Here is a 137,674-nt window from a genome sequence, read left to right on the forward strand (position 1 = left end):
TCTCTCTAGCTCTTAAATTATTTTAAATAACTTGAAAAATTAGAACAAGAGCCAGTCATTGGTGGAGCACGCCTTTAATCCCAGCACTGGAGGCAGAGGCAGGCACATCTCTGTGAGTTAAAGGCCAGCCTGGTCTACAGAGTGAGTTCCAGGACAGGCTCCAAAACTACACAGAGAAACCCTATCTTGGGGGGAAAAAAAAACTAAAACAAGGCACACAAGATGGCTTAGAGGGTAAAGTCATTTGCTGCCAAGCCCATTGACTTGAGTTTGATCCTCAAGACCTACCAGGTGGAAGGAGAAAACCAACTCTCTTTGGTTTTTCAAGGCAAGGTTTCTTTGTAGATTTGGAGATTGCCCTGGAACTAGGAAGGAGAGCACGATGCTCCCGTTGAGGAAATGAAGCCCCTCCCCAGCTCAGGCCACACCTTATTTTGTCGTGGCAGTCTGTGTGCAGGGGACTGGTCACCACAGTGGCCATGTGCAGCATCAATCATGACTGCACACAGTAATGATAGAGCAGGTAGGCTTGCCTTCCTAGAGGAGATCCTGGGGTCTCTCATCTTCCGAAGCACCCAGTACTGGTGGAACCCAGTACTTGGGCAGGGCTGGGGAGCTTTTGGACAGGGTGGCAGCAGTGAGGCTGTAAGAGTTGTCAGTGCTCCTGATGGTCATTGTTGGTATCTGCACTTGCTCTACCTTTACCCAGTCTCAGACATTGTTACTGGGGCTCATCTTCCATGGCACCTCAACAGCCATCATGCCATGAGCGATGGCCTCCTTGGTGCTGGTTGATGTGAACAGACATGGTGTGGTAAGTTACCTTTTCCGTTAGCCTGGGCAGATGAGTCTTCAGTGTGCACACAGGATTGGGATCTGGATTAGAGGCTCTGTACCCTGGACTGGCTTTACCAGATGAAAGGGCTGCTACCTGTTTTCTCCAGTCTGCCCAGCTTCTGATTGTTAGCCCACCCTGCAAGTAGAGGTAATAGCTCAACCTTCTCCCTTATAAGATGTAGTACCCAGGTGTGAAGGTCAGAGGCGGTGGGTTCATGGCTACTGGTTTAAAAAAGTAATGGACAGTCAGTATTGAAGAGACCCCGTCAGAAGCCTGGGGTGGGAGTTAGAAGAGAGCCTCCCCACCAAGGACTTGCATCCTGGCCACAGCAGCCCTCCGCACTGCTCCACTTCCCTTTGTCCTTGGGGATCCAGAAGTGGCCCTGCCAGGTTCCTATAGACCCAGCCCAGTGTGTGTTAGGAAGCAGCTCTCTTTTGCTGGAGGCTAAGGATATCTCCCCTTTGCAGTGCCACTGGCAGCCGTCCTGGCACTCCCAGAGGAGACAGCTCACAGGAGGCAAGTACACAGTTTCAGCACTGCTGTTTTGAGACCCACCCAGCTGGGAGTGTTGCCATACTGTTCAGGACTTGCCCACTCTGTTCTTCTGTTCCCTCACCCTGCGGCAGGCGAGGAGCCCTGGTGTTTCTAACTCCCACTGCACACCTACTGAGGGCAGAGTGTGCAGGTGCTCCTGGGAGAGGCAGGCTCTGCTCTGGATGGCCAAGGGAAGCCAAGGCCGCAGGCAGAGAGCAGTCCCAGCCTGAAGGGCTTGCTGAGGAACCTGGGCCTCCACTGAGAATGGTGCCCTACTGCACCCCACCTTCCTCCCTCCCCTGGGGCCCCACTATGCGCCTCCCCTTTCTGTATCTCATCTCAGACACTCTGCCAAGAGCCTGGCCTCTTGACAGCAGCTCCGGGCTGGGCACAAGAAGTTGGTTTTTCTGTTCTCCATAGTTTACTGATGTGAAGTTGTTGATCTCACCAGGTGAGAATAAAACCACTATGACAGTTTTTGAGAAAAATTTGAAGCAAGGTGTTTTAAATACTGGCCAGGACAATGGACACCCAGGATTTCCAGAGAATGGCACCAAATTACATTAATCAGAGGCTTATAAGGGCAAACCCCACTTTGTCCAGTCAGGAGCAAGCATACATCCTGATTACTCCTGCCTATGCACCTCCTGCTTGTGTGTGGTCAGGCAAGTCCTGTGCAGTTGGCGCAATCAAGCTTGTTTGCAGAAGCAAAAAAGAAGAAAAATGTACAGGGCTTGTTATCTTACATGAACTACAGCCCCCAGTATTCCAGGAATTTATCTATCCTTGGGCTAGTGGGGCTTACAGGTTAGAGGTGGGTATTTGTTTGTTTGTTTTATAGATCAATTAAACAGTAATTTAAACCTAAAACACAACTTTAGCTACCACAGTCTCCTTGACTAGCCAGGAATTCAAGTTAATCCTTCTGCCTCAGCTCCCCGCCCCCCATGTCAAGTCAGTGCTGGGAACCTAGACAAGCCTGGTGGTACACACCTATAGTCCCAGGATTTAGGAGACTGAGGTGGGGGAATCACCTCTGTTGTTTCTGGATAACTAGGACGATATGAGTGAAAATGAGGATGTGATCACTCCCACGTGTGGTTGGAGAAGATATGAGGGAGAATGCAGCCAGAGGTATCTGGAAGAGACCAGACTGAACATGGCCAGCTGAAGAGACTGGTACTCTGGGAGGGAGAGGGACAGGAGAGGAAGAGGAGAGAGAACAAAGACTCTGAAGCTGGAGGGAGGGGGAAGCCCAGCCCTTGGAGAGGTTTAGGGTGGAGGTGTGGTGAGAAGTGCTGAGAGAAACCAGGTTTCTTTGGTACCTGACACTACATAGAGTGTCTTTTCTCTGTCACGCTTAACAGAGAAAAGACTCTGGCTAACCTTCCTAGGAAGCAGCCCCCTGTATATCTTTCCAGAGATGACTAAACTACAGATATGTCCAGTTGCTGGAGTTTGTAAATAAAGTTTCCCCCTCAAGACAGTTTCTCTGTGTAACAGTCCTCGCTCCTGGAACTTTGTTGACCAGGCTGGCCTCGAACTCAGAGATCTGCCTGTCTCTGCCTCTGCTGGGATTAAAGGCATTCGCCATCCTTTAAATGCCCAACCGTTGAATACAGTTTTCTTTTTTACATATATAATTTATTTTTATTTTATTTGCATTCGTGTTTTGCTACATGTATGTCGGTGTGAGGATGTCAGATCTTGGAGTTACAGTTGTCAGCTGCCATGTGGGTGCTAGGACTTGAACCCAGGTTCTCTGGAAGAGCAGTCAGTGCGCTTAACCACTGAGCCATCTCTCTAGCCCCATGAATACAGTTTTCATTTGAGCATACAGTTCAGTTTTGCTCTGGGTGCTAGTGGCGCACGCCTTTAATCCCAGCACTCAGGAGGCAGAGGCAGGCAAATCTCTGTGAGTTCAAAGCCAGCCTAATCTACAAGAACTAGTTCCAGGACAGACTCCTCCAAAGCTACAGAGAAACCCTGTCTTAAAAAACCAAAAAAAAAAAAAAGAATTCAGTTTTGCTCCTTCTCTGAAGTGGAAATGTTTGTGGAGTTGACCCAAGTGTTCACAGAGGACACTCTTAAGGCTGCTTAACATGGCTGTGTCCATGCGCATGTTCACCTGCTGCAGCAACAGTGCTCTACAAGCCTGGCCCTGCCACCTGGCTAGCAAGAAGCACTTCCTGGCGTAGATGCAGCTGGGCCTGAAGTTCAGGACTTTCCCTCTCGGCCCTGGAAGTGGGCCTATTGGAACTGCTGAGGCTTCTATGGCCTCTTCTAGGCCTGCTCCTCACCCGTGCCTCAGGCCACTTGGTAGCCACCAAAACCAAGCATCACATGAGGTTGCCTCCTCTGTCCCCACAGAAGAGAGTCCTCCCTAGAACCTCAGCAGTGCTGCTTTTGCTCCCTGCCTCCGCCGTTCCTCTCCACCATGCCCCTCCCTCTGCCACCCCCATCCTGCAACAGGCCATTCTAAGGATTGCTACTGCCAGCTGCTGTGCGGTCCTCTGTTCCCCGCTCTGAGGCCCCCACGGGGCTGGGGTTTGGTGCCTGCTAAAGGAAGGGGAAGACCTGCTCCCTATAGTGGTTGCTTGGGGGACCAGCCCTGCTCCATTTGCCAGCTGACCTCTTCCTCATTGTTCCATAATAGCAACATAGTATCTATGTTGCCAAGTGTGGGGGCTCTCAGGGTGGTGTCCGGGGATCACCTCTGGGCTCATTAATACCCAGCCAGGCCCTAACTGAGACCTCCCAGGTGAGATAGCACTTTCTGAGCCTGCCTCCAGATCTCCTTGTCCATGGTAGGGACCAGGGAGGTTGTTCCTTGTTCCCAGTAAGGACAGCATGGAGTTAGGGTGCAGGTTAGTGAGTAGCCCTGCTTCTGGGCTGTGTGCACTCCACCTGTATTATTCTCTGGTGGGAACTCTTACAGGATGCCCATTTCCTACCAGCTCCCAGCTGCTAGGGATGGCTTGAGATGCTGCTGCCCCCTTGTGCCAGGCTGATCCTACATTTCATCCACATCCTTGCACCTGTATACAAGTGAGCTCAAGCCTCCTGGTGGTGTCACCCGATGCTTGGCATCAGATTTCTCAGTGTCTCTGTGAGAGCCACAGCAGCCTGTCCCTGTGGTGAGGTGGGCCCCAAGACTGAGGCCCTGCTTGCCAGCCGTGCTGCATGTTCTCTTATGGAACTCAGGTCTATCCTTGGTGGCTCCTCCTTGAGTGACAGATTTGTACCCACCTCCATTGCTGAGGCAGTGAAACGGGGCTGCCTTAGTGTTTCAGTGGCTTGCTTCTTCTGGCTTAGTGACTAGGCAGATGCCCTACACTCTGGCGGGCTTCATGTATAAGTTGGAGTTGAAAGTGTACCTGTCTCTGGGATCAGTTCCAGGCCTGGCTAAATGAAGTTGTCTGTGGAAAGGCCTTAGCCATGCATGGTATCCCAGTGTTTGTGGGGCCAAGGCACAAGGATCATGAGTTCAAAGCCAACATGGGCTTCTAAGTGAGAGCGTTCTGAAGACTGAGTATAAACCTGACTCTCCAGCTGTGTCGCTGCTGACAGCCAGCTAATTCTCTGGTTTCCTCATGTTACTTATCCCTGAGTCTGGGTGGCTCTTTCAGAGAGGTTGCTGGGGTCATTTGTCTAGTCTTGTCAGGGCAAGCATCAGAATGTGGTCTTTAGTCATTTGTCACTTCAGTGGGTCCACTCCAGCGTAGCTTTCTTTGGAACACACAGAGATGCCACTCTCCTTCCTCTCTGACAACCATTTCACTTGGCAGCTGTCCCTCCCTTGGTACACAAAAGGTTGAGCCTGAGTTGAGCGGGCCCACTGAGGTGTGCTCCACAGAGCCCTTCACGTCACGCCTGCTGCACTGCCTCCCTCATCACAACAAACACTGTACCAACTTACAGCCCCAGCGTCTTTCTTTTCTCTCCTAAGGTTTATTTATTTATTTAGCTAGCTTGTGGTGGCACAGCGCTTTAATCCCAGCACTTGGGAGACAGGCAGGTGAATCTCTATAAGTTCAAGGTCAGCCTAGTCTACAGAGTGAGTTCCAGGGAGTTAGGGTTACACAGGGAAACCCTGTCCTGAAAAACAAAAACCAAAATAACAACAATAAAAGATAGATTTATGAATATATATGTGCTTGAGTGAGTATGTATGTATACCATATTTGTGTAGGTACCTTTGGAGGCCAGAACAGGATGTTGAATCTCTTGGACCTGGAATTGCACATGGTTTGGGCTGCCTGTTGTGGGTGCTGGAACGGAATCTAGGTCCTCTGCAAGGATAACAAGTATTCTCAACTCTGAACTGTCTCTCCAACCTTGCCTCCCTCCTCCTCCTTTTTTTTTTTTTTTTTTTTTTTGGTTTTTCGAGACAGGGTTTCTCTGTGGCTTTGGAGCCTATCCTGGAACTAGCTCTTATAGACCAGACTGGTCTCGAACTCACAGAGATCCACCTGCCTCTGCCTCCCGAGTGCTGGGATTAAAGGTGTGTGCCACCATCGCCCGGCTTGAATGTATTTTTATAAAACATTCAGAAGCAAAAAATCTGGGCAGACAGAAATGTAGATGGAAGTTTCTGTCCCATCAGCAGCTCCCAAGTAAACATACTGAGGCATAAATTAATTACAAATGCTCAGCCAGTATCTTAGGCTTATTACTAACTAGCTCTTACATTTTAAGTTAACCAATATTCCTTATTTACACTCTGTCACAAGGTGGTACCTTTATTAACATGGCATGTTCATCTCCTGTCCCTGCATCTGGCTGGCCACTCTAGACTCCACCCTTCTTGTTCCCATCCTCAGTTTAGCTCTGTTCAGCTATTGACCAGTCAGCTTGTTTATTAAATCAATCACAGTGACATATATTCACACAGTGTAAAGGAATATTCCCCAGTGTTCCCCCCTTTTTGTCTAAATAAAAAAGGAAAGTTTAGCATAGTAAAATTATATACAACAAAACAGTTATTAAGTAAGAATTAAAACTACAATATCCATTTGCGTTTGGGGAAAATATTTTATTATATAATAATATATTATTATCTTTGTGACTCTGAAGTTTTATACCTAACTTATCTTCTATTATAATTAAGGAAACCTTTATAGTTAGAGTTTTTCTTAGTCATAGTTAACTATGACTATCTAGTCTTTATCTCCAGAAGGGTGAAATGTTATCCAACAACAGGGACATGGACAGTCACCCTAGGTTTTTTATAATGTTGGGGCATCTAACTTTGGCCTATGGGTTAAACAGTTTTTTGAGAAACAGGGAATTTTGAAGGGCTGTCCTACCTGGGCTTGTCAAAGTCTGGCAGTCATGTTCTTTTGCATCCTGCTGGGCTAGTTTGAACAGTATACTGTCAGTAATTGAGGGAAGGGCAATTTCTTGCCCAAATGGGTAGCTTTTGCCACCAAGAAAGCAAACTCCAAATGGAGGTTTGTTTTTTTTTTTAAGCTGCAAAATATTTTTATTGTAAAAACAATCAATAGAGGTTGATAATGCAAATGTTATCTCAGGACATTTCCCCTGGTTCCTGAATTTGTTCAACTCCTGTGCACAGCAAGTTTCCATATGGAGTTTTTTGATACCCATTATCTTCTCTGAAGTAAATTGGTGCTGCCAGGAGCAGATGTGTCTCACTGTCAAGAAAAGTATTATGTTATTAAAACATTATAGATGCCATATTTTATAGATCTTTGAGTGTTTGGAGACCATCTATCTAAATATATCTGTTTAGCCTTGAAAACATATCTAACATTACTATAAGTTTGACTATTATAGATGATTAACTATTAATCTGTACTTCCTAATTATACATTATACATTTATGAGCCACATAAACACAATACTGTAAACAAGAGTAGAAACATATGTACAGTGTAACAAAATTAACCTTAAATTTGTAAATCTATGCCAGTGTAAAATATTGAGATTAGTTAATTTTTTTTGTTTATAAGTTATCCTTTCAATATTCCCCTTTTTCTCCTCAGAACAAGATTATTGAATCTAACTCCCTTGAGCAGCTTTTTTTCCTGACTATTACCAATAACAACTTGTAACCAACCCCTCTTAAATAATAATAGCATCTATATATGGGCATAGTTCTCTGGACTATTTTCTGTTATCTGTGGGCACTGTTATATTTGAGGGACCCTGAGAAAATTGAGGATTATGGTTCAGTCCTGACTGGAGTTTTCTGTGAGGCTGTATCATCTCAGCCAACAGCCTTGAAACTGTTCTGGATGCAGAATTTTGAGGAGACCAAAACAGAGGCATTTTGAAGTACTGGGTCGCCTGGACCATCTATTTTCATTAGTGTTTGGTTCCCTTGTTCTAAAAATACATAAAGTTTTAAAGGTAACATACAATATAAATATAGACTGCATTGTACACATGTTAGCCAAAGATGATTTTTTTGTTATGTGTTTGAGCAGTAAAATATACACCACATGTCTTGTACTTCTTTTAAGTTTTTTCTTTATATCTGTAACCAGGATTTCAGGAGGTCTTTAACTCGGAATGAATCTACAGCCTCTCATTTCCTGTGGAAGTAAAAGCATAACATCTTCCCTAAAGTAATATATCTTTTGACATATTTTTTTTAATTTTTTATTGCTTTATAAATAATACCATTCAAAATTTCCACTTCCTCCCCTCCTCCCATTTTTTCTCCCGCTCCCCCACTCACCCTCCCCCCTCCCTCCTCTATCCAGGCTTAGGAAGGTATGCATCCAAATAGACTAGAATCCCAAAAAGCCAGTACAAGCAGTAGAGACAAATCCCAGTGCCATTATCATTGGCTTCTCAGTCTGCCCCAAATGTCAGCCACATTCAGAGGGTCCAGCTTGATTCCATGCTTGTTCAGTCCCAGTCCAGCTGGCTTTGGTGAGCTCCCATTAGATCAGGCACACTGTCTCAGTGGGTGGACCAACCCCTCGTGGTCCTGACTTCCTTGCTCATATTCTCCCTCCTTTTGCTCTTCAACTGGACCTTGGGAGCTCAGTCCAGTGCTCTGATGTGGGTCTCAGTCTCTATCTCCATCTGTCGCTGGACCGAAGGTTCTATGGTGATATTCAAGATAGTCATCAGTCTGACTACGGGACAAGGCCAGTTCAGGCACCCTCTCCTCCACTGCCCAGGGTCTTAGCTGGGGACATCCCTGTGGACACCTGGGAACCCCTCTAGAGCCAAGCCTCTTGCCAACCCCAAAATGGCTCCCTTAATTAAGATATATTCTTCCAGCCGGGCAATGGTGGCACGTGCCTTTAATCCCAGCACTCGGGAGGCAGAGGCAGGCAGGTGGATCTCTTTGAGTTCGAGACCAGCCTGGTCTACAAGAGCTAGTTCCAGGACAGGCTCCAAAGCCACAGAGAAACCCTGTCTCGAAAAACAAAAACAACAACAACAACAACAACAACAAAAAACAATAAAAAAAAACTTACCTGAAGATCAGAAGGTGGAACTAGTTTCTAGCTAACCATAGATGTCTGGAGGTCTGTACAGACAGACAGGAAGTAACTTGGCTAGGTAGAGAGATGGAAGTGATAAGGCAGGAGGAAACAGGAACTCAGTCTCTTTTCAGCTNTTTTTTTTTTTTTTTGAAACAGTTTCTATGCATAGTCCTGGCTGTCCTGGAACTAGCCTGTAGACCAGCCTCAAACTCACAGAGATCCACCTGCCTCTGCCTCCTGAGTGTGCACCATCACCACCTGACTCTAAAACAAACCTTTTTAAATAATTTTTTAGACAATTATTTATATTGTTTTGGGGGTGTCACTTGTACCCGGCACATATGTGAAGCTGGAAGACAACCTGGGAGAGCTGGTTCTCTTCTTCCACCATGTAGGTTCCAGGGATCCGCTCAGGTTGTTAGACCACCCACCGTGTGGGTTAGTCTAAGGAAGAGAGTTTTGATGAGGGCTCACCAAATCAAGTGGAGCTGTGTTCATCATGTCTGGGGGTTTCTTGATTGTCGCTTGAGGTAGGATGGAAAGTCCATGCTGAATGTGTGCATGGTTTATGGACTGAGCGAGCCCTGAGATGTGTTGTAGAGCAGGAGGAAGCTAGCAGGCAGCATAGGTCCATCTGCCTCTCTCTCCCCGACTCCGGGTGCGGAGTGAGCAGTTGTCAAGAGTTCCTGCCTGTGTGACTTTGTTGCAGTAAAGGATTATAACCTGTAGATTAGGCCAAGAATAACCCCAGGGGTGCTTTTGGTCAGGATGTTTGGCACAAAAATGAAACCAGAGCACCCACTGAGCCAAATCCCTAAGCCTGGCCTTGTACTGGCATTGCTGGGGACCTGGTGGTGGCTGTGCCCAGCTACCATGTGGTAGGGGAGGGGTTTTAAGCAAAAGTCTTGAGCTGTGTATGTTTGTATGACTGCCTGACAGCCCAGCACCTTGTAGAGGGCCGTGCTAGTTTGTGTGTGATGCCCATGACCCGGAGCTCTGTCATGCTGCTGTTGGGAAGGAGGGATGGATGGAAGGCCCTGCAAGGCAGCAAGCAAGGGCTGTGGAATCTGAGCCTGCTCCTTTGCCCACAGCCCAAAACGTGACCGTGGATGAAGTGATCAATGCCTACAGGCAGGCCTGCCAGAAGCTGAACTGCCGACAGATCCCCAAGCTCCTCAGGCAGCTGCAGGTATGAGGGATCGGGACACTCACCAGCACCTGTGCATGCTCGCGTGCATGTGTGTTTGTGAGTGTGTAGGTAGCACAGCCCTGGGGCCTGCTCAGCCTGCTTCCCAGCCAGGGCCTGTGTAAGCACAACTGTAGAAATCCTTTGTTTATGTGAAATTAGCAAGGATCCAGAATCACATTAAGTGATAACCTTTGGCTCTGTTAGCCCCAAAGAAATTCTGTCCTCAGAAAAAAGTCATCTTGTCAATTTATTCAAGTCTGAATTCCAAAATTCATTCCTAAAAGTGTGAATTCTAAGGTGAGCAAGCATCAGTCTGGGTTCCATATTGAGGTCTGACTCAACAAACAATAAAACAGCAAAAACCCAAGTTTGGACCTCAGAAGTGATATGCACTCTTCACTGTTTAGGAAGCTAATATAAACCAGCATTGCCCATCATCCCAGCACCTAGAGGGTGAAGGCAGGAAGATGGAGTTCAGGGTCATCCTCAGCTACTGAGTGTGAGGTCAACCTGGACTATATGAGACCCTGTCGACCTGAGTGTGACCAGCTGGAGCCCACATAGTAGATAGAGGAAGAAGACTAAATTTTTCTTGTGTGCACAGTGATGTGTGCATGCACGCATGCGCACACCTGAAAAAGAGTTTAAATATAGACATGGAAAGCAAAATTGACTTCTCATTTCTTTCCTTTCCCCCTAGTCCCAGGAGGCTCCTATCCTCAGCCTGTTAGAGAATTTGTAGAAGAGATTGCTTGCTCAGAAGTGCTGGCACCAAGCACTGTCTGAGTTAGTGTGAATGTGGGCAAACTCTGCCTGTAGCTTTCTGCTCTATGTTCACCTCTGGGTCCCATCTCTACACAGGGTCCTTTGGGGTGCCTGGGTTAATGTTCTGTCTGTGTTCCTGGACTCTGTCTGTTCTGCAGTTAGCAGAGCAGGGGCTTGTGCCTCTCAGGGAAAGAGCCACTCCGTGTGGCATCTGAGGCAAGGATGAGGGCTGACTGGACCTGCACCTTACTGGCCAAGTATGTTGTCACGCCAGCCTTAGCCTGTCTGTCCTGGGGCTTTGTCACAGTGCTCAACCCTGGAGTGACAGTGAAGCCCAGAGACTGGCACCTGACATGTCTGTGGGTTAGATGTGCCCTACAGGAAGGGGCAGGAAAAACAATTGAGCCAGTGCTATTTTGTCTTTAGCTGAGAGCCACAGTGTGACTGTCAGCCTGCCCATCTCAGTTCCTTGGGACAGACTTCCCTGAGTCTGGACATCTCTCCAGTGATGATGGATACCCTAGCCCTCAGTTCATCAGCTGGAGTGTCGGGACTGCGGCTCCCTGGCTCCAGGCAGATTTATCTCATGCCCTGTGTGCTCAGAAGCAGCTCCTGTTCTCCTCTGGGCCTTTGTACAGCTGCCCTGCCCAATCCTATTTTAGATGCCATCTCACTGAAGGGCATGGCAGAACCCATTGAGCTTGACTGCCCCACTGGCAGACCACCCCAGTTGCTGGGATGTCTTACCTGCCTTGACCAACCCCATCCTGCTTTCTTAGGAGTTCACGGACCTTGAGCAACGAATCAATTGCCTGGATCTAAAAGGTGTGTATCCCCAGGGAGAACAGAGTGCCCAAGGGATCGGTGGCTTCTGCAGGAGATAGATTGGTGGTAGCGTGGACTCTCCACATAAAGGTACCTGTTCCTTCCCAGGGGAGAAGCTTGACTACAAGACCTGTGAGGCTCTGGAGGAGGTCTTTAAGAGGCTGCAATTCAAGGTTGTGGACCTGGAGCAGACCAACTTGGATGAAGATGTAAGAATCCTGCTGCCACTAGGCTCCTAGACCCTCTTGACGCTTGGGTAGGGAAGAGGGCAAGGACAGGGCCTCATGAAGAACAGAAGGGATATCTGATGTAACCAGGGTGATCCCGAGGCCCTGAAGGTGAGGCCTGTGGAGCTGAGTGAGGGGCAAAGGTGGCCACCAAGAGCTTTCCTGGCTGTCACGCTGCAGGGCTGCGAGGCACCTGGAGAGTTGCAGCCTCTGAGGGCTGCGTGTTCCTGAATGATGTAGAAGATCTCCACCCTCCTGGGTCATCTAGGGTGTATCTGTCATTCTGGGGCTCTGGCCTGCCAGCACTCCTCCTATGTGTTTCCCTTGGCCATCTGACCTGAGGCCAAGCCCACATGTCTATCCTTAGGGTGCCTCAGCCCTCTTTGACATGATTGAGTACTACGAGTCGGCCACCCACCTCAACATCTCTTTCAACAAGCACATTGGCACCCGGGGTTGGCAGGCTGCTGCCCACATGATGCGCAAGGTAGGTACCTCACAGGCTGGTAGGAAACAATGTGGGGAGGTACCTACCCTAGGCCCATCTCTCCTGCTTTCCTACTCCTCCCTAGCATGATTCTTGAAAAGTGGCCTTGTCGCCAGCCCTTGTTTACTCCTTTTTGCAAAGACTGGGGCAGGAAGGAAGTGGAACTGTTGGGAAGGAGGGTCCCCGCAACAGGAATCAGGAAACTCAGACACAGGTGCTAACTGTGACTACTAAATGACCCATCTCCTGACTCGTCCCCACCAGACAAGCTGCCTGCAGTACCTAGACGCCCGCAACACACCCCTGCTGGACCACTCTGCACCCTTTGTGGCCCGTGCCCTGCGCATCCGCAGCAGCCTGGCAGTGCTGCACCTAGAAAATGCTAGCCTGTCCGGGCGGCCCCTCATGCTGCTGGGTAAGTCTGTGTCTACAGGCCTGCCGCTGGACAGGTAACCCAGGGCAAGGGCTGGCCACTCACTCCCACCCACTCCCCAGCCACAGCTCTGAAGATGAACATGAACCTACGAGAGCTGTACTTGGCAGACAATAAGCTCAACGGCCTGCAGGACTCAGCCCAGCTGGGCAACTTGCTCAAGTTCAACTGCTCCCTGCAAATCCTGGACCTGCGCAACAACCACGTGCTAGACTCAGGTGCGCCTGTCCACACTGTTGCACAGCACCTTCTGTGTCCAGCCCTGTGCTTGGGGGTTGGGGATGCTGGGCACAGGTGTGGCCTGTCCCAGAACTGCCTCCCAGGCTCACAGCTGGCAGGGCAGACAGATGTGCCTCTGACAGTGACAGCCCTGATAGGGAGCCTGCACAGGAGAATCTCAACCTAAGGATCAAGAGTCCTCTGGGTCTCACTGGTACAGCGTGAGCAGAGATGCTCTCCAGGGTGGAAGAGGTGCTAACCGCCTATATCCCCTAGGTCTGGCCTACATCTGCGAGGGTCTCAAGGAGCAGAGGAAGGGTCTGGTGACCCTGGTGCTGTGGAACAACCAGCTCACGCACACAGGCATGGCCTTCTTGGGCATGGCGCTGGTGAGTCCAGGGGCCCTGTTCATTGGCCCCATCCTTCCTGGCCCCAACACATGTTTTATTTTTAATTTTTTACTACATTTATTTCTTTGTGTGTGTGTGTGTGTATGTGCTTGCACGTGGAGGTTGGAAGACAGCTTACAGGAGTCAGTTTTCTCCTACCTTGTATATATATCTCAGGTATAGAATTTGGATCTTTGGGCTGGCTAGCTAGCCCTGGGCCTGGGCTGTTTTTTTCTTTTCTTTCTCTCTCTCCTTTTCTTTCTCTTCTTTTTCTCCTTTTCTTTCTTTTTTTTTTTCTCTCCTCTTCCTCCTGCCTACTCCCAAAACAGGGTATCTCTGTAGACTAGTCTGGCCTAGAACTCAGAGATCCACTTGCCTCTGCCTCTGAGTGCTGGGATTAAAGGCATGCGCCATCTTGCCCAGCTGGGCCCTGTTTCTTTTATTGGCTTTTTGTAGCAGACTACGCAGGACAATGCTTTGCACAAACTGAATATGTTGACCTAACGGGAAGCAGTATGTTTTTAGTCTGTCTTTCTGTCTTTCTTTCTTTCTTTCTTTCTTTCTTTCTTTCTTTCTTTCTTTTCTTCTTCTTTTTTTTTTTTTGTTGTTGTTGTTTGTTTTTTTCAAGACAGGGTTTTCAGTAGCTATGGAGCCTGTCCTGGAACTTGCTCTGTAGACCAGGTTGGCCTCAAATTCACAGAGATCCGCCTGCCTCTGCCTCCTGAGTGCTGGGATTAAAGGTGTGTGCCATCACCGCTCGGCAAGTTTTTAGTCTTTTTATTATCACATAATATATAAAATCATTCAAGCAGATACTAGGGGAGGGGCCCAGTGCCCAGGTTCCCTCCTACAAAAAGGCTGTCTTTCAGGGTCCTTAAAGCCATACAGAGACAGGCTGTGGGTATGGGGGCCACCTGGACTCTGGTAGGGAGTGGGCAGTGTGGGCTTTGGGGAGACCCGGAATGGGAAGGGCTTGAGTTTCCCAGACCTGTGGTAGGACTGTGCTCTGAGAGGCAAAGCAAGCAGAGAAAAGGATGCGAGCCGAGGCTCCTTTCCTGGCTCCTGCCCTGACATACCTTTCTGGCCTTTCCTCCATCATGGCCCTCCCTCACCCTCCCTGTCCCTTCCAGCCGCACACACAGAGTCTGGAGACACTGAACCTGGGCCACAACCCCATTGGGAATGAGGGTGTGCGCAACCTCAAGAACGGGCTCATCAGCAATAGGAGCGTGCTACGCCTTGGCCTGGCCTCAACCAAGCTCACATGCGAGGGTAGGATGCGGACCAGGCGCGCAGGGGCCAGCGGGGCTCGACAGGGCGGCCGGCCAGCGGCCAGGCGTGGGGCCCGTGGCCAGCCCCTGCGGTCCCCCTCCCAGGCGCCGTGGCCGTGGCAGAGTTCATCGCCGAGAGCCCCCGCCTCCTGAGACTGGACCTCCGGGAGAATGAGATCAAGACAGGAGGGCTCATGGCACTGTCCTTGGCCCTCAAGGTGAACCACTCCCTGCTTCGCCTGGACCTGGACCGAGAGCCCAAGAAGGAGGCGGTGAGGGTGCTTGCTTTGTACCAGTGCTGTCTTGGGCAGGGCAGGTGGGGAGGGTAATTGGACCAGGGTGGGGCAGAGGCCACACAGAGCCCTAGCAGGCCGGGTCCCACAGGTGAAGAGCTTCATCGAGACGCAAAAGGCACTGCTGGCTGAGATCCAGAACGGCTGCAAGCGCAACTTCGTGCTGGTTCGAGAGCGGGAGGAGAAGCAGCAACTGCAGCCGTCGGCCTCCATGCCCGAGATCACCATCACCGCACCCCAGCCCCTGGAAGAGCCTGGGGACCTGCCAGCCATGGGGGCGCAGAATGGAGCCCCTAGCCCCGGACCTGGCCCTGACTCAGACTCGGACTCAGACTCTGACCAGGAGGAAGAAGAGGAAAAGCAACAGGACCAGCAGAGGAACGAGGGTGGCGCTGACCAGAGCCCCTCAGCCCCCTGCCCTGCCCTCATACCCTCCACAGACTCCCTAGGCCCTGGGGCTAAGAGCCCCCCAGGCAGCCCCTCCTCCCCCACTGAGCAGCGTATTTCTGTCTCCAGCCCAGGCCGAGGCCACAAGGTGTTTGTGGTCACCCGGGTGGAGAGTCCACCTGAGAGACCAGAGCCCCCTGTTCCTCCCACCTTTGTCTCCTCTCCTCCACCCTCTCCTCCCTCCCCACCTGCCTCTCCACCATCTCAGACCATGGACATCCAGCACCCAGAGTCATCAGAGGCTCAGCCCCCACCGGAGCCATCTCAGGCAGGGCAGCCTCTTCCCAACGGCCTGAAGCCTGAGTTTGCCCTGGCACTGCCCCCAGAACCACCCCCAGGGCTGGAGACAAAGGGGGGCAGCTGCAGCCTGGAGCACGGTAAGAAGAGTGAGAGGCGGAGGATAGGCCATCAAGAAACACTACCCATGGGTTGGCTTCAGCTTCCCTTTCTTCAGAATGGCCCGTAAAGGGATAGGAAAAAGAATTTGTCCACTCCTACCCTGGGCCCCAGAGCTCTCCCTGGGGTGGGGACTGTGTGGTCTGGAGGGGCAAGGCTGTGCCCCACCTGCCTCTGAGGGAGCTGCCACCTCCTGCCTACAGCACTGAGCCGCCCCCAGGGTGCCAGCAAGCTGGAGGAACTGCTATTAGAGGCCAGTCAGGAGGCCCCACGGGACACACTGTGACACTGTAAGTAGGTGACGTCTGTGGGAACTGGGGAGGAAGAGCTAGGAGCCTGTTCTGACCATCCCCACCTCTGTTCCCCTAGTTCTTTTGTTCCGGCTGATCTGTGATGAGCTGAAGCCATCCCCAAGGATCTGCTGACTCCCCGCCTGGTCCCCTAGGAAACCAGGCGGGGTATCTCAGGCCTGGCTACAAGGAACACTACAGCCACAAGGGGCACAGGGCTGGGAGTGGCTTTCCGGACTCAAGCACGTATTTATGTGTCTGCAGCTCCCCAGCTTGGGGCTGGAGTGGACTGGAAGAAGAGGACAGGAGGAGCTCTCCAGGGTCACTGGCCACAAGGCTGCCCCAGTCCTAGATGGCCCACTGACCAGCCTGCCCTGGGGGAGGGGTAGGAGGCAGGGCAGATGTAGGATGGCCTTCTGGCCCCTTTCAGGACCTGGCTGGTGAGTGTGGTGGTGGAGTTTGCCAGCCCCTGTGGGGTGGGGCCAGCTGACGGGAACAGAGCTTTCTTTCTTAAGTGCAATAAACTCTATCAGGGAGCTGGGCACGCAGCAGTGGAATTCGGGGACCCTGCGCCCTGGCAGGCACTACAACAGTGGGCAGTGGGTAGGTGGATGGGTGTGGGTGAGGGTGGACTGGGCTGGGCCACTCCTGTTGGTGCAGCTGTCACACCTTTTCTAATAAACGGGAGCTGGGTTCACCATCTGCCTCTGCTTCGTGCTGGGCTCTGCTGCCTGGCAGGCGGGAAACAGGGTGGGTGGTCACAGAGTCTCTGCTGGCTTGGTGCTGGTATCCCCAAAGGAAATCCAGAAGGCTGGACAGACCTCCCCATTTCCTTTTATCCATCCACACCTCAAGCAGCACATTAAGGCCGCTCATTCTCTCCCCTGCTTGCAGCCAGCCTAGAGGTTCCCAAGTGTCAGATGAAGGTGTTTCTGTGGCTGAGATAGCAGGTCCAGCCTATCCTTTCTTGGCTCCATCTGTTGTGGGAGGGGGTGCACACAGGGCCTGTGAGCAGCCTGCTCTGTCACTAGCACTTGCCTGGCTTGTGGACCATCTTTAGGAGAGCTTTTCCCCTGCAGAACACCAGAGCACTGCCAGGTCCGTGACACAGGCTTGTCAGCCCTGCCACCAAAGATTCTGAGAAGGGAGGTCGCAGTTCAGGCCACCCTGGGTGACCTAGAAAGTGAAGAGTGTCTTGACTTAGTGGAATATCTTATTTTTATATACATACATACATACATATAACTTATTATTTACAAATTTTTACTCCCGAATTGATTTTCTTGCTTCTCTATACTTCTTTAAATTTTATTCTCTATTTCTGAGCACTCATTACTCACGCATCCACCTGTGGTACAATTTTTTCTCATGGGTTCCTCACATTTTTCTCTATGTCTGGTCACTTCCGTGTTTTGGGGTGTTCACTGATCAGCCACATGTTAGGCGCCAATATGTCGTGGTCAGGGACCAGCCTGAACCATAAATTATTTCTCTGAGCAGCAAGAAGTCATGGGAATAAAGACACAACTCATATGGCTTTATCAGAAGGGAGTTTTCAGGGATCCTTCATGAAGTCCTGAGTTCACATCCTGAAAAATCACCTGCGTTCATTCTCCAAACAGCTTTTATACCAAAATGTAAACTATGGGGAAAATTCATTAGCATTCTGTTTCCTAGGTAACCAGGAGAGTGACTGTGGTCACGTCCACACCTTTCTGTGCCCATTTTGTCATGTCTTCCTATCTGTGCCTGCTCTGTCACACAGACTGAATTAACACCTCTTTCCCAGGTGACCTCCCAAATTACAAAGAAGGAGCAGAGTGACATTAGTGTATCCTGACCCTTTGTTTAGGATGGCGTCAGTTTGTCTCGAAAGGCTAGGCGACCACCTGTGTGGCAGGCATGAGCTGTGGCCTGAAATTCTGGTTGCCATACCATGTCTAATATGTATAATATGGCCCTACAGTGAGCCCTGGCCTAGACTCCATCAGTGAGGGGCCAGGTGCACCTCAGCAACAGGGCACTCACTTGCTTGGATGTGGCCTTGGTTCAGTCTTGGGCACCACCAGAAGTGAAAAGTAAGGGGAGCCATATATAGGAAATGCCTGCCGCCTGCCTGTATGGGTACAGGCTGCAGCCTCATGGTGTCCTAAACCTGGGAGTCATTATTGATTCAGCAGCACTAAAAATTGCCCGGTGTGGTAGCTCACTAGGTGGCACTAGGGAGTCAGAGGCAGACAGATCTCTGAATTTGAGGCCAGCCTGATCTACAGACTACGTTCCAGGACATCCAGAGCTACACAGCAAAACCCTGTCCTGAAAAATTAAAACCAAACAAAAAACATGGGAGTCCTCTGTACCCCACATTTGTATCTGTCAGAGACATTTTAAAACTAACTTTTAGGCACATGGATGTGTGTACAAATTAGTGTTTGAATATGGTGCATGCCTGCCGTGGCACACTCACGGAAATCAGAGGGAGCCCCGGGGAGATTCTACTGCATTTGAGTCAGGATCTTTTTCAGCAGGGTAGCTGGCCCGGGAACTGGAGATTCTTTTGTCTGCTCCAGTCTCCTCATAGGAACCTTGGGGTTACAGGCGACCATGTTACACTGTCTGGCTTTTACATGGATGCTGGGATTTGTTTTCAGGCTTGTACAGCAAACTTTTTTTAATCCACTGAGTTATCTCCCCAGCACAGAAGCCTCTCTTGAAACACTAGAGGCTTGTACTTCTGTCACCAACTGCTGCAGGCAACGTCGCCACTCCTTAGGACTCACTGGACATGGACACTTGTTTGGGAAGCCACACACAGAGGCCTCTGCCAACAAAGTCACCATCTGTTGCATCCCATCCCTTAAGTACACAGAAGACACCAGTACAGCTACCCTGCTACCGGCCCCTTCTGGGCTAGGCTGGGGAGGAGCTGAGGCATTCTGGGTTCTGGGGAAAGCCTGCCTGGTGGGGTCTTAATAGTATAGTCCCCAACCATCTCAGGGACTATGGTCAGTGTATTAAGTCTCAGCAGCTCTGGCCCTGTACTCACCCTCCATGGGCCTGGACAGGGCTCTCAACATGGCGTGAGAAATTGGTCCTTCCCAACTGCTGCAGAGACAATGTCCATCTCAGAGAGATGCTGAGGTCCAAATTCCCAGATGCTCGTTTCTGAGATGATCACATGAAAAGGAGTCCCTTAGGGTGGGTGGGCCCCAACTAGCATGCAAAAGGTACTTATGAAAGGGAATTTGGGGGCCGGGGTGTGGCTCGGGTGTACAGTCCCCACCAAGCATGCCGGTTTTACCCTCAGCATCTGTGTCCATCTGTAGTCTCTGGTACTTAGGAGGCTGATGCAAGACTTATTGGAGCCCAGGAACTCCAAGCCAGGCTGGGAAACACAGCAAGAGCCTGGCTCTTACCAAAGAAAAGAAGAGAATGTGGATACAGCCATAGGGCTGACCTTGTGACAGCTGGACTGGAGTGAATCTCCATATGCAGGAAACAATGTCACTGTTGCCACAGCCTTGCAGAGCAGAAGTGTCAGCTCTGGAGAGCTGGTTTCCAGGACCATGGCATTGCAGGCTGGAGATGATCATCTGGCCACTCTGACCTCTGAAAACTCAGCCATTTGTCCCTCTTGGTTTTGGTTGTGTTTTGTTCTGAGACAGGGTTTCTCTGTGTAGCCATGGCTGTTCTGGAACTCCCTCTGTAGACTGGTTTGCCTGCCTTTACCTCCAGAGTGTTGGGGTTAAAAGTATGCAGTGCCATGCCCACCTGGTTTGGTGGTTCTGAAGCTGTACCTGCCTTAGTGACCCCGACACCCTGACACAGGAAATGTTCCTTGATAGACTTCCTGGAGCTCAGCTTGAGGGGCAGCTGCTCTCCACAGTGTCGGACACCACCCCTGCAAACTGGCAGTGAACCCCAAGGGCTACAAACATCACTGGTTGTGGGACAGACTGAGGTTCTCATCTCAGCCATTGCAGTAGCAGAGATGCACATGGCTCTTAGAATTCTGCTTGGTGGCAGCCAGCTCCTTGGCCTGTGTGAGATCACACCGAAGGTGTATGGGGGGACTGAATCCTGACATTCGGTTTGGGTTTAGCAGACACACAGTCAGTCTCAAGATAGAGTAGGCAGGATGGAGTGGGGCGTCCAAGAGGTGGAGGCTGGAGGATCACAAGCTAAAGCTCATCTCTGCTACGGGTCAGTCTGGGCTGTGTAAGGGGGGCCCTGCCCAGGAAACAACCCGGCTGTGGCACTCAGCAAATGCTTCAGCTTCCTGTGGTCTTAGTCCTCCCGCTCCAGTTAGGGTGGTCTTGGCTGATCCTGGGATTCACCTGTTCCAGCCTTAACCTTGTGAAGAATCAAGCGCAGCCTGGCAGATGGGAGGGGAGACATCTGGCACCCACAGCCTGTGCATCAGCGGGATCTGGTGGAGTCAGGAGGCCCTGTCAATACAGTGGCTTCACTGTACTTCTGTGTGACAGCGGTGGTCACGGATCAAGAGGCATAGGATTCCCTGGAGCTGAAGTAACAGGAAGTGGTTGGGACCTCTTGACTGAGATTTCTGTCCTGCCCAGTCCTGCAGTCATTCAGTGCTAAAGAAGCACACAGAGGTCTACATCAATTATAAACTGGTTGGCCTATTAGCTCAGGCTTCTTATTAACTAATTCTTACATTTTAAATTAGGCCATTATTCTTGTCTCTGTTAGCCACATGGCTTGGTACCCTTATCAGTGAGGCGTTCTCGCCTTGCCTCCTCTGTGACGACTGTAGACTGACTCTTACCTCGTCCTAGGTCTCCTGTTCTAGTTGTCCTGCCTATACTTCCTATCTGGCTACTGGCAATCGGCGTTTTATTAAAACAATACAATATAAACGAGAGGGTACAAGACCACTGTCCCACAGTAGACCTGGCATAACGTAGGTTCTGAAAACCAAAGATGGGTCTCCTGCAAGAGCAGCAATCTTGCCAACCCCCACCCACTCTGGGTGGTAAAGGTCTAATTCTGGTCGTCAGGCTTGACAGCAAATGCCGTTATTGGCTGGCTGATTGCAGAGCCATTTTCTAAAACATAGATTTTAGTTAATTTATTTTTTAGAGAGGGTCTCACTATGGAGCTCTGGCCGACTTGGACCTCTCAAAGATTTGCCTGCCTCTGCTTCTGGAGTTCTGGGAGGAGGAAAGGTTTGTGCCACCATGTCCAGCACTGTGAAACTCAGCCACAACAAGGCTGAAAAGGCACATTTCCTAACAGTTACAGGGACTCTCCGACTTGTGTTCACTCAGCCAATAATCGTGAGAGACCAAGAAGTTGGGTGGACTGGCTTAGCCCGAGACCTAAGGGATGTGAAGCCAATACCAACAACCAATGAACCACACAGCCTGAGAGTGGGTGAGCTCTTGGTTCCTGGGTGAGGGGTACTGTCCTCTTAGTCCTCAGGGTCCTGGCTCAAAAGTCACTGATTGGTCAGGAGTGTAAATCATCAGTAAGCCCCTACCTAGAGCCCCCAGGGTTTGTAGCTCAGTGGTAGAGCCCCTGCCTAGAATCCCCCAGTAAGGGGCTGAGGTATAGCTCAATGGTAGAGCCCCTGCCTAGAGTCCCCCAGTAAGGGGCTGGGGGTGTGGCTCAGTAGGAGAATGCTTGTCTATCAGGCAGGAGGGTCTCATTTATGAGATTTATGAGATTTAAGGATTTATCCTTAGCACCACAAAACAAAGTCATCCCTTTGACTGCAGGTGTCTATGTAATTCAGGGCTGAGTTCTCTCCACACTATAGTGGATGAGAGACCCCAGCCTGAGTGTAGCATGTTTGACCACTGAGGACTCAGGAGCCACCCACAGGAGTGACACTCATCCCTAGTCTCTGATCATGCTAGCAGGAAAGGAAAGTCCCACCTGGCTTTGCTCTCTGACTCTGTATTCCCCTCATGTCTCAATCTCTGTTCCTCAACTTCCCTGCTGGTGACGTGTCTTCACAGTCAGAAACCAGCCCCAGCCAGTGGCCCCGGCGTGACTCGTAAAACAGGCATATCCTTAATAGTTCCTCTTGGACAGTTACCTGCCTATCTGGGGAAGGCAGTCCACACACCCATCTGGCTGAGGCCTATTTAGCCAACATGCTGAGGGGTGGAGCCACCTGGTGATGTCACAGGCACCGCCCTGGGAATGTCAGTTCCTGCTCTGCCCACAGAGGGCAGGCTAGGGTGTGGGGAACAAAGGCCTAGGATCCCCTGAGGCCTGGGTGCTTCCCTTTGCCTGAGTCAACTTGGCGTCTGCCCTTCATCTCCCCTGCCCCCGCAGCCTCACCCACCACCCCCGCAAGCCTCCTACCACCTGGGATGCCAACATCAGTTGCTAGGATGCAGTTCAGAGGCCTGGCTCCCTGAGCAGGAAGTTGGTTGGGGCAGGTGGCATCCTCACCTACCCAGAAATCCATGACATGAAGGCCAGCCCTGGCTTTCCACAGTTTCCTTTATTGCCTTTTTGACTCCTGTGTTCCTCACTGGCCCCTCTGTTGGCTCAGACACTGGTGCGGTAACAGCCTACTCCAGGAAGCTACTACCTGCCGACCTTTGGCTTCCAAAGTCACTAGGGTGTATGCCATCCCAAACCCCTTTGGTCTTGAGCCCAGCCCTGCCTTCACACTCATCAGGGCAGGTGGGATGTTGCTGCCACCCGTGGCTGCTGGTATTCACCATTCCAAACCCAAGCAGCCTCTACACCCCTGAAATTCAAGGACTTTTAGGCCATTGGCCTTGGCTTGCCGGTCCGGTCCCCAGGGTAATGTGCCTCTCTACTGTGTCCTGATCCATGGGCCACCTGGGATGTCCCTGCGGTGTTATTGACTCGGTGACTGGCCTGGGGATCATCCCGGGATGGGGACTTGGGCGGGCTGGGCGGTTTGAGCGCGCTGACAGCCCTGATGAGGCCCATGCGGCGGCGGATGGAATGGTCCAGGTTGACCGTACAGCGCAGCAAACTCTGTGCCTCGGCCACGGTGAATGGGAAATCAGTGCCCAGAAAGCGCTCAAAAAGCTCGGGGTCGCCATCCAGGTCCAGCACATTCTGCAAGGCCTTGGTCATGGTGTGCAGCTCGCGACTGTTGTCGGAGAAGACGTCCCAGAGACGTGCGCGGCCCTCGGGCGCGCCCCCCGCTTGCTGCCGGTCCTCCAGGCATTGCAGCACCCAGCTGAGGCGACAAGGCCACTGGTTGGCGAGCACCACCCAAGCCACTGCGTGGCGCGGGGTGGGTCCCACGCGGTCCGGCTGCTGGTGCTGCTGCTGCTGCAAGAGGCGGACGGTGATGGGCACAGTGTTGACGATGCGCCGCATGGACACCACGTTGTCGGGTACGTACTCGTACAAGCAGTCGTCCTCGTCGTGCAGGCAGCAGAGCGCCTCCTGGATGCGCCGCGCAGCCTCCGCGTCCACGCGACCCTGCGTGCGCTCCCCGTCTGCCTGCGTCTCCACCGCCAGCAGCTGAGTTCCCTCGCCGGCGCCCGAGCCTTGGCTCTGCGGCTGCAGCTTGCGTGTCAGCTCCCGGAACAGCAGATCGTCGCGGCTGCGCACCGCATCGTGCAGGAATTGAAGCTTGGTGCGACGGCCCATGACTGGCACGGAGAAGGGCAGCGTGACTGTGCGGTTGAGGAACAGGTAGCCGTTGTCTGCCGTGCCCTTCATGTTGCCCGCGCTCTCCAGGCACGCGGCCAGGATGCTGGGGTCCACCACCAGAATGAAGATGAAGGGTGCGTGGCTGTCGGACAGCAGCGTGTTGATGGCGTTCAGCACGCCCACCACGCGCTCCGGGTAGCACGTGTCCAGCCCCGTGACCTCCAGGACCACGCGCAGCCGGCGTCGCTGGTAGATCTCCAGGAAGCACAGGAAATCGGTGAGCAGCTCCACCTCCTTCTTCACCTCGCACATGAAGCCCAGCTGGCTGCCGAACTTCTCACGCGACACCAGACGCTCGATCTTTTTGCGCTGGCTCACGAACAGGTGCTTGCCCACGGAGTACACGGCCATGAGCAGCCCCGAGCCCGACAGCGTGGTGGCTGCGCCTCCCAGAGCCTTAAGCACGCCACGACCCGAGTGGCCCGGCGCATGGCCCCCCAGCGACAGGTACAGCAGCCCCACGCCCAGGCACAGCGCGGCCAGCAGCGCCAGCAGTGCCAAGCACACGCGGCGTCGGCAGTGCCACTCGCGTTGGCAGAGGCCCTCGCGTGGGCCACCTGGCTTGTTGCCCAGCACCGAGTACACGCTAAAGGGCAGCGCGCCGTAGTGGTGGCGGATGCCCTCGCACAACGTGGTCACCAGCCCCGCCCAAAGCTTGTCGGTGCCTGCGTACTGCCAGGCGCTAAAGCGGATGAACAGGAAGCGCACGTTCCTGCGCCTCAGGTGCAGCTCGGTGATCACCGGCTGCAGAAACACCAGGAACCACAACAGCTGCGGGACGCCCCAGCCGCGCACGCGCCGCGGTCGCCACTGCACGCGCTGCAGCTCCTCGCTCTCGCGCTGCGCGGCCTCCTGCTGCATCAGCGCTGGGGGAGGGAAGGGAAGATGTTAAGATGTTAGCCGAGATGGCAGGGAGGGGCTGGGCCCAAGGGCACACAGGTGGAGGTGGGAGGCCTGAAGAGAGAGACTGGGAGGTCGAGGACAGAAGTAGTGACCTCCCTGGAGAAAGGATGGGACAGAGGTGGAAAGAACTGGGACCAGACAAGAAGGTGAGGCAGCCTGGAAATCTAACGGGGAATGGATGGATAGGTGGACAAATGAATGGCATGCCCAGATACAAGGAGATGAATGGACGGATAAACGAATGAATGAAACAAGATGAATGAATGGATTATGAATGAATGAGTTAGTGACAGAGCAGACAAGGCAGCGGGAACACAGCCTGCATCTTTCTCTAGCTGACTGTCCCTCCTCCAGGGAGCCTACCATGATCAGACTGGGTCAGGAATCCACTCTTGGAGTTACTGAGGACAGATGAGTGTGTGTGTGTATCTCTCAGAGAGGGCAGGGCCATCACTCCATCCCCAAGCACCAAGGAGGTGCTGGCAGCATCTGAACAATGGGTGTTGAGTCCTCTGGGACAGGATGTGATGAGTGAACGGGACTTGGGACTGTCGCCTCGCCCACGACCTAGCCCAGGGCTGGAACTCAGAGCACCCTTTTCTGTGTCCTCATCTCCTCTCTTGCTGCACGCTTGGAGCAATGCAGGGCCAGCAGGAGCTGAACTGCAGCCATGACAGAGCGTGGCAAAGGCTGTGTCCAACAGCTGGCTAACTTTCTGCTGGCGTCTTCAGCGTACATCTGTGTGCTTGGTTCTTGGGGACACTCCCAACCCCCACCAGAGTGCAGGGCTTGCATCAAAAGCAGGGGTGTGGCTTGCAGCCTTAGTGAAAAGCCCAGGCTTTCTCCTTAGGGCACTAGGGAGCTAGGAGTGTTCTTGAGCAGGAGTGGGGAAGGGACAGAGTATATTTCAAGAAGGTTCTTCAGAGTAGATTTGGTGGGGAAGAAGGGGACAGGGAGAGGATGGGACTTGGAGAACAGGAAAAGGACCAGGGACCCTGTTTCCTGCCCCCACCCCCACCTGCCCTCGATACAAGCAGACACTCACTCATGATCTTGTCCAGCATCATGTGAAGACGGCAGCCAAAGGGAGCATAGAAACCCACGGTCACAGGGACAGGCACGTGACACAGGGTTTTAGCCAGACAGCTGCAGTAGACATCATCCTCCGTCAGGATGTCTAGAGGTGGGAGAGGGAAACTGAGTCAATGAGGCTGCTTAGGTGCCGCCCTCCATGCTTCCAGCCAGCCCTGCTCTGCCACCAGCATCCTCCTCCCGGAATCCCCAAGGTGACTCAGGTCCCACCCCTACATGGAAGGGCATCTGTGCCCCTTCTAGGCTCTGCCCCAGTCCTGACCCAGAGATTTGCAGAATCTGGACTTCTTGGCCCTAGATCAGTAGGCCTGCTCAGCCCGTGGTTCTCGACCTTTCTTGGGGCACAAGGCCCGCAGAGGCTACAGTACTCTCACACCCCCCAAAAGCGTCACACACTTCCTGATTCCTCACAGGGACTTAGGAACTGAGCGAGGCCTGTGAGCCATTTGTCCATTCTGTGACAAAGACCCTGGGGAGTAAGGAGGGGAAGGAGGCTGATCCAGTCTAACAACAATTCAGAACACAAGTTCCTCATCCCAGAAGGCCCTGTGCACAAGAACCACAAAGTCCCCTCTGCAGGGCACCCTGTCCCCCTGAGCGTTACTTCTTAGACCCTAATCGTGGAAGTCAGTGCAGTGGGCTGCCGGGTGTGGCTGTGCCTGGTAGCAGAGCCAGGAGGAGCTTAGGTGAGCTGAGGTGACAGTGGCCTGGGTGGACCTCGACCTCAGCCATACCTAATCGATGGGTGGCCTCACCTTACTAAGCCTCCTTTTCCTGAGCGTGAAATGGACTTCCCAGCCCCGGGCGCCATGGCAAGGTTGTACATGCCCAACCTTGCCACGAGTGCCCACTCATTCCTGTTGCTCTACTTTCAGTCCTGAAACAGCTGAGCGTCCCCACCTTTGCTATCGCCACCCCAAACCTGTGTCATGAGCCAGCTCCTCCCTCCTCCTGATGGACTCTGTAGCTGCCTCCCCCCAGTGTCCCCTTCTCTGAGGGACACCCCAAGCCTATGTGCCTGTCTCACCTTGACTGTCCCTGGAGCAGGCCACCTCAGTGCCTAATATGACCCTGCCCTAACGATGGCCCCATTCCAAGCCAGGTTCCCCTTTCCTGCCTGTCTTATTTGTCCTCAACGTGACTGTCACCTCCTCACTGAGCATCTTCCTGTGGCCCACTGCACCAGGAGACCATGCCCCCCATCCCCGAGTGTTCTCCCATCCTCCATGCACTCCCCACATCTTCCTTAACCTTCACTCTCGATCTGTGCCCCCCCCCCAACACCATAGCTGACCAAAATGCTGCCCCAGGTCCTCATCACCTCCTACCGCGGCCTCTCTGGCCTTGTGAGCCATGGAGAGAGGGCTAAGAAAAGAGAAAGCAGAGGCAGGGCACCAGCCGAGGGACAGGGCAGAGGCACGGGCCTGGCCCAGAAATCAGGGTCCCCAGCAGTTGCGGAAGAGACCAAGGGGTTGGGATAAACCCTCTCCTGACAGGGATCACAGTGTGTGTAGAGTGAGGAAAGGCCCAAGGCACCACTAGCCAGGGAGCAAAAGCGAGGCAGATGGGGACACAGCCCCAAAAGGAAGGCCTGGGCTGAGCACCGGCGCCATAGGAGGTGAAGGAGCCACAGGCTGGGGGCGCAGGCAGAGGCCGCGCCTCGGTGGGCTCTCTGGGCTCCAGGAGAGCACCGGCTGCAGAGGGCAGGGCTGGGCCGCTGCTGGCCATGGCTGATACTGCTGTGGGTGATGAGGTGGCAGGCTGGGGGGCGCTGGCTGGTCCTATGCAGGCAGCGGCGATTGCAGGTGACCCCTTCTGGGCCCTGCGAACTGGACAGTGCCGCTGCCGCAGCGGGCTGGGAGGGAGGGGTGGGGGTTGTCGCTGCTGCTGCTGCCGCTGCTGTTTCTGTAGAATGAGGGGCTGGGGACACCTGCGACAGCCGCTGCCACCCCGGTGGCTGCGGTAGGCCTGCTGCCAGTGAGCCTTGGGGGGCAGCTGACAGGGCCCGTGGGCGTGAGTGGCCACCGGGTCCTGGTACCACTGACGACAGCATCCTGGAAGGAAGGAAGTGGAGGTGACTGGGACTGGGTCCCGGCCCCCCAGACGACACTGGTTTGAACCAGGTTGTGCTATTTGGTAAGGCTGGACTGGAGCATCCGTGGGAGCCCCAGAGGCTCCAGGAGTGAGAGGTGCAAGAAGGACCCAGATGAGGCCAGACACAGGACACACAGGGTCCGTGCTTCCCAGGGACACGGAGAGAGGACACTACCCTACCAGACATTCGTGCATCTTGGCACCCCAAATCCTGAGACTAACTTCCTGCATCCCTAGGGGGTCTTAGGGTGAGGATGGCTGAGGATCTACTAGGAAGTGGCTGGAGTAAAGGGAGGTGGCATGGGGAAGGGACAGGCCAGGGGCTGAGAAGGCAGGGGGGCCTGAGCTGTCAGACCCGGCAGTCTGTGACAGCTTTAGTAGGAGGTCATTGCTCCTCTCCCGCTCCCCTTGGTCCTTATGGGAGCCTGAGCCACTCCCTCAGATACGCTCAAGGGGGGGAGGAGGGCTTCCCCTCCTCCCACCTATGATTCCTCTGGAAGTCGTCCCCCACCTCCTGGAGACTTTCAGAAGGGAGTTCCCTACTCCTCCTCCCCACACAGTGAACACTCCAGCCTTTGGGTTCCACAAGAGCCAAGCATGGCCGCGGATGCCTGAGTGTCAGATTTGCAGGAGGCTGGGGTTGGAGCCAAGGAGGTCAAGGCTAGCCTGGGCTGTAGAGTGAGACCCTGTCTCAGCTCATTTCAGTAAGACCAGACTCACTTTGTAGCCCAGGCTAGCTTGGAACTTGCAACAATCCTCCTGCCCCAGCCTGGAAAATGCTGGGACTACAGGCATGTGCCACAACCACTGGCTCTTGTGGCTTTTCTCCCTGGAGCCTGTTTCTGCGGGTGCACATAAATTCAGCACCCACCCACCCCACCCACCTCTCTTGCCGCAGCTCCACCCCCTCAAGACTGAACTCGTACCTTTTTGGTGCCCCAAGTCAGGATCCAAAAAGTATTGCTCATTGGGGGTCCGGCCACTTTTGGTGAAGTGGACATTGCAGTTCTTCTGCATGGCGGGCCGTGACGTCAGTGGCCGGGTCCTAGATGGAAGGGTCAGTGATCAGCTTGGTGGGGCCCCTGGCCTAGTCTAAGATGACTCCTTGTGACCTTGGACAGGCAAGAGACACAGTTCAGGTTTGGGGGCGGGGAGCTTCCCTGGGTCACTGGAGTGGGGACTGAAGTGAGCAGCTGGCATGGCCCCATGAAAGAAAGCCAATAGCCAGATGACGAGGGGTTACTGTGCGGCCAGGTAGGGAGTACAGAGCTTGGGGCATGCGCGGGGGGAAGGGGGATGCTATAGGAGGCTGATGCAGCCTGGTCTGGGGAGCCACCAAGCAGAGCCAGAAAATTTCTAAAATCCAAGAATAGGGAATTGCCCCGTATGGTAGCACACACCTTTAATCCCAGCACTCAGGAAACAGAGGCAGGGGGATCTCTGAGTTTGAGGTCAGGAAGAGCTACATAGCGAGACCTCTCACAAAACAAAAGCAAGCATAAGTAAATAAATGTGGGAGCTAAACGCGGGGATGAAGAGAAGGGACGTCTGGTTCCTCAGGCAGTGGAGTGGGGGCGCGCAGCGTGTTGAGAGGTTCAGAGGAGTCAGAGATGAGCTGGGGAAGATACTGTCTGCCCAGGGCAAAGGAACCTGGGTAATGAGGGTTGGGGATCAGACCAGCGGATCAGCCCACCACCTCCTGCTCCCCCATCCCAGTCAGGGCTCCCAGTACCTACCTGGTGGTGGCCCCGCGGCCCCAGCTCCCTGCCGTGGCCGCACGCAGGCCTGGCTGGAGCCCAGTGGCGCCCGCTCGGCCGGTTCTCCGGCGTGTGTCCCCGCCCTTTGAGCAGGCGCCTGGCCTGATGCTCTCTAGTACTGGGTACCTCGGACTGGATGAACCCAGGAAGGGGTGGAGAGCAATCCTCCCACCAGGTTTCTGCGCACTTCTGCTGGGAGGGAGGAGGCAGAAAGAATTCCACCAGTCTGTGGCACAGCTGTGTGACCGTGGGTCAGTGACTTCATCTCTCTGGGCCTCGGCTTCCTCATTGATGAATAGGCCAGATTGGCACCTGTTTCTTGAGGTTGTCAAAGGGATGAGTCCATCCAGCCCGGGGCTGGCCCTTAGGGCTAGCACAGCTGACCCATTTACTAGGCGCGGCTCCCCTGGCAACAGCACACACGGGGAGCGGCTACCGAACCTGGGCACTCGGTAGCCCCTTTATCATCACAGCCCACAGAAGTCGTGCCCACTTCACAGATGAGAAACCTGAGGCCTAGAGACACAAAGCCCCTTCCTTGCCCCGGACCACACAGAGTGGGGAACTGAAAGGAAGTGCCGACTTCCAGGGTTCTGCCCTGTGCTTGGTCAGGCCAGGGTGGTGCTGGGAAAAGGGCGCCCCATACTGTGGCATTCTTTCCCTGCATGAGTGGGGACCTGAGTGGCCACGCTGCCTCCTGCTGTCAAGGACAGGCTACTTTCTTCCCACTGTGAAGTTTCTTTTCTGCCAGCAGTCCTTCAAGCCCCTTGTTTGGGGACTGTCCCCTGGCCCACCTGGGAGGCAGAGATGTATCTAGAGGGGAACCGTGGAGTGCCAGTCCTGCCCGCTAGGCTGTGTAGCAAGGAAAGGGCAGAAATTCAAGGCTGCTGGACCTAGAGAGGGGGCTAGGGTGGGGCCTACAGGCAGGGGGTCATGTATGCAACCTGTGGTACTAGGAGTTTAGTTGTAGGGAACTGGAGCCAGGGACAGGCCTCTCTAGAGGTGGACCTCTCTAGAGGTGGATGCTCCCCCCCCCCAGCACAGGGACTCAGCTGAGCCTTAGCGACACTTATCAGACTTTGCTTGGGAGGCTGAGGCAGGAGGACCACTCATGACTCAAGGTCAACCTGAGTTACCTTGTCTTGTTATCTTATTGTATGACTTGTTTTGCTTGCTTTTATGTGTGGGTACCTGGTGCCCACAGTTGTCAGAATAGTGCGTTTCGCATCCTATGGAAGTGGAGTTATAGATGGTTGCAAACCACTGTGTAGGCTCTGGGAATCAAATCCCAGGCTAAGCCTCTGAACCATCTGTCCTGTCCGGCCCAGAGAGACCTTGTCTGGGGGTTGGGGATTGGAGCGATCGAAAGCTCAGTAATTAGTGTATACTGCCCCTGCAGCGGACTGGATCCGGCAGACATACACATACTTAAAAACTAATAAAGAGCCACTGGCCCTTGTTCCTTCCCCTGGGCCTGGGTACCTACCCACACAGCAGTGGGCAGCAGAGCCCAGGCTCAAGTCCAAGTGCAGCCTCAGATGCTACAAATACAACCAGAAGAAGGTGGCAGGGTGCAGCTGCGTGCACCATGTCCCGCAGGGCCGAGGGCAGCCCCGGACGTGTTCATTGGCAGAGCTGGTGAGCTGGACCAGGTGTTCAGGGTGGGGGTGGGAGCAGAGGGACTTGTGACAGCCACTACACAGGTCTGTGTCCGTGTAAAGAACCTTTATTGAACACTTGTCATGTGGGTGATGCCCCCCCATGCCCATTCTGAAGTCATGGGACAGTCCTGCCCCTCGGGGCCCTCCGGGCTCCTTCCATTCCCTCGTCTGAAGCACATGATGAACTCAGAGCCTGTGAGCTCCAGCTTCAAGACCACCTGCAGAGGTGACTGCTGAGACAGGGCCACAGTGCCACCATCTTGTGGGCTGGGGTCCTCAGGACTTCTGGATCACCACTTGGAACTTACCTGGAAGGGAAAAGCCACACCACTTTTAACTGGGGCTGGGACAGGAAGCCTGTCAGCAGGCTGGCTGCTCACCTGCACCAGCAGCCTGGGGAGCCCTGGAGTAAGTGGGTTATAGGGGACTGCCCCCACCCAACTGGCCCAAATCCCAGACCAAGAGGGAGCCCAGGGACAGGTGACTGAACTTGTAGGAGGTAGGAGGGCTGGCCCGAGCTCCTGTCTGCTCATTCATCCCAGGTCCCCACAATGGGGAGGAGCGGGACTCAGGCCCAGCAGTGCCCTGTGGGTTAAGATGACAGCAGGTGGGCAGTAGGTTTCCACACTTCGAGGTCACCAGGGAACCTGCCAGGTGGCCTAAGATGCCCCACTGCTACACTTCCTTAGAGGCCCCAGGTGGCAGGCTGGGTACATGGGTATGTTCATGTTAGCTGTCTCTGGGGCCTCAAATTCCCTGTCAGATGTGGTTTGGTATTCTGGTTCCCCTTCCCAACACTGAGGGACCAGGGATGGGGAAGCCCCAAAGCCTACACCACATTTGAGGGCTCCCGAGTGACTTACAGGCAGGCAGGGCAGCCACAGAGGCGGTGACTAGGCTCTGGAAGCCCAGCGTATGGAGGGCGCCGCACAGGAGACCGCAGGTGAAGGCTAGAAACTAGGATGGGGGACACAGACCACTGTGGGAGGAGGGGACACCAGGCAGGGGGTGGGCAGATGGGCATTTCCTGTATTCCCCAGTACCTTGGGAGCTTCCTCTAGATACTGTGACCCCGAGCCCATGGTGATGAGGAGGGGGAAGCTGTTGTCCTGCAGCACGTAGGTCCCCTGGCGACAGGAAAGAGCCTGGTGAGGCTGGGCACTGACAGAAGGGAGAGAAGACCCAAGGACCCCAGCACCCAACCCTTCAGTGCTGCTGGGGGCCTGGGCACCCTGCTGGACACGTGGCTTCGTAGGAAGCAGTCGCTTTCTGGCAGGAGTGCTGGAAGCTGAAGCCCTGGCCCATGAAACAGTGGCAGGGAATGGGCACAGTGTGGGCGTTCGATGGGGACTACCACAAGCCTGGGACAAGAATCATCATGTTGAGGCCACTAGCTAGCTCACTCCTGACAGGCAGGTTGAAGTTGCAAAAATAGCCCTGCCACCCGACTGCAGCCCTGGCTTTCCTTTGGGGCTCCAAGGAGAAGGTGTAGATGATTATGGAGAATCTATGGTTCTTGCTTCCCAAGTCCCCAGTGGGCCCACTGGGAGGTTTCCTTGTGGGGTTTCCACTGCTCCCAACTTGGAGGCCAGGTGCTGGCACTGAGCCAGGCCAGCTCACACACCCACCTGGTGGTTGGTTCGGAGTCCATCCATGTGCTTTTGGAACATGGCTGCCCACAGATCTTTGCAGAGGAACTTGAGGGCATCCAGCTCCTCTCTAAAGGCCAGTGTCTCCCGGGGCAGCCTGGAGGGGGGTGTTGATGGAGCCAGGCCATCTGGTACATGTGTGGGCCCACGAAATGTTCCCCACCCCAGGTCTTCCACCTGAAACCCCAACATCAGGTCTGCCCACCCTCCCGGGCAGGTGGAGCTGGCTCTCACCTCTCACCCAGAGCCTGGCCCACGCGGAAGCCCAGGCCCTCCAGGACTGACAGGCTCTTCTTCTTTCCCTAGAAGGTCAAGAAAGGGAGGTTCAGGAAGACACTGTGATGGTTTCTTCCCCAGCTTTCTCTCCCCTCGGCCAGGAAAGCTCAGCTTCTAGAGCCTTCTAGCTGATTCCCGAAAGCTGTCGTGGTCTTCCGCCCAGGTGGAATCTCTGAAATCAGCCCTCATCTGTCCCCAGCCCCATGTCGTCCCTGAGGTTGGGGCCTAGCTGACCTAGGCTACTTGGAAGGCTGAGGCAGGAAGGTCACATGGTGCCTGAGCTAGAGTGTATTCAGGGTCAGTGTGGGCAACCTGGCCAAACCCTGTATTGAGAAAAAATTTCAAGGCACCTGTGGTGAGGTACTCCTATAGTCCCCAAACTTGGGAACAGAGGTGGGAGGACCAGAAGCATAAGGGTCATTCTCAACCACAGCGAGCTGAAACCAGCCTGGGCTACATGAGGTGCTGTCACAGTTACAGGAAAAGGTTGGTGAGGCTCAGCAGTAAGGTATGTCTGAGACCTTGTATTCGATCGCACCTCAACATGCCACAATCAAGGGGCTAGCTCAGTGCAGGGGGCCTGGGTGAAAGGGGCTAGCTCAGTGCAGGAGCCTGGGTGAAAGCACCTACATCTCAATCAAGGTGTTAGCCAGGCATGGCCTTACGATCTGTGACCCTAGCACTGGGAGGCTGAAGCTGAAGAATTACAAACTCGAGGCCAGCTGTGGCTACATACTGAGACATTCTGTCTCAAAGGCTACCCCCCTGGACGTGATAGTACACACCTTTAATCCAGAACTCCAGAGACAGAGGCAGGTAGATCTCTGTGAATTCGGGGCCAGCCTGGTCTACAGAGTGAGCTCCAGGACAGCCGGGGCTACACAAAGAAACCCTGTTTTGAAAAAAACAAAACAAAACCAAAATAGACTACAGGACAGGTGGCATATGCTGATCGTTGTACTGGAGGAACAGCTCTGAGATGGGATGAACATGATAAACCGTGTTGGCTGCAAGGTCCTTGTGACTTATTAGTACATGCTGTCCTTTCACAGGGATGTGGTGGACTTATTAGTACATGCTGTCCTTTCACACGGATATGGTGGAGAGACTTTTAAGTTTGGTCATGCAGTCCAAACAAATTTATCAAGTTAACAGATGCCCTTTACCTGCTCAAACACAGAACAAAAACCATCTTTAGCTGACTTGTGATGTTACCGTTAAAAGTTTGTGTGTTTCTGAATTGGGCAGTGGTACTGTACACCTTTAATCCCAGCACTTGGGAGGCAGAGGCAGGCAGATCTCAATGAGTTCAAGGTCACCCTGGTCTAGTTCCAGGACACCTAGACAGCTAGAGCTGTTATACAGAGAAACCCTGTCTCAAAAAAACAAAAACAAACAAACAAATAAATGAAGTTTGTGTGCTTCCAGAACAAAAGGACCAGACACCAATAAAGACAAGTAGCCCAGGTGACCCAGCCTCTCAGAATGCCTCTGTTGCAGTTTCCTCAAAACTTTACATCCAGAACAGCTTCAGAGCTGCTTGCTGAGAAGGTCCAGCCTCACAGAATATTCAGCCAAACTTCAGATAAGCCTGCACCTTCCCATCCATCACTCCAAGACTGACAACAGCTAGCTCTCCCAGGACTTGACCATTATCCCAATTTCCTCAGGGTCCCCTAAAGATGCCGTCACCCCAGACAGAAGTCTGTCAGATAGTCTGGGCCTGTAGGCCGAAGATGAATACCCCAATGTTCCAGAGGAACTTTCAGTGACTGTCTAGGCAGCCAGATGTCTCTGTCATTTCTATAGTTTTGAAAATTGCTTGCTCTGCATTTCCTGCTTAATTGGGTAATAGGTATATCCTTCTCAGGTCTCTAATGGATACTGAAGACTAGATTAGAAATGGAGAAAACTTACATAAGAGGTATAAAGTGTTTAAGGTTGAGAGACATAATAGTTTAAACTGTTTATCTAAAAATGTTTTGAGATCTAAAAACATAGTTTTAGGATGGAAAGTTTGGATAGAAAATGTTTAGGGCCGGGCGGTGGTGGCGCACGACTTTAATCCCAGCACTCGGGAGGCAGAGGCAGGCGGATCGCTGTGAGTTCGAGACCAGCCTGGTCTACAAGAGCTAGTTCCAGGACAGGCTCCAAAGCCACAGAGAAACCCTGTCTCGAAAAACAAAAAAAAAAAAAAAAAAAGAAAATGTTTAGGTATAAACTTTAAATTAACCAAGGTAAGATAAATAGTAGAGTATTTTCTCCAAATATGCCAGATACAAATAGACTGAGCTTTGTGAATATAATTCTTACCTGATAATTGTTCTTATTGTGTATAATTTTACAATTTTATGTTAGAGTTAAAACCTTTCCTTTTTATCTAGACAAAAAGTGGGAAATGGTATGGGATATGTGTACACTGTGTGATGATGTATTGCTGAACAGTCAACAGCTAGAATATAGACTATAGGAGGTACAGGCAGGACTTCCAGGCAGACAGGAAGTAGGAGATAACAGGTACAGAGGAGACACGAAGGGAAGGAAGCAGGAGAGCTGCACACAACGTATTGTAGATTAATAGAAATGGGTTAATTTAAATGATAAGAGCTAGTTAAAAACAAGCCTAAGCTAAGGCAGGCTTTCATAATTAGCAAGTCTCCATGCCGTGTTTGTGAGTGGAGCTGACAGCCCGAAGAAAACTCTGAGTACAGTGAGACAACAGAAAGCAGGGGAAGGCCAGGGAGGTGTGCAGAGAAGCCCCCACCACAGCAGCGCCTCCAAAGGCTCTTTGTCTCTTATTCTCCTGGGGGAGATAGAGCAGGGACTCTACTGCCCTATGAACAGACCAGAGCCCGGCCAGCCAGTGTGTTTTTAGGGCAGTCCCCCATGGCCACATGATCATGAGTAGAAGGAACAGGGGATATAATACACAGAGAGGATGCTGGGAGAGATGTCACCAGTATTGGGACAAATGGCATACAGTACAAAGCAAAGAGCAGCTGGGTCAGGCAGATTCCCTATCCACAGACAAATTCTGGAGCTGAGGGATTGAGTTTTTGTTTGTGGCTGTCCCCAGAGCCTGTGCAGCTTCCAAAACATGGTCCTTCTTCCAAAGTCCCAATCCTGAAAATCAAAACAAGTTGTCTGCCTCAGGTGCTGTTCTAGGACCTGAATATTTAACATCCACAGATAAACTGCAAAAGTCCTTCTGATGAAATGGAGTGTATGCAATAACCCACACACTCCTCCACAGACTTTGCTTTATTTTGTTGTGCTGAGGATAAAAACCTAGACTCTCACTGGGGGTTTCTAGGCAGGGGCTCTACCACTGAGCCACACCCCAGCCCCTCACTGGGGGATTATAGGCAGAGGCTCTACCACTGAGCCACACCCCAGCCTTCTTATAGACTGCAAATCCCATCTATATGATTATAATACTAAGTGATTATAATGCTAATACAATGTCACTGTTATCTAGTTACATCATACTGTTTAGGGAATTAGAAAAAAATTTCAGACAATCAGTACAGACATAATTAAGAAAAATCTGTGCTTCAAATCCTAGTACTTGGGAAGTGTAGGCAGGAGGATCATATGTTTAAGACTAGAATAGATTCCAGGTGCAGTCCCTTGGGAGGCAGAGGCCGGCTGTATCACACTGGGAGCACAGAGTGCAAGCCAGAAACAGAAGGGCCCACGTTTGATCCAGGGGTGCTTTTCCCAAGTCAGAGAAGGAAGAGAGTTGTTTGGAGTCTGCACACCTATAACCCCAGCACTTTCCAGCCAGAGTGGCTTCATCAGAAGCCAGCTTGGAATAGACAGTGAAAACCTGCCTCACGACCACATGCTCAGGAGATTGCGGGGGGGGGGGGGGGGGGGGGGGGGGGGGGGGGACCAGGGAAGAAAAGAGAAAATAATAATGCGGGGGCAGAGCAGTCTCTATGCAGGCCTTGAGCTCCTACACCGAAGGATCCAGAGGAAGCCATGACAGCTGCCATGTAGCTTAAAGTCAGAGAAGTTCCTGAGCCCTGATGCTCAGGCCTCACCCCCACCAACTCTATTATCCCAGCTGTGGAACCCCAGCGGCAGTAGTAGAAGCTTCTAGAAGAGGGCCCGGCAAGCTCACATTTCTGTGGACTCGCGGAAAGCTATTTGTAAACCTTTTATTTGAGAGTCAGGGTGACACAGAGCAGTCTCTTCATGGCCCAGATGGAAGGGTCAGGCTGACCTGCCTGATGGGGTGGAAGACCCAGGAAAATGGGAGTGTGACATCCAGGATAGCTGAAAGGAACACATAAGTGGTAGGAACTATTATGGGTTACAATACTTCAGTGACCCCAGCAACACCCTCCACATCACCGGGTGGGGTCTTTACTCACTATTGGAGCCAATCCCTACTAAAAGACCCACTGTGTGCTGGGGCATAAAGTGATCAGCACAGACTTCACCCGGCTCACCCGGGGCACACAGGCAGCGGGGACAGTTAAGACGGGGTACGGCTAGGGTACATTTTCTAAGGAGGAAACGGAAGGATAGGGAGATTAAGATGTTGAGTTGCACCGTGGGTGGCGAGGCGAGTGCTCATCCGTCCCTAGTAATAGCCAATTACCCTAAATACCAACGGCTCACCAGGACCAGGCCCCGAACTGAGCCCTTGTCCCGAGTCATCTCACGCCACCTCAGCAATGACAGGCCAGGAGGGCTCGATCGCACGCCACTTCTCGACCGAGAAGTCACCCCCGAGGCCACGGCGTGCCGCTCACCCCTGAGCCAGGGTCTGGGTCCCGGGCCCACAGCTCCGCCACCATCTCGGTGTGCAGAAACTCGAACAGCACCGCGTCCGCCATGCACCGCCTCGCGCCCCACGCTCCCAGACAACGCTTCCGGCTCCCATTGGGCAGCTCAGGAGGTAGAGCCGACCTGATTGGTGCTCTGATATAGCCACGCCTCCTCCGCAGGCGCAGAGCGCGCTGAAGACGCGGAAGCGAGGGGGCGGGTGCATCTAGCCTCTTCTTGGGCCTCCCACGCTAACCTCTTCCGCCCTAACTTCGCTTCTCTTGCTGTTTCCGGGTCTTCGGACATTCCCATTGGCTGAGTTTCTGATTCAAGTGACTTTCCCAGTTTAAAAAAAAAAAATTCAAGTGTCCTACAGAATTTTCCAAAATATTAAATACGACACGAAAACGACTTGTCTAACCGCTTTCCTATTGGCCGGAGCTTGACTCATGTGACTCCACACGGAAAAACCGCCTCACTTCCGTTAGGCGGCGAATCCATCGGGTTCGGAGCTTCGAAGACCTGGTATGGCCGTCTGGGACTGTGGTGTCGGTGTCTCCCGTGAGCGTCCCCCCCGTGAGTGTCCCCGCGTGAATGTCCCCCCGTGAATGTCCCCCGCGTGAGTGTCCCCGCGTTAGTGTCCCCCCGTGAGCGTCCTTCCGTTAATGTCCCCTCGTGAGTGTCCCCCTGTGAGTGCCCCCCGTGAATGTCCCCCGCGTGAGTGTTCCCGCGAGTGTCCCCGCGTTAATGTCCCCCCGTGTTTGCCGCTGGTGTCCCCCCCCCCGCGGGACCCCCATTAGTGCCCCCAGGTTAGTGGCCACACCCCCCCCCGTCCCGTTAGTGTGTCCCATCGAGCGGTCGTGCTTTCCGCGTCCGCCCTGGCGCCTGTGTTGGCTGCAAGCTGGCCAGGAGGACAGTGGAGGATGTGGTCAGTGCTGTAGGACTCTGGGAATTCTTGGTTACAAAGCGTTTTGTAAACATTATTTTGTGTTACACTGAAACAGGGTCTCTGTGTAGTTCTGGATGACCTGGGACTATTGTAAACCAGGCTGGCCTTGAACTCACAGAGATCTACCTGCCTCTGCCTCCTGAGTGCTGGGATTAAAGGCGTTGTTATTATTTTATAGTTACTTAGTTATTGTGTGGGTGTGTGTGTGCGCGCGCGCAGAGGTAGCTGGACAACTTGACCTGCCTCAGTTCTTTTTTTTTTTTTTTTTGGATTTTTCGAGATGGTTTCTCTGTAGCTTTTGGTTCCTGTCCTGGAACTAGCTCTTGTAGACCAGGCTGGCCTTGAACTCACAGAGATCCGCCTGCCTCTGCCTCCCGAGTGCTGGGATTAAACCTGCCTCAGTTCTTGAGCCTTCCACCATGTCCATCCTGGGGGCGGGGAGGAGGGAGTCAGGCTTGGCTGCAAGCGCTTTCCCCCCTCGCTGAGCCATTTCTCAGGACCTAGTTCCGAAGCTTTGCATGGCCGGTCCTCGGTTTCCCCAGTGTACACGCGAATGATACTGAGATGCTGAATTCCAACCCATGTGTACACCAGAGGAACCTGAAGCCGAGCCGGAACTGGCTGGGAGTGGCGGTGGAGGGGCTGGTACTTCGGACCTCACAACCCGGCGCTCCTCTTCTCCAAGCTCCGCGCCATGGCATCGTCCCAGGGTCGGCGGCGGAGGCCAGGGACGGTGGTACCCGGGGAAGCGGCTGAGACCGACTCGGAGCTGTCTGCGTCCTCGTCGGAGGAGGAGGAGCTATACCTGGGTCCCTCGGGCCCGACGCGCGGCCGCCCCACGGGGCTCCGCGTGGTCGGAGAGGCAGCGGAGACCGACTCGGAACCGGAGCCTGAGCCCACGGAGGCGCCGGGAGACCTACCCCCACTCGTGGTGCAGCGCGAGGCGGAGGAGACCTGGGGCACGGAAGAGACCCCGGCCGTGGCGCCTGCGCGCTCGCTCCTGCAGCTCCGGCTGGCGGAAAGCCAGACGCGTCTGGACCACGACGTGGCGGCCGCGGTGAGCGGCGTGTACCGCCGTGCGGGCCGCGATGTGGCCGCCCTGGCCGGGAGGCTGGCAGCTGCTCAGGCCACGGGATTGGCGGCCGCCCACAGCGTGCGCCTGGCTCGCGGGGACCTCTGTGCGCTTGCCGAGCGCCTGGACATCGTAGCTGGCTGTCGCCTGCTGCCGGACATACGAGGGGTACCAGGCATCGAGCCCGAGCAAGACCCAGGACCGAGAGCTTAGGCTGACTCGCTGTTATCCCCCTCCCGCACACACACCTGACTGTCATTGATTTGTCCCGATTTTATTTATTCTTAGCACAATTCTGGGATCCCCACCCCCAAAACTGGGTCCAGGTTTTGTGGACATCAACTCTGGTGTATTTCCTAAATCAAGCTTTACTCGTGGGCTTTGATTTCTTTTGTGTTACTTCCCTGGGTCCAGGCTTGCGGGGAACGGGCTCTCTCTAGTTTACATGCCCAAATGGTGGCCACTCCTGACCCAAGGAGACCTTTCTACACACCCCACAGACCCCTGCAGGACCCAAGCTGGGCCTAGGTAGTAACCCTTAACCCTCTTCTGACACCCATCAGGCCCTTTGGTCTGGCGCAGCGCCCCCAGGTGTTTTGACTGCTATATGACATGACTCCACACAGTAAAAACCTACCACTCACTGTGTTGGTTTCTGGATGCTAAAGGGACATGGGTTGCTGACCTCGCTGGGCACTGAGGACAACAGTTTCGTTTTTCTTCTTTGGGTCCTGACTTTACTCTCTTGGCTCTATTTACATTCTCTCCCTTTGTCTTATTGCCTGGTCCTCCTAAGATGGGGAGGTGGGAGAGAAATTCTCTGACTGACGAGGCATTTCCCCATGAAGTCACTTCCGCTGTCTCCCTTTTGACCAAGGGTGAGTGGGATGGTGATTTCTCCAGAGAAGGGTCTCAGAGGCACCTGCCTGGCCTGTTTAAGGTGAAGCTGGGGCCAGGAGAGCTCTTGGAGCAGACCTCGGTGGCAGCTCACAGCCAGCTGCAGCTTCTGCTCCAGTTTATCCAAGCTGCCTTCCCGCCTGCACTTGGTGCACACGCGCACACACATACATACACAAAGAAAAACCTCACGGTAAAGCTCTTAGAAGATCAGAGCCAGAAATGGAGAGATGGCTCAGTGGTTGAGAACACTGATTTCTCTTTCAGAGGATTGGGCTTCAATTCCCAGCACCCACATGGCAGCTCACAATCGTCTATAACTCCATTTCCAGGGGATCTGGCACCCTTCTAGAGGCAAACATGCAGGCAAAACACTAATTACTTAATATTTTAAAAAACAAGATAGAAAAGAAAATCGGGGCCCTTCATTTTTGTCTTGATAATATATTAAATTAATCTACTTCTTTTAGGGGTGCCTGTGTTAGAGTACAATATAGCAGTCCCTGTCCAGTAGGAGAGACATTAATAAAATTGTCTATAAGTAGGTTTCAGGGATTGGTTTATTTTTATTTTATTTTCGGCACTGTGAGTAGAATCATAAAGAATGTCATGCACTTTGGGGAGGTGTGAGCTCCAGGTGGCCTGGTCTTGGAAGAGGGTGATCATGGCCTCCCCAGGAAAGTGAGGTGATGATCCCAGAGGTAGGTGAAATGGGGTGGCCCCAGAACAGCACATGCAAAGGTCCTGGACCACAAGACAGCATGATCTCCTTAGCTTTGTATTGCTCTGACAAACTTTCCCTAAAAGCTGGCTTCTGAAGAGGACAGGTTATGGGCTGGGGAGATGGCACATAGGGTAAGGTGATTACCACAAGCCAATGATGAGATTGAACCTAAGAACCCATAGTGGGAGGGAGCCAGCCTCCGAAACGTGCCCTCTGACTCCACACACATGCTGTGACACGTGTGTCTAAACCCATGCATTGCACATACACAAATACGTTTTTCAAAGGAAAATTTACTTATTTATTAAAAAAACAATTCTGTTTGTTTGTTTTTTAATTTTTCAAGACAGGGTTTCTCCGTAGCTTGTAGACCAGACTACCCTTGAACTCGCAGAGATCCGCCTGCCTCTGCCTCCAGAGTACTGGGATTAATGGTGTGTGCCACCACCACACAGCTGTATTTATCTTTAGTTGTGTGTGTGTGTATCCAGGTGAAGGGTAATGGTGCTGTGGAAACCAGAAGAGGCATCAGATTCCCTAAAACTGGAGTCATGGGGTTTGTGTGTTGCCGTGTGGGTGCCGAGTCCTCTGCTACAGCAGCGGGTGCTCCTAGCCCCTGAGCCATCTTGCTAGCCTTGGCTATTCATTCTTACCATCCTCTTTAACACAACTTGGAGTTCTTTGCTGTGGCAGTAAGACATGAGAAAGAAATACGCGGAGCAATCAGTGTACAGATTTTGGGTAGTAGGTCAGTTCTACCGTCATCACCACCATCTCTCACGTTCACTTCCCCCACCATGACACCATGTCTGCTCAAAGCCCCCCCTCCCACGACCTCACTCGGTAAATGTGATCTCTCTGTGCCATTCCCCCCAACACAATCACACACCTGGTATACCAAAGTGTGTATTCCCCCCCCCCCCCCCCCCCCCCCCCCCCCCCCCCCCCCCCAGCAAGCAGTGCTCCTGACCTCACCCCCCAACTCAGTCTTTACCCTGGAGATCTCTGTTCTCAATTACCTGTGGGACTTTGTTCCTCACCTCTGGTCTTTTCTCCATCTTTGCTTGCTTGTTTGTTTTTGTTTCTCAAGACAGAGTTTCTCTGTGTAGGCACGGCTGTCCTGGAATTCACTCTCGAACCAGGCTGGTCTTGAACTCAGAGATCAGCCTGCCTCTTAAGTGTGAGCGCTGGGATTAAAGGCGTCCGCCCGCCACCAGGCAGTAACACCTGTGTCTTAATGAGGAGTCTCTGACCTTATGTGGAAGGAAACTTGGGGGATGGGATGAGACTGTAGTTCAGTGGTATTGTGTATGCTTAGAGTCTGGACAGCCCTGGGTTCAACTCCTAGTACCACTCCACTCCAAAAAAAAGGAAAAAAAAGCATCCATTTAGCACACGCCTTTAATCCCAGCACTCAGGAGGCAGAGGCAGGTGAATCTCTGTGAGTTAGAGGCCAACTTGGTCTACAGAGTGAGTTCCAGAAAATCCAGAGAAACAGAGAAACCCTGTCTCGAAAAGCACTCCCCAAAAAAGAAAGAGGAAGGAAGGGAGGAAGAGAGGGAGGGAGAGAGGAAGACAGCCACAGCTGGGCTTCTTAACCTTTGGCTTCCCCCACAGAAGGAGGGGTGGGGAGGGCATGAGACCCTCACCTGAGTGTCCAGCCACTCCTCCCATGCAGCTGTTTGCAGCTCTGCCCTAACTACCTATGTGAGGGAGGGCAGAAGCCTGCAGGCTGGGAAGAACTAGGGAGGGGCTCCACCCTCATAGCCACCGGGAAGCCATCATCCCCCTGTGTGCAGACCTTCCTGTGGGGCGGCTCCTGCACATAACCCCTCACCCTCGCTTTGTAACTAAGTCTAATAAACTCTCTGGTTCCTATAAGCGGAGACTTTTTCATTTCCTGGTCACCCAGACCCAAATAATCACACAAAAACTGTATTAATTACAAAGCTGTTTGATCAACAGCTCAGGTGTATTCGTAGCTAGCTCTTATATCTTAAATTAACCCATTTCTATAAATCTGTGTATCACCATGAGGCTGTGGTTTACCAGAAAGATTCTGGAGTCTCTCTCCTTTGGTAGCTACATGGTGTCTCCCTGGCACCACCTTCTTTCCTCCTCTATCTCTGCTTGGATTTCCTGCCTGGCTATATTCTGCCCTGCCATAGGCCAAAGTAGCTTCTCTATTAACCAATAATAATAAAACATATACACAGCACACAGAGGGGAATCCCATATCATCTTCCCCTTTCTGTCTAAATAAAAAGCAAGGTTTTAGCTTTAACATAGTAAAATTACATATAACAAAACAGGTATCAAGCAAGAATTACAGTTATAATATTTCTTTGTAAATCTAAAGTTTTATATCTATCTTTTATTATAACTAAAGAAACTATAACTACCTATCTTTAACTCCATCAAAGACCTTAGAAGGATATAATATTACCTAAGTAAACAGGAAGAACATTGTAAGCAACTTCCAAAACTCTAGAATTGACAGGGATATCTTACTGCCTGAACAGTCACCCAAAGTTCTTCTGTAACATTGAGGCATACATCTTCAGCCTATAGGCCCATAGTATTCAGCAGACTTTTCCATGAAACAAGAAATTTGAAAGACTCTCTCGCCTGTATTGGCAGTTTGTCAGTCACTTTCTTCTTATCCTGCAGAAGGTCTGGCAGTTTCTTCCGTGAACCAGGAACCCTAAAGGACGATCCCGTCTTTTGGCAAGTTCAGCAGTCACTTTTCTGTGGGTCCTGCATGTCCAGTTCACACAGCATACCATCAAGCACTCCAGGCAAGAGCAGTTTCTTGCCCAAATGTCTAGCCTTGTCACATTGAAGGAAAATTCCATAACAAGTTTCCTTGATGCCCATCAACCTCTCTGAAGTAACTGATGCTGCCAGAAGCAGACTTGTCTCACTGTCGAGAAAAGTCTAAATTCTTAAAACTTTTTAAATGCCATATTCTGTAGGTCTTTGAAGATTAACTAACTGAATTATATCTTTGCATATCTAGAAAACCTAACTAACATGACTACAAGTTTGACTATTATAAATTACTATCTATTAACCTGAATTTTAAATTATACATTATGTTTTTAAATGAACTGTATAAACATAATACCTTAAACAAGGGTAGAAATATACATATGACAAAATTGATCTTAAATTTGTATCAATAAACCAAAGTCCATACCAATGTAATAGGTTCCCCTGGGTAAACTTTGGTGGAATGGTGTTTCAGTTTGTCCCTTGGGCTCTGGGGGCGGGGTGGACATTGTGTAGTCTCCCCAGGGAAGGAATCTGAGCATGGGGTTGATGTAGGCATGCCATCCTCAGTCTGCATGTTAGTGATGTTATTATCAGTTGTTACTACTATTCTTGAGACAGTCTCTCACCAAGCCTGGAGCCCAGGGTTTTAGCTGGACTAGGTGGACTGGGAGCCCTGGGGATCCCCTCTCCCTAAACCTGGACAAGGCTGGAGGGCAGTCAGCCCCTTGGTCCTCCTGGCTCTGTGCCCCACAGAGCTTTGGCTATCAGAGCATGCAGCCATGCCTGGCCATCTTTGTTTTTTGAGATGGTCTCTCACTGAACCTGGAGCTTGCTGTTTAGTTAGACCAACTAGTCATGAGGTCCCTGGGGTTTTTCTGTTTCTGTCCCCAGCACCAGGGTTACAGGCATGCATTGCTACACCCAGACTTACCTGGGTGCTGGGGACCTGAACTCAGGTCTACATGCTGAGGCATCTTTCCAGTCCACTTACTAAAGGAATCTTTTTCCTTTTTTTTTTCTTTTCGAGACAGGGTTTCTCTGTGTGTAACAGCCCTGGTTATCCTGGAACTCGCTCTGTAGACCAGGCTGGCCTTGAACTCACAGAGATTTGCCTGCCTCTGCTTCCAAATGCTAGGATTAAAGACATGCACGATCACCGCCTGGTTTATTAAAGGAATTTTAATATAGACTTTAACATGATGGTGAGAGAAAAAGCCATGCAGGACATGCACGTGGGTCCTCTGCGACCTGTGGCTGATTGTCACCTTGACAGAGCCTGGGACCATCCAGGAGACTCCCCTCTGCTGTGGCTGTGAGGGTTATCTTAATTTCCCTACCTGAAGCAGGAAGCCTTGCCCACTCTGGGTGGCACCATCCCCTGACTGGGGTCCTGGACCAGGGACAGAAAGGGGCCTGAGTGACAGCTTGGCTCGTCCTTTTCTGCTTCCCATTGTGGATGCAGCTTGACCAACGACTTCCAACCCTCACCACCTCGACTTCCCTCCATGATGAACTGCACCCCCAAACCATGGCCAGGATAAACCCCTTTATCTTTTTATCACAGCCACAGGAAGAGGGACTAGACAGCTGCCCCCGTACCTTGTGTCTTATTTATTTGGCTTAGGTTTAAATTGCCTCCCTTCACTAGCACACATAAGCTCCATGGAGAGGGGTGGTGGGGATTTGTTTTGCTTTGAGACCGGGTCCTGTGTGCCATTGTGTAGCCTAAGGTGACTTTGAACGCCCTGTGGAGTCCAACCGGCCATAAACCCTCAGCGGTCCTTTTCCCTCCGCCTCCCAAGTTCTGGGCTATAGGCAGGAGCCACACTCCAGGAGGTGGGGGAAACTAGTGAGCTCAGTTGGTCAAGAGCAGCAGAGGTGCGGGGGGGGGGGGGGGGGGGGGGGGGGGGGGGGGGGGGGGGGGGGGGGGGGGGGGGGGGGGAGTTGAGAAAATGGTTCAGTGGCTAAGAGCACTGGCCTTGGAAGCATGCAAACCTGGGTTCCAATCCCCAGCCCACGTGTAAAAAGCCAGGCATAGCTGAGCATGCTTGTAACCCCAGCACTGGGCGTGGGGAAGACAGTGGGTCCCAAGAGCTTGCTAGCCAGCACACACACACACACACACACACACACACACACACACACACACACACACAGGCTGGGGGTTAGACACTGTCTCCAACCAGGATCTGGCTGGGTCCAAGTTGGAAGAGAACCAACCAAAGGGCAGAATCTGTAATTGGTGCAGGCAGTAGCTGCTACTAGGGGATTAGTAGGGGTGGGTACTAGGTGGAGGCAGGGGTGGGGCTGAGGGCCTGACACCCACTCCCTTCTATCTCTTCTCCAGAACAAGAGCACAAAGTACATGCCAACTTTGCCTTCGCCTGATACATGGAGACGTATGTACCTATCAGAGGCCCTGGGATGTCCTCATGGCAGCCCCATGCCAGTCTCCCGCGTGAGCGCAGTGTCTCTGAGCCAGTCTTCGCTGGATGTCTGGAGAGACCCAGCACAGTGAACACTGTATATGTGGTCTGTAGATTCTGCAGGGTGATTAAGCCAGTGCCCACTTACACTATCCTTAAAGTGGGAACTGTTCCCGGCCATCTGGGCGTCTCTCTGGCTCTCTGCCGCCCTCTGTTGGAAATCCTAAGAAGATGGGATGTTGTTGCCTGTGGGAATTCCCTGAAACAGTAACAAACTACTGTCCTGAGTGAGCCAGGGTCCACACGATGTGCCACCCAACACCTGTCTACCTTGAGCCTGGTTCTGACCCTTCATATTCTCCGGTTCCAATTTTTCAAAGACTACTTTTCTGGGCTGGTGGGAGCGAGCAGTACTGCCATCTCGAGCTTATGATCCACATTTTTATTTGATTTGGGGGGCGGGGCAGGGGCTCATGTATCTCAGGCTACCCAGAAAACTCCCTGGGGATAACTTTGAGCTCCCGTTTTCTGGGACTATAGACCTGTGCCAATGCTTCAGACTGTTTTAAATTTGTGTTACATCATATATTTGGTCTTTCTTTCTTTCTTTCTTTCTTTCTTTCTTTCTTTCTTTCTTTCTTTTTTTCCTATTTTCTTTTTGGTATTTCGAAACAGGGTTACTTTGTGTAACAGCTCTGTCCTAGAACTCACTATGTAGACCAGGCTGGCCTTGAACTCACTATGTAGACCAGGCTGGCCTCAAACTCAGATTACCTTTTGTAATTAGAGGTGTTCACAACCACACCCAGTTTTATTTAGTTTTAAAAAATATTACCTGTGTGCGTGTTTTGCCTGTGTGTATATGTATGTATTTATTTAGTGTGCGTGCCTGGTGCCTAAGGAGGCCAGAAGAGGACATCAGATTTCTTGAGACCGGAGTTACAGATGGTTGTGAGCCACCATGTCGGTGCTGAGAAGCAAACCTGGGTCCAGAAAAGCTGCCAGTGTTCTTAGCTGCTGAGCCGTCTCTCCAGCTGCAGGAGCACATCTATTTTAAAAATAGTTCACTGAGCACACCTGCCTGTTTTTAAAAAAGATTTAGTGTGTGTGTGTATGCGTGTGTGTATATGTGCACATATGTGTATGTATATGTTTGTATGTGTCCATGTGTGCATGTGTGTATGTATGTGTATGCATGTATGTGCATACACGTGTGTATGTATGTGTGCACGTGTATATGTGTGCATATGTATGCATAGGTGTGTGCATGTGTGTGTGCATGTGTGTATGTAGCCTCAGAGGCAAGAAGAGGGTGTCAGACATGGTGGCACTGGTGTCACATGTGACTTTGCTGATGTGGGTCTTGGGAACCGAACTCTGATCCTCCGAAAGAGTAACAAGCAGGCTTACCCTGGAACCAGCCCTGCAGCCCCCATTTGTTCGCCTGTAGTTTTAAATTACATGCGTCTTTTTTCTTGTATGTGTGTGGGCACATGTGCTGCGACCTGCACAGGGTGCTCAGAGGACTCCCAGTGGCAGTCAGCTCTCTCGTTCCGTCACATGGGTCCCCAGACTGAATTCAGGTCATCTGGCTTGGTTTGGCAGCGAGCTCCTGTACCTGCTGAGCCCTCACCCTGGCCCTCACGTAGGCTTTGTGATGATTCTGTTGTATTTTCACCTGGTTCATACCTGTGGCTCTTTTTAAAAACAAACTGTGTGGCCAGGTAGTGGTGGTCACACCTTTAATCCAAGCACTCGGGAGACAAAGGCAGGAAGACCTCTGTGTGTTTGAGGCCAGCTTGGTCTTCAGAGGGAGTTCTAGGACAGCCAGGGCTACACAGAGAAACTCCGTCTTGAAAAACAAGCAAACAAAGAAATCTGTGTGTGTGCACGTACATGTGTGTGTGCTTGTGTGTGTGTGCATATGTGTGTGTGCACGCGCATGTGTGTGTGCTTGTGTGAGTGTGTGTGTGCATATATGTGTGTGTGATTGCGTTCATCTGCGTGTGTGCCTGTGTAGAGGTCAGAGGACAGCCTTGGGTCCTTGCCTTCTACCTTGTTTGAGACAGAGTCTCTGGTTCACTGTTGCCTACACCAGGCTAGTTACCCAAAAGTTCCTGGGAATTCTGTCTCCGCCCCCGGTCTTACCGAGGGACTCCTGATTACAGATGTCCTCCAGTGCCCGGCTTTATGGGTGATTCACCCACTGGGGCCCTTAGTTCTGACATTCTAGAAGCCCTTCTCCATCTATTACTCCTCAGAGAAGACCCACAGTGGACACAGCACTGATTCACACAGGGCATGGGGACCTCAGGAAATTGAGGCCACAGTCTGCATGCTCAGGATCTGTCCCTCCCTAGTGTGCACCTCCCGCTTACCCCTGCCTCTGCCCGAGTGCTGGGGAGATGGTCCAGCAACGCCATTCCCCTGCCTCAGCCCAGCCGCAAGTGCTGGGGAGATGGTCCAGCACCACCATACCAGGTGCGTGTTTCTGGGTGAATAGTTAATGTCGTGTGAGAGAAACTTAATTCGAAGACTGAAGACTGGCTTATGATTCTCCCTGTGGAAATCCACATTCCCAGCTGGTAGCTCTTCCTCTGGCCCCAGGCCTTCCTGCGACATTCTATCAGCTGTCACTGAAGATATGTTCCTAAACTTTGGTATGTCTGAATATCCTATTTTATCTCCTGCTTCAAATTTTTTATTTTTTTTTTTAAATTGGGTCATCCAGATGGTTCAGTAAGAAAAGCCTCCTGCCAGATCTGAGCTGGCCCTCTAGATCCCACACGATGGATTAGAGAACCAGACTCTTGTCCTCTGACCTTCCATGTGCTGTGGCACAGACATGTTCGTGTGAGTGTGTGCACACACAAAGACACACACAAATAAATAAGCAAATATCTAACACAAATATTTAAAGGGTAGGGTTGGAAGGCTGGGTCAAAAGGCAAGTCGTGGCTATTGTTTATAAGATTGAAATATCACAAAGTATTTTCTCGAACCACAGCGGAAATGAAAATCAAGTGGATATCTCAAAACTCCACAAGTATTTGGAAAGTAAATAGCCCAGAGGTCAAAAAAAGGAAGCTAAAAAATAGAAATTATATAAAACTAAAATGAGAAAGAAAATAGGAATGGGGGGGTAGTGAGAGGGCTCCGTGGGCAACGGCATTTGCAGCCAAACCTGATGCTCAGAGTTAGCTTCCAGGAACCCATGTGCCAAAAGAAGACACATTGGCTCTGATCTCAGACATTTGCACACGACACATAAGGAATAAATAAATATAAAAAGAAAGAGAGAAAAGAACAAGGCTTTGAGGTGAATGGTTATAATCCCCATGGAAGGCTGAGGCAGGGGGTGAGAAGTTCAAGACCAGCCTCAGCTGAGTACGGAACACCAATGGGTGATTCTACATGCAGCATATTCCTAAGCTTACAGACCTGAAGGGTGGAGCATCTCCTCCTTCCGTGTGAGCTCTGGGGCACGTGAGCACACATCAGGGACTGTCTTTAGGGTTCTGCAGGTAGGGAAGATGACATACTCACCTCCTCACGAACAGGGAATTTGGGGAATATTCTAGATCAGAACAAAAAGGTCACTTCCAATTTTTTTAAATATGTATTTGTTTGTTTACTTATCTAGTGCATGCATACATGTGGAAGTGTTTCTAAAATCTCTTCCTTTGGGGAGCTGGAAACAACGTCCACTTCCTCCCAAGGTCCCCAGACAAACTGAGGCTTATTCACCTAGGAACCAGAGGATTTGCTAGATTTCCTCATAGAGAAGGGATGAGGGGCCACAGGCAGCCACACTGGAAGGTCTGTACCCAGCAGGGATGATGAAGCCTGCCCCCCACCATGTCCACGCTCCGTTCCAGCCAGATACCACATGCATTTAGGGTAGAATTGTAGTTAGATGGCTGGGAGAGGTTGCCAGACACCCAGGGCAGGGCCCCATTAACCTGTCTTCTGCAAGAAGGCCAACAGTCAGCAGACCCAGCCGTGGGGTGTTTTGTGTCTGCCCAGCCTAGCTCCTGAATATGGTAGTAGTTTGGTTTGTTAGCTGCTCCAACAGATGGAACCAAAGGTCAGTGGACAACTGGTAAGAGCTATCTCCTCCTGCCCTGTAATTTCCGAGGATCAAGCTCATGTTGTAAGAACTTGGTGCTAGTGCTATTACGTGCTGAGCAACTCACCAGTCTCTGGTCTCCAGTCTTTAATTCCATACACAATATTCCCTGGGGGCTACAGCGAACCCCACTGTACCCTTTGTGTTGTGATTCCTCCAAAAATCTTGATGTTATGCGAGTTCTCTACCACTGAGCCACACCCCAGCCCCTCACTGGGGATTCTAGGCAGGGGCTCTACCACTGAGCCACACCCCAGCCCCTCACTGGGGGATTCTAGGCAGGGGCTCTACCACTGGGCCACACCCCAGTCTCTCACTGGGAAATCTGAGGTGTAGCCACTGAATTACACCCTTGACTTGCTTCTTTGCGATGAGATGTCACTACATACCCCAAGCTGGCTTTCAACTCCGGCCTCTCATCTCAGCTTTTGGCATCCTGTCTTTGGATCCTGGCTCCAGTTTGTGGATGGAATGAATGGCTGTGATCCCAAACCCCGTCACAAAGTCTTCCCTCTTCTATCCCTGCTCCTGGCAGTGGTTGGTACATCTGAGTGAAAACCCACTCTGTACCCAGCTTCATCCGGTCCCCTCTCTGCCTGTGCCATCTTCAAGGCTGCTCTGAATCGCATCTGACACCAAGGCTTGCTCTCTCTTTATTTGCTTTATGTGTTTGGCCAGCAAGTATGTACATGCACCACATGCATGCCTGCTGTCTGGAGGTTAGAAGGTGGCATCAGGCCCCCTGGAACTGGAGTTACAGGCAGTTTTGAGCCACCATGTGGGTGCTGGGAACTGAACCCAGGTCTTCTGGAAGCGCAACAATTTCTCTTGACTGCTAAGCCATCTTTCCAGCCAGGTTTGATTCATCCATTCATTTATAATTACGTATCTGTTTGTGGGTAAGTATGTGAGTAAGTGTTTACATCAGTCTGGGTGTCTGAGGATGCCAGAGACACCGAACCTCCCTGAGCTGGAATTACAGGTAGAGAGAGAGAGAGAGAGCTGCCCAATGTATGGGAACTAAGTCTGATCTGGAAGAGTGGCAAAGGCCTTTAACCCCCAGCCTTCTCCCCAGCCCACCCTTTCACTGTTTTGAGACAAGGTCTAGCTTTGTAGCCCAGGCTGACTTGGAATTCATGTAGATCAGGTTGGCCTCCAATCATGATCCTCCTGCAGCAACATCCCAAGCTGAGTATTAAACACGTGCCACTGTGCCCACCGCTGGGTTGTCATGCTTCTTATTGACAAATGGCACTGCATGGCCCATCTGTGCACCCCAGTGTCCGTTACTGGACATGTAGGTGGTTTAAACTTTGAGCGCAGTGTCCCAGGTGTCATTCAGAGCTGGGCTTACCAGACGGTGGCTGCTGAGTTTCAGGCCAGCCATGGGTACATACAGAGCTGTCTCAAAACAACAACACCATAATAAACCACTGGGTGGTATGGCACATGCCTTTAACCCAGCACTCAGGGAGGCAGAGGCAGGTGGATCTCTGTGAGTTCGAGGCCAGCCTGGTCTACAGAGTGACTTCCAGGACAGCCAGATATACACAGAGAAACCCTATATCAACAACAACAAAACAAGGACAGTTCATGTCCCTAATCCCAGCAGTCAGAAGCCTGACACAGGAGAATTGAGAGTTAGGCTAGTTTAGACTATAGGCAGGATCTTGTCTCAAAATAGCCAGGCATGGTGGCGTACACTTTTAACCCACTTGGGAGGCACATGCAGGTGGATCTCTGTGAGTTTAAGGCCAGCCAGGGTTATACAGTGAGACCTTAACCCAAAAGAGAAGTGGGAGTCTACATTCCACTTGTTATATTTGTGCATGTGTGCACGCGTGTGCATTTGTGTGTATGTATGTATGTATATGTACGTTTTCTCTACCATGTGGTTCTAGAGGCTCAAACTCAGTCTGTTAAGCTTGGTGGCAGGCACCTATACCCACTAAGCCAACTCACTAAACCCACCCCATTTTGTGGGATGTGGTCTTTAGATGCAGCCCAGTCTGGCCCCTTCTGTTTTTTTTTTTTTTTTTTTTCTCAGAACCCAGTCTGCTAGGATCACCGTCCTGCTGTCCGCGAGCATGAAGACAAGGAAGGCCGCGTTTGAACGATGGGTTATCAAGTCAGAAAATGACGAAACGTGACCACACACAGATTAAATACATGTGTAATTATGCAAGCGGCCACCAACGCAACAGACTGCCCCAGTCAGTTCCCCTCTCCTGAACGTCAATGACATTGAGGTGTCACTTTCAGAAGGTCAAGGAAGGAGGAGGGCCATCCTCTGGGCCTCTTAAGGAGGCCTGGGCAGAGAGAAGTTAAGCAATTTCCCAGGAGAGACAGGAAGTACAGCCCAGAGACTAACAGCTTCCCCTCTGAAGCACACAGCCGGGAGGCTCTCAGAGTCTAGAGCCCCCATGTTGTTGCCAATGTCCAGACGTGCGTGAGGTTCCAACCCCGGCCCCTGTGCTGACCCCTGGCTGCCTCCTCTTTCTGACTTCTCAGGGAAAAAAAATAAAATAAAACCCAACCCAGGCCAGGAAGCATCCATCACAAGCTGTCCAGCTGAGGCCGGAGGGGCAGAGGTCAGCAGGGAGATGACCTCAAGGATTCTGTGGGGACTGGGATCCGGCTGGGCTCCAGCCTGAGAGGCTGGAAACTTCCCACCCTGAGACTTTTCCTGAATCAACCCAGGAGGGCGCCCTGGATGCCGCCGGCCCAACCCCCCAGCTCCTTCCTCTCTGGACCAGGTTCCCCCACTAAGCATGGACAGGGAGGGCCGTGCCAAGGTGGCAGCCGCAAATCCAGAACGACGGCAGACACTGCGGTAAATAAACTAGTGGTGTATGGTTCAGAGCGGTCAAGTGGCTGCCTCAGAGCCACACGGAGCAAGGACTCAGTATCAACGGGCAATTGGGCAGTGTCTGGCCTCCTTCGGCTTCTGTCCACGTTCAGCTGTCCTCCCCAGGAGTTGGACCCCAGCCCTGGTGGCCTTGGGTGTGTGCAAAGAGTGCTTGGCCCTGGTCCCTGTCCTCCCTCCCCTGCACTTGGGACTCAGCCCTTCCTAGTGTTAAATAGAAACCTCTTTATTCTAAGTATCTACCGTTCCTTAGTACGTTGGATTGGGGCCAGACCTTGAGGTGAGGGGAAAGGAGGTGGGCGGGGATATTTGTGTAGAGCCTTCCAGAAGGCTCTCCACCATGCTGGGCTATGGGGGAGGAGGGTGCTGGGAATGACCTCGGCAGCCTTGGGGAACTCTTTACTCATCCTGGCCTCTGTTTTTTCCCTTCTAGAGGGGACACTCCGGGCTGGGTGGGAGATCTAAGGCACCTGCCATCCCGGAGGTCTGTGTCTCAGGCAAGGAGTCACGTGGAAGGGAGGAGGGTATCTCCGCAGCAACGTGGGCACCAGGAGCCTCAGCGTTGGGCTCGGGCTCTAACTGACGATGGAGGACGAGGCCGCAGGGGCAGACAAGCCAGACTGGGCCTGGCCAGCCGGGAGAGAGGGAGGCGCCCCAAGAAGAGAGGGAGGCCGAGGCAGAAGGATGAGCGGGGCACCGGAATGTCAGCAAAGAAGGCGCGGTCCCGAGCTGGTGATAGGGTACCACCTTCAGATAGTTCCAGGTCCCGGGCCACCGCCAGAATCTCCTGGCGGGCAGCTGTGTTCCGAAGTCCTCTGATGTCCAGGAGGGCTGCCACATGCTTCCGCCTGGCGAGAGAGGAACACAGAGATCTCACTGGAGTGTCCTGGGAGCCTGACAGGTACCCAGCCCATCGGTGCACCCTCTTGAACTCTGTCTCATTTCCTGTACCATCTCTTGTTCCAATCTCCTGCAGCCACTTCCAAATTTTCCATGTAGAATCTTCCAGAACTCTCACCTCCAAACTCAGTAGTAAAGTCTTTTTGTCCAACGTCTCTAATCCCATTAATTTAGTTTTCAGTCTTCAGTCTTCACTATAATTTACCTCAGAAGTCTCCTCTTTAAAAGAATTTTTACCGTAATGGAGATTGAAGCAAGATCTCACACCTGGAGGGGTCTAAGCAGGGGCTCTACTGCTGAGTCACAACCCAGCCCCTCACTGGGGGATTCTAGGCAGGGGCTCTACCACTGAGCCACACCCCAGCCCTCACTGGGGGATTCTAGGCAGGGGCTCTACCACTGAACTGCATCTCTAGCCTACTTTTTAGGTTTTATTTTCAGATAGCGTCTCATCAAATTGTCCAGGTTTGCCTTGACCTGATGATGCTCTCCTCTCGGTTTACACAGCTGTGCTGCCATGTCCTGCCTGGCTCAGGTGTACTCACTTGGTGCCTTCATCTCTTTCCTCACTCAGCCTAGGAGGTTCACCCTGTTACATTCCCACCCCCTTTCTGCAGGTTTGGAAACTTCCCCACCACAGACAGCCAAACTTCAAGTCACTGTCTCTTCATGTAGATCATTCCAGAACTTTCATCCCCCAGAATGCTCACTTCACTAACATATTCCCCAAGTGGGGCACCTCTGAAAACTCTGTAGCAGGGCTACAATTCACGCTCAAGTCATCTTTGAGCTCAAAACTCTCTTCTGTAAGCCCCCATCCTAAATCTGAGCTGTGGTCTCAACTCTACCTCACTGAGCCAAAAACAAACCTCCTAAACTGGTATGATAGATAGCACCTGTGAGCCCAGCCGTGAGGCAGGAGGATTGCCACACACTGGAAACCAACCCCAGGCTGCCTCAAAACAAGCCCTAATTTAGGTCTGGCAAGGTGTCTCAAGGCACCAGCTGCCAAGCCTGAAGGCTGGAGTTCAATTCTCACTCAGCAGACCAGGCTGGTCTCAAAAACAAGAGATCCACCTAATCTCTGCCTTCAGAGCACTGGGACTAAAGGCGTGAGCCACCACACCCGGCTGGACTGTCCTAGATAATGAGGACGATGACGGGGTAATTCCTGCAACCAGTCCACAAATAGGGTTTTACCATTCCTGGGCAGCAGACAAGGAGAATGAGACTCAAGGAAGGTCCCATTAAAAAGGAAGTAGGCCCACCTAGATTCGGACGTGCCCGTTGCTGTCCCCCCGAGTGTGCGCCCGCATGCCCGTGTGTCCCCCGTGTCCCCGGCGGTTCCCTGCACGGCCAGCCCTTCCTGCCGCCGGGCGGCCTGCGCCCCCCTTGCCCTGGGCTTCCTGTGGCCGCTTGTTTGTTTGTGAGCACTGGTGGCGGCCGAAGGAGGGAAATCGTATTAAGAATGCCCTGGTTCCAGCAGGAAACGGCCGTCAGACACGCTCGCCGCCACCCTGCCTTGGCGCGGGCCAGGAAACGCTGGGACGGATGCCAAGTAGACCCGGGCCTGGCGGCATCTCACCTGATGTCTGGGTAGTCGCGCACCAGCACCCCAACCTCCACCTGAATGCTCGGAGTGTCCTCCAACTGCAGGATCTCGGCCAAATGCGGCACCACCTGGTCGAGCCAGGAAGCCTGGGATTCCTGCGGGGACAAGGGCTCCAGGGTCACCCAAAGCAAACACCTAGTACCCTGTTCGTGCTGAGCCCTGCTCCTACCTAGGCTCTTCCCCAAAGGGCTCAGACGGCAGACTCTGGCCAGCGGTTAGCTAGAACCTTTGCTTATATGAATCCGGGGTTGGGTAACATGATTTAAAACCTGCCAGTTGGCGGGGCAGTGGTGGAGCATGCCTTTAAATCCAGCACTTAGGAGGCAGCAGCAGATGGATCTCTGTGAGTTCGAGTCCAGCCTGGTTTACAGAGAGAGTTCCAGGACAGCCAGTGCTACACAATGAAACCCTGTCTCGAAAAACCAAACCAAACAAACAAATGACCAAACAAACAAAATAAAATAAAAACCCTGCCAGCCAGAGTGACACAGTGCTTTAGTCCCAGCACTTGAGAGGTAGAGCCATGAAGATCTTTGTGAGTTCAAGTCCAGCTTGATCTACACTCCCAGACAGTCAGGGCTACATAGAGAAACCTGTCTCAAAACAAAACAAAAAGACCTAACCAGGTTTGATGGCAAATACCTATAATTCCAGCATGTGGGATGCAGAGGCAGGAGGGTCTGGAGTTCAAAGTCATCTTCAGCCATAAGGAGTTTGAGGCCAGTCTCAGTTGCAGGAGACTCCAAAACCAACCAACCAACAATAACAACAAGAAACCACCAGCACTAGGTGGGAGGGTGGGTGGGTGGATTGGGGCTGTATAGCCAGAGGCCATCTCAAGAGACAGGATCAAGTAGATATAGCTGTGTGGTAAACTGAGGCCCAGTGTCAACTCCTCATGGGGGAGGGGAGCATAAACTAGAACTATTCCAAATGGGGGGTTGAGGGCCAGCATATGCAAGGTTGTATCTTAGACACTGTCACCCAGAGGGAAGAGTGCAAAAATGTTACCATATAGAGAATGCTGCAAAAATGTCCCCAGGGAGTACTCTGTCCTCTTTCCCGGGACCGCCTGCAAGCCCACACAATTATCTTGAAAATGTTTCAATAAATGAAACTAAACACAAACTCCCAAGGACACAGGCAGCAGCTGTGGAGCTCCTTGGCCCCTCTCCCAGTCCCCCCACGACAACTGCAGACACCTAAGATTTGGGACTTCAAATTCTTGGCTTTAGTGACACTTGAATTCAGAGGTGTTTTGTTTTATTTTTTTGAGACAAGGTCTCACTACATAGCCTTGGCCGACCTGGGTGGCCTCTAAATCATGACCCTCCTGGCTCATCCTTCACAGTGCTGTTATGACAGGGTTCATACCCAGTATATCTTTTTTTTTTTTTTAAAGAAACTCTCTTAGCCAGGCATAGTAGCTGCACACCTTTAATGCCAGCACTCAGGAGGCAGAGGCAAGAAGAGCTCTGTGAGTTTGAGGCAAATTTGGTTTACATAGCAAACTCCAGGGCATCCAGGAGTGCATAGAGAGACCATCTCAAAAACAAAACAAAGCAAAAATTATTTTCTATGGAGCGGTGTTCTTTCTGCACCGTGTGGATGCCTGGAGCCCCAGAAGCCAGAATGTAGTGTTGGATGAGCTACAGGCGATTGAGAGCTGCGGTGTGGGTGCTGGGAATAGAACTCGAGTTCTCTGGAGAAGTAACCAGGGCTCTTAACCCTAAACCATCTCTCCAGTCTCCGCCCCGCCCCCCCGTTTTGGGGTGTTTTTCTGGCCATAAATTTGCAGTCCTCCTGTCTCAGCCTCCCTAATGCTGGGTGGCAGGTATGCACCATCATGAACCCGGTTTCTGTTGAGGGTCCCTTTCCCAGAGCCTCCCCTCATCCTGCTTTGGGAGCCAAGCAGCCCCACCCCCACTCCGCGCCTCAGGTTTTCCCAACCCAGCCTGGCACTCACCAGCCTGCGAAACAGCCGCTGCAGCTGCGCTGCGTCCTCACGGAGCCTCCCGGCCACTCGACTGCGGGTCCTCGCAGAGCGACACCGCAGGCGCCCGCGCAGCAGTGGCCGCACATACTCCACGAGCGCCCGGCGGTGCAGTTCGGCCACCAGCACCTGGGGACAGCGAGAGACCGGGAAGCTATCTATATGCTCCAACCCAGCAGGTTCATGAGGCACCCCGGTTCCACGCTCTGCGTACCCAGACAGAACACTCATGACATCCGATGGGAACCCGCCCGTTCTCTCGGAGTGCCCAGCCCCTCTACACTCAGGCCCTCTCCGGGTTTCCTCATCCTATCAGACCCTTAATCAGATATGACACACACCATTCTCCCTAAAACATGCCCCACCCCAGGCTCCCCACAGTTTCCCTTGCAGAGGACCCCACCGGTCCCTGCACCTTAGTTTCCAGGGGGCACGTCTCCCATCTGCATCCCCCAGATATTCGAGGTGCCACCAGACAACTGACACCCCACTTGCTAGGGTCTCCCCCAGAAGGAGAGCATTCGGGTCAACACACCTGGTAAGGATCATCCTGCATTCTGCGCAGGGCCAGGGCCTGGGCGCCCAGTGTGCCCACGATGCCATCCAGAGCCTCAGAGCTGCTCAGCCACTTCCTGCGCATCAGTTTGTTGAAGTGCGGCTGGGTAGGACAGTGTGGAAGGGCGGGTTACAGCTTCCTCCCGCCCCCCATCTCTCCTAGGCAAAACTTCTTATCCTTTTGACGCACAGCGCACGGGCTGGCCTTGAACTCTTGATCTCCTGGCCCCCATCTCCCAAATACTGGGATTACTGGTGAGTGCCTCCACTCCCGGCTAGGACCACTTCATTTCAACTCTCCCCAAGGAAAGAACAAAGGCTGTGTGGTGATTTTGGACATATTGGTGAGGAGCCTTGTTGCCTTGCTGGGACTTAGAGCTAGCCAGCACAGTTTCAAAAATGGCTTCCTGGAGAGGAAAACCCACGCTCAGAGGTCGTGAGACAGGCTGAAGAGGGGGGAAGAAGTGTCCTGAAAGGTGCGGGATTCGAATAGCCACGAGCTTGTGAGACGTGGCTAGAGATGCCATTTTAATCATTTTCAGCAACATGAAAACTGGGAACCCATAGCTGGGTGTGGTGGTACATGCCTTTAATCCCAGTACTCTGGAAGAATCTCTGAATTCTAGGCCAGCCTGGTCTACACAGGGAGTTCCAGATATAGTAAAACTCTGGTTTTTTGTTTGTTTGTTTGTTTGTTTTGTTTTTCGAGACAGGGTTTCTCTGTGGCTTTGGAGCGTGTCCTGGAACTAGCTCTGTAGACTAGACTGGTCTCGAACTCACAGAGATCCGCCTGCCTCTGCCTCCCGAGTGCTAGGATTAAAGGCGTGCGCCACCATCGCCTGGCTTGGTTTTTTGAGACAGGGTTTCTCTGTGTAGCTCCAGCTGTCTGGAATTCCCTCTGTAGATCAGGCTGGCCTCAAATTCAGAAATCCACCTGCCTCTGCCTCTCAAGTGCTGGGATTACAGGTGTGCGTCACCACGTCAGGCTTTATCATCATTATTATCAGTTCAATTGCTCCGTCAGAATAGTAGTTTAATCATTTTCAGACAGTCTCATGAACCTCAGGCTAACCCCCAACTCTAAGTAGTGGAGGATAACCCTGAGTTTCTGATCCTCCTGCCTCCATCTCCCGAGGTCACAGGCAGATACCACTATAACTTTCTATGTTTAATTTTGGAACAGGGTCTTATTGTGCAGCTCAGGCTAGTCTCCATCTTGGGATGCTCCTGCCTCGGCTTCTCAAGTCTCCAGACTGTGAAAATGTGCTGACTGAGGCTTTGAAGAAAGCATCCAGAGAGAATTAGGCCTCACTCGCCTCTGGTGAGTGTGTGCTGCGAGCCGTGTGATTCCCTGGTGGCTATTCTCAGTGCGTGATGGAGAGACACTTAATGGTTGTGTCTGGTCCATTGGGCAGGGCTGGAGCAAACAAGGTCTCCTGGGATGTGAAGAGGGTCAGCTTTCCCTTGCAGCAACAGGGGACTTGTGGGAGGTTGTATGTAGGGAAGGGAGAGGGTCAGGTCCCCACCCTGCTTGGCATACACCAGCATTTGTGTATGCACCCCTCATATATATATATATACACACACACATACATATACACACATGTAGATACATACACACATATGTACACACATGCACATACATACACTCACACAGTCACACATACTTAAACACACATATATACATGCATACATATACATGCATGCAGATACATACACTCACACATACACTTATATATACACATACAAACTAACACACATACATATATACACACATACATATATGCATGCATACACACACAGGCACACACACACACACACACACAGTTACCAGTATTGAGCACAACGCTACCAGGGTACAGATTGAATATTCATGGCAGCTCTGACTTTGTGAATCTCCCTTTCAGCTGTCCCTCTTCTGTGGCCCCATGACAGTTGTTCCTCCCAAACTCCTTCCCTTCCTCTCTCATCTACCAGCTTTCTCAGACCTTCCTATGCCTCTAACTGTGCATCTCAAAACCACAGGCTTCTCTGGGCATGGAGACTCGTGACTGGAAGCCTGGTATTGGGAAGGGTGAACCAGGAGGTCTTGGGAATTTGAGGCCAACCTGGACTACATAGTGAATACTAGCTAGCCAGAGCTACAGAAACCCTGTCCCAATGCCCCCCACCTTTAATCCCACCCTGAAGGTGCAGAGGCAGGTAGATTTCTGTGAGTTCCAACCCAGCCTGGCATTATAGAGAGACTATATCTAAAACAAACAAACAAAATAAGGGATTCAGTGGGAGGAGAGTTGGAGAAGTGGCTCAGTGGTAGAGCCCCTGCCTAGAATCCCCCAGTGAGGGGCTGGGGTGTGGCTCAGTGGTAGAGCCCCTGCCTAGTATGGGAAGTGCTGAGCTTGGTCCCCAGCTCCTTAAAGGGGCAGGAAAGCAAAGCCCTGGCACATCTGGCTGCAGTAAGTGGCTTTGGGAGAGGAAGCAACAGGGAATCAGTGCTAGAATTCTCCAGGACCCCTACTCTTCCTCCTCCTGCAACAGATGTGGGTAGAACTCCCCTGGACACGTTGACTCTGAACTCCTAGGCTCAAGGGATCCTCCTGCCTCAGCACTCCTACTAGCTGGAGGTACAGGTGTGAGCTGGTACACGCAGCAGTCTGGGTCCAGTCATTGTCTTGTCGTATTTTATTTGATTTTTATTGAGACGGGTTCTCACTCTGTAACTCTGGCTGCCCCAGAACTCACTGTGCAGACCTGCCTGGCCTCAGAATGCCTCCAGAATGCTGGGATTAAGGGCATGTGCCACCACAGTTCGTGGGCCCAAGGTACTATGTTTTTAAAATATTTAAATTATTGATTTTTATTTTATGTGCGCATTTGGCTGTGTGAGGGTGTCAGAGTACCTGGATTTGGAAAGCTCCCATGTGGGTGCTGGGAATTGAACCTAGGTCCTTCTGAAGAACAGCCAGTACACTTAACCACTGAGCCATCTCTCCAGTCCTAGTGACTGTATTTTATTTTATTTTTTTAATATTTATTTATTTATTATGTATACAATATTCTTTCTACACGTATGCCTGCAGGCCAGAAGAGGGCACCAGACCTCATTACAGATGGTTGTGATCCACCATGTGGTTGCTGGGAATTGAACTCAGGACCTTTGGAAGAGCAGGCAATGCTCTTAACAGCCGAGCCATCTCTCCAGCCCCCTAGAGACTGTATTTTAAGTGGGAATGATCAGGGAACATCTGCCTAAGAATGAAAGAAGCTGGTCAGTGGTGGTGCAAACTAATCTCGGCACTAGGGAGGCAGAGGTAGGTGGAGCTATGTGAGTTTGAGGCCAGCCTGGTGTACAACGAGTTCTAGAACAGTCAGAACTACACAGAGAAACTGTGTCTCGAAAAATCAAAATGAACAAGTAAACAAATAAATAAAAAGATTTGAAAGAAGGGAGGAGGGCAAGCCATGGGGCTAAGGGAGGAGGAGCATCTGAGTAGAGAGAACAGAAAGGCCCAGGGCCCGAGGCAGGAAAGCATTAAGGAGTGGGTATTACTGTGTGAGTGGAAAGGAGTCTTGGAGGTGGGAGGATATGAGGTCCTAGAATAGCTGATCAGGGGACCTGGGGCACAGCGAGGCTCCTGGCTTTTTCTATCGGGGATCTGGGAGTCCAGGCTGAATTCTGAGCATAGAAAGAGTGTGTAGGGTCCCTTTATACTGCTACTGAATGGCTCTTTGCCTCCCTGTGGTCCACAACACAGGACCTAACCCACTTACTACCTCACCCCCTCACGACATTTAAAGAGGCTCTGGGCCATAAAGAGGCATGGCTTTGGGGGACCTCAGTAGGGAAAGTACTACATAAGCCCTCTTTTGCTGGCAGCTCTGCCCACCCCATTCTGCCACATCCTCCTACCTCTTCCTTCCTATGCTCCCTTCACCCCCCCCAAACAGTTCCAACATGGCATCACCCCCAGCCCTCCCTGTTTCCCCGAACACTGAATCATGGGTTAGAAGGAACTGTGGGGTTTGGGGGCAATGCCAATCCATCCTGGAGCTGCCCCACCCCCTCACACTCACCTGTAGTTCCTGGAATAACAACTCAGCAAGGACACGATGGCAGAGTCGGGTCACACGGTCCAAAGCGATGGCCGAAGCTTCCCGGGCCGGCTCACTTTCAGGGGGCCCCACCCTGGCCAGTCGCTCAGCCAGAGACCTGTGGGAATCAACAGGGCTCAGAGTCCAACCTTCCAGCATCTGAGTGCCCCTGCCAGAACCAGCAGGGTCTGGGGTAGCAGGTCTATGATCCCAGTGATGGAGGAAGCTGAGGCAGTGGGGATATAAAGTTCAAAGCCAGCCGGGGCTGCAGAGTAACTTTAAGACTCGCTTGAATGGGGCTGGAGAGGTGGCTCAGTGCTTAAAAGGACCCAGGTTCAGATCCCAGCACCCACAAGCCAGCTGACAACCATCCATAACTCCATAGGACATCACAACCTCTTCTGACCTCTGAGAGGACTGTATTCATGTACAAACAAGCACACATACGCATGCACACACACGGAGAATAAATCTTTTTAAAAAGACAGAAAGAGAGCAGGGCAGTGGTGGCGCACACCTTTAATCCCAGCACTCAGAAGGCAGAGGCAGGCGGATCTCTGAGTTCAAGTCCAGCCTGGTCTACAGAGTGAGTTCCAAGACAGCCAGGGCTACACAGAGAAACCCTGTCTCAGAAACAAACAAACAAAAGACTAAAAGTCCATCCAGTTCAAGGATAAAACTCCTGCCTAGCCTGCTAGGTCTTGGATTAGATCACCATCAATGAGAACAACAGAAAAGGACCAATCCAGACACTGTCAGAACACAGGTCAAGAAGAGAGCCCTGTGAAGAGAAGTCTGCGAGCTTGTGAGAAAACCCTAAGAAGCCAAGACCAGAGTCTGTGACCTGAGTTTCTTCAAAATCCACGGAATTGCTCCTGCTTCCCTGCTCTTCCCAGGCATAGTGGGTAGGAGAGAGTCTGTTTCAGATCAGCCGTCGCCATGGCTACTGATATTTGTTTATGTATCTCGATGGAAAAACACGCTTTTGTTGCGTGTGGCTTGTCTGCCATGCGTGGCTTGTCCTTGCGATTTGGACACTTTACACGTGACTCCTCCTACCGCCAGAGTACAGACTGTCTGATGCTGAATAAAGTCAGCTATTCCCACCTCATTCATCGGCTCCACTCTCCCAGGTCCTACCATCTCTAGAACTGAGACAGGGTGTCTCTGTGTAGCCCTGGCTGGCCTAGAACTCAGAGATTCACCTGCCTCTGTCTCCCAACTGCTGGGACTAAAGTCATGCACCACCACACCCAGCTGTCTTGTTGAGTGCATTGGTAATTGTTCAAATACCTGTCAGTATGTGCAGATGATACTAATGGTATGGATTTCTCACAAACGGCCAGACTGTGGTGGTAAGGAGGATCATTATCACCATTATTTATTATTTTATTTATGGGGGCATGCCTGCCACAGTGCACGTGTGGAGGTCAGAGGACACCTTGAGAGTCAGTTTTCTCCTCCCACCATGTGGGCCCCAGGGATGAAACTCAATCTGTTTTCGCCACTGAGCCATCTCCCTCATTGAATTGAACTCCCAGTTTTATAAAAGCCACCTGAGAGGTGCAGCTTGGTGGTAGTGCAGTAAGCAGGCTGGAGATGCTGGGTTTCATCCCAGTAGCGACAATAAAGCAACAAAGCCTGCGATGGCCACGCTCGCCTGAACTCCCAGCACGCGGGACGCAGGCGCAGGAGGATCAGAAATTTAAGTTTGTTTTCAGGGATACATGAGACCCTGTGCTAAAAGCCCAATCAATAAGTAAAATTTTAAAAATTATATATGGCCTGGCATGGTGGCACACCGCTTCAATCCCAACACTCTGGAGATGGAGGAGAGCAGACCTCTGTGAGTTCAAAGCCTGCCTGGTCTATGTCTACACCGTAAATTCCAGAACAGTCAGAGCTATAGAGAAACCCTGTCTCAAAAAGTAAATGCAATATAAAGTAAATTAATAAAAAGAAAAGTTCCTTTGCATGCACATGTGGGGGCCACAGGTAAAAATCATGGGCTGTGGAATATTCCTTTACACTGTGTGAATATATGTCGCTGTGATTGGTTTAATAAACAAGTTGACTGACCAATAGCTGAACAGGGTAAATCTAGACAGGAAAGTCAAATTGAGAATGCTGGGAAAGAGAAGGGTGGAATCTGGGGTCACCATCCAGATGCCAAGGCTCAGGAGATGAAAGTGCCATATTAATAAAGGTACCACCTCATGGTAGAGCATAAATACAGAATACCAGTTAACTTAAAATGTAAGTGCTAGTTAGTAATAAGCCTGAGCTATTGGCCGAGCATTTGTAATTAATACAAGCCTCTGTGTGGTATTTGAATGCTGCTCCTGGGATGGGAAAACTCCATCTACAGTTAGGTGTCATCATCAGTTATTTAATATTATTTTTTTAAATGTGTTATGGGTTTTTGCCTGCAAGTATATCACTGTACCACTTTTGTGTCTGTAGCCCTTGGAGGCCAGAAGAGGGCATCAGATCCGTTGGAGCTGGAACTACACATAGTTGTGAGCCTGATAGAATGGGTGCTGGGAATCGAACTTTAGTCCTATGGAAGAACAACCAGTGTTCTTAACCTCTGAGCCATCTCTCCAGCCTCCACCTTATTTTTTGAGAAAAGAGTTTCAGTGACTTCTGGGAATCCAAACTCAGGCCTTCTTTCTTTGACTATAGCCACTATAATTCTCCAATTCTTTTTTTTTTTTTATGTACACAGTGTTCTGCCTGCATGTATGTCTGCACACCAGAAGAGGGCACCAGATCTCATTACAGATGGTTGTGGGCCACCATATGGGTGCTGCGAATTGAACTCAGGGCCTCTGGAAGAGCAGCTTGTGCTTTTAACCTCTGAGCCGTCTCTCCAGCCCCCTATTTCTCCAATTCTAACACATCAATATTCCCCTTGTATAGATGGATGCTGCAGTCCAGGCATCCCCCAGATCCGATGCCTCTGAGGTTGCATGTCTGTGCTCCCGGCCCCTAAGCTCATTGACACCCACCCAGAGACCTACTTGCTCAGTTCAGGTGTCACCCAAGCCTCCCACACTCTGTCCCCATGGGTGTTCTCACCTCAGGGGGGGCCCACAGTTGACCAGCGAGATAGTCCTACTGATGTAGGTTTCAGAGGGCAGTTCTCGGATCCCTGGGTTCTCGTGGAACCGCTCCACTCGCTGCTGAAAGCTGACAGGAGAGGGGACAGTGGGCACAACGCATGGCACATGCTGCTGGGTCAGAATTCCGTGACAGACGCTCAGGGTGTCAATTAAAGCAGGTCCTACTCCCCGGCATCAATCACCCAACCCAAGTGCTGGAGGTTGAACCCAAAACTCTTAGGAGGTAGGTAATCCTTCCAGGATTGAGCCACACCCCAGCCCCTCACTGGGGGATTCTAGGCAGGGGCTCTACCACTGAGCCATACCCCAGCCCCTCACTGGGGGATTCTAGGCAAGTCTTCTACTGGTGAGCCACACCTCCAGGATTATTGTTGTCTTTTTTTTCTTTTCTCTTTTTAAAGATAAATTTTATTTCAAATTATTCATATGCATGTGTCTCTGTGCACATGCGTGCTGGTGCCTGGGGAGACCATAGACATTGCACCCCCTGGAGCTGGTGTTATGGACTGACGCCAGCCATCTCACGTGGGTTCTGGGACTGAACTTAAGTTCTCTGGGACACACTTCCCCAGTCCTCCTCTGCCTTTCACCCCGACTGTCTCAATGTGAACCAGATCCCGGTGGCCAGCCCCCTCAGACCCACCCTCTCCCTATGCCCCTTACCTCTGCAGGAACTCTGCCAGCCCTCCCAGGCAGCAGTGTGCCATCCTCTCCACAAACTCTTGACTGATACGGGGTGCTCTCTCTGTGTGTTCTTCCAGAAGCTGTGTGGACCAGGAGGAGGCACAGAGACACAGTAGAGGGGTTGGTTCCCCTCCCTCCCCTCCTACACCTCAGGCTATCCCCTTCCTCCCATTACCTCACAGACGTCTTGGGCCAGGTTGCTGGGCCTGTAGTCCAAGCTGCCCCACTGTTCCTCGTCTTCCTGCAGCACTTGAAGGAGAGCTGCTCGGGTCTGAGTCTGCGACAGGTGGTGGACCAGCAGAAGTCAGGGCAGCTGGGCCTTACCATCCTCTCACCACCATCTAAGTACCTTCACCAAGAAGTTCTGGGCTCACCCCACAAACCCCAAGGTCAAGGAGATACTTGGAACCCTCCCCACCCCACCCTTGCCTCCTCCTTTCCTGCCTGTGGTCTAGGACTTAATATTAAAACCATGTGGGTTTTTTTTTAAAGATATAGATAAGGCATTCGGTGGTGGCACACAGCTTTAATCTCAGCACTTGCAAAGAAGAGGCAGGCAGATCTCTGTGAGTTCGAGACCAGCCTGGTCTAGAGTTGCAGGACAGTGAGGGCTACACAGAGAAACCTTGCCAGAGAGAGAGATAGAGGAGAGAGGAGAGAGAGAGAGGGGGGGGGAGGGGAGAGGGGAGAGGGGAGAGGGGAGAGAGGAGAGAGGAGAGAGGAGAGGGGGGGGGAGGAGAGAGAAAATGTAGGTGTCCAGAGAAGCCAGAAGAAGGTGTCAGATTCCCCTGGAGCTGGAATTACAGGTGGCTATGGGCTGCCTGATATAGGTGCTAGAAACTGAACTTGAGTTTCACTTAGGTGCTGAACCATCACTCCAGCCGCAATACCGTGTGTGTGTGTGTGTGTGTGTGTGTGTGTGTAGATATATATCTCACATATATACATATATGTTTATACACACACATTAACATCTATATTTGTTTTTCATTTGTTTTCGAGACAGGGTTTCTGTATCCTGGAACTCCCTCTGTAGACCAGGCTGGCCTTGAACTCAGAGATCTGCCTGCCTCTGCCTCCTGAGTGCAGAAACCGAAGGGGTGCGCCACCACAGCTGACTACACCTTGTATTTTTAAGCTTTCTCTTGCAGCCGAGGGCTGTTTGAGGGCGGAAGGCTCTTCTACAGGGTTCTGCTGAACAATTAGTTTAAAGCACTCACATTTGGGCTGGGAAAGTAACTCAGTGACAGAACCCTGACCTCACAAGAGCAAGGCTCTAGGTCACTCATGGCAGGAAAAGACACATCTAAAAGTTCTGTGTTCTGATTCAAGAATGCCAAACACTAATGGATAGGTATTTAGCTCGGCGGTAGAGACCCTGCCTAGAATCCCCCAGTGAGGGGCTGGGGGCGTGGCTCAGTGGTAGAGCACTTTCAAAAGGCCCCTGTTCCATCCCAGGAATATGGGGGGGCACAAAAGGAATTTTCGAGGTTTGCCTATCTGATTCGCTAGTGTCCTCAATTGAGTAAGTGAGTGTAGCTTTACATGCGTGGTCATGTACATGAGGTAAGACCTATCATTAAGCACTTGTTTCTGAGACAGAATCCCACTATTCAGGCCTGGCTGGCCTGGAACTCTGCATGTAGACCAGGCTGGACTCATCTGCCTGCCTCTGCGTCCCAAAGCCATGACGAAAAGGTGTCGCCACCTGTCTTGGCCATTCCCTGCTTCTCTTCTCAGCTGTGCAAGCATATTGTCAAGATGCCTACATGCCGGGTGCTGTGAGTATTGGGGTCTTGCAGTGAGACTCTGGGACCGGGGTCTGAACCTCTCAAACCTTTGTGTGTTGGGGGAGTGCTTAGGAGGTGACATAAAATGTAGACATGGTCAAGAATGGTTCCGCACGCAGTGATCTCAGCGCTGGGGTGACTGAGGCAAGAGGATTATGAATTCTAGAGTGAGACTGTGTCAAAAAAAAATTCTAAGAAGAGAGAGAGACAGAGAGAGGAGAAGAGGAGGAGGAGGAGGAGGAAGAGGAGGAGGAGGAGGAGGAGGAAGGGAAGAAGGGAGGAAAAGAGGTAAAGGGAGAAAAAGGAAGGAAGGAAGGAAGGAAGGAAGGAAGGAAGGAAGGAAGGAAGGAAGGAAGGAAGGAAGGAAGGTCTCCTGTGGATTTGCGTGTCAATGGCCTTTGGACGGAACTCAGGTCACCACAGGGAAAGGAAAATGGAAACTGAGTTGGGGAGGGGAACCTGCCAAGCCCCTTGTGACCTCCAGAGTCCGTTCCCACCCCAAGTGGCCAAGTCCTAGGTACCTTCACATCAGTGACACATTCATCTTCCAAACCACGCAGGGTGCCAGCGGAAAGGAGGGGCCCCAGCTCCCCGTTCTCCAAGGCGACCATGTCTACCAAGCCCAGGATCTCCCTGGGGTGGGGAAATAAGAGACAGAAGGTCTGTGAGAGATGGGGCTGAGCCCCGGGGCCCCTCCACGTGTCCCCACAGTCTTGGTGTCAGCAACCCTAGGCCACTCCCTTCCTCTCTCGGGCTGCCTTTCTCATCTTTCAAAGGAAGTGTTTAGAATTATGTTTCCCTTGGCTCCAGTACTGAGTCAGCTCTCCTGATGGATGGTGTCCGGGCAAGACTTAGCTGTCAAGTTCAGGCTTGACGAGCGGACTTGGGCTTCTAACTTTGGGAGCTTCACCTCACCTGGTTGGGGGTGCTTTCCAACTTAGCTGCGCTCGTGCCCCTTTCAGGTGAGGCTAACAACCTCACCATCGCCCACCCCGCACCTCCCATCGCCCACCCTCACCAGATTTTTCTCGTGGGATCTGCTTGGTCAGAAATGCCATCTTCCTCTGATTCAGACTTAGCCCGTGTTGATTCAGACTTAGCCCGCGTCTTATCTTTTCCAGGAGCTTTCCAGACCCATATCCTGCCGCTACCTGTCATGGGCTCTGCCTTCCTTTTCTTTTGATGACAGCATTCTGACCTTTTAAATATTTTTTAGGGGCTAGGTAGCCCAGGCTAGCCTGGAGCTCACTGTATAGCCCAGGCTCACTTTGAACTCCTGATCTTTCTGCTTCAGCCTTCCAGCTGCTTGAGAGCACAAATGCGTGTGACCGGGCACCCGCGTCCTCATTTGGTACCATCCCTTCATTCTCTCTTGTGTGGTTTGGAGATGGCTAACTTCTTTCTTCCCAGGGAAGAACAATGGAGTTATCTCCATACCACCCCCTCCAATCCCCCCACAAAATATAGTCCATTTGGGGATTCAGAGGCTCAACAGATGTAAGATTCCAGAATTGGAAGGAAACTCCCAAAACTGGATCAGAACTCAGCGACCAGCAGTGTGGGGACAGTCAGAGTCAACAGTGACAAAGTCCAGTGACCTAAAGGGAGTGGAACAAAGGTTTAGGCTCCTTAGCACTAACTCACCAGGCTGGAAGAGTTATAAACCTACCAAGCCTCAAAAAAATATATGAGCCAAGCAGTGGTGGCACGTGCTTTTATTCCCAGCAGAGACAGGCAGATGGATCTCTGTGAGTTCGAGGCCAGCCTGGTCTATATGTAGAGTTCCAGGACAGTCAAGGCTACACAGAGAAACCCTGTCTTGGAAACAAACAAACAAAAAAAAAAATATCTGGGGGGTTGGAGAGATAGTTAAACTGTGAAGAGCACTTGCTGCTCTTGCAGAGGACTTGGGTTCAGTTCCCAGCACCCACACCGAGTGGCTTACAATCGCCTGTCAGTCTAGCTTCACCGGATCTACCCCCTCCACCTGTGGCTGCCGTTGGCACCGGCACACAGATACACATGCGCGAGCACACATGCGCACACACACATAAATGAAGAATTTAAATCTTCGTAAAATATCTGCCCAGCTGGGCAGTGGGCACACGCCTTTAATCCTAGTACATGGGAGGCAGAGGCAGGTGGATCTCTGTGAATACAGAGGCCAGCCTGGTCTACAGAGTGAGTTCCAGGACAGGTTTCAAAGCTACAAAGAAATCCTGTCTCAAGACAAAACAAAACAAAAATCTACCCAGCAGGTTTGTCTCACTAGATACTTGGGAGGTTGAGAGGGGAAAAATGGAAGTTCAAGGCTTGCCTGATGTACAGAGTGAGTTCAAATCCAGTCTGGGGTACAGACTAAGACCCCGTCTCAACATGAAAAGATAAAGGGGCTGAGGCTGTTGCTCAGTGCAGACTGCTTGTCTAGTATGTGAAAGCATGCAAGACCAGGGGTTTAATTCCCAGAACAGAGACAGACAGAGACAGAGAGCTACTATTTTTGTTTGTTTATTTTATTTTGTTTTGAGACCATGTTTTCTTGTGTAGCCCTGGCTGTCCAGAAACTTGTTCTGTAGGCCAGGCTGGCCTCAGACTCACAGGGATCTGCCTGCCTCTGCCTCCCGAGTACTGGGATTAAAGGTGTGCGCCACCACCGCCTGGCAAGAGAGTTACTATTTTTTAGACCATTGCATGTAGCATGATCAAATGGGGTAGGTGTGCCATAAGCATGCGGAGGCCAGAAGACATCTTTATGGAGTCTGTTCTCTCCTTCCTCCCTAACACGGGCTCTAGGGTTCTACCTCACATTGCCAGGCTTTCACAAGTATCTTTACCCCTGAGACACCTCACTGGTCCCTCCCAATTTTACTTTATTTATTTTATTTGAGACAGGGTCTTTCTATATAGCCCTGGCTGTCCTATGTAGACTAGGCTGTTGCTGGAACACACAGAAATCCACCTACCTCTACCTTCCTAGTTTAGGAATACAGGTGTGGGCTATCACACTTGCTGCCTTCTGGAATTCTCTCAGACTGAGGCTCAGTGGGACAGAGATCCATGTTGCTAACGTCCTGGGACTGGAAGGGTGGACAGCTCTTCCCTTTCCAGAAGGTCCACAGCACTGAGCTACTATGCCCGCTGTGGATTAAACAGTGCTGAGAACCCAGAACGAGAACACCGATGGTGTTCTAGGTCTGGAAGGACGGCAGAGTTAAGATTTGAAGTCTCCAAGAGGCAAGCCACTAAGGCATAGGGACTCACTATGGACGGTGCTAACGGCCCTGGGCCAGTACAAGGACCCCGCGGCCATCAGCGTTGAGTTTACAGAGGTTCTGGGACTGGAACAATCAACAAAGCTGGTGCAGGGACGGACACGAGTGATACAAGGGTCAACGTCATAGACGGCCCACATTTGCTAGGGTCTAATATGACGATGCGGTAGCGTGCACCTCTAATCCCAGCACCAGGGACATCCTACTTGGCTTTAATTGCCAACTCGACAAAAACCGATCTAAGAGAGAATCCTCAACTAAGGAACCCCTCAGATGAGTCCACGGGGGAATGTCATAGGAGGGTGCAGCCCACTGTGGGTGACCCCATCCCCTGGCCAGGGGATCCTGAGCCATATAAAGAAGCTAGCTGAGATGCCTGCCAGCCAGCCAGCCAGCCAGCAGCACGCGCCCATGGTTTCTACTGCGTTTCCGTGGCTGGGAGTTCCTTGGTCCTAGGTCACTCTCTGTGTGTGGGACAGCTAGCCAGGCAGCCGTCAAGTTTCTGCTTAAGTTCCTGCACTGATGTCCCTCGGTGAGAGACAGCGCGAACTGTGACCTCACTGAATGAGTCCTTTCCTCCCATAAACTGTTTTTGGGCAGAGTGCATTTCTTATCACAACGAAAAGGAATGAAAGAATAAGGGAGGCAGAGGAGGATCGGAAGGAGAGCTTTGCAAAATGTCAATAGTGCAGGTGACGAAATTTATCTGACGCTTGATTATTGTTAATTCGTGGGAAGGAAAGAAGAGGAGGAGGAGCTGGAGCGATGGCTCAGCGGTTAAGAGCGCTTGCTGCATTTTTTTGAGGAGGATCCGAGTTTGGTTTCCAGCATTCACACTGGGCAATTTACAACCGCCTGTTACTCCAACTCTAGGGGGAACAATGCTTCTTTCTGGTCTCTTTCAAGCACCCGTATGCCTGTGCACATACATATGCACAGATAAGCATGCCTTAAGTAAAAATTTTTAAAAAGGAAACAAGTTCAAGTTAGCCTGGGCTACATGAGCCCCTTCCCCTAAATCCAATAACTCAAAAAGGTATCTGGGGTAAGGTGCATACGGCCCGGGGCGTCCCAGGCTCACCTAGGGTACACCTGATGGTGCCAGTGGAGCAGGGCGTAGCGATCAGCGAGGGGGAGCCTGCGGCGCGCGGCCGCCCCGAGCCACTCGGCCATGGCCTCGTGATAGCCGCGCAGGTAGACGGCGCCGGCGCGCAGCTCCGCGGGGTAGGCTGGAGCCAGACGACCGCGCACGGCGGCCACGTCCTCCAGCAGGCGCGCGCGCAGCGCCTCTAGCTGCCCCGCCAGCGCCCCGCGCGCGCCCGGCGCCGCCGCCTCCTCCAGCCGCTCCCGCGCCGCGCGCGCCACCGCCTCGACCCAGCGCGCGCGCAGCTTGCGGGCCGCCGCAGGGCCGCGCCGCGCGTCCGCCGCCTCCTCCTGCTGCAGCACGCGGCCCAGCTGCGCCACCGCGCCCGCGCCGGGCCCCGGGGCTGCCAGCGCCTCGCGCACCAGCGCCCAGAGCTCGCGCTGCAGCGCCTCGTACAGCAGCGCCACATCCCGCGCGCGCCGCCCCGAGCCCGCCTCGGCCTCCGCCGGCGCCTCTGCCTCCAGCTCCAGGATGTGCTCGTCCGCCCGTGCCAGCTCGCGCTTCTGGATCAGACCTAGGATCTCCAGCACTGTGGAGGGGTTTGGGTGGGGGAGAAAAGGGGGTGTCAGGAAGTGGGGCAGGTGCCCCAGGACCCGCAAAATCAGAGAGTGGAGAGATGAGGAGAAAGAGCACAGGACACCAAAACTGAAAGGTGAAGGATGTGGAGAGGGTGTCAGCGCTCAGGACGTGGCCACTAGTTCCTCCCAAAATGAGAGAGTGAGTGTGATTGTCAACCCTGGTGACACTCGCCCTTAACACCAGCTATTGCACCCAACAGAGCAGCCTGGGCTACAGAGAGACCTTGTCACAGAACAAAAAGAAAACAACAAACAAAGTGAGAGGGCGCCTTGGCAAAGGTGCCTGCTGCCAAGTTTGATGACCCGAGTTCCATCCCAGGACCCACATTTCCTGGAAAGTGTTCTCTGTCCTCCATCTATGCATGTGCACACAAGGGGCGGGGGGGGGGACACAGAGAAGAAAGATACAGAGAGACAGAGAGAGAAGAAAAAGAGGAATGGGGCTGCCTGCAATCCCAGCAGGAGGATGAAGAGTTCAAGGTCTTGGGGTTGAAGATCTGATCCCTCTTCTGGCCTCCTCGGGCACACGTGTGGTGCACAGAAATACATGCAAAGCACATACACATAAAATAATAAACTAATTTTAAAATGAGTTCAAGGTCTACCTAGGCTACATAGCAAGTTTGAAGCCATTTCTGAGATACATGAGTCTCCGTTTAAAAAAAGAGAGAGAGAGAGAGTCAGTAGTAAGTCCCCAGAAAGGACCAAGACGAAGGAAGGAACTGGGGAAGTAGAGGTTGAGAGGGAAGATGGAGGGCTGGGGCCAGGAGCTTTGGAGAGGAACCTGCCTAGGGAGCAGAGGCCACAGGACAGCAGGTGACACCGAGAAGATGGATGTGTGGTCTCACATCGGTCATCCACTTGGGAGGCTGAGGCAGGAGGATTGCCTTGGGCTCCAGGCTGTCCCGTGCTATGTTCTGAGCTTCATGCTAGGCGGAGCACAGACACAGAGAGGACTGTGAGGAGGGAGGAAGCAAGAGATGAGAGGGTTCAGGGAAGGAGAGGGGGTGGGGGAGAAGAGAACAGTTAGAGACGCAGCCAAGGATGGAGGTTAGCAAGAGAAAACAGTGGGATTGGAGGAAGGGGCTGGGACGGAGAGGAGGGTCTGAGTGCGACTTGTGGGGTTGAGAGATGTGCTCAGATCCAGGTAAGTAACTGATGTCGAGAGCCATGGGGGGAGCAAGGGGCAGGCTGGTTAGGGGTCTTTGGGGGTAGGATGGCTGTGATGGTAAGGCCACACTCTACAAAAGTGGGACCCACAGTGAAAAGGGGAGTCATGGGTTTGAGAGGCTTTAAGTAGAGGCCAAAGGGGAGGAGGGTCCCGTTGGCCAAGAGTTACCCTCAACACCTCCCCCCCCTCGCCGTTTCCTCCCTGGCAGAGAAGCTATTTCCTGAGCAGCGCTATTTCTGCCCATCCGTTTCCAGAAGGCGGGGGCTCCAGTCACCCCCTCCTCACCTCTCTGCAGTGCCCTCCCAGTCCCCAGGGAGCCGGAGCTGAAATAGCCTCTGTCCAGGATGTGGAGGGCATCAGAGGACAGGAGAGGCTCCAGGAAGGTCCCCCGACGATGCATGAAGTAGGGGGTAGGGCTGAAGCTAAGAGAGGGTGGCACAAAGCTGGGGTGGAGAATGGAGTTTGGGGGAGGCTGGGAAAAAGACAGAGCGAGGCGGAGGGCAATTTAGCATCCGAGTGAGCTTGGCACTATGATTTGCAGACTGAGCAAGAAAGCCAGGCACGATGAGGCAGACATAGCCTACCTACCAGGGCAGAAGAAACCTAAAGTTAAGGCTAGTTTGAGCTACTTTAGAGACCTTGTCTCAAGCCAAGGGAGAAAAAAAGAACAACAACAACAACAAAAAAAAAAAAAAGAGAGCCAAGTTTGGAGGCACTCACCTGTAATACCAGGACAGAGGCAGAGGCAGAAGGACTGCCCTGGAGTTGGAAGCTAGTCTCATTCATGCAGATCTACAGATGGAGGCAGGGCTATAAAGTGAGACCTTCTCAAAAGCCATACAGAGCCTGGAGAGACCACTGGAAGAGCAGAGGACCCAGGTCCAGTTCCCAGCACCCACATGGTGGCTCACAATGGTCTAACTCCCTCTCCAGGGGATCCAGTGACCCCTTCTGGCCTCTAGGGCATTGCGCACACACAGTGCACATATATGCACACAAGCTCATAAACTAACAATAATAAAAACAAAAAATTCCCAAATACAAAATGGTAGAAAGCCATGGGTTCAATCCCCTTCTCCTCACACACAAAAAAGGAAAAGAATTGAATTTGTCTGTTTATGTTTTGGGTAGTGAGCCTCACTGTTATTGGTTGAACCATCTCTCCAGAACCCATTTATCCATTTTTATTGTTCATATATGTGCACATGATAGGGGAGGGAGCAAGCACACACGCACTGCTGCATGTATGGAGGTCCTCTGACAGCTTTGTGGGGCTGCTTCTCCCTTTCATCTTTCCCTGGGTTCCAGAGATGGAGTTCTGATTTCCAGGCTCTCCCAGCTAAGCTGCCTCACAGGCCCAGGCATCGAGAACATGACGGTGGCTCAGGAAGAGAGGGACACAGAGGAAGCATGGGACGCGGCATGGGGTGGGGTTGAGGATGAGGATGGGTTGGTAGTATGGGTTGGCTGTGTCCCCTCAACCAAGCTGTGACTTCTAGTCTTCCAGTATTATGGATGTGACCTCAGTTAGAAATACGATCTTTCCAGACGTCATGGGCACAGCTCCTAAGCCAAAGGTTGGTGTTCTTAAGAACAGAAAACTGGGGGTAAGGACAGGGCTCAGCAGGTAAAGGCACTTCCTATCAAGCCTAACAAACTGAGTTTGATCTTCCAGATCCACACAGTGGGAGGAGAAAGTTGACTCTTGCAAGTTATTGTCAGTCACACACAGAGAGAGAGAGAGAGAGAGAGAGAGAGAGAGAGAGAGAGAGAGAGAGAGAGAGGAATGAGAGGAGAGAGAGGGACAATTCCACACAAGGATGAAAGATCGGAAGGATGAGTCTCCAGTTCCAAGGCAGGAAGACTTCCAGCAGCCAGCCAGAGCTGGGAAGAGGCATAGAAGAGGCCCCTGCAGGCCGCCTGTTGTGTGCATCCGGGAACCAACTATCTCTACTCTCTAAGGCACCCATGGTACTGCGGGACTCCGGGTGAGCAGCTGGGGCGGGAGATTTTGAAAAGCAAGCCTGAACAGGACAGTGAAGCTGGAGGTGGAGGGAGGAGGTGAGATTCAGAAAGGAATGGGTGGGAATGACGCTGTGCACCCTGAGCTAGGGCTGGAGGGGGGGGGTGAAGCTCAGGGCCAGGCGGTCTTAGGCTGGGGAGGAAAAGGGGCTGGGGGCTGGGGAAGGGGGAAACGGTGCCTTACAGAGTTCAGGAACATGGGACATGCTAGCTGGACTTTCACTTGGTGTCAGACATGGACACGAGAAGTTGGAAATGGCCTTTGCGGTCGCTAGCATTCATTTTGTGTGTGTGTGTGTGTGTGTGTGTGTGTGTGTGTGTGTGTACAGTTATTTGGGTTCCAAGGCTTCAACTTGTGTCATCAGAATTGTGCAGCAAGCACCTTAACAAACTGAGCCATCTTGCTGACCCAAATACGAACTTTTGGAGGGTGATTGGACATGGGCTGTGTGACTCGAGATGGTGTCACAGACGAAGGCTGGCATAAGATTAGGTAGAAAGAAGAGGGACCCCACCCCTAAGGGTTGATGGATGCAGCAGTGAGCCCCCTACGTCTGCATCAAGAGTCCCCACTCACTCACCAGACAGTGGTTCCTTCATCTTTGGGGGCTCCGGGACTTTGGGTGGGGGCTCAGGGGCCGCCTCACCTGCAGGTACCACTCTCTCTGCCAAGGATGCTCGTCGGGGCTTGGGCCCACGACCGAGTCTCAGGAAAGCCAATCTTCGAGCGGCTTCTCCAGTTGGCTCCTCATCGCCGTGGGTTCGGAATCCCTGAAGTCGGGTCAGGAGGCCAAAATCGGCTGAGCTCCTTCGTATGCCTGGTGTCAGCACACGGCCCAAGAAAGAGCGGCCTTGCCCATCCCCGGGGCTGCCTGCCCGCCGGCCCGAGGTCCAGCCCAGTCGGAAATGGGCCAGACCAGCCAGCTTCTCCAGCGTGGCCCGCCGGCCGCACGACGTCCCATTGGGCAGTGTCCCCGGCTCCCGAGCTTCTTCATCCAGCGCTGGAGCGTCTTCAAAGGGGTTGCGAGAGGACCGCAGGGGCAGGGTCCCTGCTCGTGGCATCTTAGGGTCTCCCACCCCCAGACTCTTCAGGATTGGCATTTTGACAGGCTGGCACCTGCAGAAAAATAATGACCAAAGTAGTGTGGGTGACGGTGTCTGTCCTTGTGTGCTGAAGGCTTTGATTAGAAGGTGCCAGGGATGCCTAAGGGCAACTGATCTCAGAACACTGAAGACAAAGCTAGGTGTGGCCGTGACCCTTGGTACCGAGCACTGGGGAGGTGAGGGCAGGAGGATCAGGAGTTCAAAGCCTTTCATGGCTACACTGAGGTTTTAGGGCAGCTTGAACTAAACCACATGAAACTCTCCCTGAGCCACACACATCTCTTTCTTGCTCTCTCTCAAACACACATATACACTCTCACACACACACATATACACACTCTCTCACACACACACATATATATACACTCTCTCACACACACATATATACACTCTCTTACACACACACCCTCTCTTTCCCCCTTCTGTCTCTTTCTCTCTATCACACACACCTCTTTCTCACACTGCCTCTTTCTCACATACACACATATATATACACTCTTACACGCATACCCTCTCTCACACACACAAAGCTGATGATATTAAGACAAAAGGGATGAAATAGATCCATATCTATCACCATGCACAAAACTCAAGTCCAAGTGGATTAAAGACCTCAATATCAGTCTGACCACACTGAACCTGATAGAAGAGAAAGTGGGAAGTACTCTACAACAAGTGGGCACAGGAGATCACTTCCTACATATAACCTCAGCAGCACAGACAGTAAGGGCCGCATTGAATAAATGGGACCTCCTGAGACTGAGAAGCTTCTGTAAAGCAAAGGACACTGTCGCTAAGACAGAAAGGCAACCCACTGACTGGGAGAAAATCTTCACCAACCCCGCAACTGACAAAGGTCTGATCTCCAAAATATATAAAGAACTCAAGAAACTAGACTGTAAAAGGCTAATCAACCCAATTATAAAATGGGGCACCGAGCTGAACAGAGATCTCTCAACAGAAGAAGTTCAAATGGCCAAAAGACACTTAAGGTCATGCTCAACTTCCTTAGCGATTAGGGAAATGCAAATCAAGACAACTTTAAGATACCATCTTACACCTGTCAGAATGGCTAAAATCAAAAACACCAATGATAACCTTTGCTGGAGAGGTTGTGGAGAAAGGGGTACACTCATCCATTGCTGGTGGGAATGCAAACTTGTGCAACCACTCTGGAAAGCAGTGTGGCGGTTTCTCAGAAAATTCGGGATCAACCTACCCCTGGACCCAGCAATACCACTCTTGGGAATATACCCAAGAGAGGCCTTATCATACAACAAAAATATATGCTCTACTATGTTCATAGCAGCATTGTTTGCAATAGCCAGAACCTGGAAACAACCTAGATGCCCTTCAATTGAAGAATGGATGAAGAAAGTATGGAATATATACATATTAGAGTACTACTCAGCAGTAAAAAACAAGGACTTCTTGAAGTTTGCAGGCAAATGGATGGAAATAGAAAACACTATCCTGAGTGAGGTAAGCCAGACCCAAAAAGAGGAACATGGGATGTACTCACTCATATTTGGTTTCTAGCCATAAATAAAGGACATTGAGCCTATAATTCGGGTTCTTAGAGAAGCTAAATAAGAAGGAGAACCCAAAGAAAAACATATAGGCATCCTCCTGAATATTAACCTTCAGCAGGCGATGAAAGGAGACAGAGACAGAGACCCACATTGGAGCACCGGACTGAAATCTCAAGGTCCAAATCAGGAGCAGAAGGAGAGAGAACGCAAGCAAGGAACTCAGGACCACGAGGGGTGCACCCACACACTGAGACAATGGGGATGTTCTATCGGGAACTCACCAAGGCCAGCTGGCCTGGGTCTGAAAAAGCCTGGGTTAAAACCGGTCTCGCTGAATATAGCGGACAATGAGGACTACTGAGACATCAAGAACAATGGCAATGAGTTTTTGATCCTACTGCACGTAGTGGCTTTGTGGGAGCCTAGGCAGTTTGGATGCTCACCTCACTAGACCTGGATGGAGGTGGGTGGTCCTTGGACTTCCCACAGGGCAGAGAACCCTGATTGCTCTTTGGGCTGACGAGGGAGGGGGACTTGATTGGGGGAAGGGGTGGGAAAGGGGAGGCGGCGGTGGGGAAGAGACAGAAATCTTTAATAAATAAATAAAAATAAATAAATTAAAAAAAAAAGACAAAAGGGATGGATGTGGTGACACAGCCATATAATCCCAGCACTCTAGAGACAGAAACAGGAGGATTGACACCTGTACAGCAACACAGTCATTGGGAGCTGCCGGCCAGCAAGACTAGATAAAACAACAAACAAACAAACAGCAACTAGGAGCAAAATAAAACAAAAACTGCAATAGAGGTATGGCTCAGTGGTAGAGCCCCTGCCTAGAATCCCCCAGTGAGGGCTGGGGTGTGGCTCAGTGGTAGAGTCCCTGCCTAGAATCCCCCAGTGAGGGGCTGGGGTGTGGCTCAGTGGTAGAGCCCCTGCCTAGAATCCCCCAGTGAGGGCCTGGGGTGTGGCTCAGTGGTAGGGCCCCTGCCCAGCTTGCACAAAGCTCTGGGTATGATACTCAATACTGCCAAAAGACAAGAAACTTAGTGGGTCTTGGGATCCACTCTTGGCAGGCTGTGAGGATACAACTGTGACAGGCCAGAGCCACCCTCACAGGGCTCAGTGTCCTGTGTCCTGTCCATTTCTATGTCTCCATCTCTGGCCCTTTGTCTCTCCCTATACCCCTCTCACAACTGGAAACTATGACCACTTCCCTGCCCCAGACTCAGGTTTTTTTTTTTTTTTTCCAGACAGAAGCACAGGCTGACCTAAGACTTGTTACATAGCTTAGGATGGCCTCAAACTTGAGGTGATCCTCCTGCCTCAATCTTCTAGGTATGCCTACAGCTGTGAGCCACCATACCAAGCTTATTTTAATTTTTGAGGCAGAAATCACATAGTATAGGTTGGCCTTGAACTCCCGATCCTCTTGCCTCCACTTCTGGGATAACAGTATTGCACCACCATGCCCTTTCAGCTTCTTGGCACTTGTAGCTCAGCTTTGAAGATTTCCATGTAGCATAAACCTGATCCTTCCCCTCCGGAACCTTCCATAGTTCCCCAGTGCCATTGGTTCGATGTTCAGGTCCCTCATCAGAGCCCCGGGGTCTGCGGGCTGGGCTGCACACCTCCCTGGAGCTAATAAATCCCCTGTTTCCTCTTTTCTGGGCTGTGTCTCCAGGTCTCCCCACATGGAGCCAGGTCTCCATGCTTTGGAGCTCAGTTCCAAGGCTGCCTCCTCCAGGAAGTCCTCCTGACCCTTGGGTCTCTTGACCCTGGGCTCCCTATAGTTCCCTCTATGGTGGTCCTTGTCTGGGGACAGGTCTGCATCTGGACTGAGAGCCTGGGGCAGGCAGGGCTGGGCTTGTGTCTGTCACTCCTGCGTCCCTGGCTCAGAGCATGGGTCAGGCACTCTGGAATGGGTGCTAACAGGAAGCAAAGGAAGGAAGGAGGCAGACAGTTCATTCCTTGGGGGGGGGGAGGTCATAAGGAGCGGGCCACACAGGACCTGAACTCTGTGACAAGGGACTTGGACTGTTTCCCAAGGGAAACTTGTGATCTTACCTTGCTGTCAGCATTGTGCCCAGAACTCAGGGACTGGTGGATGAGGGCCCATGCTCAACCACGGAGCTACACCCTGGGTTATCATTCTAACTCTGTGCACACTGTCTGTGTGTGGACGCGGTCACTGGAGTGTCACAGCGCATATGAGGCAGCCAGTTTCTCAATCTCAGACCCTCAGCCTTGGCCGCAAGCGCCTTTACCCCCTGAGATTTCTCAAGGACCCCTTGTTTCTTTTCCTTTCCTTTTTTTGTAAAATGCACCCTTCAGAGTCAGCAAGATGGCAGAGACAGATAAATCTCTGTGAATTTGAGGCCAGCCTGGTTTATACAGAGGTCTATATAGTTCTAGCCAACCAGAACCTCACTGTATAGACTGTATCCAAAATAAATAGATAAACTCGACAGCAGAGCTCTTTCCTGGTACACGTTTGTCCCTGGATCCCATACCTAGCACCACAAAAACAACAAAACAAAACAAACAAACAAAAACCCCAACCAAATAAATTAAATGATGAAGTACTCCAAACATTTAGAAAAGTATTAAAAACAAAATCAGTAGTCACGCATAATAGCTCAGAGCTCAGGAGTTCAAAGCCAGCCTGGGCTACACAGTGAGTTCCAGGATAGCCTGGAATGCAGAATGAGACCCTGTCTCACAAAACCATAAAAGATGGAGGTTGCAGAGTTGGCTCACTGGTCAAGAGCACTGACTGAGGTCCCGAGTTCGATTCCCACCACCCACATGGCAACTCACAACCATCTGAAACTCCACCCCTGTTCCTATTCTGGCTTCTTCGGGCACCAGGCTTGCAAGTGGTGTGTTGATTACATGTGGGCAGACCATGAAAACAGAAACGGCCTTGCAGCGCCTGTGTCTCACAGCTCAGCGCTTCCCTTTCCTCTGCTTATGTGATGCACCCGTGATGTTTACTGACGTATAGCCGCACTGTCTGGTTCACCTGCTTTAAGGGCTGCGTAATATTCCAGACAAAACTGGGTAAATAAACCACTGGATGCTCATTATATTTATATTATATATTATAAGGGTTGGACCCATAGCGAGTTTGTTCAATATTACATTATATACTACATGGGCTAGATCCATAGCGAGTTCGATATTATATTATATTAGGGCTGGACCCATAGCATTTGTTCATTATATTATATTATATTATATTATATATTACATGGGATGGACCCATAGCGTTTGTTCATTATATTATATTATATATTACATGGAATGGACCCATAGCGAGTTTGTTCATTATATTATACTATATATTACATGGGATGGACCCATAGCGAGTTTGCAAAGGGGGACTGCAGAGCCGTGAACCGTGGAGAGAGGCTGCGGCTAAAGTGTCGGTTTTCGTGGTAGAATCTGCATTCCCACTCTCGACTTCCACTGTTTAGACACACCGTTTTCTAGACGCACCGTTGTCAACCTCCCTCCAGTTTCCGCGGTCCCTATCCCTGAATGAGGCAGTCACCATAGCAACCCTTTGCTTTGGAGCCCCCACGGCGGTGTACAATCGATACACACTCCCCCATGGGCACACACTATTCACGCACCGATTTATTAGTCTTCCGTCTTGTGGAAGGCTCTGTATGCCTCACCCCAAAAATGGCTCCGGGGGCCGGTGGGGTGGCTCAGTGGGTAGAGAGGCACTTGCCGGGGAGCCTGAGAACCTGAGTCTGATGCCTCATCTTCACACGGTAGGAGAAAATGAACTACTAAAAGTGTCTTCTGACCTCTACATATGCACCGTGGCACACGAACGCCTGACACACACGCACACAAACCAACTGTAATGAAAAAGTGGCTCCGTCCCTCCCAGTAACGGCTCCAACGTCCCCCAAACTACCTCCAAGTCCTGTAATGACTGTGGCTCCCAACTGCACCTAGCAATGCCCAGACTTCATTGGCCACTCACTCCCTGGTACCCCTCAAACCGTTCCCAGCACATTCCCGGCATTTCTAAACTTAAGCAGCATTTACCACAACCCCCCCCCCACCTCTTTCCCCTTCCTGACTCCGACACCTCCCTCTGCAACCTGGTTCCAACATCCTGCCCCCTCCAACGCCCTCCGCTGCCTCCCGGTGCCCAGGCCCCTGACTCACTTCCGAGCCTCTCTCAAGCCCCCAGCCTCCGGGTTCTGCAGGATGTCTAGGCCACCAGCGTTTCCCTCTCCCGGCCCCTCCTCCTCTTCCTCACTGCCAGCCTTTCCCCAAACCCTCATCAGTAATCCTAACACTGTCAAGCCCTCAGCATCGAGCTAGGTATGGTGACACAGCAATCCCAGAGCCTGTCCCAGGAGGCTGGGGCGGGAGGACCACAATGCTTTTGAACCCTGGATAGACAAACCCACAAACCCGGTGTGGTAAGAGCATGCCTTTAATCTTGGCACGCGGGAGGTAGAGGCAGGAGGTCAATCTGAGGCACTTGAGATCAAACATCAAAAGCCAAGGCAGGGGATGTAGCTCAGTGGTGCAGCCCGCAGACGCCAGGGGCTTGCAGCTTGCCTGAAACTCCAGATTCCCAATCCAGCATAGGGGGGCACCAGCGGTGCGGGCCTGTTTTCCAGGCACTTGAGACACCCATGCCGAGGACCAGAGCATCAGGATCATCCTTGGACACATAGGAGTTTGAGGCCAACCTGGGCTACATGAGATGGGGGAAAATATCTATCTATCTATCTATCTATCTATCTATCTATCTATCTACCTCTCATCTACCTACCTACCTACCTATTTATTTGTTTATGTGTGTTTCTCAAGATAGGGTTTCTCTGTGTCGCCCTGGCAGTCTTGGAACTCACTCTGTAGACCAGACTGGCCTCAGATTCACAGAGATCCACCAGCCTCTGCCTCCGTAGTGCTGGGATTAAAGGGATGCACCACTACCGCCCAGATGAAAAATAGTGTTTTTTTGTTTGTTTGTTTGTTTTGTTTTAAAGCTCTCAAGGCCTGCATTTGGGAAGCTTTCCTTCCAGGCTAACCGTCCTAAAGCCTGACTCTCGCGGACCTTGATCCCAGCACCCGTGAGCAGCCTCCCTAGCTAATCCTAGCCTTGCCCACTCTCTCTCTTTTTAATTTTATTTATTGATTTAATTATTTTGTGTGTGGAGGTGCACACGTGTCATGGTCTATATGTGGAGGTCTCGTGTAAATTTTGACAGTCAGCTCTCTCTGCCTTGCAGGTCTCTGACGTGGAATCCAGTTCCTCACGGCAGCGAGCACCTCTAACCACTGAGCAGTCTTGCTAGCCCTGTCTTTTCTTTATCTATCTATCTATCTATCTATCTATCTATCTATCTATCTATCTATCTATCTATTTATTCAGACAGTCCCGATCTCTAATCCAAGCTGGTTGGAAGTCACTATGTAATCCAAACTGGCCAGCCTCCTGCCTCAGCCTCCTTAGTCCTGGGATTGCAGGTGTGTGCCCGTAGCCAGGTTTTCTGGGTGCTACCACCCTCATCTTTTGGGAGGCAGCAAGCGCTGAACCCCCATCATGCTTCAGCCCCCCAATCAGAGTCTGTTAGACCAAACATCCCCTATCTCCGTCCTCCAAGAGCAGCCGCAGTCTCTACCAGTCCCTCCTCCCTCTCTGGAACCCAGAGCCCTCCAGGCCTGGCGGCGAGCTGCCTTCTGCCTCTCCCGCAGCAGCCACCAAACTCAGCCTTCAGCCTCCCCCTTCTCATTGAACCCTTCTGCTTTCTAGTCCTGGGTTCTGATGGGGCCCCCATCCTTGGGAGAACCTGGAGGCATGCATTCTTCACCCCCAGACACTCACCTTCTGCTTTCTGTCCGTGCCTGTCCCTCTGTCCCCTCTTGCTGTCCAGTCTTCAGACTACTTGGGCCAAGACTGCTGAGAGCTTGGATCTGAGGAGGGGGGGCTTGGAGGAGGACAATTTCCTGTCAGGAAGCCCCTCCCTCTCTGGGGCCAGGGGCTGGAAGGCCCCGTTATCTGTCTGTCCTCCTAGGCCAGGCTGTGGTTGGGCCCTGCTGTGACAAGGGCCACAGCCCCCTGTTCCCCCTTAGCCCCCCCCTCCCAGCTTTGCCGGAATCTGCCCGCCCTTCTGCCTGCTTTTCACGCCTCCCAAGGTAACAACACCATCCTGTGTACCCAGGGGGGACACCCTGAGCTGGACAGCGGCCCACAATTGAGCTCTCGAGTAATGGAGCTGTGGATGGGGTCTCAAGGGAGCATACGTCCCTCTCCCCCACCCCCCTGAGACAGAGTTCTTCTGCGTAACAGTCCTGGCTGTCCTGGAACTCGCTTCGTAGACCAGGCTGGCCTCCAACTCACCACAATCCACCTGCCTATGCCTCCCAAGTGCTGGGATTAAAGGCACACGCTGCCACTGCCCAGCTTGAATGTGTCCCTCTTGTATTCCATAGTAAGGGACAGGACTCAGAGGAACCCCCACTGGTCCCAGAGGCTGGGCCTGAGGACCCAGTGGGACAGCCTTGGTGCAGTCTTAAAAATATAGTTCTTGCCGGGTGATGGTAGCGCACGCCCTTAACCCCAGCACTCAGAAGGAAGATGCAGGCAGACATCTGTAAGTTCAAGGCCAGCCTAGTCTACAAGAACTAGTTCCAGAGCAGGCTCCAAAGCTACAAAGAAAAGAAAGAAAGAAAAAGAAAAAAATGTAGTTCTCATCCTCTGTCCCTGCTGTGGGCCAGTCTCCCAGAGACCTGGTAACACTGCCACGTCCCACAGAGACAGGGTCACTATGAGGCCCAGGCTGGTCAGGAACTCAATACATAAACCAGGCTAGCCTTGAACTCCCAGAAACTGCTTCCCAAGTGCTGGAATTAAAGGCATGTGCCACCCTGTCTGACCCTTCTTTGTGTGTGTTTGGTTGGGGTGAGTGTGCTGGAATCGAACTCAGGGCCCTGTACAAGCTGGTCATGTGCTCTGCCATGAAACTGCTTCCCAGTCCGTATCTGTCTTCTTTACAGATTCCCCAATTCGCCCAATCTAATGTGGATGCAGTGAATCTGACTTTTTTTTTTTTTTTCTGAGACAGGGTTTCTCTGTGTTGAGTCTGAATCTTTAAAAGAGTGTAATACTGACTGGCGGTGGTGGCTCACACCTTTAATCCTAGCACCCTAGCTCTTGGGAGGCAGAGGCCAGCCTGGTCTACAGAGCCAGCTCCAGGACAGGCTCCAAAGCTGCGAGAAAGTCTGTCTCGAAAAACAAAACAAAACAAAAAAGTGTACTATTTATTTATTTTATGTGTGTGAGTGACTCTGAAGCATGCAATGCCCAACAGGCTAGAAAGAGGCAGAGCCCCTGGAACTGAAGTTACAGACGGTTGTCCCCAATGTTTGCCCACCACTGTGTGTGTTCTGAGACTTGAACCCAGGTCCTCTGCAAGAGCTGAGCCATCTCTCCAGCCCCAAATTCATCCTTTGATGTCTTGCAATTTAGTGGGTCCTGGTGCACTCACAGGGTGGTAGCAGAAGACGCCAGCATCCATCTTAATCTCGGATGTCTCCATCACTTTGACGAGAACCCACAGACTCTGACAGTCATCCTTCCTGCCTCTTCCCAAAGCCGCGGGAACCAGGAATCCAGGGCTTGAGTTTCTCGGCGGCGGAGCTCCTTCTTTTGAACATTTCGTAGAAAACAAATTGTATGATGTGACCTTTGTGTCCTGCTACTTTCACTAAATGTTACATTTTCAAGATTCGTCCACTCAGTCTGTGCGTCTAGGATAATGGGGTGTAGGAAGGACTGGCAAGTGGGGGCAGAGACAGACCCTGAGAGCGAGTAGGAAGACAACCACCTGCCCCCTGGCGGTGGATATGGGTACTGCAGCTGTCAGAGCTGGGACCGGGAACGCTTTGGGCTGGGCTGGGGTGGGGTGTGCGCTCCACCCTGGGGGTCTCCATTCTACCTTGAACAGTCTTTGTGGGGTCACAAGGCTCCTAGGAACCCACCCAGAGCTCCTCCCTTAACATTATCTAGCTCCCGCTTTTATTTTTTTATTTTTATGTATTTATTTTGTGTTTTTAAATATTTATTTATTATGCATACAATATTCTGTCTGTGTGTATGTCTGCAGGCCAAAAGAAGGCACCAGACCTCATTACAGATGGTTGTGAGCCACCATGTGGTTGCTGGGAATTGAACTCAGGACCTTTGGAAGAGCAGGCAATGCTCTTAACCACTGATCCATCTCTCCAGCCCTTGTTTTGTTTTTTTGAGACAGAATTTCTCTGTGTAGCCCTGCTTGTCCTTGAACTCACTTTGTAGACCAGATTGGCCTCCACCTATATCCACCTCTCGAGTGCTGGGGTTAAAGGCATGGTCATATTATATTGCCCAGGTCATTCTGGAATTCTCTGTGTAGACCAGGCTGGCCTTGAATTCACAGAATCCCTCCTACCCCAGTCTCCCAAGTGCTGGGGTGCCAGACTACAACTTGAGTTGAAGCATTTTACTTATATATGCAGTTTGGTTTGTAGTGTCATCTTGGCTGCATTACTATCGCTGAGAAAAAGAGAAGTCATCGCAGTTCAGAGACCAGGGTCCTGAGTTCAAATTCCTAGCACTTGGGAGTCTGGGACAGGAGGATTAAAAGTTGGAGGAGGGTTTGTGCTACATGGTGATATCATGCACAAAAAGAAAAGTGTTTGCCTTGCATATATAATTTCAGAATTCGGGAGGCTGAGATGGGAGGCTGGCCAGAAGTTCAAGGTCAGCCTGGGCTACGGAACCCTGCCTCAAAAAAAAAAAAAAAAAAACACTTACCTGCCAGGGGAGTTAGTGTGATTGGCAAGGTGGATTTCATTTCTCAGGTGAGGTTTGCCTGGATATGCTGACCCCTTAATTTCCCTCGTGTGGGAGTTGACTGCATAATTTGTGGTAGTGGAGGCTGTGTTCTAGCTCTCCCCTGTTCAAACAAAACCAAACCACATTCCCAACACTATAACTGGGTGTGGTGGCTCACCCCTTCCTGAGGTGCACCTCAGCCTCAGCACTCCCTGAGGTGGAGGCAGGAGGATCAAGACCAACCTCAGCCACTCAAGAACTTCCAGGCAGCCTGGGTTATGAGACCCAGTCTCAAAATACATAAATGTATAGGGCTGGAGGACTGGCTCAGGGTGAAGGCACTTGCATTTAAGGCTGACTGCCCAAGTTTAGTCCTGGGGACCCAGAGAGAGGGAGGAGACAAATTGACTTCCAAACGTTGTCCTCTGACCTCCACATGCACACCTCCCAAATTAATAAATTGTTCAATTGTAATAAATTGTAATAAAAAATAATCTCTGGCCTGCCACTCACTGTTGCTTTAGTCTTTCTTTTCTACCTTATAATTTATTTGGTGTTGGGTGTTCTGTCTGCATATAAGTATGTGCACCATGTGTGTGTGCAGTACCTGTAGAGGCCAGAAGAGGGCATCAGGTTCCCTGTGACTGGAGTTACAGACAGTCATGAGCTGCCATGTGGGTGCTGGGAACTGAACCCAGTTCCTCTGCAAGAGCAGCCAGTGCTCTTAATTGCTAAGTCATCTCTTCAGCCCCCCAACTTGAATATTAATATAATTCACTTACTTGCATAATTTAATTTTTTAGTAATATTTGTGCTTAACAGCTAGTTCCATAATAATATCCAGTGGGCTAGCTCTAGCACTCTGTCTCTTTCCCTCTCATTTTGTCTGACAGGACCTCATGTAGCTGAGGCTAGTCCCAAACTCACTGTGTAGTTGAGAGGATGTCCTGGAACTTCTGAAACTTCTAGGACACCACCATGCTTGGCAACATCTAGTTTTCACAAAAGGAAACTGAGGCTCAGGAAGGCTTTCAAAGACAGCGGGGCAGAGACCTTCCCCCAGCGGCATCTGGCTCTGGACCAGGATTATGTCACCCCCCTTCCCTTCAGCCCACTATGCACACACAGCTCTCACGGTCTCCAAACCGATCTGTTTGCCCTGGCAGGCCTACACCTGTTTGGGCGACCAGCCAGGGAGGAAACGGAGGCTCCCGCCCCCTTAATGTGCACACTGGGAAAGTGAAGCCAGCAAGGGCTGCCTGTCATCCTCAGGGTGGAGTCACCGCACTCCCTACTCCTGGTTTGAAGCTCAGGATGACTTTTTCCCCCACGAGACAGGATCTTGCTGTGTAGTCTAGGCTGGTCTCGAACTCACACCAATCTCCCAAATCTTGGGATGACAAGCACCTCTCTCTCTCTCTCTCTCTCTCTCTCTCTCTCTCTCTCTCTCTCTCTCTCTCTCTCTCACCCTCTCCTCTCTCGTCCTTTATTCCTCTTCTCTGCAGATCTAGACTCCTTGAGTTTCTCTTTGTCTCTTTCGTTTCCTCCCTCTGCCTTGGCTCTCTCTGTCTCTCTCTGTCCCCCGTTCTGCCCTCAGTCCTTTTGTCTCTGTCCTTGGCTTCTCTCTGTCCCTCTCTTTGTGACTCTGCTTCTTCCCACCTCGTGTCTGTCCGTGTGTCCCTGTGTCTCTCCCATCTCTCAACGGCTCCCTCTTCTCTCCTCCTCAGCAACTCTCTGCCCTTCTCTTGGCCAGTTACTCCCGGTTCTCCAGTGAGAACTTGCTGGAGAGCGGCGCGCCCAGACCTGCCTCCGCCCCCAGAACTCTCGAGCCGGCCCGGACCTGTACCTTTAAGAGCCGGCAGCGGGGGCGGGGTCTCCCTGAGCCCCGCCCCTCCCGCCCCTCCCCCTGACGTCCCTTCCTCCCCGGCCCCTTGGTCGCCTCCCTCTGCCGCCGCCCCGGGCCGGCTCCGCGCCCCCTCCCCGGCCCCCGCCCGTGCACCCTCCCGCTTGCCCGTCGCCCAGATGGCTCCCCGGGGTCCCCTTGCACCGGGCCACTAGGACCCTCGGTGTCTCCTCCCCTCCCCCGTCCTGCCCTCGCTCTCTCGTTTGCTCGCTCAGCGAGGACTCGGGCGTCCACGGCGCCCAGCTTTTTTGAGCTCGCGTCCCCAGGTCGGCTGGGGGGGGAGGGGAAGAAGGGGACCCCAGGATCCCCACCCCCCCCACCCGGCCGCCCCTTGTCCCCTTCCCTCCTGGGACCCCAGAGAAGATGTCTTCGAGGACGGCGCTGGCCCCGGGCAACGATCGGAACTCGGACACGGTGAGTGGGGCCCAGCCCCTTGGGGAACCTTGCTTGGGTCCGGCCACGGAACCCCTCACCCCGCCGGGCTACCGGCCCCGCCGGTCCTCGTCCCCTTTCCCTGCTCCGCAGCCCCCACCGACGTTTCCCATGACTTTGAGGCCTCTCTGTTCCCTCCTCCCCGCAGCCCCAGCCCAGCCCGACCCCTAGGGGCGCCCCTGTCTTTCGACCCTTCTCTTGTCCCTCTGCAGAGCGCTTCCGCCCGGTCTCTTCCCTCCAGGAAGCCCCCTCCCCTGCCGGCCGGAGCCCCTCCCTTCCCCGGCTGCCGTGTCTGTCCCCTCCTGGCTAGTCCGCAGCCTTGCTGGGCTCGACCCTTCCCGGCGCTGCACGTCCCCGGATCCCCGAAGCGCAGCCCTTGCTCTCCCCCACCCCCCTCAACCTCCCAGCCAGGCCCGACCCGACTTGGCCCAGCTGTCCTCCCTGCCTCCTGCTTGTCGGGGTGCTGGCTCCCCCTGCCACCCCTAGTCAGTCCCCAGGAGCCGCCTCCCCCAGGAAGCCAAATGCCACCTGGGCCCTGCATGGCTCCTTCAAGGTGTCTCGGCTCCCCGGCTTGGCCCTGCTCGGCCCGGCATCCCTGTCCTTGGACCCTTGGCTCTTCTGGGCTCCCCTAGATGCGACCTAGACTCGGCTGGTTTTTCTACAGGAAGTCTTGGCATCCAAACTGCAGTCTTCCATCCCGGGCTTGGGTTTCCAGGCCCTGGACCAGGCTGACTTCCGGCCGCCTCAGCTTGCAGGCAAGCTCCAGCCGAGTCTCCCAGCCTCACGACCCCTCCTCACTCCCTTCCATGCCTCCTGTTCACTGGAGCCCTCCCCCTTTCCTTATTAGGCTTTTCTCCTCCGCTTCCTGCCCCCAGGTCTGCACCCCTAGACTTTGGACTGGACCCCAGGCTCTAAGCCTTCCTCCTCGAGGTTGCTCTGTCCATGCCTTTGACTTCCTCATGCTGGACCCTTAGCCCCGACTTCTGGGAGTTCTGGGACTCTTGGCTGTTCCCTGTCTCCCATCCCAGGACTTCCTTCCCTCACAGCACGCCCCCCCTCCCCGCATTTCCCATAATTCATGACAGCTTTCCAGATCCCTCAAAACCAACTCATCAATGCATTCTCGCTGGGACGTGGGTTCCTCCTTCACCCTCTCACTGCCAGAGCCCAATCAGACACTTGTTTTGAGACAGGGTCTCATATTGTAGGCCTGACTGTCCTGGAACTCACTCCTAGACCAGGCTGGTCTTGAACTCACAGCGATCCACCTGCCTCTGCCTCCTGAGTACAAGTGTCTCTAACGCCAGTCAGGAATACTTCCCTTTGTCCCTGTCCCCTATTGGCCCAAGTTTCAAGTTGGCGGTTTCAGCCAGCCCCACCCACCTTGGTTTCCCAGTCATTCCAGAGAGGTACCCGTTTCCCGGTTCTTGGGTTCAAATGCTGCCTCCACAGGCCAGTCCGTGTTGTGTCTTGAGGCTCCTGCCCCCACCCCATTCCTGCCTTGGAAAGTGTATTGTGTTAGGGGGGTGGGAGTAACGACTGAGTCCCGCAGTGAATTACCGGAGACATGTGGGTGAAGGCTGGTACATAGGCGGCGCTCACGGCTGTTGGCATGGCTGTGGATCTGAGTCAGGAGGCGGTGCGTTCTCAAACTCCAGCTGTCCTTAGTTGTCAGGGAAGCTTGCAGAGCCTGCTTCAGCCTCAGTTTCCCTGTCAGTGGGTTGATGGCGGCACCTCCCTGGCAGGGACTTCCTCATATCACGTGTTGTGGTTATTGCTACCTTAATTATTCAAATAGACTCAGATTCACATCTCATTGCTGTGTGACCTCAGGCCAGTGACCTCACCTCTCTGAGCCTTGATTTCCAAATCTGTACAATAGCGGCCGGGCCTTCCTCTTTCCTGCGTTCCTAAGATTGTTGGCACGTAGTGGGGATACTCGAATGGGTGGTTCTGTCTCCGGTTCCATTCTGGAAGGATGACTTATGACTGAAGTGACACCCATCTCTTTCTATAGTCTGATGTTACCTGGTGACTGTGGTGACAGCCACATATGGGCATACTCTTCTACCCGAAGTTCCAGGGTCCAGCTTCCATATCTCCCCTAGCAACAGCCCCAGTGTTAGAGCACTGGGCCTTCAGGAAGGACCCAAGCCAGCTGGCGGTGCTAGCCCGTTTTAGCTCCTGCCTCTGACCCTGGGGGCGGGGGGGGGGGTCCTCATCCCTTGACCCAGCTACCCTCTCACAGGGGTCCCTGCCACGCAGCTTTCAATGGAATGCCTTCCTGTGGGGGGGGGGGCTGGCAACATCCAACAGGGATTCTTCTCCAGGCTGTTGGCTCAGCAGGGATCAGAGACCTTATCTTCCATCTCCACCACCCGCCTGCCCCTTGGGGGGGGGCTGAAAGCCTCCGCTGGCATCTGGGAGATCTGGGAGGCTCAGCACTCAGGAACCTGGAGCTCAGGAGCCTGCTCACCCACTGGCCCTGTGCCCTTTGAGCAAGGCCTTCTCCCTGCCTGAGCCTTAGGGAAGCTTGAGTCTGGGTTTGAGAATGCTCCTTGTGACTGGACCCACGTGGAGCTGGGGTGCCAGTGGCATGGGCCGGACGCATGGAGGCACCAGGGGTGGAATTTGGAACCACCTGGCCTGGAATAGTATTTTTTTTTTTTTTTTTTTCTGTAACGGCCTCTGCCTACCACATCCACAGTACTGTGGTGCTGAGGGTAACCAGGGGCTCTGCCGCCCCTGATTAACTTCTGAATTATCTCAGCTCTTTCTCTATCCCTAAGGCAGGAGCTAAGTTGTTCAGGCTGGCCTCGAACTCACTGCATTGTTCAGACAGATCTAGGATTTAAAATCTGATGCCTCTGCTTCCCTAGTTTTGGGGATGACTGACAGACCTGGTGGGCATCGTCCTCTTGCCTGTTGTGAGGAAGATGGGTGACGGTGGCTGGCCCCTAGTCCATCCCAGCGCTGTTTCTCCCTGGACTGTGGGAGCGCAGGGACCTTCCTCACTGGGCTCTGCTGGGGACTGAGTGTGGGTGAGGTTCCTGCCTGCACAAGCCTTGGCCAGTGGAATCATCCCCCTGGTAAACACCACGTTCCCAGGCGTGGTAGAGTAACCAGTAAGCTTAGCTACTTGGGAAACTGAGGCAGGAGGATTTCAAGTTGGCAAGACCTTATCTCAAAATTAAGATTAAAATGAGAGTTGGAGGGAGGGATGGGGAGGTGGCTTGCATGGTAAAGTGCTTACTGGGCGAAAACGAGGACCTGAGTTCAGATTCCAGTACCCACGTAAAAGCCAGGCATGGCGGAACATGCCTGTCACCCCAGCACGGGGTGGGGGTTGGCACGTAGAGATGAGCTGATACTAGGCACTTGCTGGCCAGCCAGTCTAGCTGAAATGAAGAAGGGTGAGTCTCTAGGCTCAATGAAGGAGTGTTTCCTTTTGGATATACCCAAAGGATGCTCAATTGTACCACGAGGACATGTGCTCAGCTATGTTCATAGCAGCATTATTTGTCATAGCCAGAACCTGGAAACAACTTAAATGCCCCTCAACCGAGGAATGAATAAGGAAAATGTGGTACATTTACACAGTGGAGTACTACACAGCAGAAAAAAATAATGACAACTTGAAATTTGCAGGCAAATGAGTGGATCCAGAAAACATAGTATTAAGTGTGGTAACCCAGACCCAGAAAGAAAAATGTAATATGTACTCACTCATAAGTGGCTTTTAGACATAAAGCAAAGAAAAACGAGCCTGTATACAATTCACAATCCCAGAGAACCTAGACAACAAAGAGGACCCTAAGAGAGACATACATGGAAAGTAGAAAAAGACAAGATCTCCTGAGTAAATTGGGAGCGTGGTGATCATGGGAGAAGGTAGAAGGGTAGGGAGGGGAGGGGAGAAAAATAGATGGTTCAATTAAAAACAGTTTTGTTATTTTTGCTTTTTTAAAAAGAAAGTGTTTCAAAAACTAGTGAAAAGAATAACAGAGGAAGAGGCTCAAAGCTGACCTCTGACCTCCACAGGGGAGCACACCTGCACACACATACATCATACAAGAGAAGGGGTACTAGGGACATAACACAATGATGGAGCCCCTGCCTAGAATCCCCCAGCAAGGGGCTGGGATGTGGCTCAATGGTAGAGGCCCTGCCTAGAACCTTCCAGGAGGGGCTGGATTGTGGCTCCATGGAGGAGTACTTCTCTAGTACCTGAGAATGAGCCAAAGACAAGAACGGGTGTGGAAGTATGGGTCTGTCTAATGTAACACATGTAAAAACATGTCAGTTTGGCAAAATGACTGGGTTCAGATCCCCTCTCCAGGCCTCAGTTTCCCCTGACATGATTCATGGGCTGTCCATGCTTGTGAAATGCTGGTTGCTGCTGTAGGCCTGGCACAGCTTCCCTGCCACGGGAGCCCAAGCCTCAGCTCTCTGGCTGTCCGGCCTTCTCCCTTCCTCCGTGTCCTGTGTCCTGTTTTCCTTCCGCCGTGAGGGCGACACAGAGGGAGATCTGGCCAAGAAAGGAAGGCCCAGTCCCCGGAGGTTCCCAATCAGGACAGGGCAGCTGGGCCTGAGCAGGTCACCTCGTTGGAGAGGCTGGGGAGGGACAGAGGAGTTGATGGAGTGGGAGATGGCAGGGTAGGGCGCTCGTCCCTCTCAGGCGGGGTGGCGGAGGGCCGTCAGGATGAAACAATGTTTCGTGGAGAGGTGGACAGAATGGCCAGCACAGGACGTTGGGGCAGAATGGAGAGTTCTGTTGTCTGCAGGAGAATCTGGGGCAGCAGGGATGGAGAGTCAGCCCCCACCCCATCTAAGACTCTCCCAGAAACTCCCCGAATCTCACCCATTCCAAGTCGATTTCTCTCTTCACGTCTACATGTGGGGTGATCAGGAAGGTCAATTAATTAGGTGCAAGCTGGGCATGGTGGCCCAGGCTGGCAATCCCTGCATTTGGGAGGCTGAGGCAGGAGGATCTGAAGCTCAGGGCTAGCCTGGGCTACAGGGAGACCCTGTCTCAACTGCAACATAAAGTTCAACGTGCATGTATTTTCAGCCCTTGGGAGGCAGAGGCAGGAGGATTGCTGTTCCAACCCAGCTTGGGCTACAGAATGAGATCCAGTACCCAAAAAAAGAAAGAGGAAAAAAAGAAAAATATGTCAATAAATAGGACACCACAAGAGAGGCAAACACTGTTGAAATAGGTGCGTTCAGTGTTAGCAAGGTCACTTCCAGTCACTTGATAAGTTCAAGGCCAGCCTGGGCTGCTTAAAACTCCCTCTCGAAAAACAAAGAAAGAAAAATGCAAAAAATGTGTTGCTGGAGGGTTTTTTGTTTGTTTGGCTTTAGGTTTGGTTTTGGTTTGGTTGTTCAGACAGGGTTTCTCTGCATTGCTTTGGAGCCTGTTCTGGAACTCTGTAGGCCAGCCTGGTCCCCAAACGGAGATCTGCCTGCCTCTGCCTCCCAAGTGCTGGGATTAAAGGCGAGGGCCACCACCCTCTGGCTCATTGCTAGAGTTCCAAACCACAGAAAGCTGGGCATTGGGTAGTGAGGCGACCACCATAAAAATGTCCGGATGGTCAGCTGGGAATGAGGTAAGGACATGTTTGCGGGGTGCAGAATTGAGGGGCTGGAAGGCCGGGTGCGGTGACTACAGGCCTGTAATCTCAGAACTTGATGGGCCAAGTCTGAGCATCAGGAATTCAAAGTCAGCCTTGGCTACATAGCAAGTTGGGGGGCAGCCTGACCTACGTGAGACCCTCTCCCACCTTCCCCATTTTCCACCCCAAGGAAAACAGACTTGGGGCCGAGCCAGGGGTGTTGACGGATGAAATGGGGTGTTTGGGATTTGTGCTGGCCAGAAAGGGGGTGTTGTGTCTGGATGGAGGTTAATGTTCATTCGGGGTTGAGGTCAGCCACGTTTTGAAGAAGAAAGTAGTCTGAGGATGCTGGCGGTCACAGGAGTGAGAAGGGGAGCGTGGGGCTCTTTAGAAGCCCCCATTTTGTTCATTGCTAGGCATAAAACCCTGAGCCATGTGCTAGGGCACCAAGCACTCCACCTACCATTGGAATCCTTCCCCAGCACTTGGTTTTTCCTTAGACGAGGCCATGGGAGACGAGGTCATCCCAGCCATTGAGAAGTGGAGGCAGGCGTCTGGGACGTCACCCTTGGCTACATAACCACTTTAAAGCCAGCCTGGGCTTCAGAAGAGCCTATCTCAACAAAGCAAAGGAGTAGCTTGCTATGTAGGTAGCCCAGGCTAGCCTGGAACTCAGCCTGTAATGGCTGCATACTCCTGATCCACCTGCCGCACTCTCCAACCAGAGTGCTAGAGCCTAGGGCGTAATGCCCGCCAGGCAAGCTCTCCGCCATCCGAGCACAGCCCTACTGGAGACCTCTTTGTGGGAAAGGGGGAGGCCCCAAAAGCATAGTTTTTCTATGGCCCGAGTTTGCAAAGGGGCAGGAGGGCACACTGGCCAGAGCTCCAGAGAGCACCCACCCTGGCCCTCGGGTGCTACTGTAGTGGGGTGGACTGGGACAACTCATATGCTTCTCTACCCACAGCATGGCACCTTGGGCAGTGGCCGCTCCTCAGACAAAGGGCCATCCTGGTCCAGCCGATCCCTGGGTGCCCGTTGCCGGAATTCTATCGCTTCCTGCCCCGAGGAACAACCCCATGTGGGCAACTACCGCCTGCTGAGGACCATCGGGAAGGGCAACTTCGCCAAAGTCAAGCTGGCCCGGCATATCCTGACTGGTCGGGAGGTAAGTGTTGGTGACCAAGGGACGCAGGGCAGGGGAGTTCAGGAGGTGTGAGGTCTGGACTGGTCCCACTTGTCCTTCTAACCATAGAGAATTCCCCCACTTGCTCTGATTTAAAGTTGGTTTTGTTTTGTTTGGAAACAGGGTCTCTCTACATAGCCCTGGCTGCCATGAACACCCTATATAATCTAGGCCGGCCTTGAACTTCAGCAGAGCCACCTGCCTCGGAGGGGATTAAAGGCGTGTGCCACTAGGCGTGACCTAAAATTTAAAATTTTTTTTTTTTTTTTTTTGGTTTTTCGAGATAGGGTTTCTCCGTGGTTTTGGAGCCTGTCCTGGAACTAGCTCTTGTAAACCAGGCTGGCCTCAAACTCCCAGACATCTGCCTGCCTCTGCCTCCCGAGTGCTGGGATTAAAGGCGTGCGCCACCACTGGCTGTTATTTTGAATTTCATGTGCACATGCTCAAAGACCCTTGTGAGCTTCCTGACATGGTGCCGGGCCGGGACAGACACTTTTCTCCTGGAGAGCAGTAAGCACTCTTAAGTACTGAGCTGTCCAGCCCCAGCTTGCTCAGATTTTTCCAGAACAGCCCCAATAGGAAAAGAGGGTTACAAGTTTTTCTTGCCTGCCTGGCTTCCTCTTTGGGTTTTGCATGTTTTTGTTGTCTTGTTTCTTTGTTGTATATATGTGTGTAAGAGGGAGGGACCAGACATGACATCAGTATCTTTGCCCCTCATCTGTTTGCCTTGTGACAGGTTCTTTCACTTAAATGGGACACGCTACTGGCATCCACTGTCCTGCCTCCCACTCCGTCCAGTGCTGGAGTGTGAGGGGCTGGGGTGTGGCTCAGTGGTAGAGGGAGTTGCTTGGCTTGTAAAAGGCCTCAGGTTTGATGCCCAGGACCACATAAACAATACAACCCAGAACTCTAAGAACCAGGTCATGGTGGTGGCGCACACCTTTAATCCCAGCACTCAAGAGGCAGAGGCAGGTGGATCTCCAAGAGTTGGAAGGCCATCCTGATCTACAGAGTTCATTCCAGTTCATTGGGGCTTTTTAAGAAGCAAAACAAATCCTAAGAAACAGACCAGCAGGCTGATCGTCAGTGTAAATTCAAACTAAAACCCTTTTCTGCGATAGGGTTTTCTAGATTGACCAATGCTTAAGTCAAAGCTCCTTGTAGTTTTAATTTCATTTATGTTTTGTGAGTGCACATTTGTCCAGAGAGGTCTGAGGACACCTTGCAGGAGTGCATCCTCCCCTCGCTCCCCCAGCATCTCAAACACAGTATCGGGGATGGAACCCCGCAAAAGCCTTAGCACCAGCCCTGTGATGGCAGCGCTGGGCCCCTCCCAGGAAAGCTGAGTTCTTTGTCGTTCCACAATTTATTCCTGTGCTCTGTCACTTTCACACATGAAAGGAACCATATGATCGTCTCAGTGCTGGCATGGAACGTGCCTGACAGAATTCTCAAAAATCCATGTGTGCGAATCCCGCAAGGGCACGGGGCCCGCTCCCCGAGGCGCGAGCACAAGCTGTTCCCCATATGTGGGTGCGGACTCCATTCCAGAGGTTGCTCCCCTCCCCCCGTTATATTTATTTTAAATTTAAATTTTTACTTTTTATTTATTTTTTTCCTTTTTGAGACAGGGTCTCACTGTGTAGTCTTGGCAGGCCTAGAACTCACGGAGATTCCCCCTGCCTCTGCCCTCCAAGTGTTCCACCACACCTGATATGAAATTCGTTTATTTACTCACTTCTCTAAATTGTGTGTCTGTGTTTCTGTGGGTGGATGTGTGCTCAAGAGTGCAGGGGCCCAAGGAGGCCAGAAGATGTTAGACATCTTGTCACTAGACTCACTGATGGTTGGGAGCTGCCAGGCAGGTGCTGGGAACTGACGTCGGCAGGGCCCTCTGCAGGAGCGGTCACTGTGCTGAAACGCCTCTCCAGCCACTCCTGGCCTGGAACTTGCTGTATAGACCAGGCTGGTCCCTCCTTCTGCCTCCACATTGTTGGTGTGATGGCATGGACCACCATTCTCAGCTCCATTAAGACTTTAACATTCAATATTTCAGAAAATTTGAGAAAATGTTGCATGCCTCTCATGTAGCCCCTGTGGTCTGAGCCGGGGGATTTTGACTTTCCCGCCTTCTTCCTCCTCTAGGTCGCCATCAAGATCATTGATAAAACCCAGCTGAACCCCAGTAGCCTGCAGAAGGTGAGGCCCAGGGAAGCACAGTTCGGGTAGAACTCAGACTTCACCGGGCCTGGGGGCGGGGGATCCCCAAAGCCACCACCCCTCACTACTGTCTGTTTTTCTTTTCTGGCCTTGCCCAGCTGTTCAGAGAAGTCCGAATCATGAAGGGACTCAACCACCCCAACATCGGTGAGGAGATGGCGGAGCTGGCCCGGAAGCCAGCCATGGTGGGGCCTTGGGAAGGGAGAGCGGGACTGTATTAGAGACCCCATCGCTGTGGCGCCGTCATTCCTCTGAGCCTGTGTTTTGTCTTCTGGAGTACGGATCTGTATCAAGGCTCACACACTGCATTCGGGTCTATGTGAACCGCGCATACAGTGTCATTAGGTAGGGGTGAACACACTTTAGCTCCCCTGGAGGTGACCCTGACCTGTATTTACTGCTTAACTGCTGATTGCTGGCAACGTGGGCACAGATCCCAGCCTCATCGAGCTGAAACTGTCGTGTAGAGAAAGGCAGGCTGAGCAGCATGGAAAACCTGGCCACTGAGGGTTCCGGGGGAAGGCGTGTGATGATTGGCAGGTGACTATGGGGTCTGGGAGAACGGCCGCCCTTCCACTCTCACCTGACCCTGCCCACTCCTCCTCCCCCTCCCAGTGAAGCTCTTTGAGGTGATAGAGACCGAGAAGACGCTGTACCTCGTGATGGAATATGCCAGCGCAGGTGAGCCCCACCCCCACGCCCTGCTCCCACACCCCTGCACCCCACGCCCTGCTCTCACAGACTCTCTACACCCCCACACTCTACTCTCACAGACCCTGCACCCCACGCCCTGCTTCCACACCCCTGCACCCCACGCCCTGTTTTTGCACCCCTCTGCACCCCACGCCCTGTTTTTGCACCCCTCTGCACCCCATGCCCTGCTCCCACACCCCTGCACCCCACGCCCTGTTCTCACACTCTCTGCACCCCATGCCCTGCTCCCACACCCCTGCACCCCACACTCTACTCTCACAGACCCTGCACCCCACGCCCTGCTCTCACACACTCTCTACACCCCATGTCCTGTTTTTGCACCCCTCTGCACACCATACCCTACCCTCATGCCATCTGGCTCCAGCTCTGACCCCTCTTCCCCTCCATCTGCAGGAGAAGTGTTCGACTACCTCGTGTCGCACGGCCGCATGAAGGAGAAAGAGGCCCGGGCCAAGTTCCGACAGGTGAGACAAGCTCCTGGGAAGAAGGTCTGAGTGAGGACCAAGGAGGGCACTCTGCAGATGCCTGTGCACAGGGATGGGGTATGCAGGGGCTCTGTGGGAAGAAGCTGTGGGGGACCCAAGGAAGCTGGTAATGAGCGTGGGTATACAGGTGTGTGGATGTGGAGGCCTGGGGTGAGGGCGGAAGGATGGGAAAAGTACCAGAATATGGATGGCAGAGCTGGGGTGTCCCAGCACTCAGGATTGCTGCAGGGGATCAGGAGCTCAAGGTCATCCTCGGCCACCTCAGCTCGAGGCTAGCCTGGGCTGCACGGGACCCAGTCGTGAGAGAAAGGCTGGGGAGCTGGCTCAGGAGGTGCAGCACCGCTGAGCCAGCCACAGACCAGAGTTTGGCTCCCTGACACCGGTGGGGTGGACAGGAGGGGTGGACGTGGTGGCTCCATCCCAGCACTCAGGAGTCAGGGATTACTGTGGCTGGGGAACTGCACTAGTTTGATTGGCAAGCTCTGGGTTAGCCAGAGAGACACCTTTGCCCAGTAAATAACGTGGAGAACAACGAAGACCCCATGTCCACCTCTGGCCTCCACACTCATGCGCACACACACTCACATGCGTGTGAGCGTGCAGAAACACACACAGTCTCATAGAAGACACACAGAAAGGTCTGTGGGCCCTTTATGAGGTACGTGTGTGGGTGTGTGATAGCTGCATCCACTGGAGGGCAGGGTGGGAGTGGGGCTTCAGGGCAGCAGGGCCTGCAGGTGCTGTGTTGGGTGTGTCGTGCAGTGCCCTGGTGTGGAAGATTCCATGGAGGGCACAAGTCGGGGTGTGGACATTGGTGGGTGAGAGTGTATATGGAGGGAGAGGACACACCAGAAGTCAGGTGACTGGATATGCAGTGTGAGGCCCGAGTGCGAGGATGCGCAGATGTGAGGGACAGATTCAGGGTGCAAAGATCCAGTGCAGGTATGAGACACACAGGCGTGTCAGCCCGTGTGACTTGCAAGTGAAGCATGAGAGCGCCCTTTGTATGGGGTGGGACCTCCATCAGGGGCTGCCTTTTCGGGGTGAGGATGGTAGCCCTAGTGAGTTGGGCCCACACAACTGTTTCCAACAGGGGCACTTGGGGAGTTTCCACACATGGCCTAGTCCCATAGACGTGTGTGTATATGTGTGTGTGCCCGCGCGCGCTTGTGATCTGACTGAATTTCAGGTGTCAGGTGCTGGAGTTTGTCTGGGTCCCCTGTTCTCTGACCTGACTGAGGCCCCAGGGGGGTGTCCCGGGTGTGGCGGTCAGCCACAGTGGTGGCTTCAGCGCTGCCGACTGTCTTCTACTGCAGATTGTGTCTGCCGTGCACTATTGTCACCAGAAGAACATTGTACACAGGGATCTGAAGGTAAGCCCCTCCCCCGTGACCAGGCACCCCAGCCCTGCCAGCCATGCCTCATGCTCCCGAGCTGCCACCCAGTACCCAGGGTTCTTTCCCAGGCCTTTGTGAGGTGGGAGGACTGGGAACAAGTGTCCTGGGCTGGTCTCAGAAGGGCGGGTGAGATAAGGTATCAGCATTCGGCCTTCGGGGCCTTGAGGTGCCTCTGACATTGTTCCTTCTTCTGTCCGCTGGCGTCTGTGAGTGAGAACTCGGCTTTCAATTCCACAGGGTCTTGGGATCTTAGGGTGACAGAGAGGCCACAGCGCCAGCACCAGGGCATGGGAAAGCAACCCCTAGGGCCCAGCCTCCTGCTGCAGCCAAGCCTGGCAGCCTGTCTGGCTTTTCCTCAGACCCCCAATCAAAGAACACAGAAATCTAAGACCTGATAGTTTGGTAGGCTCCGTGCAAGCCGGTCTGGGTCACCCTTCGTCAGCACCTACCATGTGCTGGGCTGGGCACTAAGGGCTTAAAGACAACTCTGAAGTCTGAAGACCCTGGGGAGGGTCCAGAGGTGGCCTAGTGGATAAAGATGCTTGCTGTTCCCGCCCATCAGTCCTTCAATCCCCAGGGACCCAAGTGCTGGAAGGAGAGAGAACTGACCCTGCAGTTAACCTTTGACCTCCACAGGTCATGTACACCTCCCTTCCCACTCCCCAGTCACTTGCATACAATAATAAAAAAACAACACCAGAAACCCTGGGGCTAGCTCCAGAACACTGGGGGCAGAGGCAGGAGGAGTTCAAAGCCAAGGGTTCTGAACTCAGTTTGTAATAGAGTGTTTTTTTGACACTTGCAAGGTCCTGTGTTCAGGTTCACCCACAGGGGGCAAAAGGGGATCAACAGAGTTTAAGGCCAGCCTCAACTCTGTGAGACCCTATATCAAAATAGTTAAAAACAACAATAACCAAAAAAAAAAAAAAAAAAAAAAAACTCTGGGAGAAGTTGGGTTTGGTGGATCTCACCTGTAATTCCAGCTCTCTGGAGAAGGAGGCAAGGCACTTGGGAGGGTAGCCTTGGCTACGTAGTGAGGTCAAAGCCACCTTGAACCACATAGACTCTGTCTCAACAACACAAAAAGGAGGCCCCCTTGCAGACATGAAGCCCACTGTGGAATGGCTTTGGATACTAGTTCTGTCTGTGACTGGATGCTTGCTCTGTGAGGCAGGCACTTTGCCGGCATCACCTGCTAGGTTGATGAGAATTGATCTGGAGGTTGCTCGCCACCTAGTGGAGGAGACTAGAATTGATCAGAGTGCTCATCCAAGACCATCAGAACTAAGGTGAAGGCTGGACTGCAGCGCCTCAGATTCATGAAAGAAAATGTGACCAGGCTGCGGGCACGGCTCAGTCTGAAGAGCGATGACCTGGTGTTGCCAGAACCACAGGCTGTATTAACAAGCGCACTTACACTGGGTGTGGTGACTCGTGCCTGTAATCCCAGCCTTGGGGAGTCAGAGGCAGGAGCAGCGCCAGTTATCAGCCAGGCTCAGAGTGAACCTCTGTCTTGATCCGCTGGCCTCCTCTTCCCTCTCAGGCTGAGAACTTGTTGCTGGATGCCGAGGCCAACATCAAAATCGCTGACTTTGGCTTCAGCAATGAGTTCACGCTGGGGTCGAAGCTGGACACGTTCTGTGGGAGTCCCCCGTACGCTGCCCCAGAGCTCTTCCAGGGCAAGAAGTACGATGGGCCAGAGGTGGACATCTGGAGCCTGGGCGTCATCCTCTACACGCTGGTCAGCGGTTCCCTGCCCTTCGATGGGCACAACCTTAAGGTGCCAGGGACAGGGCGGGCAGGGGCAGGGGTGACTTGGGGTGACTTGGGTGCCTGCCTACAGGCCAGCCCGTGGGACCAGAGATATTGGGGATCAAGCTGTGAGCTGCTCAGCTGGTGGATTTGGGTTCTAGTCGTGGCCAGCTCTGGTGAAAAACAAATCATTAGAAACTTTTGGGTCACGCCCCATCTGAGGCTGTTCAGATCTACTGTGTGTGACGGGCAGAAACGTGGCAGGAGGGGTGAGCCACAAGAGCAGTGACAGGGGCCAGGGTGGGGTTTCATTTCCGTGTGATACCCAGAATAGGGAAGTCCATATAAAGTGGGAGTGGAATGGTGGGTGCCTAAGGTCAGGATGGGGGAGGGGAGAGCAGCTAAAGGGCTCGGAGGTTTGCTGTGTGTAGGATGGAACTGAGGGTCAAGTACTCTACCCCTGAGCCACGCCCCAGCCCCTCACTGGGGGATTCTAGGCAGGGGCTCTACCCATGAGCCACGCCCCAGCCCCTCACTGGGGGATTCTAGGCAGGGGCTCTACCACTGAGCCACTTTTATAGGGCTTCTTTTAAAATGATAAAAAAAAATACCCTGAAATTATTAGTGGTGATGATTTTGTGCTCAGCAGACACCCTACAACTCCTCAGAGTTGTGCTTTCACGAATGGTTTTTGTTGTATAGAATGGGATCTGCCTGATATTCTAGCCCCGAAGAGGCTGAGGCAGGGGCTGGCCTGCATCTTAGTGACACACTGTCTCAACAGAAGTCAAAGGGAGCTGAGGCTGTAGCCGGTTCAGGAAGCCCTGGGTTGCTCCCTCAGCACCACAAAAAACAAAAGGTGCACAAAAAGATTTCATCTTAGTTTACTGGACATTTCTTCAGTGGATCTCGGCGGAAACAAAAGGAATGAGCAAAATAGAAAATCTTTATCAGTTGCTGCCTGGTTCTAGGGAGGAACCCAGAACCCAGATAACTGGAAGTTACTGGAACTGTGGGGAGGGTGTCATCAGATTGATTTGAAGTTTTTTTTTTTTTTTTTGTTTTTTTTTTTTTTTTTGCCCCCTTTGAAGTTTTGCTTTGAAACATTGCCAAGACACAGAAAAGCTGCAAAGAGAGAATAGAGACGGCCAGTCCTTTTCAGGAGGGCCGTGCTGGCTGACATCCAGCCGAGGGCTGCTGCTGTCACTGCGTACGCACGTAGCCATGTCATTATTGATGCCTGCTGGACAGTTCATTGTAGACACTGTGTCCCTCTGTCCTTCAAGGCTGAGGCCGTTATCTCCTCAGACTATGGACATTTTCCTGTGGCTGGTCACACACAGGAAATGCAACATTGAAACACTGCTGACCCTCATCGGACCAGCCACAGTTAGAAATCATTTGTCTGAGGAATACTGAGCCACACCCCAGCCCCTCACAGGGGATTCTAGGCAAATGCTCTACCACTGAGCCCCAGCCCCTCACTAGGGGATTCTAGGCAAATGCTCTACCACTGAGCCCCAGCCCCTCACTGGGGGATTCTAGGCAGGGGCTCTACCACTGAGCCATGACCCTAACCCTTCTCTGGGGCACTAAGTGATCTGACTTGTGATTGGCTTCAGGTCAGTGATTTTCAGAGTGTCCCTCAGTCTAGTTGGTCTTATGGCCCCTGTTGAGTAGTTCCTGGAGGAATTCCTCAGCAGCTCCCTGTGCCAGGGAGGATTGGCCACTGCAGGAGAGCATGTGGGCAGGAACTGTTTTTAACTTTTTGTCCCAGCATAAAGAGCTGAGCCCTTTGTCCCTCGGTCAGCCCCTCCTTTCGTCCAAGACTCCGTAACAGCAGCCCTCTCTCTCCCTTGTTGAGGCAAAGCTGCAATGTGCTTGAGGGGTCCCGGAGCAGAGAGAAAGGAAGTTTAGATATAAAGCCAAGACCTTTTCAAAGGCTCAGGCTAACAGCTCAGCTGCCCCAGGCCCTTCTCATACCCTGTTGTGTTTGCTCACATTTGTGTGGGTGCCGACAGAGGCCAGAGGGGGTGTTAGATCCCCTGGAACTAGAGTCACCAAAGGAAGGTATGAACTGCCCCGTGTGGGTTCTAGGAACCAAACTTAAGTCCTCTGAAAAAGCAGCAATCACCATCAGCCACCGAACCCATCTCCAGACCTGCGGATGCTGTGGAGATCCAGCCTCAGGTTTTCTTCCTCACACTGCTCCGTGAGGCTGCATCTTTTAGTCACACACGGAGCTCTCTGGTGTGGCTGCTCTCGCTGGCCCACTTGCTCTGGCGACCCATTCTCTGTCTTCAAGGCTAGATGGACAGGCGTCCGCCATGTGCAGCTGGTGTTTTGGTGGGATTTAGGGATTGGAATCCCTATCCGCACAGATGCTGACAAGCTCTTGGCCACTGAACCATCCTCATGGCTCTGTCATGTTCTTTATGAATCCCTTAGGCAAATCCCTGGAGAGGTGGCCCAGAGGCTGAGAGCACTCGCTGCTCTCCTAGAGACCCAAGTTGTATTCCCAGAACCAAGGAAGATCGAACATCCTCTTCTGGCTGCTGTGGGCATTGCACACACATGCCCAGATAAACACAGACACAGACGGATCTCTGTGAGATCAATGTCTACAAAGCAGTTTCCAGGACTGGTTCCATAACTATTGAGAAACCCTGTCTCTAAAAAACCAAAAAGAAAAACAAAAATCAAAACAAAAACAAACCAAAAACCAAATAAAAGAGTATCCCTTTGAATGCGGTAGAATGGGATGTTTAGGGGATTGGGGCAGGAGGGTTGTGAGTTCATGGCTAGCCTCATCTATAGAATTCTTTTTCCCAAACCCCAGAATAAATGGACATTAGCAGTATGGCTGTGTAGGAGACAGGTACTAGGTGAGGATAGTGGCGGGGTCCCTTCCCAGTGTAAGCCTGGTCTTCACGTGCTGTTCCCTCTACGACTGAGCCTCTACCTTTTTTGAATGAGTACTTGCCTAACTCACAGGAAGCCCTAAGTTCATTTCCCACCGCTGCATCAAGGGAATGTGTTTCCTTATGCCTGTAACCCCAGCACGCCAGAGACAGGATCATCCTTGCCTATACAATAGGTTTGAGGCCAGCCTGGACTGCGTGAGATTCTGTCTTCAAGATTCTGAAGGGGAAAAAACAAAATTAGACTGAAGGCTGGGTATAGTGAAACATTCAATTCCAGCGCTTGGGAGACAGCCAGAGCTATATAGCAAAACCCTGTCATGAGTTTTTTGAGACAGGGTGTTTATCTCTGTAACAGCCCTGGCCATCCTGGAACTCACTCTATAGACCAAGCCGACCTTGAACTCACAGAGTTCCTCCTGCCTCTGTTTAAAGATTAAAGGAGTGCCCCACCATGGCCCTGCTTTAAAAAAAAAATTTTTTTAATAAAAAAAAATTCGACCTAGAAACTGCTCAGGGCCTGGGGATGCGGCTCAGCTAACTGCCGGTCAAGGTGTACAGTGCCGCATAAGCTAGACATGGCACACCTGTGGCCCCGCATTCTCAAGATGGGGGGGAAGCTCAGAAGTGCAGGGTTTGAGGCTTGCTCTGTGAGACTCCATCTTGAAGTTGGGGAGGACTTTTAAATTCCTGCTTTTCAGGTGCCCCCATCTCGCAGATAAGAGTATAGCCAGGAGAGTGGAGCTAAGCGTCCCTTACTGATTGGGCTGGAACTTCTTCCAGAGGTCTGGGCGTGAGGGTGGGGAGCAGGTGGTTTGCAAGAGGTGGGATGAGGGGTGAGCCTTGTCTACAAACGTGGGGGTAAGGCGGAGTGGGGGGGGATGAGGGGTGAGCCTTGTTTGCAGAGGTGGGATGAGGTGGAATGGGGGGGATGAGGGGTGAGCCCTGTCTACGGAGGCTAGCGTGCCTTCTCCTATCCTGTCCTCCCAGGAGCTGCGGGAGCGTGTCCTCAGAGGAAAGTACCGAGTCCCCTTTTACATGTCTACAGACTGCGAGAGCATTCTGCGGAGATTTCTGGTGCTGAACCCCGCAAAACGCTGTACCCTAGAGGTGAGCCCCAGCCCCCCCATGCTCTCTGGACCCCTTCCCGTCTCCTGATCCCTATGGCTCTATCCATCCTGCCTGGGGCTGGGCCCCAGCTCTAAGGGGAGAGAGACAGCAGAGAGGAGGCCCTTGGGCGGGTCCCCCCCCCACGTCAGTAATTAAGCTAATGAACTCCTAGGATGATTACAGGGTTCTGGGGACCCAGATGATGCGGAGGAGGGTGGTAGGGAAGACTTGGGGGTGGGGGGTGGAATAGCTGGCTAAGCCTCAACAAGCCCTAGTTTGGGGGTGGTAGACTCTGTGGGGAGTCCCACTTATGTCACATTTCTGGTCCCTTCTGACACCGATCTCCCTTGCCCTCAGCAAATCATGAAAGACAAATGGATCAACATCGGCTATGAGGGTGAGGAGCTGAAGCCATACACGGAGCCCGAGGAGGACTTCGGAGACACCAAAAGAATTGGTGAGCGTCAAGGAAGCAGGTTCCGCCGGCTCGGCTCGGGTGCAGTGCCGCAGAGCCAAGGCTGCCATCGCTGCCTCTCTTGCTGGGCAGCGTCTTGCCACAGCTCATCGCTGAGCGAGGGGCAGCAGTTGAGGAATGTATTATTCCTGCAGCACGTTCGAGCTGTGTAACCCCAAGTGTTGCCCTCTCTGTGCGTCTAGTCCTTATCTAGGAAATGGCAATGTTCACACAAGCCAGCTCAGCACTGAACATGTAGGGGAAGGAGTTGATCTACATACCTGCTCACTTCAGTGCCTGGCTTTGACTGTGAAGCTCAGAAAACAGATCGCTGGGGCTGGAGAGATTGGCACTGGCTGCTCTTCCAGAGGACCCAGGTTTAATTCCCAGCACCCACGTGGTGGCTCACAACCATCTGTAACAGTCCCAGTGGACCCAGTGCTTTCTTCTAGCCCCCTAGGGCACCAGGCATTGAGGTGTACACAGATATACATACAGACACAGCATCCATGCACATAAAATAAATAGGTAAATAAATAAAAATAAGCCACTGATAACCCAGCATGGTGGTGTGTGCCTGCAATCCGAATACTTGGGTCATCCTTACCTATATAACAACCTGAAGGCCAGCCTGGATAGATAGATAGATAGATAGATAGATAGATAGATAGATAGATAGATAGATAGATAGATAAAGAACCTTCTGTTTCATTGCTAAAGAAATGGACCGCCAGGGGGGCTTGGGCAATGGCTCACAGGTTAAAAGCACTGACTGATCTTTCCAAAGGACCTGGGTTCAATTCCCAGCACCCACATGGCAGCTCACAACTGTCTGTAACCCCAAGATCTGACACCCTCACACAGAGATACATGCAGGCAGACCACCAATGCACATAAAATAAGAATAAATTAAAAAAAAAAAAGAAATGGACCACCATAGGAACATGACCACATAGTCAGCTTTTATGATTGCAAACCATAGAAAATACCACTGTAATACTAATACTTCAAGGTTGGGGCATGGCTCAGTGGTAGAGCCCCTGCCTAGAATTCCCCAGTGAGGGGATGGGGGCATGGCTCAGTGGAAGAGTGCCTATCATATGACTTCTGAAGCTATCAGTGTGGTCTAGTGGTTTTGATTTGTCAAAACTTGGTGGTGTGCATGTGTTGACCTAACCATTGTGTCTTTGTGGTTTGGACAATGATTGGTCCGACCTGGGTCACACACCTACTCTGGGTAGGAACAGGTGGGGCTTAGCAAACTGGACCCATTAAGGAAGGACTATTCTTCCCAAAAAAAAATTCCTATGCCCCTGGAAGAGGGGAGAGGAGCAGACACTGTTGAGAGACAGGGGTGGAAGGGACGGCCTGGGGAAGGAGACTGACTCTTCTCTCCGTCCATCTCCCAGAGGTGATGGTGGGTATGGGCTACACACGGGAAGAAATCAAAGAGGCCTTGACCAGCCAGAAGTACAACGAGGTGACCGCCACCTACCTCCTGCTGGGCAGGAAGACTGAGGTCAGAGGTCGTGGGGCCTCAGGCCTGGGATGGAGGGACTCGGGGTCGGCAGCTCAGACAGAGGGCTGAGGTGTCGTTTGTGTTTTCTCTTGTAGGAGGGTGGGGACCGGGGTGCCCCAGGGCTGGCCCTGGCACGGGTGCGGGCGCCCAGCGACACCACCAATGGGACAAGTTCCAGCAAAGGCAGCAGCCACAACAAAGGGCAGCGAGCTTCGTCCTCCACCTACCACCGCCAACGCCGGCACAGCGACTTCTGTGAGTGCCCGCCCCGGAAGTCCAGCCCAGCCTGGACTGTCAATCACAAGCAGCTACAGATGCCGGGGAAAATAGATTTTTGTGAGGAGTTGTGAATCTCACTAGATAATCCCGGCCAGCCTCAAATTCACCATCCTCCTGCCTCAGCCTTCCAGGTGGTGGGATGACAAGCGGGCTACATCACCCGGCTCGAGAGGGGAGGAATGCTAGGTGCCATGTGGGTGCTGGGAATCAAACCTGGGCCGCCTGAGATCCTGCCTCACAAACATGGGTCCAGAGGTGGGCTCAGAAAAGGCTGGCATCTTAGAAAAACATGCTGACCCAAGCAACTGATAATATCTTTCTTGCCTCCTTGTTTTCCTGAGTTTGTCTTCACCTCACCTTATCGTTTCCTTGGTCCAAACGGGGACCTAGCCCATTAGTCAGAGTCAGAGCTTTGATAAGAATTTAGTTAGAGGGGGCCGGAGAGATGGCTCAGTGGTTAAGAGCATTGCCTGCTCTTCCAAAGGTCATGAGTTCAATTCCCGGCAACCACATGGTGGCTCACAACCATCTGTAATGAGAGCTGCTGCCCTCTTCTGGTATGCAGACACACACAGACAGAATATTGTATACATAATGAATAAATAAATATTTAAAAAAAAAGAACTTAGTTAGAGGGCAGAGAAGTGGCTCAGAGGTTAAAAGCACTGGCTGCTCTACCTGAGGTCCTGAGTTCAATTCCCAGCACCCACATGGGAGCTCACATAATGTGATCTGGCGCCCTCTTCTGGCTTGCATGCATACATGCAGGCAGAACACTATGCATAATAAATAAGGTTTATTTTTTTTTTAAGTCTAGTGGGGATGGGCGCTCTATAGCTGGAGCACAGAACATTTTCACAATGCACTGCCGAGAGCCTGCCTTCTTGTCTCTCCACAACGATGTGGTGCGTGGCCGTCCATGGAAATCTGAAATTTAGTTTCTTTGCTGTGGGAAAAGTATCCTTGGGAAAGCAGTCTAAGGTAGAAAGGCTGTATTTAGCTCAGGGTTACAGTCTGTCCTGGTGGGGATGTCACAGCTGCAGGAGCTGGTCACCTTGTGTCCAGTCAGGATCCCAGAGCAGTGACTGGGGGCGTGGGTGTTAGTGCTCAACACACTACTTCCACTCTTAGACAATTCAGTCCCCTCGTGGGGCCTGGTGCCGCCAGGTGGGCAGGGTTTCCCATCCTAATTAACATAATGACCTCACAGACAGACACACACTGATACACACACATACATACACACACATTGATACTTCCACAGGCAAACTAGACTGTCCCTGGCTGGATTCTCCAAGTGGTTCTAGACACTATCACCGTTACCAACAATTTACTTTTTGAAATAAGGTCTCACTATGTAGCCGTGGCTAGCCTGGAGCTCTCTGTGTAGAGCTGACTGACCAGAATGACATGAAACTCACAGAGATCAGCCTGAGGCAGACAGTGATGTCAAATACTTCACCATTAGCAACTGTAGCCAGCCGGGCCTTGGGGGCGCACACCTTTAATCCCAACACTTAAGGCAGAAGCAAGAGGATCTCTGAGTTCCAGGACAGCCAGGAATATACAGAGAAACCTTGTCTTGAAAAAAACCTGCCCCCTCAAAAGGAAAACAAAAGAAAGTGCAGCTATTATGAAGTGCCTCCTCTTGTGTCTCTGGGGACCCCCTAGATCCCCTCTTGTGTCTCTGGTGACCTCAGCTCTAACTGATCCCATCCCTGTACCAGGTGGCCCGTCCCCTGCCCCGCTGCACCCGAAGCGCAGCCCAACCAGCACTGGGGAGACGGAGCTCAAAGAAGAGCGGCTGCCGGGTCGGAAAGCAAGCTGCAGTGCAGCCGGGAGCGGGAGTCGGGGGCTGCCCCCCTCCAGCCCCATGGTCAGCAGTGCCCACAACCCCAACAAGGCAGAGATTCCTGAGCGACGGAAGGACAGCGCGAGTACCCCTGTGAGTGGCGGGCAGGTGGGAGGGATGAAAGTCCTCCCCACCCCACTGCTGAGAGCCTGCCCCATCCCCAGACCCCCTCCTACTCTGATCTTCGCTAACGTGTATGTAGCACACACAAATGACACTACCTATGAACAGTGCTCACTCGCCCTTCCCGCCTACATACACACACACACACACACACACACACACACACACACACGCGCCCCTTACCACAGAAGTCATCCCTCAAGCTGGGCACAGGGCAGTCCTGTAATACCAGCACGCAGGAGTCTGAAGCAGAAGAATTGTGGGTTCCATGCCAGCCTGGGCTAGAGAAATCTGTCTCAGGAAAGAAAAAAAATATAAATATGAAAAGAATAAGGAGCCTTTAATCCTAGCACTTGGGAGGCAGAGGCAGGCGGATCTCTGATTTCAAGGCCAGTCTGGTCTAGACAGGCTCCAAAGCTACAGAAAACCCTGTCTTGGGGGGGGGGGGGATTGTAGTTAATCTCAGGGTTGAGGGCATAGTTCAGGGCAGGGCACATCCCTGCAGTACCAAAATAGGCCAGAAGAGGGCGCCACACACACACACACACACACACACACACACACACACACACACACACACACTGGAATTAACTTGCAGTTGTGAGACACTGGGAGTGGATGCTGTAATCAAACTCAGGTCGTCTGGAGGAGCAGCAAATGCCTTTAACCCCTGCAGTTCCAACTTTAGGCAAGTCTTCGCTAAGGGTACTGGATGGCAAGGCTGGTCTGCTGCTGTCTGGAGTGTGTCGGGAGCCTGCTGCTCTCTGAAGTGGGGGGGGGGAAGGCAGTGGGGGGTTGCACACCTGAGCTGGCACTGACAGCCGCTGATGGAACTCTACCTGAAGGGATCTGTGGGGCTGTGTAGGGAAGTAGGGGGCGTTTAGAGCAGGTGACACGCCCACAGGAGTCCCAGGGAAGGGTGGAAGAAGAATGGAAGCGTAGCTCAGCCAGTAGGTGCTTGCTTACCCAGCAGGCAGCTGCACAGACCGCTCAACTCACACCTGGGAGGGAGGGAGGGGGGGAGGGAGGGGGATCAGAAGTCCATTCTCAGCTACAGAGTTTAAGCCCAACCTGAGATACATGAAACCATCCCACACAAAGGAGACCGAAGAGATGGTTCAGTGGTTACGAGCACTGGCTGCTCTTGCGAGGACCAGGGTTGGATTCCCTGCACCCACTTGGTGGTTCACAAGCATCTGTAACTCCAGTTCCAGGGAATCTGATGCCCCCTTCTGGCTTCTTGAGGTCACTGCATGCAGGTGGTATACAGACATGCAGGCAAAACAGTAGTACACATAAAATAAAAATAAATTATTAGGGCCAGGCACACGCCTTTAATCCCAGCACTCAGGAGACAAAGGCAGGTGGATCTCTTGAGTTTGAGGTCAGCCTGATCTACAGAGGAGTGTGTCCTAGGATAGCCAGGGCTACCCAGAGAAACCCTGTCTCAAAAAAAAGAAGAAGAAGAAGCCGGGTGGTGGTGGCACACACCTTTAATCCCAGCACTTGGGAGGCAGAGGCAGGTGGATTTCTGTGAGTTCTAGGACAACCTGGTCTACAAGAACTAGTTCCAGGACAGACTCCAAAGCCACAGAGAAACCCTGTCTCCAAAGACCCAAAAAAAAAAAAAATTTAAACAGAAATATCAGGCTCAAAAGATGACTCAGTGGTTAAGAGCACTGACTGATCTTTCAGAGAGCCTGGTACAATTCCAGCATTTACATGATGACTAACAACTGTTTGTAGCTCAGGTCCCAGGAGATCCAGCGCCTTCTTTTGGCCTCTTTGAGAACTAGGCACACACCTGGTACATAAGCATCCATGTAGGCAAAACACCCATATACATGAAATAATAAAAATAAATCTTTGCAAGGGAAAGAAGTGTGTCGTGGCAGAATGCAGCAAGGTGGGGAGGCTGGGAGGCATCTTCTCATCCTCCATCCCCTCTCGGTGTGCTTTCCACAGAACAACCTCCCCCCCAGCATGATGACCCGCAGAAACACCTATGTTTGCACGGAGCGGCCAGGGGCTGATCGCCCATCCTTGTTGCCAAACGGCAAAGAAAACAGGTACGCGAGACAGAGCCTCTGGGCACAAAAGGGAACATAGGGAGAGGGTGGGTATGTCCAGCGGCATCAGCCTGCCCTTTACGGGCAGATCTCAGTGCTGTGAAGGTAGGCCACCCTGTCCGCAGCCAGGAGCCTGGGAACCAGGTGGAGATTTTAAATAGGAAGTGAGTGACTGCGTGCACATAGACACACACACATACACACACGCACACACATGCATGCATACATGCCATGATACCACACACCTGAAAGGGAGGACCAGAGTGCAGGGTCAACCTTGGTTACATAACTAGTTCAATGCTAGCCTGAACTGCATGAAATCCTGTTTTTTGTTTGTTTGTTTGTGTTTTTAAATGAGTGCTGGGGGAGTGGTTAAGTTGGTTAACCCTTGCCTAACTGCCCAAAGCCTTGGATCTGATGCCTGTCCTATACCAGGGGAGGTACCACGTGCTTATAACCCCAGCTCTGGCTAGGTGAAGGCAGGAGGATCAGCAGTTTAAGGCCAACCTGGGCTGTGTCTCAACATAAAAAGAAAGAGGGCTGGAGAGATGGTTGGAGGTTAAGAGCGCTGGCTGCTCTCGCAGAGGACCCAGGTTTAATTCTTAGCGCTCACGGGTGACTCGCCGTGTACCTCAGTTCCAGGACATACGGTATCCTCTTCTGGCCTTTGCAGGCACCAGGCCCGTGTGCACAGGCGTACATGCAGGCAAAGCACCCATGCACATTTAAAAAAAAAATTGTTTTGAAGGAAAGGGAAAAGAGAGGAAGCATGAATTGCCCCACTCAGGCCAGACATTTTTTTCCCCCGCTACCAAGCTTTGGGTACCGTCTTCACTGGTACCCAGTGCATTCTGGGATGTAGCTGTGGATGCGTGTGTGTTACGATTTGTGGGTATCAGTGTGAACCTGGGGATGCTCAGCACTGGGTTAACGGGGACATTGCAAGTTTCTCTTCTCTAAATGGGACTGGCACTAACTGCCCGCAGGTCGCACAATCCTTTACCCAGGGTTTGGATGGCATTTAATGACAAGGAGATTATTTGGTAGTTACTAAATTAAAAACCAAAATACCAATCAAGGGGGTTGGTCAAGCAGCGGCTCTCTGGGTGGCCTGACCGTGTCTAGAAACTGGGTAGGTCCTAATCCCTCCATTTTGCAGCAGGGAGAAGTTGAAGTTCCCTGTCTAAAGTTGCTCAGCCAGTGTGAGTCCTAACTTGTGATCAGCCTGAGATGTGACCTTCAGGTTCTCACAGGGAACAGGACTAAGCTGCAGAGAAAGCCATGGCTTCAAAATGATTTCTGAGACAGAATCCAAGAACAGGCTCTTCTTAACCTGTCCATGTCCCTGTGGGCGCCTGCTCAGGGTTGAGGTCTGTGCCAAGTGCAGGTCTCCCAGCAGCGTCTTTGAGGGCATGGTCCGGAAATGGTATAAAGAACAGTGGCTAGCAACCTACTGGGTAGAGGCCAGTCACGTGACTCCTCCTCGAAGCACTGAGTGTTGGAAACTAGTCTCCAGGAGGAGACTTCATGTGTATGACTCCTGCTAGCCCTAAGGGTTTGGATGCTAAGAGAGAAGGGGGCAGGTGGATTCTAGGGAAGCACAGTAGCCTCTGAGCTCAAGGCTGAGCTTGGGGGTCCCCGGGAATGAACGCATTGGAGGTCTGGTGTTACAGTTCTGGAAGCTAAGCAGAGTCAGGTCTGGTTAGAACTAGGATGGGAAAATCTGGAGGGTGAATTTAGACCCCGACCTGACGTGTCATTCTCTGCCCACAGCTCCGGTACCTCACGGGTGCCTCCTGCCTCTCCCTCCAGTCACAGCCTGGCTCCCCCATCGGGAGAGCGGAGCCGCCTGTCTCGAGGCTCCACCATCCGTAGCACCTTCCACGGGGGCCAGGTCCGAGACCGGAGGGCAGGGGGCGGGAGTGGCGGGGGTGTGCAGAATGGACCCCCAGCCTCACCCACGCTGGCCCACGAGGCCTCGCCCCTGCCCTCCGGGCGGCCTCGCCCCACCACCAACCTCTTCACCAAGCTGACCTCCAAACTGACCCGAAGGTGAGCTGCACCGATGTGGGGTGTTGGTGTGGGCCGGTTGGGGGGGTGGGGCCTAACCTGTCTTCTCTGCTTTGCCTCCTGCATCTGACCTCTTGGTCGTCTGCTCCTCCTGCCACCCCTTCCACCCCCTGACCCCACAGGGTTACCCTCGATCCCTCTAAACGACAGAACTCTAACCGCTGTGTCTCGGGCGCCTCTCTGCCCCAGGGATCCAAAATCAGTAAGTCCCGCTCTGCTCTGGCTCCCCCTCTATGTCTGCATGGTTGGCTGAGTGTGTGTGGGACCTTGGGAGGAGCCCTGTGGGCGGAAGCCGGGTACAGGGTCTGTGTGTAGGATTTGTTGCCGGCGGATGGACGGGGCAGGTATCAGCTCCGATCAGCAACCTAGACCGAGCCTTTTAGCTTCTCTCTGTCCTCTTCTGCAACACGAAGCTAGTGACCACAGAAACTGTTTCCAAGGGTGGTTGTGAGGACTCAGAAAGGACATCGCTCAGACAGCCACTGTCCTTTGTGTTTCTGTTACCCATTGATACCCACTGTGTGCCCGCATGGCTGGAAAATGTGAAACATCGCCACGGTGACGGAGCCGCCCTTCTAATAGAGGAGGGAAGGAACACACGTGTGCCACGAGTTAGTGAGAGTTCTGACGGGAAAAGACCCGGAGTCTCAGCTCTAGAGAGGCTGAGGCAGGAAGATCCCAGGTTCAAGGCCAGCCAGGATATAGAAAGGGATTATGTCTGAAAATTTCAAAAAGAATAGAGCTGATGGGGTGTTTGAGGAAGAGAAAGACATGATTCAGCTGTAAATCTGCTGTGTAGAATCCCCCAATGAGGGGCTGGGGTGTGGCTCAGGGTAGAGCCCCTGCCTAGAATCCCCCAGTGAGGGGCTAGAGTGTGGCTCAGTGGTAGAGCCCCTGCCTAGAATCCCCCAGTGAGGGGCTGGGGTGTGGCTCAGTGGTAGAGAGCTCTCTAAGGAATGTGTCTGTCATTTGAACATCTGTGCGTGTCTGTGTGAGTGTGTCTATGCCTTTTTCTGTGTACGTGTGTCTGCCTGCCCCTTTTTTTCATCTTTCAAATCCTTCAGTATTTCTCCAACCTGCACTAACCATTTACGTGTGGACCCCGCTCTGGATGGAAGGGATCAAACCCAGACTACAGCTCTCGCCTGAGCTGCAGCAGAGGCTGCCTGGAGTCTGGTGGCAGTGGGGAGGGGGAGGGGCTGCTCATGTCCAGATGTACATTCTGTCTCTTCCCTCCTCCGCTAGGGTCGCAGACGAACCTGAGAGAATCGGGGGACCTGAGGTCACAAGGTGAGTGTGGTCCCCACCCTGCCTGTGTGCACTCACCCTTTCTAAGGCCCCATCTCATGCTCTAAAAGCCAACTTGCTGGAATATCCTGGGACCCCTCCACCTGTGCTGAGACTGACTTCCGCCACATCACATCTGCACACTGTCCCATAGTCGTCAGTGTTTTGAGCCCTGTCCCACCTGCAGCCTAATGTCCCTCCAATATTGTCCTCTGATCTGTTACCCGCATCTTCAATCCACTGCCTACAGCATGTAGGCAAATCCAGTCACGGAATAGCTAAGTATTGGTGGAGGCCCGGTCTTTCTCATTTACCCCTACTGGGTTGTGCCATTCTAGGACAAAAGCTATAGTGTCTGTAAAACAAATAGATTTCACTGTGCCATAGTACAGTGTTACATCCATACTGGCTGCAGTCACACGGGTCTGCCGATCCAGCAAATGCAGTTTCCAAACCTGCCAAGGCTACAAAGAGCACAAGGCCAGCCTTGGGCAAATTAGTGAGAGCCTGTCTCAAAATTTGGGGCTTGGGAACTGGGATGTAGCTTATTGGTAGAGCCCCTGCCTAGAATCCCCCAGTGAAGGCCTTCAGGTATGGCTCAATGGTGATTGCTCACCTGGCCTACCAAACTCCAGCCCTACAATGAGGAAAAAATTAATTTGTATGTGTATATTCCAATAAAACTTTATTTACAAACGCAGGCAGCGCTACAGTTTACTCCACCCTGCTTAGTTTGACACACCACCAGTTCAGAATCCACCAGGGAGTCTCATTGGCTGGGTGTAGGTGACATGTCTGTCTCTAAGCTGATGCCTGTGGCCAGAAGAGTGCGGGGCTCTGGTTTGCCCGCTTTGGTCCTATGCACATACCTGGCATGCACTTATTAGCCAGAACATTGACTATGCCAAACCAAAGAGAGATGAGAGGCCCCTGAGACCTGTGAGCTACAGGATGCCGTGCCTTGGCTCAGACTGTGGCCAGCATGGGCTACACAGTGAGATCCTGTCTCAAAAAAAAAAAAAAAAAAAAAAAAAAAGATTTTGTGTGTGTGAGCCCTCACATGTGCGTGCATACATACATATACATACACATACATAGCCAGGCATGGTGGCACATTGCGTTAATCTCAGCACTTTGGGAGGCAGAAGCAGGCAGATGGATCTCTGTGTTTGAAGCTAACCTGGTCTCTAGAGTGAGTTTCACCCTTTTGGCCCATAGTTGGGGGGCGGGGTGGGCCTAGTTGCATGGACATGCAATGCAATCTTCATAACACTTTATGTCCTTGTGTGGGTGGGGTTGGGGATGCGGGACCTCCTCTGCCTTGTCTGATCCCTCCTGTCCCCTCCTCAGTTGCCATCTACCTTGGGATAAAGCGGAAACCGCCCCCAGGCTGCTCCGATTCCCCTGGAGTGTGAAGCTGACCAGCTCTCGTCCTCCTGAGGCCCTAATGGCTGCCCTGCGACAAGCCACCGCAGCTGCCCGCTGCCGATGCCGGCAACCGCAGCCGTTCCTGTTGGCCTGCCTGCACGGGGGTGCGGGCGGGCCCGAGCCCCTGTCCCATTTCGAAGTAGAGGTGTGCCAGCTGCCCCGGCCCGGCCTCAGGGGCGTCCTCTTCCGCCGAGTGGCGGGCACCGCCCTGGCCTTCCGCACACTCGTCACCCGCATCTCCAATGACCTCGAACTCTGAGCCGCCACCACCACCACCACCGCCGCCGCCGCCATCACAGCCTGGGTCCCTTCCTCTTTTTCTGTTCCCTTTTACTTCTCCAAGAGGAAAGGGGGACAGAGGAGAGGGTGCCCCGTATCTTGACCTCAGTTTCCTCGGATTATATTGGTGGATGTGGGGACATATGACATGATGAAATAAGGCTCGGCAGGGGGAGCTGGCACCTTCCTGGGGCCTCTCGTGCCCCACCCCCATCTTGCTCTGCTGCAAGGAGCTGAGGAGACTTTGGGGATAGGAGTGATAAGGGAAACTGAGGAAATTATCCCATTCAGGGAGACCTGCCAGGCATAATGACGAGACAGAACTTGGGGGTGCAGGGAGTGGGGGGTCACAGGCAGAAACTTTCCCCTCTCCTTTATGCTCTAACCCCCTTCCGCCCCAGGCTGGCGCGGGGCACTTTGTACAAATCCCTGTATATACTCCTGTCCCTCTGCAGAGGTCTCTCGGGGAGCTGCCACTGTCACCTCTGGTTTTTAAGTTATTGCCCCCCCCCCCCGTCAGCTCCTCATTTGCAGCCTGTTACCCAATAATTAGTAGGAGAGTCCCTCTCATTCCCAAAGCCCTCCCTGGCCGACCTGGGGTTTTCCTTCCCGGCCCTTGGCCTGCAGGTGAGCCAGGGAGCTGGGGACTTGACCCCAACCTGTGGTTCTGCTTGCTGAGCCTTGGTTATCTCATCTGCAGAATGGGAACAGTGGGGTTGGAGGTTCAAGGACGACTAAGGAAGAGGCACAACAGAACTCAGCCTCTCCCCATGAGGCCCCAGCGTTCTGTCAAACCCTCCTCTTGTCCACTCGCTCCCCTCTGCCGTATTACACTGGACTCAAAACCTCTTCCTATTCAGTAATACATGTATTCAATAAACACTCAATGACTGGTGCCCACTCCACGCTAGGCCCAGTTCTGGACACGAGTGCGGAGCCCGTGTGGGTTGTAGCTGGGCTCAGCTGGTACAGTGCTTGCTTGGAATCCCAGATTCCACCCCTAGTCTGCGAAGATCACTTGTGTTGACAGTGGTGACACATGGCTTTAATCCCAGTGCTCTGGAGGCACACGCAAGCCTGGTCTGCAGAGAGTCCCAGGACAGTCGGGTACACAGAGAAACCCTGTCTGAAAACAAATCCGTGTGTGTCTGGCCTGTAATCCCAGCATGTAGGAGGTGGAGGCAGGGTAAGGGCCAGCCTGAGGTACATGAAACAACCCACAAAAAATGCGTTTGCAGAAACCTGCCGGTGATGAGTAGTTGAGCAGCCTTTGGTTTTGCGCTGGGTCCCTGAACTAGCCCTTGTCAGTTGTCCAATCTGTCGAAGTAGCAGTGGTCGGCTTTTGACATTAGAAAGTATTGGACTCATCTCACTGTAGGCCAGGCTAGCCTTTTACTTACGGATGGTATCCTATGTGGGGACAGCCCAGCCGTGCCTTCTGGGACCTGAATCCCCAAAGAGGCCTGACTGGGATTCTTTTTTCAAGGGCACTAGGGAGCCAGAGCATGGCAAGAGGCTGGGTGGGTCAGCGGGCAAAGCAGACACGTGACAGACTAAATCCTCTGAGTCTTTGTCTTCAATAATGGATCAATGCTGGGCAGTGGGCGGCACGTGCCTTCAATCCTCAGCTTAGCTGAGGTCCAGGGCTGTCTGTCCTCTGAATGTCACAGAGAGGGGAGGTGACAAAGACAATTTTCCAGATACTGGACCTTCCTGAGCAATGCCATCCCTGTTTGAAAACCTCTGCTGGTCCCAGCTCCACTCAGCCATTATTTCATTGGTTTTTCAAGAGAAGGTTTCTCTGTGTAACAGCCTGGCTGCCCTGGAACTCCCTCTATAGTCCAGGCTGGCCTCAAACTCACAGAGATCCTCCTGTCTCTGCCTCCTGAGTGCCGGGGTTAAAGGTGTGCACCACTACCTCCTGGCGAGCCATCTTTAAGACCTGGTCTTATTTGTTTCTGACTGCCATTGGGCTTTTGAAAATCCTTCTGCCTCAGCCTTCTGAGCTGGGGTTACAGGGTGCAGCTTCTGTACCCACCTGTAAGCTTCTGAACGTGTGTCCTGTTTTGAGACAGTCTCTGTAACAACTCACATGTGGTTACAGATACTTGCCGCAGTACCCAGCTTTTGGGTTGTTTTCGGCAGGATCTCATGTGGCCCAGACTGATCTCAAATTCTTTGTAGCTAAGGCTGGCTTTGAATTCCTGATCCTCCTACCTCCAGCTCCCAAATTCTGGAATAATAGGTATAGGGCACTCATTATGTAGACCAGGCTACCCTCAAACTCACAGAGATCCAGCTGCACCTACCTCCTAACTGCTGGGACTTAGGGGGTGCACCGCCATGTCTGGCAATAACGGACTTCTGTTACTTACCCCTCTCAGTTCAAACACCTGCCCTCCCATTTGCCCTCTGGCTCTTTTTTTTTCCCCAAAATCCTCAGCCCAAGGACTTCCTAGTGAAGGTCCAACCCGCACCCTCCACTTGAAAGCAGAAACTCTACCACTGATGAATCCAAGGTGGGAGTGGCTGAGTGTAGAGGGCAAGTGACAAAGGTCACATTTGGTAGAGCATTTGCCTGGCATTCAGGAAGCCCTGGATTAGGTCCCCAGCATGGGCGTGGTGGTGCAAACCTGATCTCTGTGAGTTCAAGTCTAGCCTTGTCTACAGAGCAAGTTCCAGAACAGCCATGACTATGTAAAGAGGCCTTGTCTCAAAAACAAAAAGTTCAAGGTTCTTCCTGACTCTATAATGAGATGGAAGCCAACCTGGACTACAGGAGACCCTGACCTTGAAGGATCATCAACCACAGCAGAAATTGTGGCGGGTTTTTTCATTTATTCCACTTGATGTATTATTTATGTGTATGATGTGGAGGGAACGCCTTTGTCAAGACAGCCTGGGGAGTTGGTCATCTCCTTCCATCTTGATATGGGTGCTGGGATCAAACTCCCATCGTCAGGCTAGTACAGCCAGGAGTTTTCACCTGGCGAGTGCCTCCTCTGACTGCCAGCTAAGCTGGGAGTGGTGGGTCTGCCATCATCTCAGGATTCGGAAGACGGAGGCAGGAGGCCAGCCTGGGCTATATGTCAAGTGCATACACCACACACACACACACACACACACACACAGCCAAACGTGGTGGTGCACTCCTCTAACCCCAGAACTTTGAAAAGTGGAAGCAGGAAGATTAGAATTCAAGGCTCTCCTCAGCCACACAGGGAATTCGAGGCCAACCTGGACTGCAAGAGAGGCTATCTCAAAACAGCAACAACAAAAACCTGGCAGCTAGAGAGGGCCGAAGATGGAACAGACAGGAAACCAGTGAGACGCATATAAGGGAAGCCACGGTGGCTAGATGCCGAAGTCCCCGCTCCCTCTCCCTCAGTAGCTGTCACACTCAATGCTAAGGCCACCACGGACTTTTATTAAAGGCGGGGCGTGGGGGGAAGCAGCCAGCGCTCCAGACGCGCTCGGGAGCGCCCGGGTGGAGCTCCAGCTGGTGGGCGGGGCTCCAGAGAGGTGGGTTGTCATTGGCCAGAACCCCAGAGGACAGAGCCCACTGATTGGGCTTCCGGGGAGGCGGGGCTCGAGCGGCTGCCGCTGGCTGGTGAGCAGGCACGGTGTCTACTTCTGCGCAGGGATCATGTCGTCAATGGACTGGCCCTTTTCCAGCTTCTTCTCCATCTCCACCATAAGTTTTACGCCATCCACCACCAGCTGCACCTGTTCAACCTCGGATGAGCCCAACCGATCGGCGTTGGAGATGTCGAACACGGCGCCCACGGCGGCCGTGTCCACGCCACCTGCGCGGAAGCAGAGGCCACGGAGGCATGAACAGGGAGCAGGCGTGCCAGGACTCCCCCGTGCCCAGCTGCAAACGCTTCGGGAATTCGCTGTGCTCAGATCACCGGCTCTCAATACTGGGAACCCCATGCCTGGGTTTGATGGTGAGATCCTCGCTCAACCATTCAGCGTGAATTATATATAGTACAAGCCAGAGAAATGGCAGAGCGGGTATAGATGCTTGCTGCCAAGCCTGGACCCATACGGTGGTCTACCGAGAAAACTGGCTCCCCAAAGTTGTCCTCTGACCTCCACACACGTGTCGTGAAATGGGATTGCCCGCTCTCACATAGAATAAATTTAATCCGGGCATGGCAAGGATACTGCGTGCCTTTAAATCCCAGCACTCAGAAGGCAGAAGCAGGAGGATCTCTGAGTTCTAGGTCTACAGAGCGAGTTTCAGACACCACAGTACCAAGGTGAGACTGTGTCACCGTGTGTGTGTGTGTGTGTGTGTGTGTGTGTGTGAGAGAGAGAGAGAGAGAGAGAGAGAGAGAGAGAGAGAGAGAGAGAGAGAGAGAGAGAGAGAATGAGAATAGTGACTGCCTGTGGTCCAATGTCCTCACTCCATTTAGTGATTGAGACTTAGAGGCTCCAAGGGACGTATGTAAAAGGCACATCAAATAGATTGGACCCCGGAACTTGCAGGGTGCCCTCTCCTCGGGAAAGAGCCCTCTTTCCCCAGACGCCTCCCTCCCCAGACGCCGCGGGGCCGGACGCACCTGTGCCGCGCTTTTGCAGACGCAGGCGGGTGAGAATCTCCTCGAACTTGGCATGCTTGCTCAGGTTCGCCAACTTCACGTGCACGCCTCCACGTAGCCCGGTGCCCAGGTTGGAGGGGCAGGTGAGAACGTAACCCAGGTGCTCATTCCACATGAAGGGGTGACCAGCCTTCTTGAAGATCTCTTCAATCTGAGGAGGGGAGAGGGCAACAGGGGTTAGGCTCCAAATGCTGCCTGCCAGAGTTTTCCAAGGGACCAGGTGTTAGAATATAGGTGTGGGGATGGGGCTCTGAGAGGTGGGGCTCTGGCTAGGGCTGGGGTTAGAATGTTGGTAGAATGGGTTGGGGTGTCTAAATGTGGAGAAGGGGCCGGGCGGTGGTGGCGCACGCCTTTAATCCCAGCACTCAGGAGGCAGAGGCAGGCGGATCTCTGTGGGTTCGAGACCAGTCTGGTCTACAAGAGCTAGTTCCAGGACAGGCTCCAAAACCACAAAGAAACCCTGTCTCGAAAAACCAAAAATAAAATAAAATAAAATAAAATAAAATAAATGTGGAGAAGGGTTGGGACCTTCTTGGGGAGGTGGGTAGAGTGGAATCAGAAAGAGCAGAGCTTGCTCTGTGTGTGTGTGTGTGTTTGTACGGGCGCGAGTGTGTGTGTATGCATGTGTGTTTGGCTGTGTGTATGTGTGTGTGTGCGTGTGTGTATGAGTGTGTATGTATGTCTATGTTTGTGTATACATGTGTGTGCGCACGCATGTATGTAACTGTGTATGGCCTCTATGTGTGTGCATGCATGTGTATATGTGTGTGCATGCATTTGTATATATGTGTGCATGTGTATGTATGGCTGTGTATACATGTGTGTTCGTGCATGTGTGCGTGCATGTGTGTCTATATATGCGTATATTCATGTGTGTATGTATTGTGTGTGCATGTGCATGTCCATGTGTATGTGTGTGTCTCTGCGTGTGTGTGTGTGTGTATGTGTGTGCTTGTGTGTGTGTGTACGTGTGTACGTGTGTATGTATATAAGAGGTGGAGACTGGGGGGGGAGGGCTGAAGAGATGGCTCAGAGGTTAAGAGCACTGACTGCTCTTCCAGAGGTCCTGAGTTCAGTTCCCAGCAACCACATGGTGGCTCACAACCATCTGTAATGAGATCTGGCGCCCTCTTCTGGCACCCAGGCATACACGGAGACAGAATGTTGTATACATAATAAATAAATAAAATACACGTTGTGATTTAAAAAATAAGTTAAATAAAGAGGCAGAGATTTAAAAAACAAAAATGTCCAGGACAGGCTCCAAAGCCACAGAGAAACCCTGTCTCGAAAAACCAAAAAAAAAAAAAAAAAAAGATGAGGAGATTGGAAAATGAGTGGGGGAAAGCCAGAGGGGTCTTAGTATCTGTGGAAGGAGAGGAGTCTTGGGCACTGGGCTTGGTGGTGGGGACGGGCCGGTCTGGGTCTAAGAAGGGGCGTGGCTTTACAAAGTGAGTGTTTTGGTCAGGATGCAGTCACAGATACCCACCTTCTGCAGGCCCACGCAGAAGCGGCGGAAAACCTCCTTCATGTTGCCTCCCTTCTCCATGGAGATCACGCGGAGGTGGTCCTCCTCGTTCACCCACACCAGGAAGCTTTTGTTGTCATTGTGCCTAAGAAGGGGCAACCCCAGGCCCAGAAGTCAGCAGGAGTGCCGTGGCCCGGGAAACCAAAGGAGTTCATTTGTCCAAACACAGTTTTTTCCTCTGGGCACTGGGGGACGTGAATGAGGTCCATCGGGTTCACAGTCACACATCTACAAAACTTCAGTCTTAGCTCGACTCCTCGCTTCCCGGCTGTTATCTTAGCACCCAAAAGGCTGAGGCGGGAAGATCTGGAGTGTGAGGCCAGCGTGAGGCAATGGACCTCCTATGACCACAAGGTCATATCGAAAATGTTACCCATTCCGGTTCCAAGCTTTGCATCCCAGGATTCTGATATTTCAACTGTCTTTAGTTTTTTGAAATTATTATTAATGTAATAATTTGACTTAGTATAAGTTTTTATTCAGAAAGGGGGTGTTGGTGTGAAGCCCAGGCTGCCCTTGGACTGGTTGCTAATCCTTCCGTCACATTCTCTGCAGTGTGATGATTGCAGGCATGCGTCACCAAGCCTGGTTTTATTATTATTAAAACTAAATTTTCATACATGTATTTTGTTGTACAATGGATTTTTGTAAACATGATCTTTGTTCCGGAATGGTTCCTGCCATCAAGTGATCCTCCTGCCTCAAGCTGCTGGAGTAACTGTTGCTACAGGTGTGTACGGTCAAACACCTGGTAAAAGAGCTGAGAGAATGGTTCAAGTATGAACATTTTGTTTTCTTTGTCATACTGAGGATTAACCCTGAGCCCTATGCATGCCAGTCAGATGCCCTGCCACTGAGCCACATCTCCAGTCCCACACGGGGGGGGAGGGGCACGGGCTCTACCACAGACACACCCCAGCCCCTCACTGGGGGATTCTAGGCAGGGGCTCTACCACTGAGCCACACCCCACTCCAACACTCTTTTCAGGTTTTTGTTTTGTTTTGTTTTAACTATATTTTTCAAGAAAGGGTTTCTTTGTGTAGACCAGTCTGGCCTTGAACTCACAGAGATTCACCTGTTTCTGCCTCTGGAGTGCTAGGGTTAAAGGTGTAAGCCACCATGGACTTCTTTTCAGTTTTTATTTTGAGGCCCATTCTGGCTTCAAACGCCCTGTAGTTTTGCTGGCCCTGAACTTGGAGCCTCCCACCTAGACCTCCCAGGGGCTGCGATGAGAGGCCTGGCTAATGTCAGTTCCTCACTGGGCTTCTTTGGTCCAAGGTTTGTAAACTCTGCCACCTGACCAGGGCTAGACAGGCTTGGAAGGCAAGGTCATGGTCTCATCCACAGAGAAGGGTCAGGAAAGAGAGGGAGGGACTCACCAGATGCCGCGGGCGTCAGGCCAGTCCCGGGCCATGCCTGAGGCCAGCAGCAGAGGGGACACAGGCTTGTCAAACAGGAAGTGGTCATCAATGAGCTGCTGCTGTTCCTGCTCCGTCATGCCCTTCAGGGGGTAGTACTTGCCCTTGAACTCGCCTGTCAGGCTGTTGAGAGCTGAGGGACCGCAGGAGAGCAATAGACATTCTCGCTTCAGCTGGGGGTCCCAGGCTGGGGGGCCCCCACATTGCTGCCCCTGATACCCTGGGCATCAAAGACGTCTCCAAACCACTGCACTCCACGTCTAAACCCAAACACATGTCCTGTTCCAAAAATTCATGGGCCTCCCCCCTTGTCTGCCCATGCCCCCCCCATATGCCCATGCCCCCCCCCATATGCTCATGTCCCCAAGACATAAACTGATACTCCAACCCTTGCCTACTTGCAAGGGTATGATTCCTGGACCTGGCTTTTAATGTTTTTGTTTCTGAGCGTGGGCCTCATCGTATAGCCTAAGCTGACCTCAAACTCACTGTGTGTGACTTAATCACAGAGGGCCACTGTAAAAATGGCCACTATAGAGCTGGGAAGCAGAGGCAGGTAAGTTTGAGGCCAGCCTGATCTACATAGTAAGTTCCATAGCAAGGACTGTAGAGAGACCCTACCTCAAAAAAAAAAATTTCCATTGTAGAATTTATGCCTTGTGCCAGCTACGGGCACACACTTGTAATCCCAGCATTTGGGAGGCTGAGACAGGAGGGTCACTAGTTGAAGACCTGCCTGGGCTACACAAAGAATCTTTGTCTCAATGAAACAAAAGAGATGTTTGCATTACTACAAACATTTGGGTTTTTTTTTTTTTTTTGATTTCTTGGTTGTGTTTTTTGGGGGTTTGTTTGTTTGTTTGGGGTTTTTTTTGTTTTGTTGTTTTGTTTTTCAAGGCAGAATTTCTCTATACAGCCCTGGCTGTCCTGGAACTCACTCTGTAGACCAGGCTGAACTCACAGAGATCCTCCTGCCTCTGCCTCGGAGTGCTAGGATCAAAGGAATGTACTACTGCCTGGCCTGATTTCTTGTTTTTGAGGCAGAGTCTCACTATGAATTTGCGGTAATCCTCCTGCCTTAGCCTTCCAAGTACTGGGATTACAAGTATAGGGTGCCAGGCCCAGGTCAAGTAACAGGAGCCACCCTCTGAGGGTTCTCTGCCACACTGGCCAGATTCGTGGCCTTGTCACCTCGCCCATTTTGAGAAATCTCAGCCGGAGCAATGTTTGCTGAATTAATGAATCAGTGAGTGAAGGAGCTATGAGTGAACACTGAGCGTGAAGAGCCTGAGGCAGCTGAGTGCAGGACTTCCCAGACTGCCTCCGTGAGAGGTGCCCCCAAACCAGGAGCACAGGTAATGCAGTCAGCCTTCTAGACAAGGCCAGCTCTAAGGGAACCCGAACCAGAGCTGGGTGCAGCTGTTGGGTCCTCACCTTCCACAGACAGCTTCTCCACGGCTCGGCGCTCTCCGCGGGAGCAGTGCGGAGGCAGCGTGTAGCCCTTGATGCTGCGGCCAGTGCGCACGCGGCTGCTCAGCACGTAGTTGGGGTCCAGGTCGTCTCCACCCTGGGGGAACGCTGGGGTGTCAGGGAAGGCAGACCTGGCCAGCCCTGGTCTCCCCAAGAACCTCATGGGGCTCTCACTCCAGATCCTCCGTGAGTCTCACTGCAAACCATCCAGGGCATCCCCAGTCCTCCCGGGTGTCCCCCATGTCCTCCAGGGTCTCTCCACTTCCTTCTGGGTCTGCCCTAGCTGCTCTAGGGTCTCCCCAGGTCCCCTTAGATCTCCCCTAGATTCTCCCAGGTCCCCAAGTTGGCACTGAGCTCCTTCTTGCACCCCCACCCCCACCCCGCCCAGCCTCACTGCCCACTCCCCACACCTGCCCTCAGGACGCTCCGAGTGCCAGTTCCCCGGGAGCCCGCTAATCTGTCTGTGCCCCCCTCTATCTGTACTTTTCTCCCCATCTCTGTGCCAACCCCGCTCCTTGGGGGCTACTGACCTTGAGGTTCTCGTGATTGAGGTCAGTCTTATGCTTGTCTGTGGGTTTGTAGCCGCCATGGCGGTCCTGGATGATAGGGTCAAACAGGTCCTTGAAGACCGTGTAGGACTCCTCATCCCCAGCCACACAGCCTACCGTCATGATGAAAGGGTGACCTGCGGGGTGGGGCTGAGGTCAGCATCAGAAGTTTAGGCTTGTAGGTGTCCAATATGGGAAAAAGAGCCATTTCAGGGACCAGGTAAATAGGGCCAAAGTGTCCCTGAATCATAGCGTCTCAGCTCAAAATGTTGAGAAGCTCACACAATCCATTTCCACAGAGGATCCAGGTAACAGACTTGAAGGACACACACATGGGCAGGGACTGCAGCTCAGAGGTAGAGCCCCTGCCTAGAATCGCCCAGTGAGGGGCTGGGGTGTGGCTCAGTGGTAGAATAGACCTGGCATACAGGAAGGAAGTCCTAGATTTCATTAGAAGGAAGGGAGGGTAGGAGGGATCCCAGACTCTCTGGGATAAAGCAGGTGACCTCCAGCCCTCTGGTCTGTCTGCCCACTGTAGCCTCACCTGGATTGTCCACCCCAGTCTGGATGACATCGTCCAGAGTGAAGCCGGAAGGGGTCTCCTTATCTCGAAGCTTCTTGTAGAGGTCAGGGGTCAGCACCTTGGCCATGTGGTTGTTGTGCTTGCTGAGGTCGGGGTATTCCTCCTCAGGCTTGTAGTTCAGCTTGAATTTGTTGTGAGTGTTGCCGAAGGGCATGGTGGCGGCTTGTGGGACCCTGCGGGGGCAGGCGGAGAGGATGTGAGCTCAGGCTGAGGAACCCAGCTGCTGGGCTCGAGGCCTGTCAGACCAGGGGCTTGAAGCAGGAGTTCCCTCTCTGAGAACCCAGCCTAAGTTGCCTAATATGACCAAATGCTGGCTGTGTGACCTTGCTAGGGACCTAGTCTCTCTAGCTGAGGAAGAAGGTGGAACACTTTGTCTGCAGCCAGAGAAGTACAGGGAGAGACGTAGAAGACCTGAGCGCTGGGGCTCAGCTGGCAGAGTGCTTGCCAAGAACCAGCAAAACCGGATGTAGTGGCTCGTGCCTATAATCCCAGCAGTTAGAGGGTCAGAAGTTCAAGATCATCCTCAGCTACTTAGAGAGTTGGATGTCTGCCTGAACTACAGGAGAGTCTGTCTCAATCCAGAGAGACTGAATATAGGCTTTGGCTGGGCACGATGGCCCATGGCTGTAATTCCAAGATTCTGGAGCTGAGGCAGGAGAATTGCAATGAGTTCAGGGGCAGCCTGGGCTACAGAGTGAGACCCTACCTCTAAATAAATAAAAATAAATAAGTAAAATGAATAATAAGAGTAAAGGAATTGGAATCAGATGGCCTGGGTTTGAATCGCAGCTCTGCTATTTACAAGCTGTGTAACTTGGAGCAACTTGTTTGATGTCTCTGTTTCCTTATCTATAAAGCGGAGACTATGACAGTGTTTACCTCTGTGGCGGGATTAAGGACAGGTAAAGCACCCGGGCTGGTGCCTGGCATGTAACATGCATTATTTTATTTAGTTATTGTTCTCGGGTGTGTGGCGGTTTTAACGAGAACGGCCCCCACATGCTCACATTTGAATGCTTGGTAGCCAGTTGGTGAAGCTATTTAGGAAGGATTGGGAGGTATGGCCTTGTTGGGGGATGCTTGTCACTAAGGGTGGGCTTTGAGGTTTGAAAAGTCCACCCCATCTCTGCCTTTGGTTGTGGATAGATGTAAGTTCCCATTACTGCTCCAGCACCATGCCTGCCTGCCGGCTGGTACACTCTCTACCATGATGGTCACGGACTCTGACCCTCGGGTACTGTGTGAGCCCTAAGTGAATGTTTTCTTTTTTAAGTTGCTTTGGTGGTGTGTGGTGTTTTGTTGCAGAAATTAAAAATCAATGCCAACAAGCTCCGTGTGAGGACCAGGCGGAGATTATATGTGCACACCTGAGGAGGGATAAAGGCTCTGTTGAGTTACCCAAGCCAGATCAGTCCAGGTAAGGGCACAGGAAAGGGTTCCGGAGGCTCCTGGGTGCTGGGATTAAAGGCATGCACCACTCACCACTCTGCTGGGCACCAGCTTTTTCCGTTGGTTTTTTTTTTTTTTTTAATTATTTATTTATTATGTATACAGTATTCTGTCTGTGTGTCTGCCTGCAGCCAGAAGAGGGCATCAGATCCCATTTCAGATGGTTGTGATCCACCATGTGGTTGCTGGGAATTGAACTCAGGACCTTTGGAAGAGCAGGCAGTGCTCTTAACCGCTGAACCATCTCTCCAGCCCTTCCGTTGGTTTTTTGTTAAGGGGTGTGGACTCTGGTATTTGGACTGTGTCCTGAAGTTTACAAGATAAACAGTTTACCGCGGGAGCTGCCTCTCTAGTCCCATCGTTTTTTTAGTCTATTGCTATTGTTTTATTTTATTGCTTTTATTGACCAGATCCCTGCAGTTCTGACAATAGGGGACATCAGAGCTGGAAGGCAGGGGTGATGACAGGTCCAGTTGGGAGAAGAAGGTGGGGCAGGACAGAGACCCAAGCCCTTGCTGCTGGTGCTCTGTGGCTATTTTTAGATGCTCCCCAACCCCCACTGCCACCTGCCCCTCTGCTCATGCAGGCTCGCCTTGCACTAAGTCAGCATAGAGACAGCTGGGCTGGAGTGGCCAGGAGGACATGCAGCCAGGCCCTAAGGCTCAAGGACACCCTAGGCTTCCATCCCAGACCTCTCCCTTCAGAGGATGCCCCCCCAGCATGTCAGGGACACCCCAGGAGACACTGAGGCAAGAGACAGAAGGAGAAAGTGCCCCATAGTTCCCCAACATGACCCATGATCTCTAAGATCACAAGGTAAACCGAATCATGTAGTCACATCCTCAAGATCCCAAAGACAGCCAGCCAGAGGGACTCAGTCAGGAGAGCCAGGGTCAGGAGAGTCAGGGGACTGCAAGACAGCTCATCGCAGGACACTGAGAATTTGAATCTGATCCCCAGACACACAGGGTGGGAGGAGAGACTCAATTCTCCAAAGTTGTCCTCTGACCTCTGTCACAGGTGCACTGGGACCTATTCCCCGAACCCCCACACAAAATACATGTAATAATTCTTAAAACTTAACAACCAAAGAGAGAGAGTCAGGGACGATGAGACACAAGGACACAGGGACAAAACACAGACCCATGACAAAGTTAAAGGGCCACTGACAGGTCGCCTGCCTCCTTTGCTGATAGTTCTGCTCAGCACTAGTCCCAGACTTCCCTGCCTTGCAAGCAGGGACCCTTGGCAGCCGAGACCTCGGTGGCCCAAACATTCGTCCCCACAATTTGTGCTGCAGAATTCACAAGCATAGCACTACAGGGTAAGTGGACCCTTGGACTCCCCACTCCCAATCCCAACCCTGACAGCTCCCGCACAACCAGGCCCTACCTGACTGGGTGGCTTGGGAGAGGCTGTCTCTGTCGTGGAGGGAAGGCTGACCCGGGGGCAGAGCCTGCAGCCCCTGGGTTATATAGAGGAGCCTGCAGGGTGTCATTGGTCAGGAGGGGTTGTCCCCAGGGAGGAGCCCCTGAGGGCAGCTGAGCTCTCTGCTCATTGCCCGGGCACTGTGCCCACCCCGAACCCAGGCGTGCTGTGTGCCCAACCCCATGGCCTTGTATGGGCTGCCCCAGGGGCTGGCCTGTTCACTGGTTCCCAGACCAAGTGCTGAGTCGAGCTGGCGGGGGACAGCTGGCCCCAGGCCGGGAACATGGAACAGTAATACTTTGGGTGCCCCAGGCACGTAGAAACCCTGGCCCCCAAGCCTGTTGTAGCCTGCCTCAGGCCCCGTAGCCTTGACGGCAGTCAGCACCCTCCCCTGGGCCTCATTGCTTCTGAGAGTCAGCAGCTAGGAGAAACATTTCATTTTGGTTTTGTTTGTGTTTTTGAACTGGGGTGTTACTCTGTAGCCAAGGTGTCCTGGGAACCCACTATGCAGTCCAGGCTGACTTTAGACTTGTGGTAATCCTCCTGCGCCTCACCTCCCAAGTAGGATTACTTTGGTATTTATTTATTTTGACTTTTTAAGACAGGGTTTCACTATGTGGCCCAGTCTGGCTTTGCACTCGTGGCAATCCCCCTGCCTCAGCCTCCCAGGCATTGAGATTCCAGGTGTGCGTCATTTTTTGCAGTCATGGACCTAATATGTGCCAGGCAAGCTCTGTCCCTCACAGCCACAACTCTATCCTGCAGTACCTGGGGCGAGTTTTGCAGTAAGAGCCAAGGGCCCCCAGACTCTGGGGACGACACAGGAGAGGCCTGTGGTCATCCCGCTGCAGAGAGAGCAATGACTATGGCCAAAGTTCTAGAACCAGGCACAGTTTTACCCTGGGATCCTGACCTGGCTGCTCTCACTACTGTGGAACTAACAGGGAAAGAAGCAGAAACAGAGAGCTACTCTACTGGAGTGAAGGCAAACCTGGGGCTGCGGGAAGTAGTGGCCACCCTCACCCTGATCCACTGGGGACAGGGTTATTTTTAGAGAGAGCTTCTCCGCAGTGTCTACAGAGTCCAAGGCCCAGGCACTGGGACGGGGGGGGGGGGGCCAGGCAGCAGGTGTTGGGGGGGCCACCACGTGCCCGGGTTAATTATAGCCAGGCATCTCGGGTGTCCCCAGGCCTTGCCTCCATACATGGGCAACCTAGACCCCTGGAGGCTGCTCCATCCCCGGGGAAAGGCAGGCTGGGTGGTCCCTGAACTGTGGAGGGCAGACTGGAACAGGACAGAGTATGACAGGAGTTTCCACCTCAGCTGTGACCAAGGACCTCAGCGACTGAGCAGGGGACGCGTGGAAGCTTCTGGGAGGCACCGGGATTGCAGGGACTGGACCTCTTTCTTCAGGATTGCCTCAGACTCCTTCTTTGGATTCCTGCTCGGTGGCTAGCGTGGTTTCACCCCCATCCTTTCCCATTTCTGGCCTGGCTAGCAAGGGTAGCCTGCTCTGGGGGGCAGAGAAGGGAAGAAGTGCTTAAAAATGTACTTGGGGTTCAACCTCTGGCCCTGGCACCCCATGTTCCTTGCCAGTCATGGTAGATGGGCAAAGGCTGGAAGAACTGAAAGAAACCAGGTTTCAAGAGTTTGAGGCCAGCTTGGTCTACTGAGCGAGTTCCAGGACAGCCTGGGCCACACAGAGAAACCCTGTCTCAAAACAACAACAACAAAATGCCTAAGTTTATTGAACACTTACTGGGAAAACAGAGGGTACGTGATGTGAAATCCTAACCTCCTGACTAGTACGAACAGGTCAATAGACCTTTGAAGGGTAACCGATAACAGTGCTGTTTCAGATGAGGTAAATCAAGGCAGGCCTCTGAGGAGGAAATGTGACATCTCGTGTGGAAAGCCAGCTATGGAGGGAGGGAGCTGAGGGAAGAGCAGGTGCCAAGGTCCTGAGGCAGGAGCACTGAGGGAGACAGGAATGGACACCGTCGGGGAAGGGATGGCTGGGAAGAGTCTCTGCTGTCTGTTTGCACCTGATGGTAACCCGTGAAGGCTATAGGCAGAGAGGTGGGCTCTGGCCATCCCACACACTCCAGGCCCCTGAGGACCCCTTACCGGACATTCAACTTTTTGTTTGTTTGTTTGTTTTTTGAGACAGGGTTTCTCTATAGCTTTGGGGACTGTCCTGGAACTAGCTCTTGTAGACCAGGCTGGCCTCGAACTCACAGAGATCCACCTGCCTCTGCCTCCCGAATGCTGGGATTAAAGTCGTGCACCACCACTTCTTGGCGACATTTTTTTTAATTAAAAGGATTACATGCCTCTGTTTGTTTGTTTGTCTCTGAGGGCGAGCGGGGAGGGACACCGTGGAAGTCGGAGGACAATTCCTGGTAGTCGGTTCCTTCTTTTGCTCTGTGGGTCATGGGAATTGAACTCAGGTTGTCAAGTTTGGCTGCCAGTGCCTTTACTGCGGAGCCATCTTGCCAGCCCTCAGCATTCTTGTTGGCTACATGTAGATTTCTGTGTTGGGAGGTGGAGGGGTAGGCTCCGGGATATCCTGGGGTTCCGTATCACCTGTCTTTTGAGATGCTCTGAGTGTTTACACAGTACTCAGTCAACACTCTCACCGGTAAAGCCCAGAGAGGTTAAGCAAACAGCCCAAGAGCAAACAGCTAGGAAGGGGTAAAACTGCCTACCAGAGGGACACAGGGCAGCCCAGAGGGTGGAGAGCTTTGGTGAAAATGATGTCCTGGTCTCTCGGTATCATCAGGCTGTGTCCCTAGTCCTTAGTCCCTCACAACTGGTCATGTCCACCCTCCCTGTGTTAGGGCCTGAGGGTTAGTGGGTGGAACTGGGATTGGTCAAGAGCTGGAAGTTTTGAGAAGGTTGGGGGCCCAGGCTGTCCTGACCCCACAGAGACCGTCCTGCCTCAGTTTCCAGAGCAATACCGCCATAGGCAGGAGCCACCACACTGTATTTTGTTTGCTAGCGGTTTTGAGGTCTTGCTTCCATGTAGCCCAGGCTAGCTTAGAACTCCCAGACAGTCATCCTATCTCAGTCTCCTAGTTGCTGGGATTACAGACATGAACGACCTTCTCATCTGAGCCTCAGTTTCCCCATCTTCACATGACCCTGGCCAGGGAGCCCACCTTGGAGTATGGCTGTGTGATCCTGAGAAGTCACCCAGCCTCTCTGTGCCTCATCTTTACAGTGGGAAGAGTGGACGGAAGCAATTTGCACAGAGGATTTGGCACAGGCCCTTGTTTGGGGGTGCAGCTGGGACGGAGGCCGCCCTGACAATGCCTCCCTGGAGGTTTGCTTCTAATCTTTATCCCTGTAATCCCCCATGCTGCTTTGTGCGGGTAAGGAAACAGGTCATGTGGCGAGAAGGCGGCCAGATTAGGATGTGGACACAAATCTACCCAACCCGATTTGTAGGGGAGTCACTTCTCTCCTTCCGCCAGATGGGTCCCAGGGTCAGGCTGGGCAGCAAACCGTTTAGTGGCTGAGCCATTTCACCCACCCCATTCAAAGACCTTTGGAGGAGCTGCTTACAACAGCGTCTGAAAAGTAGGTTTCCTCTCCAAGTCTGGTTCTGTAAACTAGGAACAGGAGACCAGAGATGGGGTGTATGCCAGCAGATGACACTTCTGGGGTCTGCATCTACTTCATGATGACCGTGGGACAGATCCATTGTGGAGCTTAGCTGCCTCTTCAGTCCTGGGCCCTGGAAATAACTAGAAACGCCACAAGATGAGTTTGGATTTATGTCAATTACACTCAGGTTTCAGAACGTTGCCCTGCGTTCCGTACTCACAGTTTTAATGTGACAGACACCTGTCCACCGGAGTGTGCAGGGGTGAAAACGCTGGAGGTCACGAGGCTGCGAGTCCCAGGAGGGGGTTCGCAGAGGGCTTCCTGAGGGAGGACCCCTTGGCCTGGGCTCCGGCGGATGGCGCACCGTGGGCTGCTCCGTGGACCCGCAGCGCCATCTGGCGGCATCGTCGCGCACTGCATGGGGCCTTTCGTGACGGTTCTAACCCGAGGGGCTCAGTCACCCTGCAAATATGGGCACCTAAGTCGTGTCAATGCAGTCTTGCCCTTGAGAAAAGCAAGAGAGAGACAAGGCGCCTGTTGTAGAATATTATAGACTCAAGAACCAACATTAAGGGATTCTTAGCTGCTGGACCCTGAGAAGCGTGGCATGGGGGCATGGGCTTGCATTCCCAACTCTTCAGAGGCTGAGGCAGGAGGATTGTGAATTTGAGCTCAGCCTGAGATTTATAGACTCTGTGACCACAAATAAAACAAAGATAACTTAGGGTATAGTGGCTGTAAGCCCAGCACCAAAGGGAACCAAGGCAGGAGGATGGCCATGACTGTGAGGCCAGACTGGGGTACATAGTGAGACCCTATCTCAAAAAGGGGCGAGATTGAAAATAAAATTAAAAATTGCAGGGTGGCGCTGGCGCGCGTCTTTAATACCAACACTCAGGAAGCAGAGGCAGGCGGATCTCTGTGAGTTCGAGGCCAGCCTGGTCTACAAAGCGAGTTCCAGGACAGCCAGGGCTACACAGAGAAACCCTGCCTCAAAAAACAAACAAACAAACAAAACAGACAACAAGAACCTCTGTGTGTCTGTATGTATGCACAAATGCCCGTGTGTGGGTGCACATGCGCCATGAATGCATGTGGAGCTCAGAGAACAACTTCCGGGAGTCGGTTCTCTCCTTGCCCCATGTGGGTCTTGGAGATGAACACCAGGATGTCAAGCATGGAGCCAGGACCTTTACCAAGTTCTGAGGTTGTAATTATAAAAACAATATTTTTAGAGATTCTATCTTTATTGGGTGTTTTGCCCGCATGTCTGTGTGTCTGTGTGTGGGGAGGCCCTGGAAGAGGTTGGGACTGGAGTCAAACCGGAACCGTTTGAGCCGTCATGAGGATGCTGGGAACCGAGCACGGATCCTCTGCCAGAGCAACAAGTGCTCTCACCTGCGGAGCCATCTCTCCAACTCTTCAAATATATAAATAAATTACATGTGTATGTATTTATTTCGTATGCGTGCATGTACGATTGTACACATGTGGAAGTCGAAAGACAACTTCTGGGTCGCCTTCCACCGTGAGGGTCCCAGGGATCGAACTCAGGTCCTCAGGCTTGGTGGCAAGCACCTCTACGGCCTGAGCCCGCTCTCAGTCCCCAAATAAAGTTTTGAAAAGTGCTGTTTCTCAGTGGGCGGCGGCGGCGGCGGGCGTGACCAGCGCACCTGTGCGGGCGTGGCCTCTTCATGACCCGCCCTCCCGAAGAGTC

At 52.3% G+C, this 137,674-nt stretch overlaps 8 protein-coding genes across 24 annotated transcripts in view; 4 read left to right on the plus strand and 4 right to left on the minus strand.

Annotated features, from left to right (window-relative positions):
- Ppp1r37 (protein phosphatase 1 regulatory subunit 37) overlaps positions 1–16,769 on the plus strand; it is a 40,302-nt gene extending 23,533 nt beyond the window's left edge. For 3 of the 4 annotated variants that reach the window (XM_050126281.1, XM_050126280.1, XM_050126282.1), the window contains 12 exons: positions 9,933–10,030; positions 11,575–11,620; positions 11,729–11,829; positions 12,215–12,334; positions 12,599–12,749; positions 12,830–12,985; positions 13,263–13,375; positions 14,506–14,647; positions 14,752–14,918; positions 15,031–15,763; positions 15,986–16,072; positions 16,152–16,769. In XM_050126281.1, coding sequence (XP_049982238.1) covers positions 9,933–10,030; positions 11,575–11,620; positions 11,729–11,829; positions 12,215–12,334; positions 12,599–12,749; positions 12,830–12,985; positions 13,263–13,375; positions 14,506–14,647; positions 14,752–14,918; positions 15,031–15,763; positions 15,986–16,068 — 1,910 coding nt within the window. In that variant the 3' untranslated portion in view covers positions 16,069–16,072; positions 16,152–16,769. The remainder of the gene's footprint in view (positions 1–9,932; positions 10,031–11,574; positions 11,621–11,728; positions 11,830–12,214; positions 12,335–12,598; positions 12,750–12,829; positions 12,986–13,262; positions 13,376–14,505; positions 14,648–14,751; positions 14,919–15,030; positions 15,764–15,985; positions 16,073–16,151) is intronic. The other variant, XM_050126283.1, reaches the window with a different exon arrangement.
- A 5,785-nt stretch (positions 16,770–22,554) lies between these two features.
- On the minus strand, positions 22,555–29,689 carry Nkpd1 (NTPase KAP family P-loop domain containing 1). Of its 2 annotated transcripts, XM_050126331.1 has the most exons (5): positions 29,575–29,689; positions 28,765–28,883; positions 27,349–27,798; positions 25,698–25,829; positions 22,555–24,615 (listed from the first exon to the last, which is right to left on the minus strand). In XM_050126331.1, the coding sequence occupies exons 2-5, from the start codon at positions 28,853–28,855 to the stop codon at positions 22,820–22,822; spliced, it is 2,469 nt and encodes an 822-aa protein (XP_049982288.1). In that variant the 5' UTR covers positions 28,856–28,883; positions 29,575–29,689; the 3' UTR covers positions 22,555–22,819. The 2 variants fall into 2 exon arrangements, with proteins under 2 accessions (XP_049982288.1, XP_049982287.1); XM_050126330.1 differs by lacking the exon at positions 27,349–27,798.
- Positions 29,690–31,305: 1,616 nt separating this feature from the next.
- Trappc6a (trafficking protein particle complex subunit 6A) lies at positions 31,306–38,086 on the minus strand. Of its 2 annotated transcripts, none has more exons than XM_050126353.1 (6): positions 37,945–38,086; positions 33,140–33,207; positions 32,885–33,002; positions 32,300–32,383; positions 32,120–32,213; positions 31,306–31,564 (listed from the first exon to the last, which is right to left on the minus strand). In XM_050126353.1, the coding sequence occupies exons 1-6, from the start codon at positions 38,026–38,028 to the stop codon at positions 31,533–31,535; spliced, it is 480 nt and encodes a 159-aa protein (XP_049982310.1). In that variant the 5' UTR covers positions 38,029–38,086; the 3' UTR covers positions 31,306–31,532. The 2 variants fall into 2 exon arrangements, with proteins under 2 accessions (XP_049982310.1, XP_049982312.1); XM_050126355.1 differs by having other exon boundaries at positions 37,811–37,950.
- Positions 38,087–38,214: 128 nt separating this feature from the next.
- Bloc1s3 (biogenesis of lysosomal organelles complex 1 subunit 3) lies at positions 38,215–40,624 on the plus strand. 4 transcript variants are annotated; one of them, XM_050126351.1, is made up of 2 exons: positions 38,215–38,533; positions 39,501–40,624. In XM_050126351.1, exon 2 carries the CDS (start codon positions 39,601–39,603, stop codon positions 40,189–40,191), a length of 591 nt encoding a protein of 196 aa, XP_049982308.1. In that variant the 5' UTR covers positions 38,215–38,533; positions 39,501–39,600; the 3' UTR covers positions 40,192–40,624. The 4 variants fall into 4 exon arrangements, with proteins under 4 accessions (XP_049982308.1, XP_049982309.1, XP_049982306.1 ...); XM_050126352.1 differs by having other exon boundaries at positions 38,215–38,482; XM_050126349.1 differs by having other exon boundaries at positions 38,216–38,533; positions 39,592–40,624.
- Positions 40,625–53,084: 12,460 nt separating this feature from the next.
- Exoc3l2 (exocyst complex component 3 like 2) lies at positions 53,085–85,409 on the minus strand. The gene is made up of 12 exons (XM_050126367.1): positions 85,233–85,409; positions 77,315–77,850; positions 72,900–73,491; positions 69,068–69,179; positions 66,932–67,033; positions 66,736–66,836; positions 66,029–66,139; positions 62,930–63,065; positions 58,836–58,958; positions 58,274–58,429; positions 56,281–56,402; positions 53,085–54,643 (listed from the first exon to the last, which is right to left on the minus strand). Exons 2-12 carry the CDS (start codon positions 77,832–77,834, stop codon positions 54,352–54,354), a joined length of 2,367 nt encoding a protein of 788 aa, XP_049982324.1. The 5' UTR covers positions 77,835–77,850; positions 85,233–85,409; the 3' UTR covers positions 53,085–54,351.
- A 4,790-nt stretch (positions 85,410–90,199) lies between these two features.
- Mark4 (microtubule affinity regulating kinase 4) lies at positions 90,200–120,245 on the plus strand. 2 transcript variants are annotated; one of them, XM_050126302.1, is made up of 18 exons: positions 90,200–90,540; positions 97,139–97,339; positions 99,503–99,556; positions 99,676–99,724; positions 100,193–100,258; positions 100,685–100,755; positions 102,093–102,149; positions 103,717–103,953; positions 107,837–107,956; positions 108,314–108,413; positions 109,820–109,929; positions 110,025–110,184; positions 111,936–112,153; positions 114,149–114,252; positions 116,026–116,304; positions 116,445–116,524; positions 117,568–117,612; positions 118,960–119,171. In XM_050126302.1, exons 1-18 carry the CDS (start codon positions 90,490–90,492, stop codon positions 119,022–119,024), a joined length of 2,067 nt encoding a protein of 688 aa, XP_049982259.1. In that variant the 5' UTR covers positions 90,200–90,489; the 3' UTR covers positions 119,025–119,171. The 2 variants fall into 2 exon arrangements, with proteins under 2 accessions (XP_049982259.1, XP_049982258.1); XM_050126301.1 differs by lacking the exon at positions 116,445–116,524 and having other exon boundaries at positions 90,205–90,540; positions 118,960–120,245.
- Positions 120,246–122,765: 2,520 nt separating this feature from the next.
- Ckm (creatine kinase, M-type) lies at positions 122,766–132,442 on the minus strand. The gene is made up of 8 exons (XM_050126404.1): positions 132,313–132,442; positions 129,433–129,644; positions 128,871–129,025; positions 128,305–128,437; positions 126,832–127,003; positions 125,413–125,536; positions 123,885–124,074; positions 122,766–123,122 (listed from the first exon to the last, which is right to left on the minus strand). Exons 2-8 carry the CDS (start codon positions 129,623–129,625, stop codon positions 122,944–122,946), a joined length of 1,146 nt encoding a protein of 381 aa, XP_049982361.1. The 5' UTR covers positions 129,626–129,644; positions 132,313–132,442; the 3' UTR covers positions 122,766–122,943.
- A 5,229-nt stretch (positions 132,443–137,671) lies between these two features.
- Positions 137,672–137,674, plus strand: part of Klc3 (kinesin light chain 3) — a 9,002-nt gene continuing 8,999 nt past the window's right edge. For all 8 annotated transcript variants that reach the window (XR_007589292.1, XM_050126318.1, XM_050126322.1 and 5 more), the window contains exon 1: positions 137,672–137,674. This exon is cut by the window's right edge and continues 52 nt beyond it. The gene's annotated coding sequence lies outside the window, so the exon portion shown is untranslated.

The sequence above is a fragment of the Alexandromys fortis genome, unplaced genomic scaffold (genome assembly GCF_014885135.2).
Source record: "Alexandromys fortis isolate MF-2015 unplaced genomic scaffold, M_Fortis_MF-2015_v1.1 scaffold_240, whole genome shotgun sequence".
Taxonomy (NCBI): domain Eukaryota; kingdom Metazoa; phylum Chordata; class Mammalia; order Rodentia; family Cricetidae; genus Alexandromys; species Alexandromys fortis.

Coding starts and splice junctions, on each gene's coding strand:
- Nkpd1 (XM_050126331.1), bottom strand. CDS start 28,855: ATGCAGAAGAACTGCAATGTCCACTTCACCAAAAGTGGCCGGACCCCC. Junction 27,799..28,764: donor TGACTTGGGGCACCAAAAAG/GTACGAGTTCAG, acceptor CCTTCCTTCCAG/GATGCTGTCGTCAGTGGTAC. Junction 25,830..27,348: donor CTTCACCTCCTATGGCGCCG/GTGCTCAGCCCA, acceptor TCCCACCTCTAG/ACATCCTGACGGAGGATGAT.
- Trappc6a (XM_050126353.1), bottom strand. CDS start 38,028: ATGGCGGACGCGGTGCTGTTCGAGTTTCTGCACACCGAGATGGTGGCG. Junction 33,003..33,139: donor GGCCAGGCTCTGGGTGAGAG/GTGAGAGCCAGC, acceptor ACCCCCCTCCAG/GCTGCCCCGGGAGACACTGG. Junction 31,565..32,119: donor TGTGGCTGCCCTGCCTGCCT/GTAAGTCACTCG, acceptor TTTCCCTTCCAG/GTAAGTTCCAAGTGGTGATC.
- Mark4 (XM_050126301.1), top strand. CDS start 90,490: ATGTCTTCGAGGACGGCGCTGGCCCCGGGCAACGATCGGAACTCGGAC. Junction 103,954..107,836: donor TCGATGGGCACAACCTTAAG/GTGCCAGGGACA, acceptor CTGTCCTCCCAG/GAGCTGCGGGAGCGTGTCCT. Junction 116,305..117,567: donor ACCTCCAAACTGACCCGAAG/GTGAGCTGCACC, acceptor CTCCTCCGCTAG/GGTCGCAGACGAACCTGAGA.
- Exoc3l2 (XM_050126367.1), bottom strand. CDS start 77,834: ATGCCAATCCTGAAGAGTCTGGGGGTGGGAGACCCTAAGATGCCACGA. Junction 66,140..66,735: donor CTGGCAGAGTTCCTGCAGAG/GTAAGGGGCATA, acceptor CTCTCCTGTCAG/CTTTCAGCAGCGAGTGGAGC. Junction 56,403..58,273: donor AGCGGCTGTTTCGCAGGCTG/GTGAGTGCCAGG, acceptor TTGTCCCCGCAG/GAATCCCAGGCTTCCTGGCT.
- Bloc1s3 (XM_050126351.1), top strand. CDS start 39,601: ATGGCATCGTCCCAGGGTCGGCGGCGGAGGCCAGGGACGGTGGTACCC.
- Ckm (XM_050126404.1), bottom strand. CDS start 129,625: ATGCCCTTCGGCAACACTCACAACAAATTCAAGCTGAACTACAAGCCT. Junction 129,026..129,432: donor GACTGGGGTGGACAATCCAG/GTGAGGCTACAG, acceptor CCCACCCCGCAG/GTCACCCTTTCATCATGACG. Junction 128,438..128,870: donor TCAATCACGAGAACCTCAAG/GTCAGTAGCCCC, acceptor GCGTTCCCCCAG/GGTGGAGACGACCTGGACCC.